Source organism: Rana temporaria, chromosome 6, assembly GCF_905171775.1.
Source record: "Rana temporaria chromosome 6, aRanTem1.1, whole genome shotgun sequence".
In the NCBI taxonomy this organism is placed as follows: Eukaryota; Metazoa; Chordata; class Amphibia; order Anura; family Ranidae; genus Rana; species Rana temporaria.
In genome coordinates, this window is record NC_053494.1 from 98187447 (window position 1) to 98331625 (window position 144179).

The 144179-nt window shown below is 43.1% G+C and overlaps 2 protein-coding genes across 4 annotated transcripts; one reads left to right on the forward strand and one right to left on the reverse strand.

Annotated features, from left to right (window-relative positions):
* The first annotated feature begins 15655 nt into the window (after nucleotides 1-15655).
* LOC120943645 (ubiquitin carboxyl-terminal hydrolase 22-A-like) lies at nucleotides 15656-121160 on the forward strand. Its single transcript, XM_040357050.1, is given in 15 exon segments — nucleotides 15656-15740; nucleotides 19925-19995; nucleotides 25476-25756; nucleotides 27814-27946; nucleotides 46455-46568; nucleotides 75795-75896; nucleotides 83258-83427; nucleotides 108388-108535; nucleotides 109762-109867; nucleotides 115702-115860; nucleotides 119313-119439; nucleotides 120202-120268; nucleotides 120271-120289; nucleotides 121080-121111; nucleotides 121114-121160. Coding segments are annotated over 13 exon segments (1329 nt in total). The 5' UTR covers nucleotides 15656-15740; nucleotides 19925-19995; nucleotides 25476-25636; the 3' UTR covers nucleotides 121146-121160.
* Nucleotides 121161-135340: 14180 nt separating this feature from the next.
* On the reverse strand, nucleotides 135341-139436 carry LOC120943646. Of its 3 annotated transcripts, XM_040357052.1 has the most exons (3): nucleotides 136306-139436; nucleotides 136052-136194; nucleotides 135341-135766 (listed from the first exon to the last, which is right to left on the reverse strand). In XM_040357052.1, exon 1 carries the CDS (start codon nucleotides 139262-139264, stop codon nucleotides 137324-137326), a length of 1941 nt encoding a protein of 646 aa, XP_040212986.1. In that variant the 5' UTR covers nucleotides 139265-139436; the 3' UTR covers nucleotides 135341-135766; nucleotides 136052-136194; nucleotides 136306-137323. The 3 variants fall into 3 exon arrangements, with proteins under 3 accessions (XP_040212986.1, XP_040212987.1, XP_040212985.1); XM_040357053.1 differs by lacking the exon at nucleotides 136052-136194; XM_040357051.1 differs by having other exon boundaries at nucleotides 135341-136194.
* Between the last annotated feature and the right edge of the window lie 4743 nt (nucleotides 139437-144179).

A 144179-nucleotide genomic window follows, 5' to 3' on the forward strand; every position in this document is an offset into this window, starting at 1 on the left:
TGCAAGACACTTGTGTCAAGCTATGCTTCAAGTTTAAAAGCTGTTATAACTGTAAAAGGATGTTGTACTAAGTACTAAGATTGAATGTCAATTGGGGGTTGAATACAACTGATAATGATGTGAGCACAGAAAAGACATTTGTGGTTATTTCATTATAAATGTTATGTTATATTTGTCTGACCTACACATGCCTCTTTGATTTAATTGTAAGCAGGATGACAGGATGATCAAAATCAATGTCAAACTGGGCAAAACAATCAATTTCAGTGGGGGTTGAATAATTTTGAATACAACTGTAGGTAAAAGGCCAAGTGTACTTAGTTTGAGGATCGCACTGTGCTTAACTAGCTCCAGTCAAACACACTTCATTTGCAAAAGTATTTCCCTGTGTTCCCTTCCATGAGCAATTTGCTTCTGCTCTTAGTTTGTCAGTGTTTGTTGGTAAGTTGTGTTTGATAGAGAAGTGTTGGAGGAGTAGTAGATAGTAGTTGTTGTTTGTTTGTGATAAGTGTAATTTTTGTTTGATTGTTTCTGCTAATTTTTTTGTTTGTTTTTTTTCTGCTTGGATTTTGTGTTTGGTTTTTGTGTGTTTGTATTTGACTTTGTAGTAGCTGTCTGCGTCTGTGTGTATTTTTGTGTATTTGTTTGGTGTGTATTTTTGTGTGTTTGTATTTGACTTTGTAGTAGCTGTCTGCTTGTGTGTGTATTTTTGTGTGTTTGTCCTGTTTGGCTTCTTGTTGCTGGGTGGTGTCTGTGATGGCCCCCAAACGCAGGAAGCTGAATTTTTCACATGTTGAAAAGCAAATCCTAGCCAGGTATATCATCCAATATGGAAGATATCTACATGGGCCTGATAGCCGGAACACCTCCCCGGCCCAAAGGAAGAGGATCTATGCCAAAATAACAGATCACATAAATGCGGCGGGGGGAGGGGAGACAAGGACCCCCGCTGGCATTAAGAAAAAGATCAATGATCTGAGGAGCGTGGTCCGCAATAAGGTGGCCAAGCTCACTGCGCATAGGAGGGGCACTGGAGGAGGGGGACCATGCCCCATCCGGCTGACTGAGGAGGAATGGGCAGTGGCCCGGTGTTTCGAGCCAGAGCAGGTGGTGGGCCTGCCTGGTTATCAGTCTGATGTTCCTGTGAGGCCAGGTAAGGTTTTTTTTTTTTTATTTGGTGATTAGCATGTGTGGGTGGGGGAAGGGAACATGTGCCAAGTGTGTGGATCCTCAAACCTGTGATTGTTTGGTGTCTTCCACAGATGACCAGGAGATTGCTGGGCCATCAGGCCAGGCTGCTGCACCACCCCAAAGACAGGAGGCTGCTGAGGAGTCCCCAGGGGAGGGGAGTGGCCAAACCTCCCCTCATGAGGAGGCTGAGGGGGAGGAGGATGAGGGGGAGGAGGATGAGGGGGAGGAGGAAGAAGATCTCCAGATTGGCCGGGAAATCATTATTGCCACAGATCTGATGACCTTTGACGATACCCTTGAGGCTAGCCTTGAGGCTCCCCTTGAGGCTACCCCAGAGGCTCCCCTTGAGGCTACCCCAGAGGCTCCCCTTGAGGCTACCCCAGAGGCTACCCCAGAGGATCCCCCAGAGGCTGGCACCAGTCAGGCCACCATCAGGGGTAGCCCCTCCCACTCCTCCCACAACATGCCGCAACCCACAAGGGTCACTCTATCCCCTCCTACCTGGCCACAAGCCTCAGGGGCAGGCAGGATGGCGACCCAGGACACCAGGGTGGGGTCTGAGCATATGCCGGCCAGTCTGCTGAGGGACAATGCCAAGCAGACCCGCAGTCTGGGTGACATTAAAAAAACTATGGCCAAGATGGAGCACAGCCTGGATGTAATGAGGGAGTCACTCAGTGATGTGGCCACCAATTCATTGGGTGTCATCACCTGTTTGTGGTCCCTGCATACCGCCACAACAGGCGTGGGCCAGGAGGTGACTGCCCTCACCCGGGCTGTGCAGGACAACACCCGGGCTGTGCAGGAGAACACACGGGCTGGCCAGGCCAATACGGCTGCCATCACTGACTGCCTGACCAGGATAGCAGTGGCCTTGGAGGGCAGGCCAGCCGGAGGTCAGACACCAGGGGAGGCTCCTCCCTCCCCTGCTCCCCCCCCAATGAAGATACTCCCTCCCCTGCTCCCCCCCAATGAAGATACTCCCTCCCCTGCTCCCCCCCCCGTGAAGATCCTCCAGGTGCCCGTGGCCGTGCCCGTGCCCCTGCCTGTGGGCAGCCTAGACGGAGCACTCGCCGCCGGACTTAAATACCAGGGGTACTTTTTTTTTTTTTTTTTTTGCTTTAAAAATTTTGGTTATTATACTGTACTTATGATTTGGTTTATGTGTGTGAATGATGTGTGAATGTGGAGGGGTGGCATTCCTGACAAAATAAGGGTGTCACCCTCAGTTTTGGTGGAGAAGGGATCCCCAGGACCAGGGAGAAGTCATCCTAGGTTCCTGAATGGTGTATGAATGCACAGTGACATAATTGGAGCCGTGGCGGGGCGTTACTGCTCCCAAGTACCAAAGGGGGGGGGGGGTACTTGGATCTAATCCAATTCGATGTGCATGTGATGTGTTTGTGCTAGGGACCACAGTGGTGTGCATTCATGCATTCTCATTGTGACATAAATCATGTGCGTTTCCAGAGACAAAAACATTCTCAATGTGTCATTAAACATGTGCGTTTACTGTGCAAAGCAACATTCTCATTGTCACATAATTCATGTGCGTTTGCAGTGAAAACAAATAATAACATTGTCACATAATTCATGTGCGTTTGCATTGAAAACAAATAATAACATTGTGACATGATTTCTGGCCATTTACTGAGAAAAGATGCCTTCTGCCAGGCGTCTCATGGCTACTGTGCCCTCAGTAGACCGGGTAGAGTGGGCTAGGGGGGGATTGCCTGGGTGGGGGGTCAGGTCAGCACGTAAGTTAATCTCCAGTCCCCTTCTCGTTGCAAAGTTATGAAGAATGCAACAAGCCCCTATTATTTGGCACACAAAGTCTGGGGAATACAGCAGTGTACCCCCAGTCTTGTCCAGGCATCTGAAGCGGGACTTCAGCAGGCCAAAAGTACGCTCCACTACTGCCCGGGTGCGAATATGAGCCTCGTTGTAGCGTTGCTCTCCTGGGGTTTGGGGGTTCCTGAATGGGGTCATCATGTGAGGGCCCAGGGCATATCCAGAGTCACCTGGAAGGGAAGACAGGAGGATATTAGTCATGCATGTGCCCCATGTGATGTCTGCATCATGGGGGGGGGACAGTCATACCTGACACACATGTCACTCACCAACCAGCCAGCTGTCTCCATACACGTTCTGCTCCAATTCACGTGCTATGTTGGTCTGCCTAAAGATGTAGCTGTCATGGCACGAACCTGGAAATTTGGCACACACATGCCAGATGAGGCCATGGGCATCCACGATTACCTGGACATTGATGGAATGCCAGTTTTTGCGATTCCTGAACAGGTGCTCTGTATCATGGGGGGGCTGTAGTGCCACATGGGTACAGTCAATGGCCCCGATGGTCCGTGGGAATCGTGCAATCTGATAGAAATCAGCCATGCTCTTCATTCGCTGGTCCTCCTGGGTGGGCTTTTCAAATTGACTGCCCATGCGTCTCAGTATTGCAGGGACAACCTGGTGCACACACCTGCTCATCGAGGACTGTACCATCCCAGCCAGACCTCCACATGTTCTCTGAAAAGACCCAGTGGCCAGAAAATGCAGGGTGGCCATAACTTTAATGTGAGCTGGCAGGGCATGGGATCGTTGGGTTGGGGTGTTCAGATCATCCTGCAGGATCCTGGTTAAGTCCAGGATGGCTTCCTGGTTAAATCTGAAGTTGCCAATGACCTCAGACGCAGTCATGCCAAAGAGATCTTGGCGTGGGCGGTATATCCTCTCCTGTGCCCTCCTCCTCCTCCTCTGTGCCCTCCTCCTTCTCTGCGCCTGTAAAGTGGCGAGTGCCGTTATAATCATTGATGGCCCAGGCATTTTGGCAGTCACAATGAAGTCAAGCAAAGAAGTGTTGGCAGCTCTTCCTAAATGGTGTTGCTTCAGCAGACCTTTACAGGGCTGGTGTAAAATTAGGGATGCTTTTATAAAGTCTAATTTTGCTCCAGAAAACTAACAGGTGCGCACAGGGCGTTATCTACGGCGCACAGGGCGTAATCTACGGCGCACACACTTAATTTTGAGGATCGCCCTATCTCCCTCATTTGCATCTTTGCCTATCAAATAAAGCGGCGTGACTAGCGTAATTTGCGTCAGAGGATGCGCCAGAGTAATTATTTTAAGGACGGAAAAAACGGATTTTTCGTTTTGAGGATCGGGCGCAAAGATACGCGCGGAGTAAAATTAGAAATCTCGAGTTAAGTCGGCGCATCTGCTTTGTGGATTTGCCCCTTAGTTCCTTTTCACACAAAGCAAATGGGAATGGTGGCTGAATTGCCCACTGCTCTCCTTTTGATATAGTTATATTTAAGATCTCTGACTTTGCTGTGTTAATTTTAAAGTTTGACATCTTCCCATATCTACTTAACTCCTTCAGTATAATTGGTAACGTTGTCCTGGGATCCGTAATAAAAAATAATACGTCATCTGCGTATGCGGCGACCTTGTAATCCCTATTTTTTCTAATTGCGGCCAACAGGGGTTCCAATGCTAAATCAAACAGCATTGGAGACAAAGGGCAGCCCTGCCTTGTGTAATTGAATAATTCTAAAGTAGGGGAGAGAGTACCATTAATTCTAATTTTGGCTGTTGGATGAAAATAAAATGCAGATATTTATCGCACCATTTTCTCTCCAATTCCCAAATATGACATAGAAATGGTTGGGGACTTTGAATGAGGCATATAGACTGCCGCACCAGTACATGCCTCCATCCCCGAAATTGGAACAAGAAAAGAAGTTGGGACTTTAAATGAGATGCAATTTGATGCAAACAGTAGTAAAGTAATAAATGCGTAATAACCAAGCTATAACTTACCACCCAAACAGCAAGCCACCTTCAACTGTCTAACTGTATGTTAAAAGCAGAGGATTGGTTGCACACATTTGCAAATGCATGGATAAGCTACAGGCCACTCCACGGCTCTCTGCGTTTCTGTAGTCCTAACTAAACTGATATAGTTTCCTCAATAGGAGGCATACAAATACTAATGAGTAGATGGAGGACAGGTGACTGGGAGTATGTGTCCCCGCCTCCACCTAGGAATGGTATGGTAGTGAGAAGCATTGGAAAAGACACATAAGGGTAAATATATAAAAAAAAAATATCAAAATCGCATCTCCATCCCTGTAATATGACATAGAAATGGTTGGGGACTTTGAATGAGGCATATAGACTGCCGCACCAGCACATGCCTCCATCCCCGAAATTGGAACAAGAAAAGAAGTTGGGACTATAAATGAGATGCGATTTGATGCAAACAGTAGTAAAGTAATAAATGCGTAATAACCAAGCTATAACTTACCACCCAAACAGCAAGCCACCTTCAACTGTCTAACTGTATGTTAAAAGCAGAGGATTGGTTTCACACATTTGCAAATGCATGGATAAGCTACAGGCCACTCCACGGCTCTCTGCGTTTCTGTAGTCCTAACTAAACTGATATAGTTTCCTCAATAGGAGGCATACAAATACTAATGAGTAGATGGAGGACAGGTGACTGGGAGTATGTGTCCCCGCCTCTACCTAGGAATGGTATGGTAGTGAGAAGCATTGGAAAAGACGCATAAGGGTAAATATATAAAAAAATATATCAAAATCGCATCTCCATCCCTGTAATATGACATAGAAATGGTTGGGGACTTTGAATGAGGCATATAGACTGCCGCACCAGCACATGCCTCGATCCCCGAAATTGGAACAAGAAAAGAAGTTGGGACTTTAAATGAGATGCGATTTGATGCAAACAGTAGTAAAGTAATAAATGCGTAATAACCAAGCTATAACTTACCACCCAAACAGCAAACCACCTTCAACTGTCTAACTGTATGTTAAAAGCAGAGGATTGGTTGCACACATTTGCAAATGAATGGATAAGCTACAGGCCACTCCACGGCTCTCTGCGTTTCTGTAGTCCTAACTAAACTGATATAGTTTCCTCAATAGGAGGCATACAAATACTAATGAGTAGATGGAGGACAGGTGACTGGGAGCATGTGTCCCCGGCTCCACCTAGGAATGGTATGGTAGTGAGAAGCATTGGAAAAGACGCATAAGGGAAAATATATAAAAAAAATATATCAAAATCGCATCTCCATCCCTGTAATATGACATAGAAATGGTTGGGGACTTTGAATGAGGCATATAGACTGCCGCACCAGCACATGCCTCGATCCCCGAAATTGGAACAAGAAAAGAAGTTGGGACTTTAAATGAGATGCGATTTGATGCAAACAGTAGTAAAGTAATAAATGCGTAATAACCAAGCTATAACTTACCACCCAAACAGCAAGCCACCTTCAACTGTCTAACTGTATGTTAAAAGCAGAGGATTGGTTGCACACATTTGCAAATGCATGGATAAGCTACAGGCCACTCCACAGCTCTCTGCGTTTCTGTAGTCCTAACTAAACTGATATAGTTTCCTCAATAGGAGGCATACAAATACTAATGAGTAGATGGAGGACAGGTGACTGGGAGTATGTGTCCCCGCCTCCACCTAGGAATGGTATGGTAGTGAGAAGCATTGAAAAAGACGCATAAGGGTAAATATATAAAAAAAAAATATCAAAATCGCATCTCCATCCCTGTAATATGACATAGAAATGGTTGGGGACTTTGAATTTGAATTCCCAAATATTTCAGTGTTCCTAACATGAAGCCCCAGTCGACCCTGTCGAAAGCCTTTTCGGCATCTACTGACAGGAGTACGACTGGGGCCCCACTCTGTTTTGCCTCATGTATAAGGAACAGGGACTTAAGAGGGTTGTTTTTCCCCTCCCTCCCTGTAACGAACCAACCTGGTCGCTATGTATCCATTGTGGTAGTAATGTTTTAAGTCTTTTTGCTATTATTTTTGCAAAAAATGTTATATCAGTATTTAATAGTGATATTGGTCTGTAACTATCCGGTGTCATTGTGTCCTTACCCTCCTTCAAAATTAAGGTTATATAAGCCATCAGTGCCTCTTCCCGTGGGTTCTCTCCTTCTGCTAATGCATTTCAATAATCGCATAGTTTGGGGATCAGTCATTTTTTAAACCTTTTATAGTACATGATTGAGAACCCTCTTGCCCGTGGCCATGTCTTTAACCTCTTCAGACCCGGGCCATAGTAAAAAGAAGGCCACAAGGTGGCTCTAAAAAGCCGGGAGGCCGTCTTTTTACAGGCCTCGGATCCTCTGGCCACTGGGGGGCACGCACGCGACCCGGTGCATCACTGAGATGCGATGCACATGCCTGGCGGCCGCGATGTCTGCCAGGTTCCTGCGATCGGCAGTGACAGAGAAGTGACGTGAAGCTCTGTGTGTAAACACAGAGCTCCGCCTCCTGTCAGGGAGAGAGGAGACCGATGCCGTGTCCCTTGTACATAGGGACACAGATCGGTCACCTCCCCCCAGTCAGTCCCCTCCCCCCACAATTAGAATCACTAGTAGGGAACACATTTAACCCATTCCTTGCCCCTAGTGTTAACCCCTTCCCTGCCAGTCACATTTATACAGTAATCAGTGCATATTTATAGCACTGTTCGCTGTATAAATGTGAATGGTCCCAAAAATGTGTCAAAAGTGTCCGATTTGTCCGCCATAATATCGCAGTCCTGACAAAAATCGCAGATTGATGCCATTTATTATAGCAAAAAGTTAAAAATTGTCACTCTTTTTTTGTTTATAGCACAAAAAATAAAAACCGCAGAGGTGATCAAATACCACCAAAAGAAAGCTCTATTTGTGGGAAAAAAAGGACGTAAATTTTGTTTGGGAGCCACGTCGCACGACCACGTACTTTTCACTTATAGCGACGCAGTGCCGAAAGCTGAAATTTCGCCTGGGCTGGAAGGGGGTATATGTGCCTAGTAAGCAAGTGGTTAATTGCTTTGAGTACTTATTCCTGGGTGATTGGAGTTTCTAGTATCTCCAGCTCCTCTTTAGGCATCGTTGGAAGATCCAGGCCCGTAGGTACTCTTGAACTTCTTCCTTACTCCCCCTATTCTCTTTTTTTTGTGTAACATTATAAAGCTGGCTATAATAGCCATGAAGACCTCTGCTATTTTAGGGGATGAGTGCATTATTTCACCTTTATTATTTTTAATTTTAGCTATAAAAGATGCATTCTTTTTTTCTCTTACTGCCCTTGCTAGCCATTTCCCTGAGTTATTGCCCCACTGATGTTTCTCTTTTTTTCGACTATATGGAAGGCTCTTTTTTTCTCCTGCTCTATTAATACCTCTAGCTCTTTTTTTTTTGCTAGCTCTGATCTATCTGGAATACCCCTTGATCTCGTCTGTTGCTCTAGCTCATTTATCTCTTTGTATAAATTGTTGATCTTCTTTCCCTTTTCCTTCATGCTCCTATACTTATTAACACCCCCCTTATATACACTTTATGAGCTTCCCACAGAGTGCCCCTTGATTTTTCCGGTGTATCGTTGATAAAAAAAGAATTCCTCCAGCTCATGTTCTATCCTCCTATTCACCTCAGGGTTCTGGATCAAGGAGTCGTTCAGTTTACATCCCCTCCCCATGGGGGGGGGGGCCTGATGTTATTTTATAATTGGGCCAACACTAGGGCATGGTCTGAGAGGGAGATTGGCTTTATAGTCGTGTTTTTAAGGGAAGGTAGCCACTGATGCTCTATTAATATTTAGTCTATTCTTGAAAAGGACCCATGAACTGCTAAAAAGAATGTATAGTCCCGGGCTCCTGAATGTCCGATTCTCCAGGCATCCATGAGCTAATGTTCAATAATAACCTCTTTATTTTATTCTGTCTCTGAGCTGGTAGGCGGGAGAGGCCCCCCGTAGTATCGACCCGTGGGTCTATGCATATGTTAAGGTCTCCCCTGATCACCAGTTTCCCCTCTTTAAATGCTGATAGTTTTTTTAAGTTTTCCTTAGGAACCTATCTGGGTCTCTGTTTGGGGAGTAAATATTTGCTATGGTACAGTCCATATTGAATAACTTCCCTTTTATGAAAATAAATCTTCCTTCTGAGTACGCTAACTGATTCTTTACCTCAAACATCGTATTTTTGTCGAATCCTATAGCCACCCCTCGTGAGAGGTTTTAGGTTGAGTCCCCATAGGGCCATGTACCATGTAACCGAGAGGCCAATTTGATCCCTGAGGAATGCGTGATATGTGTTTCCTGGAGGCAAGCCACATTTACCCCATAGCGTTTTAGTTCCTTATTTACAGCAAACCTCTTCCCTGGAATTTAATCATTTTACATTATAAGTTACATAGTTTATTGTAGTCATAAATCATATTGGGAGTGGCTGCCCCCTTTCTCCTTCCCCCTCCCCAGCCGAGAGCTCCAGGGTCTTCTCCCGGAGGAGGGGGAAAGGCTGAGAAAAATGGGGGCCTTAAGAGAGAGGGACCCAAAAAAATGTAGGGGGCGAGCACGACACTCCACACCAGGGAGAAAGCCTTGCATTACTGTGTGGGGTTACAGACAGAAGAACAGGAAGTGAGGATTTCTCAGAAGAAATAAGGACATTTAAAAGCAAAATTGAAGGATGAGGTAAGTGAAGGAGGACTGCACTGAGGTAAAGGAAGCTATTTAGGGGAAAAAAATTGTACCTTTACAACCCCTTTAATTTTTTAAGTCTTTTACAGGTGTTTTCTAACAGTGGTTCATCGCAGGTTACTATGGCTGGGGAAAAGGACAACAGATGGTCCTTTCATATACTTTAATGCAATTCAATTAAAGTTCAAGTTGTATCCTGTGTACAGTGTAATTTAACAATGTGGTTTTGAAAAAGAAAGGAAATTGACAATTCTCCTGATACAACGGCCGTTTCTCCACCTTCACAGTAGTATATATATTTCCCAATTCTCAGTCCCTGAACTCCACTTGGGTAGTTAACATAGGGTCTCAGCCGCAGTTATCAGAAAGGACTTCCAACCCCCATAGGTAACACCACTCGTCAATAATGATTGTCAATATTTATCACATCCAGTTATCAGACAGTTGTCTGACAGAGCTGCAGAATTGAGAGCTATCAGCAAGTAATAGTGTTAGTTTACAGGTAATTGCAGAGTAATCAAGTAGCCAGCCGCAACCATCTGCAGACATCTATGGCTGACAAAAGGAGATTATTCACCAGGGGACTGCTGTACTCAGGTCTATACTTCAGTCCTTCTCATTTCTTTCTAAGGAATTGTCAACGGTTCATAAATTCATAAGTTTTGAGGAATTTTCCACTATTTTAAATGCTATTCCCATGTGGCAACAGTTCCATTCACTTCCACCAAAATTCAATTTGCTTAGTTTAAGCCTTAGCAGCGTTTAACCAATAGGCCAATAGTGACATTAACAATAGTTTCCAGCTTCTTTAAATTTTTCACTCTAATGCAAATGTTTTCCATTAACGGCTGATCCCAGGTAGCTATGACTGGGGGAAGAATCATGTCGTGGTATTTTCCTGCACTTTCACACACTTCAATCAAAGTTCAAATCCTGCACCATGTGCAGTGTGCAGTGCGACCCAATCCCATAGCCATTTATCCTCGTTCAAAGCCACCTGGACAATTAGCATAGGTAACACCTGTCCTCCATAGTGTTTTGCAAGAGATAGATTTTCCACTGTCAGCAACTCCACTCACTCCACTTGCTTCAGTCAAAGTTCAACCTGCACAGTATATGCATTAATGGCATTTAGATTTGATTGTTTAATCCTACCATTTCGTAGTCTTCGGTTTAAGGAGCGTGTCCTGCATTGATCGATCACCAGGCACCAAAGCCAGGGCTCCTATCTCAACCCAGGGCAGCGCATCAAACTCAAAAACTCCAACCTGGAGGTCAGGGACACGGAGGGGGAGAGAGGCAGGCTACCGCACAGCTCAGGCATCAATGGTATCTGGGCGTCCTGAGGATAACGGCGGTCATGGTCGTAATGGCCGCTATAGCCAGCCCAACATGTCCTCCTCTCCTCTCGCATCTGCGGTCGCTGCCATTCCTTCCCGTTCGCGGCTCTCCCTTCTCCGAGTTAACGTGGCGTGGCGGAAGCTCTGAGTGTGTGGGCGGAGATGGAGTCCGAGGTCAGCGTGGGCACCGCTACATGTCAGAGCTCCTCCCCCTTCCAGCAGCTTCATGCAAGGACAGTTCTAAACACGGGAAAACAGATGGGTCTGCTTCTGAGCAATCTGGACAAGAAGATATCCAGCCGGTATCTGCCTCTCCAATCACAGAGGCTCTTGATCCTGACTCTTACCAAAATGGTTTGCTCTGCCTTTATGTTGCCTTTTACTGAGGTCACTGAGCCTCCCTGGGATCCCTGAGGGGGAAGGCTGCTGCACTTTGCAGACTTTTGGAGAACAATAGTTCAGGACGAGTGGGTCTCCTCAACTATATGCCGCAGTTACAAGCTGGAGTTGTGGGGGGTGCCCCCTCGGATCCTCCAAAAAAGACTTATTACTTCAGGCACTATATCATTTAGTGCAAGGAGTAATTGTAGAGGTTCCTGTACCCGAAAGGGGCATGGGGTTTTACTCAAATATTTTTACGGTTCAAAAACCAAACAGGGACACAAGGCTCATCATGGACCTAAGATCTCTGAACCAATATCTACTAATCAAGTCCTTTTGGATGGAGTCTGTCCACTCAGTAGTAGCTTCACTACAGATGGGAGACAGTCTAGCCTCCATCAATATAAAGGACTCGTATCTACACGTACCTATCTTTCAACCTTATCAGAGGTTCCTACGGTTTGCAGTAGAGGAATGTCACTTTCAGTTTGTGGCTCTACCCTTCAGGCTTGCTACAGCCTCCCTGAGTGTTCAAAAAGGTTCTAGCACCAGTACTGGGTCTTTTAAGGGCCCAAGGGATTCTGGTGCTCGGGTATCTGGACGACCTCCTGCTCCGAGATCACTCACTACAAGCTCTAAAACAGAGTATAACATGTACAGTGCTGTATTTGGAAAGCTTAGGCTGGATCATAAATACCGAAAAGTCAAACTTGAGACCAGCTCAAAGTCTAAAGTATCTAAGTCCGACCCTAGATACAGTCCAAGCATGAGTATTCTTGCCCCCCGCAAGGATCTGTGTCCTGAAGATTCAGGTGTGTCGGATAAGGGACACAAGACAATCCTCCATTCGACTCTGTATGAGTCTTCTAGGGAGAATAATATCCTCATTCGAGGCAGTGTCGTATGCCCAGTTCCATTCCAGGTTGCTACAACAGGACTTCTTGTTGGCTTGGAACAGGAGAGCAAAATCTCTGTATTATCTGATGTCCTTATCTCCTCGAGCACGAGTAAGCCTATGCTGGTAGTTCCAGGATCAGAACCTGCAAAAGAGAAGATCCTTCCTCCCGGTAACTTGGAGATTACAGGCTACAGATGCCAGTCTCTCAGGCTGGGGAGCGACCCTAGAGGGGCTCACAGCTCAAGGCAAATGGCCAAGGACAGAACAGACCCTGCTCATCAACATCCTGGAATTACGGGCAGTACGTCTGGCCCTACAGTCCTGAACGGACCATCCCGGCTATACAGGGCAGCTTGATGCTGGCTCCCTCTGGACAGATCTCAGGCTGATCTCGCTCCCTCTATACAGCTTGCCTTCTTCCTATAACGCATAAAGACCATAGTTCCCGGTTCACACTTGGACTTCCTATCCACTGCGAACTGTCATCATCCCCCACCACACCCGCTGGTGAGTGCCATTGCTGTTTTTATATTGTTTTTTTTATCCTTTAATGATTTGTGCTACACGATGCCTGCTTGGTGCTTTTTTCCCCTTCCCTCCTGTCCCCAGTATTACCTGAGGGGGTTTGGAGGTTTAATAAGACTCCACTTATGTTAACACTGTTGACCTGCTTATTAATCCAGATTGGTCAGGATGGATCAATTTATCTACCGCCTTACTAAGTCTGGTTGCCAAGACCGGAGCTAGAAATTTAAATATGTACATAACAATGAAATAGGTCTATATAAACATGGTTGCAAAGGGTCCTTAGGTGCTTTAGGTAGGATGATAATTATGGCTTCATGCATTGCCTAAGGAAGACTTTCTCAGCCTTTTCAACGTGGAGGAATCTTCGCAATAACTTTCCGGGCTCAGGGAACCCCTGTTAAAAATGACTATAAGTCATGATACATTAGTGTGATGGTCAGTGGGAAGAGTGCTCCTTACACTTGTGGTCTTTGAGGAGAATTTCCCCCCTACAGATAACTCAAAATATCATTGGTGTCACTGGGAACTTATCTGAGAGGCAAAAATTGGTCATTACTCAAGGAACCCCTAGCAGCCACTGGAGGAACCCTGGTTAAGAAACACTGATCTAAGGTAAGTGCCTGGCTCCAATGCCCAACTCCAGAACTTGTAACAGCAATAGAGTCTCTTTTTAATGTTTGATGATTTCCACTGGAAGGCCATCTTGTCCTAGGGACTTATGGTTGGGGAAGTCAGAGGCAGCCATCTGAAGCCCCTCAAATGTGATAGGGGCATCCGGTAAACTTTTGTCAGTGAGCAAGGGGGTTTAATTTAAAAATGGTTTAGTTCATGCAGATTAGCTTTGGTTTTGGATCTGTAGAGGTCCTCATAAAAATTCCTGACGGTGTCTTGGATTTCTATAGAGTGGTGCTTACGCTCCCTGGGGCACAAACTAGCCCAACATACATAGCTTCTAAGTAACTCTAGTATATGACCTGTGTTCTCCCTCTCCTCGTAGGAGCGTTGTTTTAAAAATAATCTCTTTGGTGTTCTGCTTTGGTTAGGGAAAGAGTGGCATAAGGCTTGCATCTTAAACCATTTTTTTTTTTAGCCTTTGTGAGGTGAGAAGTGTGCTTTATTAAACTGTTTTCAGCTAAAGCCACTTGTGGTCATTTCCTCATAAATGAGAACTTTCACAAACACTCCAAATATTGTCTCTACGTTTTTCTCAGTGAATACTATGGGCTAGATTCAGAAGGATTTAGGCGGGCGTAGTGTATCGCATATACGGTACGCCGCCGTAACTTTGACAGGCAAGTCCTGTATTCAGAAAGATTTTGCGCCCGAAGTTACGGCGGCGTAGCGTATATGGGCCGGCGTAAGCCCGCCTAATTCAAAATAGGCTGGTAGGGGGCGTGTTGTATGCTAATTACTAGTGACCCCACGTATTTGACGCCTCTAACGAACGGCGCATGCGCCGTCCGTGAAAGTATCCCAGTGCGCATGCTCGAAATCACGCCGCAAATAGTCAATGCTTTCGACGTGAACGTAACTTACGCCCAGCCCCATTCACGAACGACGTAAAATTTGACGCTGTCCCGACGTCCATACTTAACATTGCCTGCGCCTCATATAGCAGGGGTAACTTTACGCCGGTCCGACGCCTTACGCAAACGACGTATATAGATATGCCGGGCGCAACTACGTTCGTTAATCGGTGTATCTAGCTCATTACCATATTCGACGCGTAAATCTACGGAAGAGCCACCTAGCGGCCAGCGTAAATATGCAACTAAGATACGACGGCATAAGAGACTTACGTCGGTCGTATCTTAGCCAAATTTCGGCGTATCTTGCTTTCTGAATACAGAAAAAAGATACACGACGCATCATAGAACTATCAATAGATACGACGACATAAATTCTTTCTGAATCTAGCCCAAAGTATTCTCTGAATGGATAAAGAGAAGATTGTGACGTAACCACCCCACCCCTCCATCAGACAGAAAACTTGTTGTGTGAACGGCATTGGGGCTAATCACGCTGCACCCTGTGTTCACTAAGCTGCAGGGAAATTGTCCAGCAGTGATTCTCCTCTCCCACAGCTGTCCTTCAGGTATGGCATCTACATCCTGATATTGGAAAAATCTCAGCCAGTGTTATCATGCAAAAAATCTGGAGTTCAGCTTTGTTTATTTCTGCTAGGAAACCAAGCACAGAAATGTCACAGCTCTCACAGGCTAAAGTTAAACCTAATCTACCCAAGACTCAATTACAACACTTCCTCCTTTTCTTAACCTGCAGGAAATAATCAAGGCAGCTGCACTGTAGCGGAAGTGACCTCATCATTGCGTAGCCGGTACAGTGTGGGCAGAACCCGGCAGTAACACTTGCCCAGCGATAGACTGATTGTATTGCCAATCATTTTCCGCCCGTTTCACTCACTCGGGCGGAGGAACACGCCCCAACGAGTGACGTCTCTTCAAGCCAATCGCAAGCCCCGACAGGAACCCTCTCGCAATATTTGGGCGGGATCAGAGTTGTTGATTGGCAGTTCACGGGCCCAGTGAATGCGCAGAAAAGCGCGAACAGGCCGTAGTGGGCGGCGACCAGACTGAGTGGCAGAAGGCTGAGCCAATAGAGGTTTGATTTGCCTTGAAAGGCTCCGGGAGAAGGTCGGGCCTGCCTCGTCGTGTGGCGCGGCCGGCGGGAGAGGTGGGATTCCTGGTCTGCATCGCCTGGGGAGACGGAGATAGTCCTGGCAATAAGAGGGGGCCGCAAGAATCGCACCCAGCAACTTGTCGCTGCCAACTGCATGCCAACCGGGCCCGGAGTCGCCTTTTCCTCGTGCTCTACGCAGTGGCGTCAGGCGCTTTGTCTGCATCCCAGGCGGGTGAGGCGGAGACACGAGTAGGAAGGAGGAGGAGGAGGGAGTGGGGAGCGACCCCACAGGGTGGAGGTACGGGGCAGGTATGGCATTGTGTACATCACATAGTGGAGGGCAGCGCTCTACCTGGGTATCATGGCAGCTGGAGAGCTTTGTGTTTCCTCATAGACGGCATACCGCAGGGACTCTCTATAGGCAGCCGGGTCAAGCTGAGTCTTTCCTCTCACTTCAATGGGAGACAATGAGCCGGCCTCACATCCCGAGCCGTACCTTTGTCTGGGAGCAGACGCAGCGTCGGGATCCATCCAGTATTGCTCTTGTTTACCTTGTCTATGAGCCGGTCAGCCGGGTGTGTCTACCTGCGCAAAATGCCCGGCCTGGTATGCTCATCAATGTCCTATCTATGGATCCTCATTCCTCTGCACTCCATATCATGGGAATTGGATGTCCCGGTGTGTCATGTCCAGTAATGACAGCCGCTATGTTCGTCTTGGTGAAGCAGAACTGTACATGCAGGCATCTGCCATCAACTAGACCCAATCATGTTGTCGTGTGCCCAATCCCTGCCCATGAACCTGCAGGTTCTTCTCTTATTACATTGGTCCCCTGAGAGCAGATCATCGTGATGACTTTTTAGGGATGGAATAGATGTAACCCCACAAGTACAAGGAGTGTATACATCCTGATCATTATTAATGAGTATGCATCTGCTTTAAAGTGCTTCTAAAGCTTAGGTTTGTTATTCTAATACAAAAACAATCTTCACTTGCCTGCTCTGTGCAATGCTTTTGCACAGAGCAGCCCCAAACCTGGGGTCCCCCGCCAATGCTCAAAGCCCCCCCCCCCTCTTGTCCATGGTGCTCATTCCGGCTGCTGCGTCCATTGACATAGACACTGGGACACACAGCCCCCCACAGGATTTGTACGACAGCAGCAGGCTTGCACATCATTGGGTTGTTGCTCAGGTAAGAAATAGAGGGGGGGTGCTGCAGTTTTTTTTTTTTAGCCTTGCAGCGGAGGTCCATACAAAACAAACCTTTGCTTTTTGGAACCCCCCTCCTCCGGTGTCACATTTGGCACCTTTCGGGGGAGGGGGGTGCAGATACCTGTATAATACAGGTATTTGCACTCACTTCCAGGCATAGACCTCCCCAGAATCTGCAGGGGGTCTACGTCACCCCCCCCCCCCCCCCGCTGTCTTCTGGGAAACGCACAGGTCTGAGAAGAGAGCGGGGACCAGTGAACGCGCAGCGCGACATTTGCAGTAGGGAATCGGGAAATGAAGCCGCAACTCTTCACTTCAATTCCCTCACGGAGGATGCGGCTGAGAGCAGAGCGATTGTGTGGCTTGGGCTGCCAACATCGCGGGCACCCTGGACAGGTGAGTGTCCAATTATAAGTCAGCAGCTGCTACGTGTTTTTTTTCCCCCTACCTTAATGCATCCAGGTGAGAACACCTTGCAGTGTCTGCCCCCCCCCCGTTTTACCCACCTTGGCGCGATCCCGCGTTGCTCTCTCCACGGGTTCTCAGCTCTTCATTGAATAGATTGATAGCAGCGCAGCCATTGGCTTCTGCTGCTGTCAATCAAAACAATGGGGCGGGGCCAAGTCATACACTCGGCGTCTATGGACACTGACTGTATGACACGAGCGTGCCCACAAGGTAACCCCCTTGGGATAGAGCTTACCAGGGGGGTTATCTAATGGTGGATCGGGGCCACTCTGTGCAAAACGAACTGCACAGTGGAGGGAAGTATGACATGTTTAAAGAAAAATAAATAAAAAAATGGGAACCTTTTAATGCATTAAAGTGGTTAAGTCAGGTGTGTGTGTGTGTGTGTGTGTGTGTGTGTGTGTGTGTGTGTGTGTGTGTATGTGTATATATATCTATATCTATATCTATCTCTCAATACGTTAAGATAAAAAGCTTGTGTGCAGCGGCCCCCTTAATACTTGAGCCCCATCTGTCTAGCAATGTGCACAAGTGTCTCGGCCATCCAAGACTCTTCCTCCTGATTTGTATCCCATCTCCTGCTTGTGAAACCATTCCTTTGTGCTGTTTTCACAGCTTCTGGATGTTGCCCTGAGCAGCTACCTTCCAGTGCTAGTGTTAAGTGTTGTGCTGCTTGCCTACTACTACTAATCTCCAACACTCCTTCATTCACACAATGCCTTGCGTTGGGGCAAGCTTTTGACCCAGTTGTGGATTGCGCTGACTACTATATCCGATTTAAATGATATATTTTTTTTATCGTGCCAAAAAACATATGCATGTAAATATCCCATGCATCTTGTGGGGAATCACTACTAGTGCTCCCAATGCCTACTTTTTAATTAATATATTGTGCCAAACAATGTCAAAAGATCTTTTAAATCCCAATGTGCAATGTTCCCAAAAAAAGTGTGTAGATGGCAAAAACCTGTGCAATGTGCTCGGCTTCCTGATGATGCAAACGGACTGTGAAACGCGTAGAGGCTGCTGTTTTTTCCCTGCCACACGAGAACGATGGGTGAGGCACACGCCGACAGAACACACAGCGGCGTAATAGCCAACAGTACCCTCCCTGCATACATGGCTGGATCAGCTTGGTGCCGGCGTAATAGCACTGTAAAATGTGAGTTTGAGATCTGTTGTTTTTAACCTCCCCCCTTTTTTTATATATATATATATATATATATATATATATATATATATATATATATATATATATATATATATATATATATATATATATATATATATATATATATATATATATATATATTTATAGTGGTAACATGCTATACCATGATGGCTATTCATTTTTTCATGAGAAATATTAGAGCCAAACATTCCAAAATACTGTTGGGGGAAGCTGCTGGCGGATCTATTGCAATGGCGTGCTTATCCTGTAATGAACCAAAGGAGCACACTCTGGTGAGTGGCAATTTTTACTAGACGGTGGTGGCGAGCACTTTAAGGGTGGAAGTAGAAATGCTGAACCACGAAATAGGAATAGCAGCAAAAGTAGAGATCACTCGCTAAGGACATTTATGTATACTTGCTATTTCACACCAATGATTTATATCTGTCATATCAAATTTTCTTGCACTTTATGGATACAGTGGAACAGGCTGGAAGATGGCATATGCACGTATTACTGTTGGTCTATATAAGATTATTATCTGCATTTGCACCTTGCTGTTAAAAACTGAGAACATTGCACACGTTTTTGGCATTTTACAACTTGTTGACTGACACTTTTTTTTGGGAACATTGCAAATTGGGATTTAAAAGATCTTTTGACATTGTTTGGCACAATATATTGATTAAAAAGTAGGCATTGGGAGCACTAGTTGTAGGGATTCCCCACAAGAGGCATGGGATATTTACATGCATATACGTTTTTTGGCACGATAAAAAAATCATTATTTAAATCGGATATAGTAGTCAGCGCAATCCACAACTGGTTATATTACACTTATTCCACTCTAGGGTGGCATACATGATTGCAGCAGACTGAATCAATAGAGATCTGTGTTCTTTGCGCCGGTAGCATTTCTTTTGAACCAGCAGGCTTTTAATGCGTAGATACAATCTTCTGCATTCTTTCCTGCTTGTTCTTGATGTAGCGCAATTTTGGTATTTGCCAAGATGGATGAATGCTCACGCATGCACGGGTTGAGTTGAGAGGTATCTCAATATAGTGCGGTCTTACCCCCGAAGGGTCCCGAATCGCTTACGGGTGTGATGTCATCTCGGTCCATCCAATCAAAATGACCGAAGAATGGAATCTGGGAGTAGACCAGCCGATAAGGGCGTTCTGGGACACGGGATAGCTGGAGTGGAGGTAAGTATAGATTTGCCTTCAGCTTTAACTCCAAAAGAACAGCTAAATATACAGAACAAATAAAGCATATGTCCCTCCCCTAGCCTGTGATTGGCCAGTAAAATGTGAAGCAGTTCTAATGAGCTAATAACAAGAAAAAAAGCTGAGCAGAGAGCAAATTAACTGAACATCAGAATGCATTGTTTGGTTTCTTGTGCTGCTTCTCCCCTCTTATCCTGAGCTCTGCAGCATGAGAAATTGCAAGAGACCGATACCAGGAAAAATTATAGTACTTGCACTGTTTGCAGTTAAAAAAAATATATTGATTTAATGATATATTACAGAGCTGCATTAATTCTTTTGTCTTTTTATACCTAACAGCTTTGGTGTTTTTATATCCGCTTGAAGTTCGGGTCTCAAAAAAATAGGGACAAGGCCAAGTTTGCTACTGGGTAACATCCTGTTTTTACCAAATCTGGGAACTGAGGAGACCAGTTGGAGTTTTGGGAGAGGAATGTTATTTCATTTTTGCCTGATATAAGATTCTAAGTGATCAACATTCCTGGGTCGTCTGTCATATTTTACATTTCTAGATCCACCAATATTTTCATTTTGGTAAAAGGTCTGGACTGCAGGCAGGCCAGTTAAACACTTTTTTGCTATGAAGCCATACCGTTGCCGTAGATGCAGTATGTGGTGTACCGTACCATCAGAGATGCAGGCTTTTGAACTCGGCGCTGATAACAAGCTAAAGGTCCCTCTTTATTTCAGAGGATGCAGCACCCATGGTTGCCCACAATGTCAAATTGCAATTTGTCCGACCAGGAAACACTTTGCAACAGACCATTTAGGCTTTGGGCCAGAGAAAATGGCGACATTTGTGGATCATATTTAGATGGCTCTTCTTTGCATTAGAGAGCTTTAACTTGCAATTTTGGATGGCACTGCAAAGTGTTCACAGTGATTTCTTTTTTTTTGGAAGTATTCCTGAGCCCATGCAGTGATTATATATAATTTCTATCTATCTCTCATTGCGTTCTGAGGTAGATTTTACACAGCATCTAATTTTATTGGGGTTGTATAACCGCATGGAAGGACGTGAGTAAAAGATGCTGACTAGAGCAGGGATATGTGCTCATTAGTCTGCTGCTCATTCACTGTCCAGTCACAGACCTAGCTGTATTTAACGTAGAACTATGGGCAAAACCTTATCTTCTTTTTGGATAGATTAAGGGAAAGGTATAACCCCCTGGTCATCTTTATTTTATTTTTATTTCCCCCCCCCCCCGCTCCCCCAACCTGCATTACATTGTAACTTGGCATTGAAATGCATCTTTTTAAAGATGTGCTCCAGTCTCCCTAAAGAAAACACTGTAGCTGTTGACTTTTTTTTATATCTATATATCTATCTATCTATCTATCTATCTATCTCTATCCCTACTAATTTATAAAATCAAAAATGTAATGTTTGAAGGAAGACATTCTTTTTGTATGGCCAGCATATATTACAGTACTGCCTGAAAATCAGCTATATATATATATATATATATATAATATATATATATATATATTTCTTATTTAAATAAAAAAAAATTTGGTCTGGGTCTAATATTTACCAGACATCGCGGGTGCCCAGCACGCACATCAGCTCCAGGGACACACTGCAATGGCGCCTTAAAGAGCCAACGTATACCTACGGCGGTTTGCACAGCCTTGCCAAACTGCTGTAGTATAACTTTGGCGGTTGGTCAGCTAGCGGCTAACTAAATAATACACCACACTTTTTTTTAAGGTTATTATCCAGATGTTGGCAGAATAATCTGACAACTAATCGATGCAGCCATAGTTCTTTCCTTGCCTAGGTATTTACTCTGAGACCAAAAATATTTAATCTGCTTTCTACTAGCTAAGTGGTTTATACACCACTCAAAAAAATTAAAGGAACACTTTAAAAACATATCAGATCTCAAAGGGCAAAAATCTCATGCTGGAGATCTATACTGATATGGACTGGGTAATGTGTTAGGAATGAAAGGATGGCACATCATTTGATGGAAATGAAAATTATCCACCTACAGAGGGCCGAATTCAAAGACACCCCGAAACTCAAAGTGAAAACATTATGCAGCAAGCTAGTCAATTTTGCTGAAATTTAATTGCAACAACTCCAAATGGTCCTCGGTAGTTTGTATGGCCACCAAGTGCTTGTATGCATGCCTGACAACATCAGGGCATGCTCGTAATGAGACGGATGGTGTCCTGGGGTATTTCCTCCCAGATCTGGACCAGAGCATCACTGAGCTCCTGAACAGACTGAGGTGCAACCTGACGGCACCAGATGGACTGAAACATAATGTCCCAAAGGTCTTCTTTTGGATTTAGGTCAGGTGAGCGTGGGGGCCATTCAATGGTATCAATTTCTTCATCCTCCACTAACTGGCTACATGCTCTCACCACATGAGGCCAGGCATTGTCGTGCACCAGGAGGAACCCAGGACCGACTGCACCAGCGTAGGGTCTGACAATGGGTCCAAGGATTTCATCCCGATACCTAATGGCAGTCAGGGTGCCGTTGTGTAGCCTGTAGAGGTCAGTGCGTCCCTCCATAGATATGCCTCCCCAGACCATCACTGTCCCATCACCAAACCGGTCATTCTGAATGATGTTACAGGCAGCATAAAGTTCTCCGCGGCTTCTCCAGACCCTTTCATGTCTGTCGCATATGCTCAGAGTGAACCTGCTCTCATCTGTGAAAAGTATGGGGCACCAGTGGCAGACCTGCTAATTCTGGTGTTCAATGGAAAATGCCAATCAAGCTCCACAGTGTCCGGCAGTGAGCACAGAGCACACTAGAGGATGTCGGGCCCTCAGGCCACCCCCATGAAGTCTGTTTCTGATTGTTTGGTCAGACATTCACACCAGTGGCCTGCTGGAGGTCATTTTGTAGGGCTCTGGCAGTGCTCATCCTGTTCTCCTTGTACAAAGGAGCAGATACCGTTCCTGCTGATGGGTTAAGGACCTTCTACGGCTCTGTCCAGCTTTCCTAGAGTAACTGCCTCCTGTCTCCTGGAATCTCCTCCATGCTCTTGATACGCCATCCTGGAGGAGTTGGACTGCCTGTGCAACCTTTATAGGGTCCAAGTATCGCCTTGTGCTACCAGTAGTGACACTGACCCTAGCCAATTGCAAAACGAGTGAAAAACAGTCCAGAAAAGATGAGTAGGGGGGGGGGGGGGGTAAAATGTCAGACCCCTCCACCTGAGAAAAAATTCCTGTTTTGGAGGTCGTCTCATTGTTGCCCATCTAGTGCACCTGGTAATCGGTTTCAGCTGCTTTGCTGTTAATTGAAATTAAAGGGGTGTTCCAGCCTTTTTTTAAGTTTAAGTCAGCAGCTCCAAAAAGTGTAGCTGCTGGCTTTTAATAAACAGACACTTGCCTGCTCCACGGTTCCAGTGACGCGCCGGCCGGGGCTACGCTCCTCTCTGGCCGGCATCTTCATTCCTAGTGTGGGCACCCGGCAGTGACCGCTTTCGGCTTCACGGCTGGGCACCCACTGTGCATGCGCGAGCGGCGCGGCCCCTCGGCGGAAGGAGGACAGGAATTACCACTATGCGTCGCCTATGGAGATTTTTAGTGTTAGGTTTTTTTTTTTTTTTTTAGCTATTCCACGAGCTAGCGCAATTTTGAAGCATGACATGTTGGGTATCCATTTACTCAGTGTAACATTATCTTTCACAATATATAAAATTGCAGAATTCAAGCTAATGGGGTGTGCCGTACCGTCTTTGGCCTGAGGTGCGGGGGCGCAGGAGCCGTTCGGAAATACTCCAGTTTCCGAGGTCAGCCGAGCTGAAGAGGAGAGCCGCGGGGCGGTATAGCCTGCTGTAAGAACTTACATTTTCTCCGCTCTGCTCGTTCACACAGCCCTGCCTCCTCCTGACCCTGCACCTGTGATAAACACATCCCAGCATTGGACCCGCATTCTGTCTATCTATCACAGGTGCTGGATTAGGACGAGGAGGGGCTGTGTGAACGAGCAGAGCGGAGGAAATGTACGTTTTTAACAGCGGGCTATACAGCTCTGCGATCCGCGGCTCTCCTCTTCCTCCGTGTTCCCTGCCATCAGGAGGATCGCTGGGAGAACAGCTCCTGACCCCGCCCACCGCAGTGCTCGCCCCCCCCACTCCCAGGCAGCCCAGCTCCTCGCCAGACCATTTTTCACTCACAAAATTTGAGAAAACATTTTTTTTTCTGCTTTGGCCCTACTTTTTACAAATATATAGGTTTGTTCACATTTATTGCAGAAAGCACATTCCGCTGGGTTTGGCACACCTTGACCTCCATTTTATTATCTGTCCCCTTGTGAATTTACCTCTACTTAAAGTGGAGTTTTCATCCCAAATTTTTTTTTTCATTATCGTGTTCATTAGACCTAAAAAAAAAAATAAAAAAAATTTTTTTTTACTCATCTGGAAATGCCTGTTGCTATGCAGTCCCACAAAATCTGCCTTTCGAATCACCTAGGATCCTGACATCTCCCTCTAATGCTCCTGGGAAATTTCATCATTTCCCAGGATGCAGTGCGCTACCGAATTATCACTCCCCATCCAAGACTTCCAGGAAGTAAGTGCTTGTGGGCTTCACAATGCCCACAAGCAAAATGTCAACGGTATGGACATAGTTTATAAAACTATCTTTTTGAATAACAATGCGGAGCGGCGGTGGATTGTAAAATAGTAAGTGACCGGATTTATATTATAAAAACGCATGATGAAAGGACATCCATTTAAAAAAATGCTAATTGTGGTTGGAACACCGCTTTAATAATGTAAATCGTTTTTTTTGTGGTTATAGAAATCGTCCTGTGACTGACTGGTCACATGGCTTGGCTCTTCCAGATTTTATTTTCACTTTCATTCATTTTGTATTATGCTGCACCAACTTCAGACTCCTGAAGAGCGCAATGTACCTTATTTTTTTATTTTTTTTTTTCTCTCCAAAAGCACACTGCTGTGCTTTTTTTGCAGTGGTACGGCAATTTAATCAGTTACTTGATCAGCATCTGCACCTGCTGGGCTCTGAGGAAAGTGGCTGCGTCTGCATCCCCTTTAAAAGTGATTTCCCTTTGGGAGTTTCTCACCAAAATCTGACTCTCATCTTAGTCCAGACTTCTGAGAAAATAAGTAAGCCAATCGCACAAGCCGGAAATTAAATTTCTAGGAGGCATTCTCTATACAATCTGTGTACCAAATGCCTCTAGGTCGCCATATGGCATTGCATCTTCCAGTAAATTACAGTGCAGATTTAGAAGGAAAGGTCATTTTTAATACCGTTTAATTACAATATGACTTGAGTCGTAATTGTATACGCTATATAACGTTTATTATATATATTTTTTTTCTGTCTGGCACAGTGCTCTTCAAATTTCAGCCTGGGGGCCAGCTGCGGCCTGTTGCTTGTTTTCCATCTGCTCCTCGGGGCACCATTTCGTCCACTGATACCAGTATTGGGGCATAATTCCCCTCCACTGATCTCGATGAGGGCACAATTCCTCTCAATGATCCCAACTATGGGGCATAATTCCTGCCACTGACATCAGCGTTCCAACTTCACATTGTGTTAATTTTTTTTTTTTTTTTTTAAGACTGTTTGTGTGTGTGTGTGTGTGTGTGTGTGTGTGTGTTTTGTTGTATTTTATTGTATTTTATAAAGTTGGTTGGCCAAGCAGTGTGGTCTTACTTGGACAGGTTCTGCACTTTTTCCTGCTGTCAGTACCTGAAGTAAGCCTAAAGGTGGAAAACCCCCACATTGTTCTATACAATTTTTAGGCATAGAGACAGCCTCAGATTCAAAAATAGCTGATTTATATTAACTATGAAAAACTTGAAATCTATGTACGTTTTCTGATTTTTATTTTTCTATTTGTTTACAGGACACCAGATCATCGATGTCCTAATTGTAGACTACTTGGAAAAGCTTGGAAAAACTGCTAAAGGAGGAGGGCGGGGCATTAAGCCCTGTCCTCCTCCTACTCAAAATACTATCCCTTGTGTCTTCGGACCCCCACCCTCAGAAATTGCATGTAGGTTTGTCATGAGTCCGTCCGGCTGCTCCCATGTGAACAGCTATAAAGTGGACAATTGGAAGCAAAATCTGCGTGCAATCTACCAGTGCTTTGTGTGGAGTGGGACACCAGAAACCCGGAAAAGAAAGGTAAGCTTTCTTGGGCAAACCGCGTTGGTTTCCTCTTCCCTCGGTAATTTATCACACTGAATGCTAATAATTCACTTTAAGCTCTGTTTATCGGGTCTGCTTCCCTGTAAGTCTTTGCTGCCCTGGACTGTCATACACTTTTGGGATTGCTGTAGTAGGTTTATTAAGATTAAGTTAACAGGGCAGTCCTTTCATATAGTGCAAGGTGATAAGTGTTTTTTTTTTTTTTTTTATATTGAAGTCTACCTGGGGAAATAATTAATTTCCTTTTTTTATGGTAATCCTATTAGGATCCCTCTCCATCTGTAAAGTGTGTGTTCTCCTTTGAAAAATTGGATACAAAGGAGGATAACTAAAAAAATTCAGGGAGACTTGCAATAAAACATCATATTGCTCACTTTTTTTGGTGTAGCACAGCCTTTCTCAACCTTTTTAGCATTAAGGAATTCTTAAAATAACTTAAGTCTTGAACACCTCCTGATAGTAGGAAGATGGCCTTTTAACCTTGGTGAGTGGAAAGAATATTCACCTTACGGATGTCCAAAGATCATTGGTATTGTTCATATTTTTTTGCTCAAAACCCAAAATACTTTGCTCCAGAAACCCCTGGGTTTCTTGACTGTCTACTCCTCAACACCTGTTGACTCCCTAAGGCTGCTTTTACACTGGGGCGTTGCTAAAGCGGTGTTTTACTGTCATTTTTGCAGAGGTATTTCGGCTGCTAGCGGGGCGCTTTCAAGCCCCGCTAGCAGCTGAAAAAGCATCAAAACGTCACTGGCACTTTAACCACGGTGCCCATTCATTTCAATGGGCAAGAGCCATGGAGGAATGGTGTACACACACTGCTCCTTCACCGCTCCAAAGATGCTGCTTGCAGGACATTTTTAACGTCCTGCCATCACACCGCGGCTTTTTCAGGGTGCTTTGTAGGCGCTATTTTTAGCACTGTATCGCCTGCAAAGCGTCGCAGTGTGAAAGGGGTCTAAATGCAGCACCATGTCGTGTACAATGCACGCGATTGCAGGGAGGTTGTAGCACTGCCGCATTCATCTGGGGGTATACTTGTTGCAGTCACAGCATGTGTACAACCTCTCCAGCTGAAGAGGGAGTGTTTGGGGATAATAATGTGGCTGAATTTCATAGCTTTACAGTTGGCTTTACAAGGGGGGGCCCCCCAACCGCATGAGTGAACAAGCCCCTGGCTCACATCTTCGCTGCCTGTAGGGCAGCCCATTCATTTGGGGACTTTTCCCTGCAGTCCACTGATCATCCCTTCCTGATCCATTTAGAATTAATGGTACTGAACAGTGCATTTGTTTGGGTGTCCGGATTCCTTACACACAGTAGTGTGAACCAAGCCTTCGACTGGGGTGCCTTGAGCCTGAAAATACTTTGGAAAAGTTTGAAACCCTTTTTCTTCACTACAAAAAGGGTTCTGGTATAGACTTTTGATCCCTGAAGAATGTTTTACTTTCTGCCTGTGTAATGTTCCTAAGTGAGGGCTTAAAGTGGCTGTAAAGTTAAAATATACTTTTATTTTTATTTTTTCCTTCATGCATTCAGCCCCCCAATACTTTCCTGAGCCTAGCTCTATCCCACAGCATTGCAGGAGTATCGGCTGTCCGGGAATCCCTCCTCATTGGCTGAGGCAATAGCGTGGCGCTATTGGTTCCTGTTGCGGTCAAAGTCTGTTCTCCAATGAGGAGAAAGGGGGCTGGGCTATGACTGTCTGTATGGGGACACAAATCTGTGGCTCGGGTGCCCCATAGCAACCTGTTTGCTGCAGGGGCACTCAACGGGAGGGAGGGGCCAGAGGGTCCCTAGAAGAGGATCTGGGCTGCTCTGTGCAAAATCATTTCACAGGGCAGGTAAGTATAACTTTGTTTTAAATAATAATAAAAATGTAATGTTTTGACTTGCTGAAGTTGGGCTTTAAGTGTATTTAAGTCATAGTAGTATTAAAATGGGTTCTTTGTGACGGTTTTGGACTATGTGCGTACCAGTTGACACTAAATTCCAGGTGTTGTCTTTTCTTTTTTTTTTTTTTTCTTTTGCAGGCTAAGTCGTGCATCTGTCATATGTGTGGTGCTCACCTGAACAGACTTCACTCTTGCCTGTATTGTGTGTTCTTTGGTTGTTTTACAAAGAAACACATTCACGAACACGCAAAGCTTAAAAGACACAATCTTGGTAAGTTATTTCATGAACAAAGTTGTTGCTGTTATTCTACAGCGAATTCTAAGCAGATGCAGCTGCAGTAGAAGCATGACATGTGTCAAGTAATATGATGTGCACTTAAAGGGGCTGTAAAGGTACACATTTTTTTTTTTTTTTTCTTCCTAAATGGCTTCCTTTACCTCAGTGCAGTCCTCCTCACTTACCTCATCCTTCCATTTTGATTTTAAATGTCCTTATTTCTTCTGAGAAATCCTCACTTCCTGTTCTTCTGTCTGTAACTCCACACAGTAATGCAAGGCTTTTTCCCTGGTGTGGAGTGTCGTGCTCTCCCCCTCCCTTAGACTACAGGAGAGTCAGGACCCTCTCTACGTTGCAGATAGAGGAAGGAGCTGTGTGTTAGTGGGCGTCCTGACTCTCCTGTAGTCCTAGGGAGGGGGTGAACATGACACTCCACGCCAGGGAGAAAACCTTGCATTACTGTGTGGAGTTACAGACAGAAGAACAGGAAGTGAGGATTTCTCAGAAGAAATAAGGACATTTAAAAGCAAAATCCAAGGATGTGGCAAGGAGGACTGCACAAAGGTAAAGGAAGCTATTTAGGGGAAAAAAAATTGTACCGTTTACAACCTCTTAAAACCCGGTTCACACAGGGTGACCTTTGTCGGTGACTTGGCCGCCTGGCAAGTCGTGCTTCATTCTGAACAATGGAACAGTTTTTCTATTGGAGTGATTCAAGTCGCTCCAGCTTAGACAGGTTCCTATCGTGCTGTACGGGGCGGCTTCAGCTTTGGACAACGTTGAAGCCGCCTCTGTGTGAACCGACACTTGGTGTGTAGAAAGCCGAAGACTGCAGATATACAAATAAAACTTTTATATAGGGAGATTTGTTTCATCTGTGTATCATGAGGCTGTTCACTTCACTGGGTATATGTGAGGGTTTACATCCACTTTTAATGTGCGGGGTGCCACCTTGCTTCATAAAATTTAGATTCCAAGCGGTCAATTGTCCTAAAAATGATAGATACCCAAATCAGGGAGTGTCTAAAAATATACAAGAAAAGGGGAGGAATTTATTTTTTATTAAATTAATCTTCCAGGAGAATGGAAGATTCCGCCAGGCCCAAAGTCTCTGGTTAAGGCTCCATGTACACGGGAAGTTTTTACAACTGCTCCTAAATTATTAAACTTGACAGTAACTCAGGTTTAAAACGTCAGTTTTTCCGCGTTTAGCAGAGTTTGCATTTTTTTTTTTTTTACTTTCAAAGAAACGCTGTTAACCACTTAAGGACCTCCTCACGACTATCTACGTCCTGTTTTTAAAGATGGATATCTCGGTAACGGCAGCAGCTGCTGCCACAACCAAGATATCCATCTTTCCTGCGAGCGGTCCTGTAAACGATAACAGTGGTCTCCGCGCCCTCCGCCACTTACCGGAGGTGATCAGTTGCTGTCTCCTGCTTGGCTGGGATACGAGTGAGGGCAAGATGGTCCCCATAGCATAGCGGAAGTGACGTCAAAACGTCACTTTCGCCCATGCTTCTTAAAGCAATATTCTCTTGTCATTTTTTTTTTCAAATGACTTTTTTTTTTTTGCCCCCAGATCTCATATTTAAGAGGACCTGTCATGCTTTTTTCTATTACAAGGGATGTTTACTTAATTTTGTCATAAAAAAAAAAAATATATATATATATATATATATATATATATATATATATATATATATATATATATATATATATATATATATATATATATATATATATATATATATATATACGCGCGCATGCATACACAAGAAAACAAAAAAAAAAGTTTTAAAGCACCCCGACGAGCTCGCGCGCAGAAGCAAACACATACGTGAGTAGCGCCCTCATATGAAAACTATGTTCCAACCACACATGTGAGGTTTCACTGCGATCGTTGGAGTGAGAGCAATAATTCTAGCCCTAGACCTCCTCTATAGCTCAAAAGATGCAACCTATAGAATTTTTTTTTTTTAAACGTCGCCTATAGAGATTTTTAAGGGGTAAAAGTTTGATGCCGTTCCACGAGCGGCCGCAATTTTGAAGCGTGACATATTTGGTATCATTTTACTTGGCGTAACATTATCTTTCACAATATATAACAAAATTGGGCTTACTTTTACTGTTATCTTTATTTTTTTATTCAAAAATATTTTTTTTCCAAAAAAAGTGCGCTTGTAAGACGGCTGCGCAAATACGACGTGACAAAGTATTGCAATGACCGCCATTTTATTCTCTAGGGTGTTAGAAAAAAAATATATAATGTTTGGGGGTTATTATCTCCAACAAAAAAAAAACTGTTTTAGTCTTGCAAACGCCAAATTTGAAAAACGGCCAAGGTCCTTAAGTGGTTAAGGACCTTGCCCCTTTTTGTGATTCAGCACTGCGTTGCTTCCCACAAATAGAGCTTTCCTTTGGTATTTGATCACCTCTGCGGTTTTTATTTGCGCTATAAACAAAAATAGAGCGACAATTTAGAAAAAAAAGCAATATTTTTTGCTATAATAAATATCCCCAAAAAAGATTTTAAAACATTTTTTTTTTCCCCCCCTCAGTTTAGGCCAATACATATTCTTCTACCTATTCTTGGTTAAAAAAAATCGCAGTAAGCGTTTATCCTTCGGTTTGCGCGAAATTTATAGCGTTTACAAAATAGGGGATAATTTTATGGCATTTTTATAAAAAAATTTTTTTTACTAGTAATGGCGGCGATCAGCATTTTTTGGTGTTAACCACTAGGGGGCGCTGTAGTGGTTAAGTGTGACCTCATATGTGTTTCTAACTGTAGGGGGGCGGGGCTGGGTGTGTGATGTCAGTGATCGTCTTTCCCTATATCAGGGAACAGACGATCACTGACATTGCCACGACGAACGGGGAAGGTGTGTTTACTAGCACCTCTCCCCGTTCTTCAGGTCCTGTGACCGATCGCAGGACACCGGTCACACGCTCGCGACCCCACGGCTGGGCTCTTAAAGAGGACGTATAGGTACGTGCTTGTGCCCAGCCATGCCCTTCTGCCGATGTATATCGCGTGAAGGGGTCCTTAAGTGGTTAAACGCAACTGCCTAAAAACGCTAATAAACGAGACTGTACACGATCGCATAGGATAACATTGAATGAGTTCAGGGGCAGTTGCAAAAAGCATCCAACTGCCTCTGAACGTACGTTTAGCAGCGTCCTGTGTACATGGGGCCTAACAGGTTACATTTAATGAAGTCTGTATTGACATTGGAAATCTCAAGTCCTAGGTATTTAACCTTGTCGACCCAGACGGTAGGAGAGGGAGCCTTCAGGAAGGAATTCAGGATAGACAATGCTGCAGATGGTGACTCATCTATCTTGGAGAAATGGGACCATATTGTCCACATATAGTGCAGTTTTTACAGTGAGATTACCAACTTGGATATAGCAGCTGATAAAGCCTGAAATAGAAAATTAATACTGCGTCTATAAGGACTTATGAGCTCTTTTTTTTTTTTATTTATTTTTTTTAGATACAATTTTAAGTGGTATATTTATGTATAATAAATATATTGCGCTAATCTGTAAAAAACAATGAAAATAGGCAGCCAACACAACAAAGGAAAATTGTGACAAAAATAAGAGAAAAAAGTGCAGCGCCAATATGAACACCCCCCTGGATGGCAGGAATTCACATCAACCAAAAATATAAAAATATGTAGTGGTATAAGTGGTCAGGAGCAAAAATTACTCCTCGAATAGTATGTCACTCCCACTGTGATAGTGAGGACAATGACAAACTCTTGAAATAATCCCTGTGAAAGAAATTCAACAAGCAGTGTACTATAAATATGAACTAAACATTTCAGTAAAGTTCAAAAGGTGCATCTCATAGATATACTCCAAATCAAAATAGAAAAAGTCCATACACTGAAAGTGATAAGGAAGTAATTCCCATAAGGTAGGCGAAAGATGAGGTATATTCCCAAAGATACAGTCCCCGGGACTAGTATAAGGTGAAGGTACCCTTACCGGATGGAGTGGACCCACAACTCACCATACGGTGGAGGCTGATTGGGCCGATTGCCCTCTCTCGTCACCGTCCCGGTCCACTTGACTGGTTGCAACAGACTTGGTGTAAATCGGATTCGATCAGGAAGTATCCGCAACCAGGTATCCGACTCCAAACCGGATTCCGTGGAGGGTAATAATTCACCAAAATGATCCAATCGGGGGAACAAAAAAGAGAAGAGAGCGTCTCCTCATAGTGTAAAAATGTAAAATTTTATTATAAAAATATCAAAGAAGATTAACACTGAAATCCAGCACACTTGAAAACCAAATCCACATCAGCCAAAAAACTAAAACCAAACAGTCTCCCAAAAAAAGGTTGCATGGATGGAAGCTGTCATGAAAAATGCGCAGTGAGGATCAGTGTACCCGACCGGTTTCGTCTCAAAAAGACTTCTACGGGGGAATTGTTTGTTTTAATTTCAAATCCATTGTGGTGGTGTGTGCACAGGAAGTTGAGTTTACTGCAAATGTGGTGTCAGAAGGGTGACTGACTTTTTATAGCAGCAGGGGTTTGCTTCCACATTTCAGAACCTCTAGCAGAGGACCTTGAACAGCACAATAGTGATATCACAAACTCTAAAATTCAGAGACAACAGTGCCTTAGTGTGTTGCTAAACCCAAGACCCTGCATTCACTATATCTGGTCGTACACAGAACATGTAAAGACAATTGTTTTAGGACTAAACTAATTACCCTTTCTTAGCAGTTGGTCACAAGACTGCTGTGACCAGCCAAGCACTGGTTAAAGCTGGGAAGGAGTTTTCTGTCTGTCCTATTAGACTGCAAGACTCCAGACCCTCGGTCTGAATAGTGCTGATGGGCTCTGTGCTGATCACATGCACTTTTCCAAGGGGGAAAAATAAACTCTAGCGATACACACCAGAGCATGTGCAGTCTGACTCCAGAGTCTGTGTTGACAGGGGACTGTGGAAGAGGGGAGGATCAGAGAAGACTGAATCAAACAGCTTTTTTACACAATGCTGAGGCTTAACCCCTTAGGTTCCAGTGAGTAACAATCGTGCTTTACTGCATATACAGACTGTTTTTGCTGTTGTGGGTTTAGTACACTGCAGATATACATCTATAAGGCTGTAGGCACAAGACTGCCTAGACAACCTTTCATTCTAGGAAATGCATTGCTTTTTTTTTTCTTGGGAACAATTCAAGAGAAACAGGGTAACATTTTTGGGATGCTGGTTAGGGCACAATTTAATAGTTCTACATATTCCCTATAACCATAGCAGATCTTTATCTTTTGAGGTTTTTTTTAGGTTCACTTTGAAGTGGGTTCTTTAAAAAAAAACACTTTAACCACTTAAGGACCAAGCTTTTTCAGACTTTGTGTTTACAAGTTAAAAACAATTGAATTTTTTTGCTAGAAACTTACTTAGAACCCCCAAACATTATGCTTTTTTTTCTAACACCCTAGAATAAAATGGCGGTCATTGCAATACTTTTTGTCACACACTGTATTTGCGCAGTGGTCTTAAAGGAGTTGTAAAGGAAAAAATGTGTTTGCCTAAAATTAATGTCTGCAAGGTAGACAGACAGAATAGTGTAATGATTCTGTTAAAAAACAAGTAAATACCTATTAAATTCCTTCATCTATATCACCTCCGGCATTCTTGTTTCTGTTCTCTCATTCACTTCCTGGTTTTCGGTGCTCGTTCATGTAAGAACTACATTTCCCAGTATGCATTGCGGCACGCCCAGTAATTCACACCTCCTTGAAGTCTCTAACCTGTAGAGAGCGTCCTGCCGCACAGATGTAGTTCCCAGGAGGGGGTGAGCACGTTACTGACCACCGCAGTAACCCTCCCGTCACGGTGGTGAGTAACAATCGGACAAGCAGGAAGTGAACAGAGAAGAAATAGAGCAGCTTCTGAGCAAAAACGAACAATGAGGAAGTGAAAAAAGGCATGTCTGCAAGTAAAGGATGCTTATTATGAGAACTTTTTTTTTTTTTTTTTTTTCCTTTACAACCCCTTTAAAAGCGCACTTTTTTTTTTTATTTTGTTTTTTTAATTAAATAATACTTTAACAGTAAAGTTGGCCCAATATTTATTTTTTAATATTGTGAAAGATAATGTTACACCAAGTAAATTGATACCCAACATGTTGCGCTTCAAAATTGTGCCTGCTCGTGGACTGGTGACAAACTTTTACCCTTAATCTCCATAGGCGACGTTTTAAAAAATTCTACAGGTTGCATGTTTTGAGTTAGAGGAGGTCTAGGGCTAGAATTATTGCTCTCGCTCCAACGATCACGGCGCTGCCTTGCGTGTGGTTTGAAAACTGTTTTCGTGTGCGTTTGTGTTTTTTTTATTTATTTATTTGGGTCACTTTTATTCCTATTACAAGGCATGTAAACATGCCTTGTAATAGAAAAAAAGCATGACAGGTCCTCTTAAATATGAGATATGGGGTCAAAAAGACCTCAGATCTCATAATTGGACTTAAATGCAATAAAAATGGCCCTTTTAAGAGGTATGGGCGGAAGTGACGTTGGAGACGGGTGGGGATAGCTAAAGGGCCAGGCCACTTTTTGCTATTAGGCACTGCATCGCTTTAACTGACAATTGTGCGGTCGTGCGACGTTGCTCCGAAAAACATTTTTTTTTTTATTTATTTTTGCGCTACAAACAAAAATAGAGTAACAATTTTGAAAAATCAATATTTTTTGCTATAATATCCTCAAATATATAACATATTTTTTTTTTTCTTCTCAATTTTAGGCCGATACGTATTCTTCTACATATTTTTGTTAAATAAAATCGCAATAAGCGTTTTGCGCAAAACCAAAGTTATAGCGTCTACAAAATAGGGGATGGTTTTATGGCTTTTTTTTTTTTTTTTACTAGTAATGACGGTGTCCCCCCCCCCCCCCTGGCATTATGGCGGACGCTTTTGACACTATTTTGGGACAATTGTCATTTTTACAGCGATCGGTGCTATAAAAAAATGCACTGATTACTGTGAAAATTACACTGGCAGTGAAGGAGTTAACCTGTAGAGGGAGCTGAAGGGGCTTAAGTGTTTCCTAGTAATTCTAACTGTTGAGGGGCTTGGCGTGAGACGTCACTAATAGTCTGTTCCCTTTCATAGGGGATGGCGATCAGTGACAATCACCAGGAAGAACGGGGAAAGGTTTGTTTACACTTGGGACACCAGCGGCGATTGGATCATGGAGCTCAAGAATGGGTTGCCAGCGCGTCCCATGGCTGGGCTCTTAAAGGCGATGTACCTGTACGTGCTTATGCCCAGCCGTGCCGCTCTGCCGACGTATCAGCGTGCGGCAGTCCTTAAGCAGATAATCTGTCCAGAAAGTGATAGCCTCACCTGTGGCAGTGCCATACTCTGGAGTAACTGTGTGGGTGGGGGGTTCACTCTTGTGTAGTTCCAAGTATGCCCATGCTGCATGTGAGAGAGATCTTAAGCCCATGCCTTATCAAAAATACCTTCAGTTGTTTCTCCAAAATGTGGGTGTTTCTATTGTCCTGGTGCTTCAGGGCCTACAAAAATGTGATGGGTTGTCAGGAAATTAGATGTGTGGTTTTATGCCCTTGGAACATCTAAAGGTGCTCCTTGGATTTTGGGTCCCAGTAGGCATCTAAAACTGAAACTCCCATAAAAGGCATAGCAGAATATGTTTTGAGGTGTCATTTAAGTCTGCATATGCCATGTGTGAGAATTGTATAGCAAGTGGAGGTGCAACAACTTAAAACCATACATGACCCAATAGAAATCTGCACTGTAAAAAGATCTTTGATCAATCTGTATTTTATGCACTTTATAAGTCTATGATCAAATGTTGAAAGGGGTTAAAAGTCCAGAGCAAGCAGGGAAGCCATCATATTGGAACAGAAGCCATGTTCCAGTGAGCTGCAAAGAAACACAAGGAGAGAGGAGCCTCTGAGTGCAGACGCTTTTATGAACATAATTTAGTCACTCACGTTTAATTGGAAAGTGACAGGCATAGAGGTATAAACATAGTTAAGTCAAGGTGGCGATCCTGAGTCCTGGGCCTTTTTTTTTTCTGTCAAAACGATCTGGTCAACGAGGTGTCGCTGTCCACGCTGGGATAGATAAGCCGGCTCCGGAAGACGACCTAAAGACGAGGCGTGAGGCGCTTCCAATTTCTAAATTGCGGTCTACAGGTGCTGATGTGCATTAGAATACAAAGAGGCAACCGCAAGGGTTCAACTAATCTGAAAGCTAATAAAGCAGCAGCGACCATTGAGGTGTTCACGCACTAAAAACAATAAAAATAGGAGTGTAGAGGTGGCGCTTGCTAAAAATAAACCACTAATACCATATTTGCCGGCGTATAAGACGACCCTTTAATTTTACAGTTTACAGTTTTTTTTAAAGATTTTTTTGCCTGTGCTTCCCATATAAGACGAACCCCCCCCCCCCCCCCTTTTCGAGGTTTCCGGCGATTCATATTTTTTTCTTCTGGAGACATATTCTTCCTTCTTGCTGGAGCCAATCACGACGAGCGATGTATTCTATTAATGAATGCAAAGCCTGCTTGGATTGGCAGAGGCTGTAAAATCATCAGCCCATGCCTCTGACTCTCAAAGCCAATCCGAGTAGGTAGCCTGCTCTGATTGTCAGAGGTGGTTACTCCAATCTGAGCACGCTCTGTATTCATTTGAATATATGGCTCACCGGGATTGGCTAAGCGGTATATACTGTATGTAGCTAAAGCTTCATACAGTATTACCGCACATCCAGCAGGCATCCGAGCAGCTTACCCGGCGTATAAGACGACCCCCTGCTTTTTGGCCAGTTTTTTTAAGTGTAAAATGTAGTCTTATTCACCAGAAAATACAGTATATACAATAATGCATAGGATCAATTGCTATTTTTTACATTGAGTGAATGTGTCCAATTGAGCCCAAATGGTCTTGTGCAAACAAGCAATAAAGTGCAAGAAATTATGATTTATCTGTGCCCAATTAATCCTGTGTAAGATGAACATGATTAAACAATTAAGATAAGCAAATCCATAATCGCATCCATAAATCGCATCGCATGTAAAAATAAATTTAAAATGTAGAAATATATAATAACGTAGTTAATCAAAATTGGCAAAGTGCAGAAGAGTCACTATATAAGAATTTTTGAGCAGTCCAAAAACAGCATGCGCATATAGTCCAAGTGTAGATGCAAACTCCAATTTTTTTTTTTTTGTGAAATCTCCAATGCAAGGTGCATGTGTGAAGCATCCAGTGCAAGTGCCCAGGTTTCCCCTAGCCTCTCGCCTCATCTGGCTTGTATAAAGCCTTTGCTTCCACTGGCCGAGTTATCACCCACAGATCAAAATCTTGCTTTACTCCAACACTGTCAGATTTCCCAAATGTACATGTTCAAAGGACATGGAGAAGAAAAGAGGGGGGGGGGCTTCATGGTGTAGTATAATTGATAAAAAGTAATTCATGGATTGAATACACTTACAATACAACAGCAAATGGTGTGTCAATAGAGGACTTTTGGTCTCGGCCGTAGCCAGAAGTGACGTCACCACCGCTCTGTATCTGACGCGTTGCGTCACTGTCCACGTGACTTTTTCAAAGGCCGTGTTAGATACAGAGCCGTGGTGATGTAACTTCTGGTCGTAGCTGAGACCAAAAGTCCTCTATTTACACCCTGTTTGCTGTTTTATTGTAAGTGTATCCAATCCATTAATTACTTTGTATCAATTGTACTACACCATGAAGCCCCCTCTTTTCTTCTCCATGTCCTTTGAACATGTACATTTGGGAAATCTGACCGTGTTTGAGTAAAGCAAGATTTTGTTCTGTGGGCGATCACTTGGCCAGTGGAATCGAAGGCTTTTTATAAGCCAGATGAGGCTAGGGGGGTAAAAACCTGGGCACTTGCACTGGATGCTTCACACATGCACCTTGCATTGGAGGATATCTCACAAAAAAAAATTTTGCATCTACACTTGGACTATATGCGCATGCTGTTTTTTGGACTGCTCAAAAATTCTTATATAGTGACTCTTTTGCATGTTTTTTTAGTTAAAATTTAGGATTTCTGCTTCACGTCAGTTCTTTGCACATTGCCGATTTTTATTAACTACGTTATTTATATTATACGTTTTTAGTGTGTGTGTGTGTGTGTGTATATATATGTATGTATGTATGTTATAGTATTTTTATTTAAACCCTGGTCTGTGTACCACAGGCAATTTCCTTGCCAACACTGTGCACATAGAAAGCAGCCCCTCACTGCTCTGACCCTCAGGTTTGGGTCTCTTTCCCAGTGCACACATGCACTCTCTGGATTCTCCCTTGCACACCTGGACTCCTCAGGAGGGTGGAGCCCACACAGAGGATCTGTAGCCAAGACTGGCTTTGGATAAGACCCCCCCCCCCCCCCAATATTATTCAGGTGTATTTCTATCCTCTCCAGTGACCAAACCAATGACGCCGCAAATCTCACTGCACTCACTCATCTCTCTGGAACAAATCGGCCTTTACTGCATTTCTCACGGACTATAGGAGTTCCTGCAAGATTACAGAAGGCTCCCAAATATATATTTGCATAATAAAAGTAACGGTAAAGGATTATTTAAGACCCAAGACTCTTTGTATTTTAACGCACATCAGTGCCTGTACAAAGCAATTAATAAATTGGATGCGCCTTGACAGGTACAAAAAGGCACAAGAATCAGGATCACCACCTTGACATAACCATGTTAATACTTCCTATGCCTGTCCCTTTCTGCTGAAATGTGAGTTTGACTAATTTATGTTCATGAACGCTTACTTGATGGGACACTAAAGGGTCCCGGTTAGAAAAATAAAAATAACAAACATGTTGTACTTGCCTCCACTGTGCAGCTCGCTATGCACACAGTGGCCCCGATCCTGGTCTTCTGGGGTCCCTCGGTGGCTTTCTCGGCTCCTCCCTGCAAGAACTAACCCCCTTCATGGGAAGCTCTCTCCCATGGGGGTTAGTTCTTGCAGGCACGCTCCCGTGATACAACCGGCAGCTGTAGCTGCCGACTGTATCACTCAGCCACGCCCCCCACCACGCTGCGTCATTGGCAGCAGCATGAGCCAATGGCTGCGCTGCTATCAATCTAGCCAATCAATGGCCAGACTGAGTAGAGAAGAGATGTCGGTGAGCACAGCAGGTGAACGGGCTCAGGTAAGTTTAAACGGGGGGCAGTCATTGACGGGTTTTAAGTGGAGTTCCATCCTAAAAAAAATAAAAATAATGCAAAAAATAAAGTTTTACTTGCCAGAAAGGGTGGTTGCTATGCAGAAGTTCCTAATCTGCCTCTTCCCATACCGCGGCAGGTCTTCTTCCTCGTCTGATCCCATGGTGTCTTCTGGGGAATGGGGTGTGCTGCTTTCTGGGAAATGTGTACCCCAGAAAGCAGCTGCCCATTCACAAAAGCACCACGCGACTCGCGCATGCGCAGTAGGAATCGGGCAGTGAAGCAGCCGCAAGGCTCCTCTGCCCGTTTCCCTCAGGTAAGTGTAATTAAGTCATCAGCTACAGTGTTTGTGTTTAAAAAATAAAAATAAATCGCTGGTGGAACTCCGCTTTAATGCATAGGATGCATTAAGGTGAAAAAACGAACCTTTACAACCCCTTTAAACCGTCTGCATCTAGAGGCGCCTCTCTCCTTGTGTTTTGTGTGCGAGAATGAACTTGTCATGGCGTTGAAAAAAATATATATCTTTAATTTTCCAAAAAGTAGTGGCAAAAATTACGACAACCTCAAAGAACCTCGCCATGCCTCCTTAATACCCTGTCCTGACTACTTTCCCAAAAGATGTAATTTGAAGGATATTTGTACTATTCTGAAATTTTTGGGCCTCAAATCAGATGGGCAAGCGGTACATCAAGATTGATGTTCAAATCTGTATTTCATTACTAGCAAAAGTTTTAGTCAGGTGTGAAGACATGATACAAAGAATGCTTTGCTTTTTATAAATAGATTTTTCTTCTGTTCGCTTATTTCGAATTTTGTAAATAAACCAAAAAAAATAAGTAATCATCATTATATGGCGTGACTAAGCTTCAAATTGGCTTTAGTTCTTCCATGTACCCTTGCACACAGTTTTTTTGAAAGAACTCTGCAGGTAGGTTATTCCAAACATCTTGTACAGCTGCAGCCAAAATGTTTTAGAATGACAAATATAACATGGGTGTGTGACTTTTTTTTTTTTTTAATCCACTGTATGCAATATTGCATCACATGTAAACGAATGCAATTATGTGCAAAAAAAGTTCATATAGAGCTGAAGTGTATTGGAAATGACGATCAGACACCTGGCAGCATGATATCCGTCACCACAACAAAATGGAGAAGGATGTTTTTTGGACATTTCACTCCAGTAGCCTTGTAAAACGTACTGTAGATTTATTTGACTAAATATGACAAACTAAAACTATTGCAGAAGACTAAAATGGCATTTTAGTTTAGTCCCAAGACTATTGCTAAAACTAAATTAAGATTTGCTGCCAAAATTAACACTGCCACGCAGTCAATTTGTGGCTCGGTCCTCCTTTTCGAAGTATCACCATCTGAAATTGGCTGTGACATCACTGTGCTTGATCTAGCTTGTGCAGAAAGCAAAGCTGTGAGAGGGACCCATCAAGCCATGCCACTACAGGTTGCCTGCAAAAAAAGAATGAAGGCAGATGCAAGATCACTCACCGTGCACGAGGAGAGGGAGCCGCAGTATTGGGTTTTTAATATAGTAAACTCCTGCACAAGGGCTACGTGGGGGTTTTATTTTTTGTGATCTTGCTGATCTGGAAAAATTCCACAAAGCACTCCCAAGGTTCCAGAAATAACTTTTGTCTTTAGGCAATGTTTGCTTATCTTGGAGGTCAGCATGAACTTTCACCTACAGCAGTGATGGCGAACCTTGGCACCCCAGATGTTTTGGAACTACATTTCCCATAATGCTCTTGCATTCTACAGTGTAGTTCAGCATCATGGGAAATGTAGTTCCAAAACATCTGGGGTGCCAAGGTTCGCCATCACTGACCTACAGGTAAGCCTAAATTAAGGCTTACCTGTAGGTCCTTGCAATATCTCCTTAACCCACACAGTTCAGGAGATATTTGCAAAAAAGACTTTACCGATGTCTACGGCGCAGGCACCCTGAGCGTGCCATTTTATGAACGGGTAATGCAATTTATACATTTCAACGACAATACACTGATCATTCAGGGTCACCCCTGAGGACAAGTTTTACAAAAAATGGCCCCTGGTAAAATCACCTTTCCAAATAATTTGCAGATGTGTATACACCCTAACAAAACATCTGTGTAGATGAGTATATCCTTGCTAATTTAAATGCAAGGCGGCCAGAAAAACTATCTCCCCAGCAAGTGTACCTAATCTGGGGTCAAAATGTATAAGCTCTGTGAGGGCATCAGGCTATACATATGCTTGTAGGATTTACAAGGGGGGGAAAAGATAGTCATGTGGAGCTCCCCTGATGCCCAGACTAGGGGGAGCTGTGGCAAGTTGGAATTGGACTTGGTGTCACCCTTTTTCCTTTATGGGGTACCACTTGAACATGGATAACTACTATGCAAGTGTACCACTTTTAGACGCTTTTTTGATCGTGGAATTGGCTGCTGTGATACCATCCAACACAACAAATTTTCATGGCATCTGGTGTTGAGAAACCCTTCGGAGGAGGAGCATTTACTCAGCGTAACATCTTTCAAAATCTACAAAAAAAAAAAATTGGTCAAATTTCACTATCTTAAAAAATAAATAATGCGCTTGTAAGACTGCTGCGCAAATATGGCGCGACTGAAAAGTATTGCAACATTTTAATTCTCTAGGGTATATTATTATACAAGTAATTTTCTAGCTAAAAAATCTCACTCGGTCCTCAACCACTTGCCGGCCAGCCGCCGCAGTTTTACTGCGGCAGCATGGCCTGGTGAAACAACATTATTTTACCTCGCTTTGCCCTACGGCCACTGGGCACCTGCAATCACTCGTGACACGGAGACGCATGGATCCCGGGGGCGGTCCCTCCAGACATAACCCTCCTCACTGCAGCATGCAGCCTCAGTTTCGTTCTGCCTAGCAAGGACGACTTATGGCTCCAATTGGGCCCACCGCCCTGAGGAGAAATTGTATTTTTATTTAACTTTTTCTTGAAGAATCTTCTTTCAACTGTCAGCTGAGAGACGGGCTGGATAATATAGATCCTTGTAGTCTACTCAGTCCGACCAGCAAGCGTGGACACACCTTTGCAAAGAGGCTGGGTCTGCCACGCCATACCCCATGACTCCTGGCGTGGCCGGTGAGTTTTGCTCCGAGGTCCACATATGACTGGGCTGTCGTGTTGTCTCAGTCCCCCCCCCCAACATGCTGGTGGTGGCAGCAGGTGTTAGCACCTGGGATTCCCACAGAGGTTTTATTGTTAGTCCTGGACACGTTTGTGCCAGGGTGGGGGTGGACAGGCGGTAAAAGAGTGCCCCCTTCCCCTGTTATCCCCTGGGGAATGCTCTGTTATGGAGCCATGGACTGGGTAGTAAGAAAATAAATAAAAGCAGGATAAGGCATTTTATGGGTGCGCTTCTCACTGCTGCAAGGGACTCTCTTAAGCTGGATAGTGCAGCTGGGTTTCCGCCAAGGGCTCAGTCTTTTTTTGGATCACACAAATCGGACCGCTCTGTGTAGGTTGTTTTTTTTTTTTTTTTTCTTCTGTGCCCTTATTTGATAATTTCTAAGAGGCGGAATGAGAACAGCGGCTGAGGGCTTTTGTAGTCCCTCACCGCCGGGCGGTTCAGTGCCCCTTTGAGGAGAGCCTTTTCAAAAGGTGGGCTTCTTCTCCGGTGTTGGACCCTCCGGGTGTCATGTATAGGTGACCACTCTCCCTATTGCGGGAACCCCCGCTTGTATGAATCTGACTGATAGAAGATCCAAAGTACTGACCCATTCCATGTTTACCATGCTGAGGTCTGACTTGCAGCCTATTGTGGCCACTACTCTGGGGTCTGTCAGCGCTGGCGCCATTTTTTGGGAGGTTTATCAATTACATTGAAAACTCCCATTGGCAGCCATTTTGTCGTAGCCGCGCAATGGCGCAGCTTACATTGCGGTCGGCTATTTTCCTGTGGCCGCATTCTGAACGCTCGGCGGCCATCTTGGAGTAGTCCTGACCCCTAGTGCTGTATACAACTCACGGAGTGAGCATTTTGCACCAGACAGTGGAGGAGCACCGACTCTATCCCAAAGTTATTAGGCTAGCGGACCAGCTGGTCCAGGGTCCCATATAGGTCTGTGATGCTTCATTGAATGCTGCGCCCTTGTTATCCAGGGCTTCTGTTTCAGAATGGTTTTATGCACATGGTGTAGTGGTTAACTCCTTTGCTTGGCAGCAAGAGAATCCGGAATTGGTTTCGAATCCGGACACTGACGCCAATCTGCCTGGAGCTTGCATTGTCGCTCACTGTGTCTGCATGGGTTTCCTCTGGGTACTCCGGTTTCCTCTAAAGGCCTGTGTGCATACACCTACCTAATATACATACACAGAGTGTGTGTGTATATATATATATATATATATATATATATATATATATATATATATATATATATATATATATATATATATATATATATATATATATATATATATATTTAGGGGCAACCCTCCCAGGCCGTCAAAGGCCCAGCTGGGGGACTAATCCGTCCCTGGGTGCGTAAGCCGATCATGCCGCCACCCAAATCCTGCCAATGTATGTAGCCTTCCCTCCCTGTCTCTAGGTGGGAGGGGCGGCTTGCAGGTTCACAATTCGGTGAAACCTCCCTGCTCTACGACCAGTGGGTCTGCAAGGTGGTCTCTTCGGAGTACTAGATAGGCTTTCCTTGTGTCTTCCTCTCCTGGCCCATCGGTCTGCCTTAGGCAGTGTGGGATTTGCTAAGCTGCGGGGTGATTTTTACCTTTCCTGCAGGACAAGAGGTTTGGGGTTTTCTATGGGCCTCAGGCCCTGAATACCTTTGTGAACGTCGGGTAATTCTGCATGAAATCCATTCGTTCGGTGGTAGCTGCGCTCCATCTGGGGGACGTCCTGCCGTCCTCAGACATCAGGGACGCATACATGCATGTCCAGTTTTGCGCATGTCGGTGTTTTTTCTGTGCTTCGTGATGAGAGAGGGTCTCTGTCAGCCTGTGGCCCTCCCTTTTGATCTGGTGTCAGCACCATGGGTTTTCAGCTAGGAGCTCGCACTTATTCTTACTTTGTTGGGACAGCGAGGCTTTGCCTCATTGGCTACTTGGAAGACTTTCTTCTGAGAGCAGCTTCTGTCTCAGACCTAGTAGGTGTGTTTTTCCCATTCAGACCCTCCGAAGATTTGGGTGGGTGTTAAACGTTTAGGCCAGAAGGTGTAGCTCAGTGGCAGCAAGCCTGCCCTCCATGTGTGCGACCCAGGGTTCAAATCCTGGGCATGCTAGGTTCTGAATTGGCATTGGAGTATCTAGGGTTAATCTGGACTCCTCGTGGCGAAGGTCCTTCTTCCCCTGGAGAAATTGCAGTCTCTTCAGTCTGCGGTGAAGGTATTGGCTTCATTCTGCGGTGAAGGTATTGGCATCACGCAATCGGTCTTCTCTCCGGGCGCCTGCTGGTCCGGGGCCTGTGGGTAGCCTCCCATGTGATACTGTATGCCCAGTTCCACACTCAGGTTTTCCAGGGGAAATACTGTCTAGGTGGTAAGAATCTCTTGTCTCTGAAATCATCAGATTCCGGTGTGCCACCTAGTCGGTATCTCTGAGTTTGTGACGTAGATCTCCGACTCTTCGGTCCGGGAAGGTGTTTCTTCCTTCCAGTGGTCGGTGTTTACGACGGATGCCAGCCTCACGGGTTGTGAACCTGGGGGGTCCAGTCGGCCCTGAGTCGCTGGACTTGCGTGGACCTACGGCCACACCTCCCTGAATGTGCCCGCTCTTGTCTGGTCTCGGTAGCTACCCAGGGTCGGGCCTGGCTAGTGCCTGGGTGGGAGACCGCCTGGGAATACCAGGTGCTGTCTACCGTTCATTGTCCTACTATTTTAGGCGATCAGGCTATGCTTCTCCTCGTGGTCGAAGAGGTTGCAAGGTCGTCCGATCTGGTTTCAGCCAGACAACGCCACGGCCGTGGCTTCGGTATACCGGCAGGCGGACTACTGGAGTCGCCAGATGCTGGACCAGGGCGACTGGTGTTTCGGCTCCCTTTCAGGAGGTGAGCCTTAAGCCCTGTACACACGGTAGGACTTTTTTGGCCAACCAACTTCAAAATCTGCAACTTTTCAAATTTGTCCGACTGTGTGGACGCTCCATCAGACCAACTTTTTCTGGTTTCATCCAACAAAAAGTTGGGTCTGCGAACGGACCAACTTTTCGGCAACAAAAGTCCGATGGTGCTTTGTGTGACCGTGTGTACAGCAATCCAACCAACTTTTGGACAAAGTGCAAATACGAATGCTCAAAACCAATGTTAAAAGCAAAAAACAATAGCAGAAGTTAACCAAAGGGTGGCGGTAAAGAGCAGAAAAGAGCAAAAAAAAAAACACATGATGTTAGGAAACTTTTAGAAAAGTTTGCAGAAAAGTCTGACTGTGTGTATGCTATGGGTGTGGCAGGACAAATCAATTAGGACAAAAATCCAAGGGAAATTTTGTTGGATGTCCTACCGTGTGTATGAGCCTTAACAGGGCATGGATTTCCTGGCTGCTCGTCTCCACCGCAAGGGTGTCGAAGTGATCTGGTACAGATGTGTAAGACCTGGCAGGCCTACATCTCTTGGTGCGAAGGGATGGAGCGACATCCATGGATGTACTTGGTCTCCAGGGTCCTGCTGTTTCCACAGCTTGGAGTGGATCTAAATTGCTTGGAGCCTTTTTGCGGCCCTTTCCCTGGTGGGTCCCTTTTTGTGTGCAGGGGGTTTGTCATTTACTTCCCCTCTTGGCCCATCTCTTTTGAAGCATGACATGCTAGGTAGCTTCTCGGTGCAACGTTTTTCACATTGTGCAAGATAAAGTTGCAACGACCGATATTGTATTCTCTAGGGTCTCTGCTAAAAAATACATAATGTTTTGGGGTTCTATGTAATTTTCTTGCAAAGAAATTATGATTAGGAGTGAAGTGCCAGAATTGGCCTGCATGGGAAGTGGTTAAAGAATCCATATTTAACAATCTATGGAGAACCTTTTGGCCATATTTCAGTGTAAGCAGAGAACCAGTAATTTTCCTGATGGATGTTGCCATGGTGCTTAATTTTTTCAAGAATTGTCCCTCTCTTTAGCACACTTCCTAAACCCATAAGTTTGTTTGGTGTACATAGGTTTCTGGGCATCCTTGCAAAGCCTGGTATTCTCAATTGCCTAATTTCATAAGCTTGATATGGCACACCAAGTAGAATTTTTTTAACTTGCTTTTTCATGTGTCTTATTTCACTTTTTTTTTTTTTTTTTTCTCTACAGCCATAGATTTGTTGTATGGGGGTATATACTGCTTTATGTGTCAAGATTACATATATGACAAAGACATGGAGCAAGTTGCCAAAGAAGAACAAAGAAAAGCATGGAAATTGCAAGGTACTGTGTTTTTTTTTTGTTTTTTTTGGTTCTGTTGCATCCCGCTAGTTATAACTGGTACTAACAAAGTATTTCAGTATACTGGTATGTTTTATCATTTCAATATATCCGTTAACAAAGTTTAATCTAAATGTACCCATTGTTTTTAGTGCATCTTTCATTGTAAGCTTTAATGGGCTAGCATGAACAAACTTGTTTAGCATACAGTATACATTACATTTTGCGTGCACATTTGGGACAAACTTGTAAGCAAGTACACCTCATGAACATAGTGGACTTTTTCATATTTGAACAGCCAAATATCTCCTTGCAGTGCCTACAGTTGAAGGTGATTAAACTTGCACTAATGAGACACAAAATTGACATTGTGCATTCAATCCAAGTTCATGAAAATGCATATTTGTTTTATGGAAAAAGTACATCCTTTACATTTACCACGAGATGAGCTTAGGCTCCCCCCCCCCCCCCCCAAATGACATGTGGCACCCTATAGATTAAAACAGAGGCGGTGACGCAACCCATTGACATGATAAAGTTTGCCTGGTGAGGGGGGGTTTTGTGTACAGGGCGACCAGAGATTATGTGTCCGAGAGGAGACTGAGCGTATACAAGTGAGGGGGCGAATGGGGGGGTGGGCAGCCTGCAGGATTGTGGAATGGGTGATTGGGTCAGATGTGGGTTGTATAGATATAAGGGGGAGCTAGAACCAAATGATGCACACTATATATAGTTTAGATAGCATACGCTAAAAAGTGAACATCTTGCTTAACAATAATAAAGTGCATATAAATTCTAAAGTGAACAAGTGCAATGGTAAAGAGTCTGGATGAGTATAGCACAATGAAAGTCCAGAGGGTATGAGGTGGTTAAATATTTAGCCCGTCACCATGGGAAACGATCTTGCGGAAAACGCACACCCGTGAGTAAGGCAAGTAGCTTACTTAAAAACTGATAGTGACCCCTTTACTAAAAAGGCAGGTCGGGTTAAGCTTGACTGACTGTAATGCTGAACGAATAGGTGAGATAGCTGGGTGACAGTCCGCTGAAGGAATCAATGTATCACTCCGCCTCATATTTGGTCAGAAAAAAATATAAAAAGCCATAGCATGATATCGTTTGTTAAACACTAATTAAAAACAAACACACCAAATGGCCTCTTACTATAGATGGTGCCTAGCCTCGGCACTAGAGGAAAACCACATATATATGCCAGGGCATTGAGAACGGCTGTTGCTTGCGCTGCAGTGGTGTGTGTTCCACTGCCTGGATGCCAGTACTGAAGGAGAACATTGGCCCAGGAACAAGCCTCAACGTACGTTTCGTCGTACGACGTCTGGAAGCACCCGGGTCACAAGATGAGTCACGTTTTTATTTGCTCAAAGTGGAATTCTAATTGGCCAGAGCTAAGAGAGCTCCCGAATTTTGAAATGCCATCTAGTGGATTTTGCAGATATTGCTATTGCAAAGAAAGGTGTGGGATGGCTGTTCACAACCACCCGGCAGACAACAAACCATTATACCTTAATACAAATGGCAACTAATGTTGTACATGGCATAAAATTCATTTTAAGAATACTATTGGATGTTATCTTAATTTTACAATAAGACGCTAGTAATAAAAAGTACATAAATAAAAATATAAAAATGGTAATAAATTCAGAAGACACTACTACCATCAAGCATTATTAAAAAAAAAAAAAAAAAAAAAAAGTTTAAATTGATATCTATATTTAAACCAGCCGGCTGCAAAGTGTCTTAAGTTTTATATAGCCACTTGGTTTCATTTTGGGATACTGCTTTTTTAAAATGGGTGCCCCTCCAATGTTTCACTTTATCTATCCCATAGAAAGTGGCCGAAGAGGGATCTTTGTTGTGGAACAGCCTGAAATGTTTGGATAAGCTATGCTTGGGGTACCCATTTTTTAATCTTGGTTAGATGTTCGTTAATTCTAGTATGTAGTTCTCCCTATGTACTGTTTTGGACACAGCATTCAATTGCATAGGTGACGTTAACTGAATCGCAGGTAATTAATGGCTTGTGTTTTTTTTGGAAATGATCAATTATCCTTTTTGGTCTTTTGGTGGTTTTACAAGCTTTGCACCTAGTGCAATAGTGAAAACCTTCCATGTCCAGGAAGGTAGAGATGGTTTTGGGGGTCTCTGGAATGTTGGGTGAAATTCTATTGCGAAGGCCTGGGGCTTTTATATATGAACTGTGGCTTCACAGGTAGGATTTGTTTGAGATCTTTAACTTTTAGCAATACTGGCCGATTCTTTTAAAAGATAGATTTGAAACAAACCCTACAGCTCACAGCTGTATGCAGGTCTTTCCAGGTTAGAGCACAGGATTGCCGGCAGGATTGCCTCCATTCCACAGGGTGGCAAAAAGCGTGACCAAACACCCCCCCCCCCCCTCCCCTGGAGGCTCCTAGTTTGGAGCAGGAATGGGTTGAGAACGTGGACGAGCTAAAGCTCAGGATTCAGTGGAGTGCCCGGCAGATGAGTCTCCTGCTGAGCAATCTGGACAAGATATCCAGTGGCTGTCTGCCTCGCAGTTGCAGAGGCCTCTCGTCTAGACCCTAAGTGAAATGGTTCGTTCTGCCGTTAAGTTGCCTTTTTAAAAAAAATGAGCTAACTAAGCCCCCCTGATTCTCTCTGGGATCCCTGAGGCCTCTTCAGTCCGCACAGTATTTCCCCCTACACCCCCTGCTGGAACAAGCAGTGTATACTGATTGGGAAATCCTGATCGGATCTTTTACTCCTCCTACAAGGTTTCAATTTCATATCCCATGGATGAAAGGACTGTTAAAAATGGAGCATGCCAGCAGTTGATGCAGCAGTCTCTTCTTTTTGTAAAGCAATTTTTTTTTTTTTTTTTTTTTTTTTTTTTTTTATCTTAATAGCTTCCTTTTACCTTAATGCAGTGCTGTTTTCATGTCCTCATTGTTCGTTTTTGCTCTCAAGTTGCTGTAATTCTTCTTTGATCTCCACACTTCCTGGTTCTCTGTTTCCTGATGACCACAGTACTGGGAGCTTTCTCTCTGTGGTCACTAACTTCAATGAGGTGTGATTACTGTGTGTCTAGTTTCTAGTTTTGTTTTCCAAACCATCACTGCTCTATGGTTCTGTATGCTCTGTACAGCACAGAGGTAGGAAATAACATGCAAAAACGAGACTAGAAACTACAGGTACAAAATATGATTGATTTTTATCAATTTTTAATCGTTTTTTTAAAAGGAATCGGTTAACTATTATGTCTCTATACCCTGTAAACAGTCATCAAATTTTTTTTTCTTTTACAACTCCTTTAAATAAAGAATTCACTTGTCCAGTAGATAATGCATAGGGCCTGAAAGACGCTGTTGACAATAAATTGGAATTTATTATTAAAGGCTTTCTTTTCTTTGACCAGTGCAGCTATTCAGCCAGCTGTTGCAGCAATTGGTCTTTGCCAGTCCGTAAAGGATCGCATCAAAAGGCCTAGTATGCCTAACCAGCAGGGTGATCTGCCTGAAGATAAGACCGATATTCCTCAAGTGCTGTGTTTTGATGTCTTAAAGGGTCACTAAAGGAAATTTTTTGCTTTGATGTTGCTGTAATTCCTCTGTTCTGGACACTGGTTGTCCGTTTCCTGATCATCACAGTACTAGGAGATTTCTCACTGTGGTGACTAATCAAGGACACTGTGTGTCAGCGCCAATCCAGTTTCGTTTTGCAAAACCTTCACTGCTCTCTATTGGCTCTTTGTCTCTGTACATCGGAGAACCAGGCAACAACAGCAAAAACGAAACTGCAGGTACATTATATGACTGTTTTTTTATCTACTTTTAATCATTTTTAAAAGGAATCGGTTAACTATGTCTCTATACCCTGTAAACAGTAATTTCAGCAAAACATTTTTTTTCCTTTTAGTGACCCTTTAAAGGATTCTATACAGCAGATTTCTCATCTGGCTCTCATGTCTGTACATATGCGAAGACTCTTATGGCTAAAGAACTGGTCGGCCGAACTTCCTTGTAAAAATTTATTAGCAGGTTTTCCCTTTCATGGGTAATATCTATTCGGTGATTACTTGGACAAATATTTGAAACGCAAAATTTAAGTTAGCGCTGCGCCTATCAATTACAATATAAACAAAGTCCAAAAAAACATAAAATGTTGAGCCAGTGACAAGTTCAAATATTCAGGTGACTTTCCGTGCTCCCCTCCTGGGTCCCCACTCACCAGATGCAAATGGTGTATGTGCCTGTATTGAGGTGGTGATGTCCGTCCACGGAATTGGCCTTGGAATGTAGGTGTCTGCTGGCCTCCTCCTGATAAGGTTCCTCAGGCTCACTCAATCGGCAACAATCCATAATGGTATTCCAAGAAAGACGGAGGAGAGAGCATATAGTGTAATACTGCTATTTTATTTAGTTGTGTGTGTGTGTTTGTTTTTTTTTTTTTTGTTTTTAATCATTACTTGCATCAAAATGATGAATCATGCAGAGATTGCCGCCTTAGCGTCCACACAGCCTTCACAGATGGCTTAATGCATTTTGCTTCTCCCACTGGGCGTCATGAGTAGCTTCTGATTTTTTTTTTTTTTTTTTTTTTTTTTTTTTTTTTTTTTTTTCACATACCTATTTTTCAGCCTCACCAGAGATTCCTACAGTTTGCAGTAGAGGAATGTCAATTTCAGTTTGTGGCTCTACCCTTAGGACTGGCTACATCCCCCTCGGGTATTTACAAAGGTCCTAGCACCAGTACTGGGCTTTTTAAGAGCCCAAGGGATTCTGGTGCTCGGGTACCTGGGTGACCTGCTGCTCAGATCACTCAGTACAGGCTCTAGAACAGAGCATAATACACACAGTATGGTATTTAAAGAGCTTAGGCTGGATCATAAATACAGAAAGGTCAAACTTGAGACCAGCTCAGAATTTAAAGTATATCTAGGTTTGATCCTAAACGCAGTCCAAGCAAGAGTATTCTTACCACCAGTAAGGATCTGTGCCCTGATGAAGCAGGTACAGCAGATGAGGCAACCGACAACCCTCCATTCGGCTCTGTATGAGCCTTTTAGGAAGGATGGTATCCTCTTTCGAGGGAGATGGCCTATGCCCAGTTCCACTCCAGGCCCTTACAACAAAGCATTTTGTTGGCTTGGAACAGGGTTGACAAGCCCTGGATTATCCAATGTGCTTATCCCCTCAGGCATCCTTAAGCCTAAATTGGTGGCTTCAAGATCAGAACCTGCGAAAAGGGAAAATCCTTTCTCTCAGTAAGCTGGAAAGTACTGACTACAGATATCAGTCTATCAGGCTGGGGAGCAATCTTAGATGGGCTCTCGGCCCAGGGGAGATGGTCAGGAACAGAATAGATCCTGCCCATCAACGTCCTGGAATTACGGGCAGTGTGTCTGGCCCTACACTCCTGGACGCTGAAGCTTCAGGACTATCCTATCCGAGTCCAGTCCGACGATGCTACTACAGTGGCATATATTAACCACCAAGGTGGTACCAGGAGTCATTCAGCGCTAAAGGAGGTGAACGACATGCTTGCCTGGGCAGAGAGAGATGCCAATGATATCGGCAGTCCATATCCTGGTAATAGAAAACTAGAAGGCAGATTATCTCAGCCCCCAGCAGATCTCCCCGGGGGAATTGTCCCTACACCCAGAGGTGTTTCAGGAAATTTGCCAGCATTGGGGATGGCCAGAAGTCGACCTACTGGCATCCAGATTCAACAACAAACTACAACAGTTTGTATCTCGGACAAGAGATCCTCTGGCAATTGAAGCATATGCTCTGATGGTTCCATGGAGCCAGTACTCCCTGGTTTATGCTTTCCTTCCGTTCCCTCTTTCCACTTTTGTTGTGCAGGATTCTGGTAGCACCAGCATGGCCCAGAAGGCCCTGGTTCCCAGAGATTCAGACTGACAAGACGGACCATGGATGCTTCCACAGCACCCCCGACCCCTACTGTCTCGAGGTCCTATATTCCACCCCAATTTACAGTCTCTAAATTTGACGGCATGGCTATTGAAGCCAGGGTTTTATCTCTGGACCAGTGATATCTACCCTAGTGAATGTTAGAAAAACCAATCAAGTCTGGAAGTCTTATTGCTTGGTGTGAAGCCAAAAGATGGCATCCATGAAAATACATGATTGGGAGAATTATTTTATTTTTATTTTCCCTTACAGTCGGCTGTAGAAATCAAACTAGCTTTGAGTACAATCAGAGGTCACGTTTTCGCCACTATCGGTATTCTTTCAAAGTCCTTTAGCCTCCCATTCACTGATCCCTTTATGCAGGGGGCAACTTGTTTGCCTCCCACTATTAGGTCACTAATGTGTCCTTGGGACTGGAATTTGGTGCTGTCTGTTACGGAAGCAACCATTTGAACCTATTAAGGAAATTCCATTAGACTTGCTGTCACACAAACTAGCCTTCCTGATGGCTATCACCTCGGCTAGAAGGGTGACAGAGCTGGCGGCCCTTTCGTGCAAGGAACCATATTTGATCCTTCACGACAGGGTTGTGTTACAACCCGTTACATCCTTTTTGTCAAAAGTGATGTCGGCCTTTCATTTAAATCGGGACATTATTTATCTTTTTTTTTTTTTTTTTTCAGTCTTATTCAGCGCAAGCAAGACTGCATTCTTTGGACATTGTCTGAGCAGTCAAGGTTTATTTGCCTAGATCTGCAGAGATCCGAGGACCAGAGTTGGGTTTTGTTTTACCAAAGGGGTCTCAAGAAGGGCAAGCGGCTTCCATTGCCAATTGGGTCCGTCAATTGGTCATTCAGGCCTACGGTCTGAAACTTAAAGCTCCCCTATTTCAGGTGAGAGCTCACTCTACCAGGGGTGTAGGAACCTCATGGGCGCTTTTTTTTTTTTTTTAAGTTGTCATACAGTTGTCATACAGAGGAATAAACTATCAATCATGGCCTTTTCACCATTGGATATCTGTGGCTCAGATTTGTAAGGCTATTACCTGGTCTTCAGTGCATACGTTCACAACATTTTATCAAATGGACGTTCGGGCAGCTGAGGATTCGGCTTTCAGCCGCAGTGTGTACTGCAGGTTGCCGTATAAAGTTCAGATGGCTATTATTTGGCAGGGTGCATCCCTCCCCTCAAGGATATTGCTCTGGGGTGTCCCAGCAGGTAATGAATGTTAGCCTGGCCTCGGTGTCCCATGATCTTTTTCAAAGAAAAGGATTTTTACAGGGAAGCATGACAAATTTTATATATATATATATATATATATATATATATATATATATATATATATATATATATATATATATATATATATATATATATATATATATATATATATATATATATATATAGCGCCTAAGTGTGAAAGTAGCCTCAATACTACATTTGTGTGTGCATATAAAACATAATCGAAATGATCACATACCATCTAAGCTCCTTATGCAGCTGTGAACAGAGAGCTGAGAGAGGGTAAACGGCAGCATACTGAACCTCCCACTGATTGGCTGTGTGTGGGGGGGAGAGTTTCTGTATAAGTCTGATCATTGGAGAGTACAGAGTTCCCAGCACAACAAGAGAACTGACTACTGTCAGCTGTGCTCTCATGCCTAGTGTAAGTTTTCAATAGGAAAGCAGAGGGACTGGCAGGAACGCCTGGAATTTCACACAAAGTAAGCAATACAGAGGACAGGATACTTTTTCATACAAGTACATTTTGCAGCAGGCGCTTATCAGGGATTTGGCATGTTGGGTTTACATACTCTTTAACCACCTCTTGTCCCAGGGAGTTGTACCAGTACTGCCACAAGACAGATTTATCCTCTGTGGGCGATTTAACTTCAAGTAGAGTTTATCCAGCCATGTGCGAGTTGGTAGAACGTTTACAGACCCTATAAATGGGTGTGGGAAGTGACCTCTTTTGGAGAGGTGAGCCTCTTCAAGTAGAGGCAGAAGTTGGCTTGGAGCTCATTATGTGTTTGTCAGTTTGAATATTGTCCACCATGTCCATTTACTAAAGTGTAACTAAAGGCAAAACTTTAATTTTGCATAGACTGAGGGAAGGTTATAGTTGCATAGTTGGTCAGTTTGAAAAGACACAAGTCCCAGTGGGAAGATTCCCTTCACTTCACAGCCAGAACAGGAAATGTGAGGGATTTGCCTCCATTAGTGTGTAGCGGTCACATAGCAATGATGCATACAGCATTTTCCAGTGATAATTTTACTATTAAAAGTAAATATCTTGTATTTTCTGAAAGTTGATAAAAGAGTTTTGTGTTCCATTGGAAAAAAATCAAAACTTAAATGTTTAAAATATTGAAGTTTTTTTTTTTAATGTGTTTTTTGTTTTCTTTAGCTTTTGCTCCGTCATTGGCTTCTCCTTACCAGTATACAATGACAGGTAGGATTTTTCACATTTTGGTTTTACTTTTCCTTTAGTGGGCTGGATGTTATTACAAAGCAAAATGTGATGGCTAAATGTGAGAATGACATACATAATACATAAACCCATATCTGACTTTTACTTGTATGCTATACCCCTTAATATTTGTGTTTTGAAATAAATAAGACAAGTCTGTTTAAAGCAGTGGTTCTCAACCTTCCTAGTGCCGTGACCCCTTGATAGGGTTCCCCACAACTTGGGAAATTTTTAACAGTAAAATTATTTTCGTAGCGTGGGTGTCAGCACCCAAGGCAAGACCAGTAGTTTGTTTCCCTAATCCACGGATGTTTAGTGCTCAGGAGTCCCTTCCACTCATACGGTATTAAACCCCTTATTGTACATTTTACGATGTACCACCCTCTTCTTTTTTTTTTTTTTTTTTTTTTCTCTCTTAAGCAGTCTTTCTTGTTCTTTCTCTTATTCTTTCTCCCTTTTTTTTCTTTGTTCCTCCCCCTCTCTTCCTCTCCCTTCCATGTATTCTCTATTTGCATTCCTTCTCTTACTCCTTGGGGGGGGGGGGGGGGGGGAGTTGGGATGAGTGGCAGTGCTGGCGGGAGTTCTGATCCGCCAACTTGGGTGCTCTTGATCAAGGTCATCTGCTTACTCACTGTGTCTCCAGCTCTGTGGTGTCTCTCAGCAGTGACACCTATGCCGAAATCAGGAGATGGGGTCTCCTTCAGCCCCTCCCACCTCACATTCCTCATCAGTCAGCTGACCTCTAGTCTATTCCCCCCCCCCCCCCCCCCCCCAGCCATGCCATGAACTAAATGGGTGGCTGCAAAGAGGCTGAGTGGGCGGCTGCAGGCTCCAGGAACCGCTCAGCTAGGCGGCAACAGGCTCCAGGGACAGCCGTGAAAAAGCTGGGAAAGAGGGGCGTCAGGAACAGCCCAGGATTCGGTGACCCCTGGCAAATCGTCATTCGACCACCGAGGGGGTCCCGACCCCCAGGTTGAGAACCACTGGTCTAAAGCAACTGTCAAAGCGTAAAGAATTTGTTGAAAATATTGTAGCTGATATTATTGGGTGGTGTATTTTCTCCAGAGGGCTGTTGTCCTCATTCTGGCTTTACCACCTAGTGAGCCACTGACCTTGAGCAAGCATGTGCATAACAGGTATTGGTGATATCTGATAAGGTAAATGCTTGTTTTGGGTGTGCATTTTTCTGTCCTAAAATTTTGAATGACACCACCTTAAAGGGGGCTGTAAAGGTACACTTTTTTTTTTTTTTATTTTTTTTTTTTTTTCTAAATGGCTTCCTTTACCTTAGTGCAGTCCTCCTTCACTTACCTCATCCTTCGATTTTGCTTTTAAATGTCCTTTCTTCTGAGAAATCCTCACTTCCTGTTCTTCTGTCTGTAACTCCACACAGTAATGCAAGGCTTTCTCCCTGGTGTGGAGTGTCGTGCTCGCCCCTCCCTTGGACTACAGGACAGTCAGGATGATGTCTACGTTTCAGATAAAGGAGCTGTGCGTTAGTGGGTGTCCTGACTCTCCTGTAGTCCAAGGGAGGGGGCGAGCACGACACTCCACACCAGGGATAAAGCCTTGCATTACTGTGTGGAGTTGGACAGAAGTACAGGAAGTGAGGATTTCTCTGAAGAAATAAGGACATGTAAAAGCAAAATCGAAGGATGAGGTAAGTGAAGGACTGCACTAAGGTAAAGGAAGCTAATTTAGGGGGGAAAAAATTGTACCTTTTTTACAACCCCTTTAAAGGTAAACTGTTCTTAAAACACACGATCGCATTCACGTATACAAGGAATTTAGGATGTATACTTGCAAAAATCACCAATTTCCTTTTTTGGCTTTTGTTTCTTTGTACTATGGCATCTATCATTACAGGTGAAGGCGGTGTAAACCTTGCATATACATTCATCCTGTTGGAGTCTTTACTGAAAAAGCAAGACGGCTGTCATAATTATCCTAATTGTACAGAACACAGGCAGAGCATGCGTATACCATGGGTAATGGGCATGTACCTTCAGGTGATTGGACACTGGCAAAGCTTTTGAGGGGACTCCCCTGTACTTCTCCCCTATAACTCAACCCCACTCCGTTGTGTGCAAGTGTCAGAAGGTGATGTACTTTTTTTGCCTTGGTGGAGAAAATCAACCTTGGTGTAACTAGTTCATTATTTTTCTTTTATCATTTTATCTTCTGATTTATCATTTGGGCCCTTACTGTCTTCTAATGCCAAATTAGCAGCGTTTTCTGATCGGTGCAACCTTGGTAAAAACTTGGGAGCTGTAACCGGACCCTATGCTTTGGGAATGGTCTGTGTAATGTTGCTTCGGGCACTGGTTCTTGCATGGGCACTCACCTTGGCACATGTTAAGTTAGCCATAGGATGCTACACAAGTCTAGGACAGTGGTCCATCGCTATGGAACCTAGTCCCTAATAATGAAAACCCCTTGGGAGATGTATCCAGCAAGACAGGATTACCCTGTATATTTGACCATAACTGTAAGAATGAGGCCATGTTTGGGTTGTATTCACCGTGCAGTATAAGCTCTTCCCCTTTTTTTTTTTTTTTTTTTTTTAAACTTGCTGCTAAAATCCAACCACTCAGAGCCTTGACTTGGGTGGAGCACGTATAAGGCACTCGGGTGCTTCCCGCCCATCTTTTTGCCATGAGGATCGGGTACAGGAATGGTCCTTACCTGGGTTACCACATACTCTTAGCGTATGCTTAATTTATTTTTTGCACCTTTTATGCCGTAAGTGCCTCACAAGGGAATATCCTCATTTTGTAGCTATGACCGAGACCATGCAAAATCTGCACTGCTGCAGGGCCTGCACAGCACTCAACATTGAGCTGGTTCTTGCTCCATGCACGGGACACATCAAACGCTGGTCTCAACATCTGATGCTAGCTCTATTTCATGTAACCAACAAGCGGCCTATTTGACTATTGGACATATGACTGACTAGAGGACATCAGGCACTGTATTTACTGCCCGGCACCGTGGAGCTTGATTGTCATTTGCCATTGAACACCAGAATTGACAGGTCGACCACAAGTGCCCTGTGCTTTTCACAGATGAGAGCAGGTTCACCCCGAGCACATGTGACAGACCTGAAAGGGTCTGGAGAAGCGGTGGAGAACGTTATGCTGCCTGTAACATTGTTCAGCATGACCAGTTTGGTGGGTCAGTGATGGTCTGGGGAGGCGTATCCATGGAGGGACGCACAGACCTACAGGCGAGACAATGACACTCTGACTGCCATTGGGTATCGGGATGGAATCCTTGGAGCCATTGTCGGACCCTACACTGGTGTAGTTGGTCCTGGGTTCCTCCTAGTACACAATAATGCCCAGTCTCATGTGGCAAGAGTATGTAGACAGTTCCTGGAGGATGAATGCATTGATACCATTGAATGGGCTCCACCCTCACCTGACCTTGAACTAAATCCAATAGAAAACCTCTGGGGCATTATATTTCGGTCTGATACCACCAGGTTGCACCTCAGTCTGTTCGGGGTGTGTGCAATTTATAAATATAATTTTTTATATATATATATATATATATATATATATATATATATATATATATATATATATATATATATATATATATATATATATATATATATATATATATATATATATATATATATATATATATATATATATATATATTCTGCATAAATTGAATAGAACCTTTGTTCAGCTCATTGCATAAAAGTAAGGTCGCTAAATGTACAGTTGTGCTCAAAGTTTACATACCCTAGCAGAATTTTTATGCTTTCTTGGCCATTTTTCAAAGAATATGAATGGTACAACAAACTTTTTTCACTCATTGTTTGATAATAAATGGCTTCAGCCAAATACAATCGACTGTTTAGAGCCGGTTCACACTGGGGCGACTTGGGATCCGACTTGAAGTCACCTCAAGTCGTCCCTAGTCGCGCTGTCGAGGAAAAACAATGCAAGTGAATGGGAGCGGTGTTAATACACACGACTCGAGTCGCTCCGACTTCAAAAGAAGTTCCTGTACTACTTCAATCCGACTTGTAGGCGATTTGTATCCATTGATTTCAATGGAAGTCACCTCCAAGTCTGATCACTGTCTTAACTGAAGCGACTTTCCAGGAAAATAACATACATTTCTCAGGCAAACCTCTCCCTCCCCCTCCCTCCCCTGGAGCTGATTGTTTGGCCACTGGAAAGTCTCCTGTCCTGGAGACGACTTCAAGTCGTGTTGTAAATGGCCCCAGATCGCCCTGTGGTTCATGTTCAAGTCGTGTCGGAGTCGCCTCTGAAAGTCGCGCTGGAAGTCGTGTCGCCCTAGTGTGAACCGACTCTGACTCTTTTTAAATCCAAATGACCCTGATCAACAATTTACATACCCTGGTAATTTTGACCTGATAACATGCACACAAGTTGACACAAAGGGGTTTGAATGGCTATTAAAGGTAACTATCCTCACCTGTTTGCTTGTAATTTAGTGTGTGTACAAAAGGTCAATGAGTTTCTGGATTCCTGACAGTCCCTTGCATTTTTCATCCATTGCTGCACTGATGTTTCTGGATTCTGATTCTTGGGGGGGGGGGGGGGGGACAAAAGCATTGTCTGTAGGAAAAGTTGGTTGAACTGTATAAAACGGGAAAAGGATATAAAAAGATATCCAAGGAATTGAGACTGCCAATCAGCAGTGTTCAAACTCTAATCAAGAAGTGGAAAATTGAGAAGTTGAAACCAAACAACTCTTGGGTAGACCAACGAAAATTTCAGCCACAACTGCCTAAAAAATTGTTCGGGATGCAAAGAAAAACCCACAAATAACTTCAGGTGAAATACAGGACTCTCTGAAAACGTGGTGTGGCTGTTTCAAGATGCACAATAAGGAGGCACTTGAAGAAAGATGGGCTGCATGGTCAAGTCACCAAAAAGCCATTACTACGCAAATGCCACATTGTATCCTGCTTACAATACGCCAAACACCACAGAGACAAGCCTCAAACCTTGTGAAGAGACCAAAATTTGGCTTTTTGACCACGACCATAAATGCTACATTTTGTAAAGGAATCATTAAGGGCCATGATGAAAGGTACACCATTCCTACTGTGAAACGCCCAAGGTGGATCGCTGATGTGTGAGCTACAAAGGCACAATCAATTTTGGACAAAATTGATGCCAAGATTGATGCCAAGATGAATGCAGTATGTCCTCAATTACTGGAGGAACCTTTGCATTCATCAGTCAGGAAGCTGTGCATGGGACGTACTTGGACGTTCCAACATGACAATGATACAAAACATGGCCAAGTCAACCTGTCATTGGCTACAGCAGAATAAAGTGAAGGTTCTGCAGTGGCCATCTCAGTCTCCTGACCTCCATATCATTGAGCCACTCTGGGGAGATCTCAAACCTGCAGTTCATGCAAGACAGTCCAAGGCTTTTTGCCAGGAGGAATTGGCAGCTTTACCACCTGAAAAGATAAAGAACCTCATACACAAATGCTACAAAAGACTTCAAGCTGTCATTGATGTTAAAGGGGGCAATACACGGTATCAAGAACGGGGGTATGTAAACTTTTGATCAGGGTCATTTTGGCTAGTTTCTGTTATGATTTAACCACTTCCCTACCGAGTCATTGTGAAATGATGTCTGTGCGAATCTTTCCTCCAGAGTGGACGTCATAGGATGTCCTTGCATTCCCGGGCGGCTAGGGGGCGGGCAGGCGCGCGCCCCCGCCGCATTTCTCAGGACCCGCTGCCCGACGTCCACGATTGCCCACAATCCTGGCAGGACCATGCATCTCTGTGTGTTTGTAAACACTCCGGATCCATGTCCTGTCAGCGGTGAGGAGACCGATGTGTGTTCCCAGTACTGAGGAACACACACCGATCTCCTCCCCTTGTGAGTCACCCTACAGTTGGAACACACTTTAGGGAACATATTTAACCCCTTCAGCGCCCCTAGTGTTAACCCCTTCCCTGCCAGCCACATTTACACAGTAATCAGTGCAGTTTTATAGCACTAATCGCTGTATAAATGTGAATGGTCCCAAAATGTGTCAAGTTTTCGATTTATGTCCGCCGCAATGTCACGGTCACAATAAAAATTGCAGATCGCCACCATTACTAGTAAAAAAAAATTAAATTAAATAAATGCCGTAATTCTATTCCCTATTTTGTAGATGCTAGAACTTTTGCAAAAACCGATCAAATACGCTTTATTTTTATTTTATTTTTTGCCAAAAATATGTAGAATACGTATCGGTCTAAACTGAGAAACTTTTTTTTTTTTTTATTAGATTTATTACATCAAAAAGTAAAAGATATTGTGTATTTTTCAAAATTGTCGCTCTTTTGTTTATAGCGCAAAAAATAAAAACCGCAGAGGTGATCAAAAAGCTCTATTTGTAGGAAAAAGGCATCAATTTTGTTTGGGAGCCACGTCGCACGACCGCGCAATTGTCATTTAAAGTGCGACGGCGCTGAAAACTAAAAATTGGTCTGGGCAGGAAGGGGGTGAAAATGCCCTGTATGGAAGTGGTTAAAGAGTAAACACAGTTGATGATGAATGGCTTTAGCCAAACACTAAGCATGAGTGAAAAGTTTTGTTAACCACTTCCCACCCACCTGACAAACTTTTTACGGCCGCAATGTGGCTTTTAATTGCCGGGAGGCCGTCTATATACGGCCTCCAGCCACTGGGGGAGCGCATGCCCGCCGCGTCACTCAGGTGCCGATGCGCGTGCCTGGCGTGTGCGATGTCCGCCAGGCTCCCGCGATCGGCAGTCAGACAGGGATCTCTGTGTTAACGCAGAGATCCACGTCCTGTCAGGGAGAGGAGACGATGGTGTGTCCCTTGTATTTAGGGATAACCATCGGTCACCTCCCCCCACAGTAAGAATCACCTAGCAGGGCACACATTAACCCCTTCCTCACCCCCTAGTGTTAACCCCTTCGTGCCAGTCACATTTATACAGTAATCAGTGCATATTTATAGCACTGTTCGCTGTATAAATGTGAATGGTCCCAAAAATGTGTCAAGTGTCCGCCGTAATATCGCAGTCCTGACAAAAATCACAGATTGCCGGCATTACTAGTAAAAAAATAAATAAAAGATAAGTTGTCATTCTATCCCCTATTTTGTAGGTGCTATAACGATTTATGAGCACAACTGTAACTAGATTACAAAATCTAAAGTTTTACTCAAATTAGTTGATGCAGAAATGAATACATCCCACAGTAAAAACTACTACCTCTAGTATTTTGTATGACCATTATTTGTATACGTATACAGACATCACCAAGTCGTGGAATAAACAAGTTGGTGACATATTGCAACATCTTTTTTCAATTTTTCAAGAACTTTTAGGGCCTGGATGCTGGATGGAGAGTGATGCTCAACTTGTCTCCTCAGAATTCCCCATAGGTTTTCCATTGGGTTTAAATCAAGAGACCTACTTGGCCACTGATTCACTTTTCACCCTGTTATTCTTCAGAAATGCAACAGTGGCCTTAGATGTGTGTTTTGGATCATTGTCATGTTGGAAAAGTGCACAATGACCAGACACCAAGTGATGATGGCATCTTCTTTCAATATAGAGCAGTACATCTGTGAATTCATGATGCCATTAATGAAATGCAGCACTTATGCAACCCCCACAGAAGGACACTACCTCCACTGTAGACACCATGCATTTTTTTTTGTTGTACTCCCCACCTTTGCAAAGCCAGTAGTTCCAAGAACATTTATCTTGGTCTCATCACTCTAGCGTACATAGTCCTAGTCTTCTTTTTTTTTTTTTTAGCATGGGCCCTGGCAAATTTCTAGGTGGCTTCCTTCTTGGACAACAACCATGCATGCCATTCCTCTGCAGTGTACGCTGTATTGTCACAGGAAACAACCCCCCCCCCCCCCCCGTCAGGCTTTCTACTTTAGCCAACTGCAGTGAACTTGCATGGGGATTTTTTTTTTTTTTTCCCTTCAATCCTTATCACACTCCTGTCAAGGTGTTAATGTCCATGGACAGTCTGGTTGACTGTGTGATATTGTTGCATTTCCAGCTTTATTAAATTTTTTTTTTTTATCACTTTTTGCTTAAAAATTTTGATATTTAAAGCTTTGCTAATCTTGTAGCCTTCACCTTTCTTGTGTAAAGAAATTTTATTTATTTTCTTTCTCAGGCCTTGTGGCATTTCTCTTCCATGTGGTGCCATTGCTGACACCATGAAATGGGGAGAGGTTTTCTTTAACCACTTCTACACCGAAGGACATCATGTGATTTTGTGCGGTGATGTCTGAATGATGCCTGAAGCTACAGACATCATTCAGATATCATTGTTTTCTGCCGGCAATTCTGTGCACGATAAGAACGTTCATAGCAGCAGTTCCGCTGCTTGATTGTTCTCGTAGGCTGTGGGAGGGGGCGTTCCCCTCCCGCCGGCAACCGGTGCTTCTCCGGTGCCTTCCGAGGGCCCTGACAACGAACCGGCCGGCGCTGGCTCACGATGATGGAGATTTCAGCAGTCATCTCTGACAATCGGAGGCCCGGGCGCGGTGTGACGTCATGCCCGGGTACCCGAAAGTAAGCAAAGCCACAATCGCGGCTGTCTGCATGAGATCGGGGAAAAAAAATTCACCAACCTCATGCTTTCCAGCCTGGAGGAGATGTGGGTTATTAACCCCACATCTCTCCATAAAGAGAACCTGTCACAATATATTCCTATTACAAGGGATGTTTACATTCCTTGTAATTGGAATAAAAATGATCAAAAAAATTAATAAAAAAAATTAAAATAAAAAATATAATAAAAATGTTAAACTCCCTTGTCCTCAGTAGCTCGTGCTCAGAAGCGAACACTCATGCAAGTCCCGCCCACATATGTAAACGCTGTTCAAACCCCACATGTGAGGTATTGTTGCGTGCGTTGGAGCGTGTGCAACAATTCTAGCACTAACCCGAAAATGGTAACCTGTAAAAAAAAATTAAAGCATCGCCTATGGAGATTTTCAAGTACCGAAGTTTTGCGCCATTCCATGAGTGTGCGCAATTTTTAAAGCGTGACATGTTGGGTATCCATTTACTTGGCGTAACATCTTTCACATTATACAAAGCAATTGGGCTAACTGTTCGTGAAACTTTTTTTTTTTTTTTTGCTCTATAAACCAACAATCCTTGAAAACAAACAGTTTAACTTTTTGCTATACAGTGGGTACGGAAAGTATTTAGACCCCCTTAAATGTCACTTTGTTATATTGCAGCTATTTGCTAAAATCATTTAAGTTCATTTTTTCCTCATTCATGTACACACAGCACCCTATACTGACAGATAAACACAGAATTGTTGACATTTTTGCAGATTTATTAAAAAAGCAAAACTGAAATAGCATATGGTCCTGAGTATTCAGACCCTTTTCTCAGTATTTAGTAGAAGCACCATTTTGATCTAATACAGCCATGGGTCTTTTTGGGAAAGATGCAACACTTTTTTCACACCTGGATTTGGGGATCCTCTGCCATTATTCCTCCTTGCAGATCCTCTCCAGTTCTGTCAGGTTGGATGGTAAATGTTGGTGGACAGCCCTTTTGGGTCTCTCCAGAGATGCTCAATTGGGTTTAAGTCAGGGCTCTGGCTGGGCCATTCAAGAACAGTCGGTTGTTGTGAAGCCACTCCTTTGTTATTTTATCTGTGTGCTTAGAGATATGGTCTTGTTAGAAGGTAAACCATCGGCTCAGTCTGAGGTCCTGAGCACTCTGGAAAAGGTTTTCGTCCAGGATATCCCTGTACTTGGCCACATTCATCTTTCCCTCAATTGCAACCAGTCGTCCTGTCCCTGCAGCTAAAAAAAAAACACCCCCACAGCATGATGCTGCCACCACCATGCTGCACTGTTGGGACTGTATTGGACAGGTGATGAGCAGTGTCTGGTTTTTGCCACACATACTGCTTAGAATTAAGGCCAAACAGTTCTATCTTGGTCTCATAAGACCAAAGAATCTTATTTCTCACCATTTTGGAGTCCTTCAGGTTTTTTTTTTTTTTTTTTAAGCAAACTCCATGCGGGCTTTCATGTGTCTTGCACTGAGGAGAGGCTTCCGTCAGGCCACTCTGCCATAAAGCCCCGACTGGTAGAGGGCTGCAGTGATAGGATGGTTTGTCAGGGCCCAGTGTGTCAGTAAGTCATCCAGATTGGCAAAGACTTGTTTTTTTTTTTTTTTTTGTGCCTGTACATCTTGGAAATAAACTTTTTGTAAGTAAAGTGCATGTGTGTTTTCACCATACCCACTGTGCCTATTGCATGTGTGCGCACCCCTCTGCTGAGTTAATCCTTTACAGTAGTAGTCAAGCCTTAGCATTTTTTAGCAATTCAGTAAAATACTTTTCCCTGTAAACGATTTGTACAAATGCTTACTCCAGTGCTTGCAGTTTACAATTTTCAGTGCTCTTGCGATGCTTCCCTGAACTTCGTGACTTCACAAGAAAGATTTAACTGACCGTGCAGTTTCCAGTCAGACTGTTAAGCTGGCCGGCCATAGATTCATTGAAAATCAGTCGGTTCAGCAAGGACTGGCCAAATCTTGATACATCTATGGCTGTTCCTGCTCAAGAAAAGTTGATCTAATGAAATTTCTCTTGAATGACAATGTTGGGAAAATTTGTCATCCATTTAGGGCTGCAGCACTGATCAGTGTATTCGTACATTGGAGGAGTCTTTTTACCAAAACGCAATAAAACAGATCGGTGCTGGCTGATCGCGAAAAAAAGGATCAATCTATGGCCAGTCTTAGTTTGGTTAAGGAGGGAGCAGGGGCGGGCCTTGCTGTCCTAGGCTACAGGGCTGTGTATTTCAATTAATGCACACATTGTAGGGAGACATAACTCTAGCCCCTGCATGCAAGAACAAGGAGTCACCCTGAAACAGGAATCCTGAAGCATCAGTCATGGCATCGGCTTAAACTGAGTCAAAAGATGAAGCCGCAGTGATTAAAGTGGTTGTAAAGTCAGATTACTGACAGACCCTCTGTTCTACTAAGCCACCTTACACTGTATACATGTTTGTGTAAAATTGTGCCTGTAAATGCCTAATTTCTGATCATGTGACCCAGCTGCTCTCCTCCCCTAAACTAAGGGCAACAGTGAGAGGCCAAGATCCCCCCCCCCCCGATGTCAGCAATGAGGTCACATGATCAATGTGCTCAGCCCTTCCCACTGTAGCCCTTAGCTTGGGAGAGGAGAGCAGCTGGAGGTCATGTGACTGGCCAGAAATAAGGTATTTACAGGCACAATTTTACACAAACATGTACACAGTTAAGGCTTAGTAGAACAGAGGGGGCTGGCTGTTATCTTTAACTTTACTGCCAGCTACTAATGGTGGCAGGGGGCTGAGGAGATTGCTCTCACGCACAGGAGCTGGCGGGGAGAAGCAGGATGATGGAGGCGTGTAACCTGACATGATACCCATGGGTCAGCAGCCATGATTAGTGGACAGCACACTAAAGGACATGGGAACAGGCAGAATCTCAGGTGTTGTGTTTTTTTTTTTTACAGCATAGAGAGATGGATTAGACAGCACAAACACACTGCTGTCTAACCTGCTATAAGGGAGCAGGATCTTCACCTTTTTTGGGGTTACAACCATTAAGGCACCTTTCACACGGGGCAGGGGAGGTGCAGTGGCGGTATAGCGCACGTTTTTTAACGCTGCTATACCGTCGTATTTTCGGCCACTAGAGGTGCGGTTTTAACCCCCTGCTAGCGGGCAAAAAGGGTTAATACCGCCCGCAATGCGCCTCTTACAGCGGTTTACCATTGATTTCAATGGGAAGGAGCGGTAAACACCCCGCTCCTATACCGCTCCAAAGATGCAGCTAGCAGGACTTTTTTTGGATCGGTCCTGCTAGCTCACTGCTTCAGTGTGAAAGCCTGAAGGCTTTCACGCTGAAGACTGCAGGGTGCAATTTTTTTCAGGTGGTATAGCAGCGATATATTTAGCGCTAAACCGTCTGAAAAACGTGTCTGTGAAAGGGTTAACTGCTGAAAGTACTTTAAAAGACCTTGGTTTTAATATCACTTTAAACATCCTTAAGATCAGATGCTACAGTTTTAAGCTGTGCTTTTCAGCCACTAGCGTGGTATTTTTAACCCCCACTAGCACCTGAAGAGGGGGTCAAAAGCACCCGTGTGGCGGTGCTTCTGAAATGCTTTTTAGGAGCCCAAAGATGCTGCTTGCCAGACTTTTCGTAAGCCGGCTGGATCCAAGCTCTGTATGTGTGCTAGCCACTGTTGCTCTTACAGGCTCCTAGCAATTTACAATCGAGAAATAACATGGAAGAACTCCTGGCTTTGCAGTGTTTAAAACTTAAAATCATCTTGACTTTCAGTTCAGACACGGCTTGACCAGTTTTGTCTGACTTTCTCTTGAAGCATGCTTTTTAGAAAGTCAGTGCAGCTAGTCGGTGTCCCTAATCACTTGCTTCACCAGTACAGTGTCGCTGATCACCACCGCTTGGCGCAGAAAGGTTCACATACTGTTTGTAGTATTTCCATACTCGGGAGAAGTAGTAAAATGTGTTTTGGGGTGTATTGAAGTATATCAATGCTGTGTGTTGGAAATACCTTTTGATAAATTACAGCTTTAAGATTTTTATTTATTTTAAATCACAATCTGTGGAATAAGTATGATTCAAAAGGCTCGTATTCCTCCAATTAAATATTCTGGAAGGTGAAATTTGCAAAATATGTTAATTTTGCAGGTGTTTTCTCCTATCCTGGCACTTCAGGGCCTCAAGTGTGATAGTCCAGGAAATGGGATGCATTATCCAGGGCTGTGGAGTCGGAGTCGGGGGAAATTTTGGGTACCTGGAGTCGGCAAACAATGCACCGACTCCTACTAAATTTAGATTGGAATTTAAAAAAAAATTCCAACAGGAGTTTTATAAAGCACTAAAAGAAGTTGAAAAGTATGATCGCTCATCAAAACTTACTGTTGAAGAAGCCATCCTTGTTTATCCAGAGATCGTTCGTGATGTGGCCAGAATAGTTACTGCAATGCCACCCACCCAAGTCGGTGTCGAAAGATTATTTTCAGCCCTAAAAATAATAGTCTGACTTAAGAGCCTCTATGAAAGAGGATCTGGCAGAGGCAATTATCTTCCTTAGAACTCTACATTGAATTGATTTGCATTTGCTAAGCCTATAACTACATTTCAAGATTAATATAAACCATTTCTAGGTTTTACAGATTTTGTTTTTGGTTCATTATAGATAAGCTTTGTTTTTGTTCTAAAACAACCAAATAATGTGGTTTGTATTTTTGAACTGGTAAAGATCCTGTTCCTGATGTTTATGCCTGCTGCTACTATCCAGCCACTTGATTGATTTAATATTTTTTTTTTTTTTAAAACTTTGTTTTCATTGTGTTTGTCTTTTGCTTAAACTGTGCAATACAGTAGACTGTTGGCTTCCCAGCCAGTAGTCCTGTGGTAGTAGGTTGCGTTTCTTTCCCTCAAGGAATGTATAAAATACATTTGCATATTAATACAGAGGAGTCGGAGTCGGAAGTACATAAAACTGAGGAGTCGGAACATTTATCTACCGACTCCACAGCCCTGGCATTATCTATGCCCCTTGAAAACCTGAAGGTGCTTTTGGGACCTTCTATTCATCTAGGCAGATAAAAGCGTAACGTGTGGTAGCCCCATACATGGCAGATGGAAAATAATGTGTTTTGTGGTGTAATTGTACAGTGCCTTGCGTAAGTATTCGGCCCCCTTGAACTTTGCGACCTTTTGCCACATTTTAGGCTTCAAACATAAAGATATAAAACTGTAATTTTTTTTGGAAGAATCAACAAGTGGGACGCAATCATGAAGTGTAACAAAATTTATTGGATATTTCAAACTTTTTAAAAAAATAAACTGAAAAATTGGGCGTGCAAAATTATTCAACCCCTTTACTTTCAGTGCAGCAAACTCTCTCCAGAAGTTCAGTGAGGATCTCTGAATGATCCAATGTTGACCTAAATGACTAATGATGATAAATTTAATCCACTTGTGTGTAATCAAGTCTCTGTATAAATGCACCTGCACTGTGATAGTCTCGGAGGTCCGTTTTAAAGCGCAGAGATCATCATGAAGAACAAGGAACACACCAGGCAGGTCCGAGATACTGTTGTGGAGAAGTTTAAAGCCGGATTTGGATACAAAAAGATTTCCCAAGCTTTAAACATCCCAAGGAGCACTGTGCAAGCGATAATATTGAAATGGAAGGAGTATCAGACCACTGCAAATCTACGAAGACCTGGCCGTTCCTCTAAACTTTCAGCTCATACAAGGAGAAGACTGATCAGAGATGCAGCCAAGAGGCCCATGATCACTCTGGATGAACTGCAGAGATCTACAGCTGAGGTGGGAGACTGTGTCCATAGGACAACAATCAGTCGTATACTGCACAAATCTGGCCTTTATGGAAGAGTGGCAAGAAGAAAGACATTTCTTAAAGATATCCATAAAAAGTGTTGTTTAAAGTTTGCCACAAGCCACCTGGGAGACACACCAAACATGTGGAAGAAGGTGCTCTGGTCAGATGAAACCAAAATCGAACTTTTTGGCAACAATGCAAAACGTTATGTTTGGCGTAAAAGCAACACAGCTCATCACCCTGAACACACCATCCCCACTGTCAAACATGGTGGTGGCAGCATCATGGTTTGGGCCTGCTTTTCTTCAGCAGGGACAGGGAAGATGGTTAAAATTGAAGGGAAGATGGATGGAGCCAAATACAGGACCATTCTGGAAGAAAACCTGATGGAGTCTGCAAAAAGACCTGAGACTGGGACGGAGATTTGTCTTCCAACAAGACAATGATCCAAAACATAAAGCAAAATCTACAATGGAATGGTTCACAAATAAACATATCCAGGTGTTAGAATGGCCAAGTCAAAGTCCAGACCTGAATCCAAATCAAGAATCTGAACAGCAGTTTTCAGTTCTTTCCACAAAAGCTCTCCATCCAACCTTACTGAGCTCGAGCTGTTTTGCAAGGAGGAATGGGCAAAAATTTCAGTCTCTCGATGTGCAAAACTGATAGAGACATACCCCAAGCGACTTACAGCTGTAATCGCAGCAAAAGGTGGCGCTACAAAGTAGGGGTGCAACGGATCAAAAAACTATCGGATCGATCCTCGGATCAGGAGTCACGGATCGGATCATTTTCGGATCGGCGCAAAAAAAAAAAATGTGTGTGTGTATGTATGTATGTATGTGTATATATGTATGTGTGTGTGTATATATATATATATATATATATATATATATATATATATATATATATATATATATATATATATATATATATATATATATATATATATATATATATATATATATATATAATTATATAGCTGTAAAAACATCAAGATTGTACTTTTAACAAGTCCCAAACAGCCTCACCTGCTTCCTCTTTAATCCACCCCTGAAATGTGCTCTCCCCCCCCCCCCCCCCCCTCCTCTCACACTAGTGCTTCTCTGCTAATATTCCCTCTCCATGTCGGCTTGCCAGAGCCCAGTGCACAGCGTGACACGCCTCCCCGGGGAGGCGTGTCACGCTGGGCTCTGGCAAGCAGACTGGGTGGAGCAAGATCGCTCCGGAGCTAGGCCGAAGCTGGGGACTTTCCTAGGCCTAGGCTCCGGAGCGCTCCGCGGATCGCGGGGTGTGCCGATCCGAACGGGGTGGCCCGTTCGGATCACGGATCGGTGACGATCCGTTGCACCCCTACTACAAAGTATTAACTTAAAGGGGCTGAATAATTTTGCACGCCCATTTTTTCAGCTTTTTTATTTGTTAGTTTGAAATATCCAATACATTTTGTTCCACTTCATGATTGTGTCCCACTTGTTGATTCTTCAAAAAAAAAAAGTTTTATATCTTTTATGTTTGAAGCCTGAAATGTGGCAAAGTTCAAGGGGGCCAAATACTTTCGCAAGTCACTGTAAATGCATTCATCTGTGTGTGAGGAATAACTTAAAGGGGTTGTAAAGGTTCGTTTTTTTTTTTTCTAAATGGGTTCCTTTAAGCTAGAGCATTGTTGGTTCACTTGCCGTTTCCTTGATTTCCCTTCTAAATGTTTTTTTTTTTTCTTTTGTCTGAATTTCTCATTTCCTGTTTCTCCTCGGTAAGCTTTCCACCATCATCTGGCTGGGGGTTAGTCAGCCAGAACAGCTTACTGAGGAATTCAGACAAAGGAGAAAAAAAAAAAAACATTTAGAAGGGAAATGGAAATCAAAGGAAAAGGTAAGTGAACCAACAATGCACTAGCTTAAAGGAACCTATTTAGAAAATAAACAAACCTTTGCAACCCCTTTATAAGATGACAACTTTGTTTAAAAAATCTTTTGTGAAATAAAATTACTTTCCTTTTCCCAAACAATTGTGGCAACAATTACTACGTCAAAAATCTCACCATGCTTCTTACTAAATACCTTGAAGTGACTACTTTTTTTTTACAAATGGGTCATTTTGGGGAGGTTTTTTACTGTCCTTGCATTTTAGGGTCTCAAGAAATTAGATAGGCAGCCAGAACATCAGAGGTAAATGTCAAATGCATATACCATAGTTTTGAAGACTGTCATTTTCACACAAATATACATCACTTTTTTTTTTTTTTTTTTTTTAATGAAAAATGAAGCGGATTTTGGCCTACATTTATAAAAGAACGCAATCTCTATGTCTTAAAAAAAAAAAAAATCCTTTAACCACATCAGCCCCGGAAGGATTTACCCCCTTCCTGACCAGAGCACTTTGCATTTCGGCACTGCATCGTTTTAACTGACAATTGCGTGGTCATGCGACGTTGCACCCAAACAAAATGTATGCAATAAGTGTATATTGGTTTGCGCTAAAGTTATAGCTTCTAAAAAATAGGAGATAAAGAGGAAACGCACTCACATTGCCACATCTGTAAATGATTAGTGAAGATACAGAAAATAAAAATTGGTTAAAAAGGGAGTTCACCCGAATTTTTTTTTCCGGGTATGGTCTTCGGGACTGGGCGTTCCTATTTGATTGACAGGCTTCCGACGGTCGCATACATTGCGTCACGAGTAGCCGAAAGAAGCCGAACATCGGTGCGGCTCTATACGGTGCCTGAGCACCGACGTTCGGCTACTTTCGGAAAATCGTGGCGCGATTTATGCGACCGTCGGAAGCCTGTCAATCAAATAGGAACGCCCAGTCCCGCAGCCCATACCCAGAAGCGGCGGAGAAGATCGCTCTCTAAAATGGTAAGTACTGCTTCGATTTAAAAAAAAACTACCCGATTCCTCTTGACAAAATGAGCATCAATCTAATCTTAAAAATTAACTTTTCAGGTGAACCTCCACTTTAAAAAAAAAAAAACATGATACATGCTGTATAGTGAGCCCTATGCATCAGCGCGTTTTGCTGGTAAGCTTCGTCGGGACACATTCAGGGTTCATAGATTGCAGAGAAATTAAGAAACGGGTCTCCCTATCTTGCAGAAAAAGCAGCCGTGTTCAATAAAAGGTAGGGTAGTATCCAAACCCCTGAGATTGGGCTAGCTCCATTGGTCTCTTAAAAGGCTTAAAGAGAGCCAATAGCTCAAATAGTCAGAGGATCCTCATAGCATGGTCTAACACCAAGGATAATACAAACTTATGGCAGAGCAACAGGGGGTAATCATGTAATGAAGGCAAACGGCGATTTTTATTTTTTTATTGTGACTGACATTATGGGGGACGCATCGGACATATTTTGGGACCATTGTCATTTATACAGTGATCAGTGCTATAAAAATGCACTGATTACTGTGTAAATGACACTGGCAGGGAAGGGGTTAAACACTAGGGGGTGATGAAGGGGATAAGTGTCTCCTAGGGAGTGATTATAACTGTGGGGGGGCTGGGCTACAAGTGACACGATGGTTATCACTGCTCCCAATGACAGGGAGCAGTAGATCACTGTCTTGTCACTAGGCAGAACAGGGAAATGCCTTGTTTACATGGGCATCTTCCTGTTCTGCCACTCCGTGACACGATTGCGGGACCCCGGCGGAAGTCAAGCCCACGGTCACAGAGCTTGCGGCAGGTGCGCAGGCTACCAACGGCATGCACCCACACAGCGGCAAGTTCAAAGCTATGTACCTGTACGTTGCTTTGCGCAGCCATGCCATTCTGCCGACGTATATCTTCATTTACGGTCGGCAAGTGGTTAGTTTACTTGAGTAAAGTGTTGAGCGAGTAATTATTGGTCCAAAGGGGGTTTAAAGCGGACCTATTCCTGAAATTCTGATGTGATATCCCCTAACACTGATTAGAAAAAATATATATACCGTGTTTCCCCGAAAATAAGCCCGGTCTTATATTAATTATGCCAACAAAAGATACAGTAGGGCTTTTTTTCAGGGTAGGTCTTACTATGTAATGTCTTCTCTCCCCCCCTGCCTGTCAGGAATCCCCAGTGTGAACTGAGTTAAAATGCTTATAAAATCCTATAATCCACTCTATTACAGTAGTATATAATGTACAATGTGTGTGTTTCTGTAATATAATTGTGCCAAATACCTTTGTTATAGAGCCGCTCTCTGCTTCTGTTACCCGCCGGAGCTCTCTTATCCCGCAATTATATTACAGAAACACACACATTGTACATTATATACTACTATAATAGAGTGGATTATAGGATTTTACAAGCATTTTTAACTAGGGCTTATTTTCAGGATAGGGCTTATATTGCAGCCCTCCTGGAACATAACGCTAGGTCTTATTTTCAGGGTAGGTCTTATTTTTGGGGAAACAGGTTATTTCTGGAGTTGCCTTTTGTGCATCCACTACCTGATTTCCCTAAAATGGGCAACGAATGTCCCAATTGAAAGATTTGATGACAACGATAAATTAGATTTTGTTTTTTAGGTTCTTTGCTTTCGGTAATGGTGGTAAACATAAGAGGATGAATCTCCCCAAGGCCTGGTTTACACTGGTGCAACAGTCACATGACATGGGGTGAAGCTAGGAAGTGGCACCTGCGGAAATATGTGTGGGAAATGCTTTTTTTTTTTTTCTCCAATCCTAATCTTAAGGTTTTATTTTATTTATTTTTCCTCCAGAGTCCGTTGTTTCTCACTCCTTGATTCCTACAGCGTGCAACTTGGACAGTCCTGCCTGTCGGGCCACTTTGGTGTCTTTGGGACTTGAATTTGATCTGGACTGTCTTTGCAGAGGCTGCTTTTTGAACCAATTGGGAGATTGAGTTAGTCTCTTTTATCTCGGAAGGTGGCTTCTTTGGTTACTGTCACTTCACTAAGTGGAGTGTCAGAGTTGGCAGCTCTTTCATGCAAGGAGCCGGTCTTGGTCTTGCATCATAAGGTGATGTTGCGTCCTCATCCATTTTTGTCTAAAGTGGTTTCTAGTTCTCACTTGAATCGGCACATTGTCTTGCCTTTTGTTTTTCTCCTAATCTGCAGTTGGCAGGAGAGAGCGCTACATACTCGAGGTAGTGCGGGTGCTCAAGATCTACTTAAGTTGTAAGCACAGGTCAGGAATACTGGTTTATGCTTCCAGAAGAGCCCAGGAAGGGCAGGTAGAATCCAGGTCAAATATTTAGTGGTTCTGCCAGTTTATCATTGATGCCGATGGTTTAAAGGGCAAAATCCTATATTTTATTTTCTGGGGAGAGATTCTCTACCAGGTGTGGGAGTATCTTGGACCATCTATTAAGTGTCAGTGGCCCAGGTGTGCAAGACCAATATTTGGTCTTTGGTTTATACATCTACAGGATTTTTACCAGGTGAATTTCAACGTGGAGGATACTGCCTTGCAGCGTATTACAAATGGCAAAGTAGGTCCTTATCTGATAGCAGTTTCGATGATGGGGTTTCCCTCCCCTCAAAAATATTGCTTTAGGACGTCCCAAGTAGTTTTTAGAATAACCGGCTGTTTCCTATGATGTACGATAAAGAAAATGTGTTTTTTTTTTTTTTTTTTTCTGTCATGCTTACCTGTAAAATCCTTTTTCTTTTGCGTACATCACAGGACCCTCTTCTTCTTCTTCTTTTTTTTTTTTTTTTTTTTTTGGGGGGGGGGGGGGGTTCATTGCTTGCTACAAAACTTTGCCTCCTGTGTAGAAGGGGTTATATAGGGGAGGACTTCCTGTTTGATTTGATCTACCAGTGTCCATTCACCTATAGGTAGTTATTGTTATAATAATTATAACCGACTCTGTCCTATAATGTACTTAAAGGGGAGCTCCAGCCTTTGAGTTTTTGTTTAAACTTTTAATAAACACACTTACCTATCCACGGTCTAGCGACGCGGCCGCCCGGAGCCCTGCTCCCCCCTCGCCATGGGGAGAGTGCTTTGGGGCAGGGGTGGCTTTGACCCCCCCAACCCAAAGCGTTCTGTCCCCACGTTGTTGGGGACCAGGGTCTCCGCCGCTTTTTGTGTGGGGTTTTTTTTATTCTCTAAATGGAGTCCCATTCATAAATATCGCATGGAAGTCAGATTGATGTCAGACAGAACTTGCAGGGCAAAGTCGGATCGACAGTCACACGACTCATGTCGCACCAGTGTGAACAACACAGACAACAATAACGGATTTGATAATCCCTCTCCACTCTAAAACTAAAATAAATAAAAACTTACATTTTGGCTTTGTCATACTGTAACATGTTGGTCTTCAAGCGGTTTAATGCCAAGGAAGTACTTGTAAGAATGTGTGTGGTTTTATTTTTAAATGTACAAATGTATTTTTATATTTTGTACTTTTAATGACGGATACACTCATCTACGTTGCACTTCAAATTAAATTTTTGTACATGTTCACTCTAGGTGTTGGAGAAAAATATTCAACGTGGGAGCCAACAAAGAGGGAGCTAGAGCTGTTACGACATAACCCCAAAAGAAGGAAAATAACCACAAACTGCACCATAGGTAGGTACAGAATTGCACCTTCGCCCCACTCCCCTTTTTGCATTTTGGTGACTTGTAAACATAGGATATAAATATCTTTCATTGGTTTCTCACTTATTTATTTGCAGAGATTTGAATACATGTTACTTTTCGGTACATAGTGCTGGTATGGGTTTTGGTAAGTCTAAAAAACCCTGTTAAAAACAAAAAAAAAAACTGTACTATACTACCAAGCAGGGTATGCAGACAAAAAAAGTAATGGGTAAAAGGCCCTGCTGTTGCCAAATGAACTTTGAAACATATGGTACCAGCTGTACATTATTAAATTTAAACATTAATCATATGGTGTGCAGGCAACGTAAAGACCCTGAATTGTAGGCTTTTACTTTCAGGTGACTGGACACTGGCAAAGCTTTTGAGGACAGGCACGTTGGGCGTCTCTACTATAACCCTACCCCACTTTGCGAGTCCTCACATTTTAGCTTGTTTCCTAATGTGATGGACCTCTTCTCCTTCATGGAGACCTCACACTTGGCTCAACCACCTTTTTTATTTTTATTTTATCTTCAAATTTTTCAGTTTTTCACTACCATCTAATGCTACAAATAAAACTGCTTCCCTGTTTACACAGCCTGTAATACTGCTGCTTCAAACCCTGGATCCTGGCACTTGGTGCAACACAATTTTTAAGCTACAGGTTGCTAAAAAGGTCTAGGGCCCTGGTTCATCCTTGTAGAACCTAGTTCTTCGGACACCTTCGGGGGTGTTCCACTGACAGGCGAAGCCTGGACTTTATATACAGTGCAGCATCATAGATGGATAAGACCGGATCACCCTGTATGCTTTTGACTGTTATATAAAGGACGGGGTGATATTTAAATGGTATTAACTACAGTATAGGCTTGTCAAACTTTGCGCCAAAGCTTAACCATTCAGAACTTGGTCTCAGGTTGATGACCAAGTTTTGTACAAACCACAGGTAGCACACCTTACCCCCATTACAACCTACAGCCCTTATAAGGTACTCTGGCAGTTCCTCCCACCTTTTCACCATGAGGATTCCCTAAAGGATGGTCTACACCTAGGTTGTTTTTTTTTATTTTTTGTTCTCTGTACACGCTAGTCCTACATTCTGCAACCTACTCAGAGTATCCCACTAGGCTATGCTGGAGACCAGGCCAAAAGGAAACCATTCAAATATTTGCTAAAGAGTGATGAAGCCCCCCTTGCAGCAGAGCAGGAGCTGATTCGAACACTGCTTCAGGCACGCAACAAATGGCCTATTGGATAGAAGCAGGATTTTCAGCATCCGTGTCACAACTGACCACCTTAATACAGGCATCTTTTGCCCAGAGCTGAAAAACACCATTCCTCTTCTCCTCCTGTTTTTTCTACCGGAGTTAGATCCTGATATGTCTACCCTAGTCAAAGCAGACACCGAAGGGGGAGGAAGAAGACATTAAGGCAGTATTGGAGGAAGCTGTGGAAGATTTTTCTCCCTAGGTTGCCACTATTTAAGTGTGAGCTTCATGCAGTAGTATTGTGAACATGGAAAAACTCACTGCTGCCATCTGCAAAATCCTCCTATTCTCGCTGTGCTTCTTTTTGGTACAGAAACCTGCAAAAACCTTTAAAGCATTCCCTGTTCATGAACAGATAGAATGTGCAATCTGACTCCTAAGTTCTACCTATTGAATATGTTCCTTCCTTCAAGTGTTCTACAGATAGCCTGGACAGCTAATGCTGCCTGTAATAAAAAAACAAAAAAAAAGTGCTTCACACGTATGCTCTTACAAGGCAGACCCGTTTTTTGGAGTGGCACTTGACCAATTCATAGCAATGTCACAGAAGAGAAGGTTCTTCTCCACAGTGAAAGAACCCAAAACCCACTCACGAGGGATCCCCTGCCTCTTCATAACATGCAGAGCATCTAACCGCTCTATCCATGCTTCAACTTCACAACCTAAATTCTGCTCTTTCATACAGTGCAAGACTTGGGCCATAAAGCCCAGCAAGCCTTCCCCAAAGGAGGAGCACCGTCCCTTGTAAGGGATGTCGGTAACAGTCTGCCTCCCTCTGGGTCCCAGACCTGTGGGTTCAATCAGCAGTTTCAAAGGGGTACAAAATAGTTCAAAACTTTACCCTCACTACTTTCCTCTCCCAAATTGACCAATAAATGCCCAAGGAAAGTCCGATTTTCAGAATGCACTTAACCATCTCTTCCCCCCCCAGTACGGCACCAGACAAATTCAGTGGAATTTATTCAAATCTGAAGGAAAAAATTGAATAGTTCCACGCTAGGGACCAAAGAAAGATCCTAATAGCTGCTGTCTCCACATATACCAACCACCAAAAGGTACATGGCCAAAATGAAGTACAATAATGGGTAGTGGAATTGGCGCTGATAATGTGAAATGTGTTCTCATGTAACAGAATAAAGTAAGGCCTCTTTCACACGGACGGACCGCTCAGGTCCGCCTGCCAGATTTTTAGGCGGACCTGAACGGGCGGTCTATGGAGCCACGGATGTCAGCGGTGACATGCCCACTGATATCCGACCCGCTCCAATCCGCCAAAGTGTGATGAAGGAAAACCCTATTTTTTTCCATCAGTCATCGGATGACAACGGACTCTACGGTCTGTTGTCCAATCCCTTATAGGGAAGAGCGACGCTCTGACAGGTCGGTCCCTGCACGGTGTGCAGAGAAAGACCTGTCATCTACCTGCTCGGTGGGGATCGACTGAGCGATCCCCACTGAGCAAAGCGGAGACCGGACACGGACCGTGTGAAAAAGGCCTAATATATGCAAAAAACACACAAGCACTCACCAGGTAACTAGCCTCCCAAGTAACAATTGACTGATCTCCTTTGCTCCAGTGAGCTCATGAAGACAATGATGCCCATAGGATAACTCCGTAAAACACCACCTTATTTTTTTGGCGCAAGATGATGAGTAAACTTGCAGGAATCCAAACGCATACAGGTGTTGTGTACAAATACCAGGAAGTCCGGGTGGTGATGCATTCCACAGACAAAACCGGATGTCACATAGTAACGCAAATGGCTTTACCTTGCGCATTTCGGCACAAAAGTGTCATTGGAAGTGGCACTACACTGTTCCCATTTATCCACTTCCTCTGTGCTTTTAGCACTTTGCCGCGTCCTTCACTTCAAGTGTGTTGCACTGCTTTTTGGCTTATCCTCAACTCCCAGGGTATTCACAAAGGTCGTACACCTTTTTTCTTGCCCTTCTTAGAAATTGGTTATCCAGGTCACAGGCCTTCGACCCAGATACTCCAGGACTTTGATACATTTTAAGAAACTTGCTTTCCAGGCTTCTTTGCATGGAATTCTTGGGTCTGGTTCTACACAAATTCTAAGCAGTGATTTTTAATTCCATAAAAGGTTATCTTTTTCTACTTGATAAGCGACATCCCACAATAAGATTTTCCATGAGAGTTCTAGGCCTCATGGTGGTCTCTTAGACTGTACCATGTGCACAACTCCATTGAAGAACTTATTAATTTTCACAAAGTATGCACAATTTGCAAATACTCCAGAATGTTATGGAGTTTTATGAAGTGTGATCCGATTAATTGCAAAGTTCCTCTTTGCCATAAAAATAAAAAAACATCAACAAGGAAAACCTGTGTTACCAAAACCGCTATATATAATAGGAAAAAAAGGAATCCCCCAGGGTGGGGCTTTAACGGTAACAACTCATTGATTCAAAGGCGTAATAACAATAAAGTTTATACAAAAATATAAATGTTAAAAACAAAGTTCATAAGTAGGTGTCTGACTATTCCACAGGGGTTCGTTAAGGCCCTATGCGTTTCGAGACCTTGTCCCTTCATCAGGGGCCAGTGTCCATGTGGGGTCACACTGTATATAACATAAATTAAAATGTTTCAAAATATTGCAAGAATTTTCTTTATACATAACAGGAGAACCTTGAAATTGCATACTACATATATCATACCCATCACCATATGTATGAACTCATGGCAGAGCCGGCGGACGTCAGAGCAGTGGCACAAGAGGCCCCTTAAGGAGGAAAATAGGGGCACAGTGTCGGGCAGGAAACCTCCCTCGTTTCCTGCCCATGAAAATGAACTTCATCCTATAAAAAAACATTTCCACTGCATTTGTGAAGGTTTCAGGGTACCCAAGAAAGTCCAGAAAGCGCCAGGACCATACCCTACAGTTGCTTCAGCTGTGGGATCGTGGCATCACCAGTGCAGACCTTGCTCAGGAATAGCAGCAGGCAGGTGTGAGTGCATCTGCACGCAGTGAGGCAAAGACTTTTGGAGGATGGCTGTGTGTCCAAGAAGTGCAGCAAAGAAGCCATCAATGAGATTTTCTACACAAGGTACCAGGATTGGACTGCTGAGGACTAGGGGTAAAGTCATCTTCTCTGAATCCCCTTTCTGATTGGGGCATCCAGAAGAAAACTTTTTCCAGAGAAGAAAAGGTCAGCACCACCATCAGTTATGTCATGCCAACAGTAAAGCATCCTGAGACCAGTTGCTTCTCAGCCGAGGGAGTAGGCTTACAATTTTGCCTAAGAACACAGCCATGACTGAAGAATAGTACAAAAGCATCCTTTTTAAGAGCAACTTCTCCCAACCATCCAAGATTAGTTTGAGCGTTGCCTTTTGCAGCATGATGGAGCACCTTGTCATAAGGAAAAATGAAAACTAATTGGTTTCAGAACAAAACATGAAAAGTTTTTTGGTCCATAGCCAGCAAACGTCCCAGACCTTAATCCCATTTGAGAACTTGTGGTCAATCCTCGAGGCGGCTGAACCTAAAAAAATCAAAACAATGGGCTGACATCAATCAGGATGTGTCCCAGAAGTTGAGTGCCAGGGCCAATTGCAGAGGTTTTGAAAGGCCAACACTGCAAATATTTACTATTGCATAAACTTTAATAAAGGCCTTTGACACATGTGAAATGCTTGGCATTATACTACATCTGACAAAAAGATCAAACACTAAAGCAGCAGATTTGTGCAAATGTATCGTCATCCTCAAAACCTTTTGGCCACGGCTGTAAACTGACTCTGAAAAGGACTTTTCCTCTCCTGTGTGACTTTGCCACTACAGCCTCCGCCCTCCTTTCATCATGCTCTGTTTCCTTCCCCTGTGGGACTTTCTCTATAGCCTCTTCTTTCCCTTCATTTCCTTTACTTGCGTGACAATAAATAAATATATATATATATATATATATATATATATATTGTTTTTTACCAGTAAATGGGCTTCTGGCGCACACTTACCAGAAGCAGAATTTGTAGGTATGGCTTGCTTCATGGAACTCTGATTTACTCTCTTTGGGCTGTATAGGGATGAATGCTTCAGTTACCTTTTTGTGTAAGTGCGCTGCAGAGGTGTAGTTGTCGGGGGGGGGGGGGGGGACACTAATCATACCCATCTTTGCTGTGTGGGTGACTATTTTCTGTTATGTTGACTCTAACTTTGTGATGTCTCAAACATATTTTCTTAAAGTAGAAGGCTCAGCAGGATTTTTCTTGTTGTGTATACCCAGCTCTATGCACATTTTCATTCCTAGCTGTTCCCTGTTACATGGCAAACGTTTGAAAACCTTTTTGATTTTCCGTTCCACTTTAATAATTCTGAATGGTGATACTCCTCTTTCACATTCATCATCATATAGGAGAAGAAAAACCTATATTCCCCTTCATGCTGCATCTGTCCCCCTGCCAGCTCTAAGCCTGAGAACTGGGCGATCACATGACCGCTAATCACTCAGTTCTGAATACTTTCATAAGAACTGATGAGACCATGCGATACCACATGCCAGAGGTCGGCCAGATACATTTTTTGGGGGGACTGCGTGTATGTGCTCCTGGTTTTTGCTTGGGTCCTTTCCTCGTCTCCCGTGCGGGACACAATTATCTGGCCGACCTCTGGCAGGTGGTATCGCATGGTCTCATCAGTTCTTATGTGAGTATTCTCAGTTATGGCCGTCTATCTGTTTATCATTATCCCAATATCCCTCTCCAGGGCTTCACAAATTTGCTTTGAATCTAGGAGCCAGCTAAAAAAGTTAGGAGCCAGTTTTTTTAACCACTTGCCCACTTTCACCTTCTCCCTGCCCAGGCCAGTTTTCAGCGCTGTCACACTTTGAATGACAATTACACATTCATTCAACACTACCCATATGACATTTTTATATATTTTTTTTGCACACAAATAGTTTTCTTTTGGTTGTATTTAATCATCAATGTGGGTTTTCTTTTTTGTTAAAAAAAAAAAAAAAAAAGTAATTTTTCTTATTCACTGATGAGAGGGCATTAATGACACTGCACTGACAGGCAAATGATAAGCACTGCACTGATGGGTAATGATGGGTACTGCACTGATAGAGGTTAACCGATATTGGTTTATCTCTGGCCAATGCCGATATTTAGAAAATCGGGGCGGCTGATGGCCAATATATGATGCCGATTTATTTTTATTTATTTTTTATCATCCCATTGGCAGGTGTTGGATAGCTGGGTCCCGCCCACCCCTGACATTCAACCTCAATTTTGACAGCTCCTCTCTCCTTAAAGTTTCACACACTGCGGCCTTGCTCTGCCAACAGTGTGGAGAAGGGAGGAAGATTCTCCACACTGCTGGCACTGAGACATTCCACAACTCCCATTATGCCTGGCTGCCCCCTTAAACTACAGCCACTGGGGCTGACAAACCCCCAGGCGCCAGGATGAAAATTCTACTCGTCATGGCGACCTGGCGCCTGGGGTTTGTCAAGCCCTGTCCCCCCCCCCCCCCCCTGTTTGGTAGTTGCATCATACTATAATGGCGATTTGTATCCCCCCTTTTAGTATATCGATGCACTTGCTCCTGATGAGTGGATAGAAGTCCATGAAACGTAGTTGAGCTTATTTTGATGCATCCACTTCATTTTTATGATTCTAGATGGTTTTATTGCTTTACCAACCCTGATATGTCTGTTTTACTCCATTTGGGGGACTGTGATGTTCAATATTTATTCTGTCATGTTGGTTATATTTCACAATATGTATGCTGTTATTTTGTATTTCATATGCCAATGTGCTATTATGCATTTATATGGGTTGATCCATGCCCTATCCTTGGTTTAATATTAAATATAATTTTTTACAATCCTATATGGAATTGTCTGGCTCTACCCCACGCACTTCATTTAAAGTCCCACCCTCCCTCCTTTTTTGCATAGCAATTGGGGATGGAGGCGCAAAATCCCCATTGCGCTCTCATTTAGAGTCCCACATTTTTCTGTCTCTTTTAAATACTGCTATCACCACTGAACATCAGTACGACCACGCTCAAAGGAAGGCCGAGCACTAATTTTCCACTTTTATTTTTCTAGGTCTGCGAGGCCTAATCAATCTCGGGAATACATGTTTTATGAACTGTATCGTCCAGGCACTTACCCACACTCCCCTGCTACGTGACTTCTTCCTTTCTGATCGCCACAAATGTGAAATGCAAAGCCCCAACTCGTGCTTGGTTTGTGAAATGTCAACTCTTTTTCAAGAGGTAAGCTCATCAGAGTGCTGCCTAAATTTTGAGTCTTACTGGTTTTCTTTTGTGTCCTTGATTGCTCCTTGTGGTCCAAAGCAACACATTGTTTTTTTTTTTCATTCAAATTTATGTTTATTTTCAATAAAAGTACATACATTTGTACTAAAACAGCAGTATACATTTCAGTAATACACAGTAAATAATAAATCCAATGCATTGCTTTACATAGAAGATGGTCTTGTCATAGAAACTGACTATCATATACAGCCATATCATATGCTATCACCATACGGTGAGAGTATAACAGATTGTAATAGTTAAAAAGAAAAGCTAGGTATAACCAATAATTTATAATTAAATAAATAAAAGGATATTTCTATATACTATATAATTCCTTAGGCTTATTGTTGTCACACAATAAAAAACCCCATGTGTGTACTGGGTCTAATTTCATGGAACTAATAAAGGACAGGATTTCTGTATAACAAAGACTTCTCTGACACCCCCACTGGGAACAGTCTGTGTCCAAGAGGTTAAGCAAACCTTTAAATCCCCCTTCCCTCCCTCCAATAATTATCACCAATACCACCCAGTCACTGTAAATATATATTTTCAAAACCCTTAACATACCTAACATCCCCAAAAATTTGGTGGAATCTTTTGATAACCCAAACATAGGCTAATACAAATGTTTATATATATCTTTTTTTTTTTTTTCTAAACATAACACTCTGAGAATGAGAAATAACAAAGATGTTATCCTCGTGTAAAAAAAAAAAATTATCAAATCAAATAACAATCAATGAAAAGAAGAGAAAAAAAGAGAAGAAAAGAAAAAAAAAAAAAAAAAAGATCAGGGGAAAGTAAAAGGAAAAAGAGATGGCAGCCTGCCTGTCAATGAACAACATCGTCCTAAGGATATAAATATCACCACAGCCTTTATGGGGTAAAAGATATTCCCATTAATTTCATCCACGGTTCCCATATTTCATGGAAAAGAGTAGACATATCCAACATGGAACAGACCCTCTTTTCTTGTTCCATAATCCATGTAACCTTTTGTTTCATATACCGGATGGAGACAGTAGATTTTTTCCACGCAGCTGCAATTGTGATCCTGGCACCTGTCAGAATGTATAGGATGAGTTTTCTAGTAACCTTGGAGGTTTGGGGTAACATCCCGTTAAGTAAAGCGATAGTGGGGGATTGATGCAAATTACAGCCTGTGACACGTCTTATTATGTTGAACACCTTATTCCAGTATCCACGTATTTTGGGACATTCCCACCATATATGTACCATAGACCCCAATCCCTGACAACCTCTGAAGCAAAGGGGCGAAATTGACGGATACATGGAAGCCAGTTTAACGGGAACTAAATACCACCTAGTATAAATTTTTACATTAGCCTCTACAAGGGATATATTCACAAATCCTTTAATGGATCTAGTATAATTACTGCACCAGTCAGATAAATCCCAGTTGTTATTAAGTTCCCTTTCCCAGGCCAGCATATGAGGTAATTTGGTGCAATTATTAGCAAGTGATTGATATATGATTGAAATATTCCCCTTCCTGATCAAACCCTGATCACAATTACTTTCATAAGGTGTCAATAGTCCAGAGATCGAGCCACTATCCCATAGGCTTTGTGCATAGTCATGTAGTTGAGAAAATCTTAATTTTTCTGAGACAGGAAGACCTAGCTTGTCAATGAAGTGTTGTTTAGGAAGTGGACCCGAGCGCGAAAAAAAACGGCCTATACGATACAACCCTTTGTCATGCCACCATTTGAACGAATCTACTTCAATTTTAGAAACAAAGAGTGGGTCTAGAAAAATACTCGATAAAGGTCTGCCTTTAGAAATTAGAGAGGGATTGTTTTTAAGTGAATCCCATAAAACAAAGGTTTGAGAAAGAGTCGGAGATAAAATAGAAGGCCTATTCTTGGTAGGACTCCACATTAATTCCTCTATCGTTAGATTCGGGGTCGCCTGCTCTTCTATATCTAACCAGTCAGGGCGTTCATGTTTAAGAAAAGTTTCCGATAACTGTGCCAATCTTGCTGATTGATAGTACCATAATAAGTTGGGTACCCCCAGACCCCCCTGTTCAGGCAAGTTATAGAGAGTGCGAGATGGAAGGCGTGGACCCTTATTGTTCCAAATAAACTTGATAATCTTTCCTTGAAAGGATTTTAGATGACTTTTAATTATCGGTATGGGTAATGATCTAAAAAGATACAAAAGCCTAGGGAGAAGAGTCATCTTAACCGAGTTAATTCTACCAATCCAACCTATATTCTGAGTCCCCCAATCTCTCAAATCTTTCTCAAGTTTTCTATACATAGGTGGATAATTGGCCAAATACAAGTTTTGGATGTTGGGAGTCAAATAGATACCTAGGTATTTGATATAAGAGGTGTCCCATTTGAATCCATAATTTTCCTTTAGTAGAGAAACCGTGGATTCAGAAAGAGAAACATTGAGGGCCCTAGACTTGGCCATATTCACAGTTAGACCTGAAACTATAGAAAATTTGTCTAAAAGAGAATATAATTCCGGTAGGGATGTATCTGGAGCGGTCAAAAACAGTAAAAGGTCATCTGCAAACAAGGCACATTTATGTTCCGTTTTGGCACATCTAACTCCTCTGATGTTTGTGTTCTCACGAATAGCTATAGCCAAGGATTCCATAACTATTGCAAACACCAGGGGAGACAGAGGACAACCCTGCCTAGTACCCCTATGAATCTCAATAGGTTCCGAAAAGATACCCTGAAAGCGTATATTAGCTTTAGGATGAGAGTAAAGTGCAGATAAGATTCCAAGAAATTTCGTGCCAAACCCACAACGTTTCATCACTTCTAACATGAATGGCCATGATACTGAGTCAAATGCTTTCTGTAGATCAATAGAAAGAAGCATTCCCCTTTGATTAGTATCACCAGTCCAACCCGAGTTCAAAATGGAGATCAGATCCACAGCCCTCCTAACCTGATCAGGACCTTGCCTTCCAGCGATGAAGCCTACTTGATCTTTACTAACATACTGGCCAATGAAAGAGGACATTCTATTGGCCATTACCTTAGTGAGTATCTTAAGATCGTTGTTAATGAGGGATATAGGTCTATAGTTTTCCACCAGGCTATGGTCTTTTTCTGGCTTTGGGATAACCGAAATATAAGCTAAATTAAGTTGCCTGTCTATGGGAACTCCACCGGTCATGTGGTTGAAGAATTTAACCATGTAGGGTGTTAAAATGCTCGAATATGTTTTATAATAAGCACTTGAAAACCCATCAGGGCCCGGGGCTTTATCTAATTTTAGGTTTTTAATTACTAACAATACTTCTTCAGCTGATATGGGAGACTCCATCATTTCTCTATGAACTTCAGTCAATTGAGGTAGAATCAAATTGTCTAGAAAATCATCCATTCCCTCTGAAGAAGAATCATCAGTGGATGCATAAAGCTTAGAAAAAAAATCATGAAAGGCCTCCATTATCTTCCTAGGATTCAGGGTAAGAGAACCATCAGTCATCCTTATTTTAGGGAGAGACCGCGATTGAAATCTGGGTGAGAGTTTATGAGCTAGCATCGGGCCTATTTTATCTTTAAATTTATAGAAATTAGCTCCAGTCCATTTCATATCTTCCCCAGCTTTGGTGGTAAGTACCAAGTTTAGGGCAGATCTAGCTGCATCAAGTGCCTGAGTAGGAAAGTTAAGAGGATCAGATTTATGTTTTTTACGTAGCTCTATATAGTTGTTTTCCAGCTTCCTTATGTCTATGTTTCTTTGTTTCTTGAGGCCAGCGGCCACTTGTATAATTTTGCCTCTGATAGAAGCCTTGTGGGCAGCCCACAGAGTTTCAGGGGACACATCTTCTGTATCATTATGCTTAAAGTATTCTAGAAGAGATCGCTCAATATCCTTCATTAGGACAGGGTCCTTCAAAATAGACTTATTTAGTGTCCAATGAGACACTTTAGGAGAAGTGTCCTCTCTCCTCAGTGACAATAGAACCATCGAGTGATCTGACCAAGAAACATCAACTATATGAGACTTAATGGCAGCTGGGACGTGATGGTTAGAGATTAATATATGATCTATACGCGAATAAGAGTGGTGAGGGTTAGAATAGTGAGTATAGTCCTTAATTTTGGGGTTCATCTCCCTCCAGATGTCAGTTAATCTAGACTGATGTAGAATGCGTGCTACTTGTAGACTAAGTTTAGTCGGTCTGACGATTCCCTTGACAGAAGGTTTGGACTTATCCAATCCCGTGTCGAAAGCTAGGTTAGAGTCTCCACCCATAAGAATGATCCCCTCCATGAATGGTCGGAGGGTATCAAGCATCTGTGAGAAAAACTTTTTCTGACCTCTGTTAGGAGCATAATAAGAGATAAATGTGTATAGTCTGCCATCAAGGGTACCTTGTAACAATAGAAACCTACCTTCCGGATCTCCAAATTCTTTAGTCAGGTTAAAATTACAATACCTAGAAAACAAAATGGCCACACCCTTAGTTTTGTTTTCTGCTTTAGCTAGGTAAAACAATGGAAAGTGGGCATGCATAAAGGAAGGGTTGTATCGTTTAGGAAAGTGGGTTTCTTGAAGGAAAACCACATCCACACAGAGAGACTTGTATACTTGAAAGGCTTTGCGCCTCTTAACAGGAGAATTCAACCCCTGAGTGTTGTGAGTAACAACACTAAGGGGTTTAGATACATCATTCGATCCAGCCATAAGTCTTTTCTACATCTATGAACATGCGGGACCGTACAGATATCATCAATAGTCTCGCAAATACGAACAATGGCAGGCAGGCTGAAGAAACGAAGAGAGTATGAAGAAGAAAGAAAAAGAAGTGAAAAGGAGAGATAAAAAGAGAAAAATAAAAAAACATATGGCACAATAAACTATTAGATCGTGCAAGGTCAATTCGTGACCCAGAATGGGGGAAGAGAATGATTCTCCTTCCCTCATTCAAACAAGAAATTTTTGTATAGTCCCAGAAAAGGACTATATTCTTACCCATTGGGTCGACAAAGTGTCGACACAAGAGGTAAGTTGAGGTTCAATACCTCACCGTCGTCAGTTGCCGACAGATTAAACATTACACCTTAAAACAAGTTTAAGATAAAAGGCAAGTGAATCATAGGATGGCCCAAAAACAGTAGGAGAATAATCTAAAGAAAAACGGCATTAAACTAGACATGTAAACCCGGAATCTTCTTTGTTTTTAAAAAGCATCCGGGATAAAAATTCATCTGAATTAAAGATTAAGAGATACGTCCTGGATAAGTCTATTCAATATCAGGGTGCTTGGTCCCCTCCAATTTTCCTGTACTTGACCTTGTTCCAAGGATTTTGAGTCGGACTAGTAGGTGTGTTCCTCTTGGCAGATGGAAGTTGAGGCGGATTAGTGTCCATGACAGGATCAAGAGATATAATTTTCAGATCATACAGAAGTCGTTCACCTTCTTGGAAATTATGTATTATATGGTTTCTACCATTATAATTGAATTTTAAGGCGAAGGGGAAAGCCCATTTATACTTGATGTTTTTGTTGATGAGGGCAGACAATAACGGTTTCATTGCTCTTCTTTTCTGAATGGTATATGGTGAAATGTCAGAAAATATTTGTATATTAGTACCTTGGTATTGAAGATTCTCCTGTTGTCTGGACCGTTTCATAATGTCTTCTTTGGTGGAGAAATAATGAGGCTTGACCACCACATCTCTGGGCAAACCATCTCTTCTCATTGGACCTAATGATCTATGAGCCCTATCAATTTCCAATTTTATATCAGGTGCAGATGGAAGGAGGATTCTCATAATGTCTCGTATTGCTGAATGAACGTCCATAATGGACTCAGGAAGACCCCTAACCCTGAAGTTTTCTCTTCTTGACCTGTTTTCCAAATCGTCAATCTTAGTTTGAGCAGCCTCCAGTTGTTCTTGTAGGAAATGGATATGATCATCATGTTGTTCAGTTTTAGAGACGTTAGTGTCCAATTTATGCTCAACTGAGTCTATCCTGTTGCCAAGACATTGGAAGTCTGCCCTAATATCTTTAGTAATTTTCTCAGCCGTGTGAGCTAAACCCCTTTCCAGCATTTCAGAGATCCTGTTATAGAGATCAGCAACATTGAAAGAAACTTCTGGAGCAGTTTCAACGTTAGTAGTTACTTGTATAGGGTCATGTGATGGAGAAACCATAGGAATCCCATGATCAGCCATTATAGGTGTTATACCCTCCCTTACTACAGATGAAAATAAAGCTGAAGATGTAGTAGAACTTAAGGTAGGAGGTGATGAGGAGGGTGTCACATGAGACGAGAAATGTTCAGTAAACTTAGGATCCACCACAGGTACCTGAGGACTTGTATGAGGAGGGGTGTCCATATCAAAAAGACTCTCCTTGATAATTGAGTTCTTATTTTTTTTGCCCTGTTTCCCCTTCATATAAAATAAGTGTTATAGTGAATTCTTATCAGCAGGGGTAGAGTTGTTCTATATCGTAAAATCAACAGTTCACTCCTATATCAGCTCCTATAGGCATAACAGTCTTATAACCACCATCTTACAGTGGGTATTGCTTATGTGAACTGACCAGGTCCAGATTTGAGCCTTTACAGTAAGTATTGTGAAAAGATCAGCATCATAAAAATGTCTCAAATTACGTATCATGCAGGTGTCATATTAGTGGATAGGTCTGCAGCTATCTTCGACTAACATCGGACGGTGAGTAGGAACCCCTCAGTAAGTTTCCATTGCAGGAATAATCATAGGATAATCCGATATTGTATAACACAGGCCCTGGGGACCGTATCGAGTTGGTAACCAATCTCTGACTACTGTGATTAGTCTATTATTGCAGTCAGGTATCCAGTGTACAAAAAATTACCTCAGTGTAGAGAAGGAATAAATATAATAAAAATTCCAAATAGTGTGATATAATGGATTATTTAGGTTGCAAGATGTTACGGTGAACTGGGGATAAAATCCATCTACACTCTATCAGATCCTCGCAGTAGTTTTGCAGGATAATGGTCACAAGTCACCACACACTGAGTTTTAGTCACTGAGGTGGATTATAAGAGAAAGTGTTTAATTTCAGCAGTTTTCGCCTCAGAAAAGCAGTTACACTTTTTTTTTTTTGAAATCTGTGGTAATATACTTGTAGGCCACAAGATGGCGGCGTTGCCTCCGCAGTTTAAATATATATCAAGTCTGTGTTAATAAACTTGCAGGCCACAAGATGGCGGTGTCACCTCCGCAGTTGAATTGCTTATGAATTCTGTGGTAATATACTTACAGTCTACAAGATGGCGGTGTCACCTCTGCAGTTTAGTTATAAAATCTTTCCAAGGTATTTCATCCAGTTCTGAGGTGATAATTTGACACCCCACAGGGTGTAAGGATCACTGTCACAGTTTTAGCTTTCAATCCACATAACGATCGGAAGCTGTGTTCGTTTAGCCCGCTGTCACAGTACTTTAGATCGAGGGGTATAATGTTTACTGGGCCCCAAAATGGCGGCAGGTCTCCAGGTTAAAGATCTGCTCCCGGACCTAATAACCGCTTCAAATCGCCGCTCAGGCTTATGTCTCTGGGCCACCACGTAGATCGCTACACATATGAGGAGGATGACACTATGATTGTGTCTTTTTCTGCTGTTTTTACCTCACTTGAGCACGGCTGTGATCAAGGCTTCATAGGCCCCAAGATGGCGGCGGGACGTCTGCAATTGAACTCTGTCACGGACTAATTTACACCGCCGGCAGACCATCAAAAGGCACAATAATGGTATGGGGCTGTGCAGGGAGATTCCCAGAGTCAGGATAGAAGGGTTAGAAGTTTAAATTCCCGATCCTCGGTACCGGATGGCTTCGGATTCAGTTCAGCTAGGACGGAGCTCCCTCAGAGAGCATCCATTGCCATCAGCGTCCGGCCACGCCCCCAAAGCAACACATTGTTAATATGCTACCAGATGTGATGTAGGGAGGACGTGTGTGTGTGTGTGTGTGTGTGTGTGTGTGTGTATATTATACACAGTAAAACCTTGGTTTGAGAGTAACTTTGCCTTGAATATACAAGTGATGTCTTGATATAAGAGTAGTGTCATGTCACAACTGAGTATAAAAAAGCAGAGGAGCCTCTGGGGTGTCAAACTAAATTTCATTGTGGGCTGCATCGGAATTTATTGCCCTCAAAAGGGCCAGTTGTATCTGTAAGATTAGATGTTTAAGCGCATCCCCTCCCCTTGTATTGGAAGTCAAGAGCCACCCCACCATCAGAAGTTGCGTCCCTTACATCACAGTGCACCCCCCTTACCTTATGCTGCTGCTGGGAAGAAGCTGGATGCATTGCTTGAAAGCAGAAAGTAAGGGTCTGGAGGAGGACCAGAGGAGGGCTGGAACAGCTGCAGATGAGGTGTAAGGGCCACATGAAATGGCCTGGATGGATGGATTCGGCCTGCGGGCCTTTTGTTTGACACATGTGCTCTAAATGTAGCAGTGTGGTTACATTTAATGAAGGTACAACATTTAGCTACTTATTGCTACACTTGGAGGTGCCTCTCTTCTCTTATACCCTGTATAAAAAATGCTTTGATATACAAGTGCTTTGGTTACAAGCATGTTTCTGGAAGGCAAACCAAGGTTTTACTATGTATGTATTGTGTATGTATACATTTTTATTCTTTTTTTTTTTCCTGCAAACTTTGCATGAGTTAATTGTTAAACATTCACTAGTATGTATCCCAAGCAAGTATGGCTGAAATGATTTTACTGTTCAGATTTTCTCCTCATGCAATTGTGTGTTTTGCAAACTAATATCTCTAGCAAGGAGCCCTTTGTAGCCAGGCACTATGTATTGTGGTATCTTACTGCTGATGGCTGTATATGCCTAAAGTCCTAAGATTATGCTTAATTTTTTTTTTTATTTAAAAAAAAAAAGGGCATTGCTTACCATTGGTGTGATGTGTTTCCATGCGCTGCTGTCTCCTTGTTTAGAGAATCTTCCTCTTTTATAATGCCTTTCTGATGCCTTTATATTCCAGTGCAGCTTGACCCCTAACCCCCACCCCCCATTCTTAAACTACTATAGCTTCCATGAATGAAACATGGTCTGTGAGTTTAGAGTGGCAGATCTTTTAATCATTCGCCTGTCCTCCATTCATAGATTCAAATTTTATAGAAGGTGTGGTATGGCTATTAATGGATGGGGAAGGGGGAACAAAGGATGGTCATCGTGTGTGGGTTTTTTTTTTTTTTTTTTCCTTTGTTTTTTTTTTGCTGAACTTGGGCTCCAATGATGTGTGAAAGCAATTTGTACAACTGCAAGAAGAATCATATGAACCCTTTTTGTAATCTGATTTCTGTGCTTTGGTCCAAAAAAATTGGTCTTATCTGTCTCCATTAACCACTTGCTTACTGGGCACTTAAACCACCTTCGTTCCCGGAGCAATTTTCAGCTTTCAGCACTCTCACACTTTGAATGTTAATTACTCAGTCATACAACATTGTATCCAAATGAATTTTTTGTCCTTTTTTTCATACAAACAGAGCTTTCTTTTGGTGGTATTTGATCACCTCTGGACTTTTTATTTTTTGCGCTATAAATAAAAAAAAGGCGGAAAATTTTGAAAAAAAAATGAATTTTTCTTAGTTTATGCGATAAAATTTAGCAAAATATTAATTTTTCTTCATAAATTTTGGCCACAATTTATACTGCTACATGTCTTTGGTAAAAATAACCCAAATTAGTGGATATTATTTGCTCTTTGTGAAAGTTGGAGAGTCTACAAGCTATGGTGCAAATCATAAAAAAATTATCACACCTGTTGTACCGGTGCCTATCTCATTTCTTGGGGCCCTGAACACGCCAGGAAAGTACAAATACCCCCCAAATGACCCCTTTTTAGAAAGTAGACATTCCAAGGTATTTAGTAAGATGCATGATGAGGTTTTTGATGTTGTAATTTTTTTTCCCACAATTCTTTGCAAAATGAATATTTTTTTTTATTTTATTTTTTTCCCCCTCACAAAATTGTCATTGTAATAGGTTATTTCTCTCACATGGCATGTGTATACCACAAATGACACCCAAAAATACATTCTGCTACTCCTGAGTATGGCGATACCACATGTGTGGGACTTTTTCACAGCCTGACCACATACAGAGCCCCAATATGCAGGGAGCACCATCAGGTGTTCTAGGAGCATAAATTACACATCTAACATGTTGACTACCTATTACACTTTTGAAGGCCCTGGAGCACCTGGACAATGGAAATGCCCACAAAGTGACCCCATTTTGGAAAGCTAACACCCCAACGTATAATCTATGAGGCATAATGAGTCTTTTGAACGATTCATTTTTTTCCAAACGTTTTTGGAAAATGTGGAAAAAAAATGAAAACGCATTTTTTTTATGCAAAGTTGTCCCTTTATAAGACATTGCCAACACATAGCATGTACATAGCAAAAATTACACCCAAAAATACATTCTGCTACTCCTCCTGAGTATGGCGATACCACATGTGTGGGACTTTTTCACAGCCTGACCACATACAGAGGCCCAACATGCAAGGAACACCAACAGGTGTTCTAGGGACACATAGCATACACATGACAAGAATTGCACCCCAAAATACATTATGCTAAGCAAAGGGTAAACAAAAAATGTACCTGTGGTTTTAGTAGCGCAGTTGTCCATGGGACGATAGCACTGGTCCAGGCAGCAGGCAGGGACTTGGTCAGAAAAAGAAAATGCAATTGTCCAGGCAACAGGCATGATGGCATAGGTCCTACAGGCAGCAGGCAGAAGTAGGGCCTCGTTCAGGACAGAATGGGGACAGGGGTAGAGGCTTCTCCCACCCAAATCTCTTTGAAGCCTCCGGGCAACCAGACCCTAATCTAGAATGAGAAAACAAAAACAATAGTTTTCTTCATCCAGAAAAACAATTCTGGAGCCCCTCACATGTGAGACCCCTGTGCTATGAATCCCACTAGTCCACTGGCAGGGTAAAAGATCAGTCCAAGAGGCAGGCAAAAAGAATGGTCAAACGGTCCAGGGTCAGTTCCAGATCAGGCAGAGGTATAAACAGAATCGGTAGGCATAAGCGTGGTCAAATAACAGTCCAGGGTCAGTTCCATATCAGGCAGAGGTATAAACAAAATCGGTAGGCAGAATCGTGGTCAAATAACAAGCCAGGGTCAAATACAGAGCAAGCATAGGCATAAGGGGTGTAAAGGTAAATGGCAGGAAGTGACTAATTTAGTAAGGAATGATAACGGCGGAAACAGCCAACTACGCAGAGGCCTGGTTGGGAAGGGCATTGGGCACAATAAAAACGGGTGTCTCTTCTCACTCCATCTTTGGAGCACACCCGGCATTTTTTTGGGGAATTTCGGGCCTGTTGGTCTGGGAGGGATTTTATCTGGGAAGTGGCGCTCGTAGAGTCGGCTTACCACATCGGATCGAATGGTTGCTGGTGGGTTGCTGGGGTATAAAAGGGCAGTGGTGATTTCCTCCTGGTAATAAAGGTAGGATTTGGGTCTTGGAGTGGATTTTCGATATAATACGTAGGTGTTGTATATGGCCAAATTGAATAAGTAAATGGAAACTTTTTTATACCACTGGTATGATCGTCTTGTGGAAAGGTAGGGCTCGATCATTTGATCATTGAAATCGACACCCCCCATGAACTTATTGTATTCGTGGATACATTTAGGTTTCTGGATTTGCCCATTCCTCCTTCTGATGGTAACGCATGTATTGTTGTGGATGGTAGAAAGCACGTACACATCCCTTTTGTCCCTCCATTTCACGGCCAGAACTTCCTCATTCCGTAAACTCGCCGTCTCCCCTTTTCTTAGCTTCTTGGTGACGAGGCTTTGAGGAAAGCCCTTCCAGTTCGACCGTACGGTGCCGCATGCGGGTGTCTTCTTTCTATACAGGTTTCGGAAAAGGGGCAAACTTGTATAGAAATTGTCCACATACAAGTGGTAGCCTTTCTCCATGAGCGGGTTTAGGAGTTGCCAAACAATTTTCCCGCTGGTTCCTACATAGTCTGGGCAATTAGGGGGGTGTAGCTGGCTGTCCTTTCCTTCATATACGTTGAAGGCATACATATATATCCGGTGGCTCGGTCGCACAATTTATAGAGCTTCACTCCATAGCGGGCCCTTTTGGAGGGAATAAATTGCTTTATGCCGAGCCTGCCAGAAAATTTTACAAGGGACTCGTCAACACAGATGTTTTGGTCCGGGGTAAACAACTGGGGGAAAATTTGGGAAAAATAATCTAGTAGTGGCCGAATTTTATAAAGTTTGTCAAAATTTGGGTCATCTCGGGGAGGGCACTGGGTATTGTCACTATAGTGTAGGAATCGCATGATCATTTGATATCTGGACCTGGGCATTTTTGAGGAAAAGACGGGCATGTGGTAGATGGGGCGTTTTGACCAATATGAACGTATTTCGTTTTTGTGGTTTAGTCCCATACAAAATATGAGGCCCAAAACAATTTTAAACTCTTCCACTGTAAGGGGTCTCCATTGGAAGGGACGGGCATAATAGGATGTGGGGTGACTGGAAATAAATTGTTGGGCATAGAGATTGGACTGGGAAACAATTGAGGCAAGCATGTCCTCAGTAAAAATTAAATTGAAAAAATCTATTGGGGCAAAATTTTCTGTGTCCACTTGGACTCCTGGCTGGGCAGTGAAAGGGGGAATGTTGGCTTCTCCTGAATTAGGAGGAAGCCACAAGGGGTACTGAAGGGAATAGGGAAGGCTGGCATGGGACCTACTGGTACGTGACCTTGCTTGACGAGGTGTTGCGGTGCTGGTGGATGGCACTGCCTCCTTAGCAATACGCCTTCGTCTGGCGGGCGGACCCTCTTCTTCCTCTTCCTCCTCCTCTTTCTCCTCTTCCTCTTTCTCCTCTTCCTCTTTCTCCTCTTCCTCTTTCTCCTCTTCCTCTTCACTGCTAACTACCGGCTCATAGTCAACATCAGATCCGGCGTCTGACCTTGCGGAGGAATCCGAATCGCAGAGCTCCCCGTTGCTCTCGTCGGCCGCAATAATTTCGGACGCCTCCTTAAGTGAAAAAGATCTTTTAGCCATCGTTGGCAATGACAAAAGATGGCACGTGGCACTGATGACACTGACAGGTGGCACTGACTGCAAATGGGACGGGCAGGTGGCACTGATGGCAGGTGGCACTGATGGCAGGTGGCACTGATGGCAGGTGGCACTGATGGCAGATTGCACTGATGGCAGATGGCACGAGCAGGCGGCACTGGCAGGTGGCACTGATGGCAGGGGCAGGTGGCACTGATGGCAGGGGCAGGTGGCTCTGATGAGAATGCACTGGCTGGTGGCACTGGCTGATGGCACTGGAAGGTGGCACTGGCAGGGACTGTGGGTAGTGTTTGTGTCACTCACTATTTTTTTTTTTTCCCACTGCAACTATCACTGTAACGAGCACTGTAATCTTTCTCTCCTCACACGCGGTCTGTGTGTGAGGAGAGAAAGCCGGCGATGAGAGATGATCTCATTTGTTTACATTTGAGATCATCTCTCATTGGACGGCTAGATCGAATGCTGAATGGCCGCTGTGATTGGCCATTCAGCACGATCTGTGATTGGCTGTGTCCGAGGGACACGGCCAACAGTTTTCCGCAGAAGCGGGGACGCGCTTTCAGCAGAGAAACGGCAGGCCGTTTAAACACGGCCACTTGGCACTTCAGGTCCGCGCTGCAGACGTATTTTTACTATAGCGCGGATCTGAAGTGGTTAAGAACCAACATATCACTTTCTGTAAAAATGCTTCTTTGCAATTGTTACAATTTCATTGTGCCTTAATTAGACTTCTTGGGGCCATGAGGCAGCCTCAGACCATAAAGCTCCTCAAGCTGGCCTCACAGTAGAAATACTTTTTTTTTTTTTTTTTTTTTTTCTCCTACCTCCATGTTTAGTATTGTATTAATGACAAGTTGAAGCTTCGTCTGCTGTTTTTTCCTTTTTCTCTAAAAGTTTCTCTTCAGAATTGTATGCTGCACTCTTATCTCTTTAGGGTTTCCACTTGGAGAGTAGCAAGAGCACTTTATTATGGTAGATGTAGATTTTGTTTTACTGTGGCTTGTTGAACACCCAGGTCTTTGAAATTCTTCTGTAGCTATTCATTTGTGTATGTCTTTATGAAGTGGGTTGAAACATTGTTTCAATATTAAACTTCTTCTAACCCTTGCTCAGTTATTTCAATTATTTGGAACACCTAATTTCCCTCTTTCGTTGTCATAGATGAAACCTTTTAATATTATAAAGTACTGTATTTATTGGCGTATAACACTCACCTTTTTACCCCGAAAATAAAGGGTAAACTGTGCCTGCATGTTTTACGCAGTGGTCTGTGGAAAGTTATTTTTTTCCCCTGAAACTTCCCTCTTAAAGTTGGGGTGCGTGTTATATGCCAATAAATATGGTATTTCAGGACCTTTCAAAGGTTTGGTTGGATGCTAAACCTTCAGAAATGTACACTAGAACCTGGCAGACAATAGCCTGACCTTCTAGATCTTGCATAGGTATGTTTTGGATCTTGAAACGTTAGAAATCTGCACTGGAACTAACTCATTCCTTAGAATATCTTCCCCAGTAGAAACCTAAAAACTCTTTTACTCCTAGATTTGTACTCTTCAGTCCAGGGGCCGTCAGACTCCTCACATCTACATGAGAGCCCTAGAATTCATGGTAGCCTTCTTCGAGGTGGTCCCATTTGTGAATTTCTTTCCACACCCCTTACACAACATTCTGTCATTGTAAGACGAATCTGTCCAGTGCTTGAACAGATCGATTCATCTGGCATCGAAGACCAGGTTGTCCTGGCTCAGAATTCCCGCTTCAGTGTTGGAAGTTCTTTTCTTCCTGTCTTTTGAAAGAACCTTGCTACAGATGCTAGCTTGTCAGGCTTGGGATACGCTTTGAGCAGAGGTCTTGAATGCAGAGCAGTCCCATCTCCTAACCTGTATTCTAGAACTTCAGAAGATAAGGATGTCCCTGCAGTATTGGTGGTTCTGGCTGAAAGGTCATTTAATCCGGTCGGTCGGACAATGCTCTAAAGGTGGCATACATCAACCATCGGGGTGGAAAAAGAAGCCTTGCCACAGCAGAAGAGTTAGAGCCCTGTCAACAGCAAGTTTCCAAAGCCCTGGTCTAGCACAAACCAGCAATTTGGTCAGAAGTAGTTAGTTAGAAGCAGCTAAAATGCCATGCCTCTATTGTGAAAACAAGGCCACGTGGCTCACCTGTGCATGAAAACCATAAGAACTAGTGTACAATAAATGGAAGCAGGTGCTCTTGTTTGAGAAAATTTAAGTCCACTTAATGCAACCTAACCAATGAGATCATGGTGTTTTCAGTCTACTTTAAGCACTTTCTAATGTCTTATTTTTTTTCCCCCTGCTACGAAAGATTCACTTCAGCCAGAATTGAAAATCAAATCTTACAATTCTTACGAGCACAGCTTATGTTCTTGGTACCTCCCAGGTTTTTCTTCCAAACATTGCTGCAATACATCAGTCCAAATTGCTCCCTTTTGTTGTTGGTAAGCAGAGAGATGTCAAGTTACACAGGGTAGGCTTTAGAGCTGCACGATTAATCGTAAAAAAACACTATCTCGATTTCAACCCCCCTTACGATCTTAATCCATGATTTCCACGATTCATGCAAGTGCAGAGCTGTTCTCTGCTCAGAGCTGTCAGAGAATGTTGTAATCAATTTTGCTGGCTTTTATCCTTCTATCTCTCAGCGCTGAGCAAACATATTTGGTTCTTTTAGCTCAGAGCTGAACTTCCATGTGCAAATTTGGTCAGTTTAACCACTTAAAGACTTGAACCTTTTTATGACATTTTGTTACTTGCCAGTAAAATTATGGCTACAGCTGAGGTGTATTCCATAAAAGCCAATCCATCCTGGTAAATGTTTTAGTTTTGTAATGCCAGTGCACTAATGGCCATGGTTTCTGTAGAAGCAGAGTTTTGTTTAATTAGGTGTGATGTTTGGCAGTGTCATGGTTTTTATGCAATTTAAAGGTCTACCAGACTGAGAGCATAGTGTCATGTTCAAAGATCGAGCCCCAGTCAAAGGAGCTCCTCTTCAGGTAGAAGAGTCAAAATGGTTTTAAAGTGGTTGTAAACCCTCTCATATACCCAGTGATGTGACTGGCCTCAGGAGATGGAGATTAAACAAATCATCCTACATACATTTGACTTTTTACTCTACAGCCACGTCTTCATCCCTTCAAATGTACACAATGGTGATAAAATCATTCTGCATCTGTCATGAGCAGAGGCGGGGGTGAAGAGCTGCAGTTAGAGCTCTTACACACTGTGTGAGCTCATAGGAGAAAAGGAATAACCCCCCCTCCACCACAACACATAAACGAATGAACATTCAGAGCTGTGTTTCAAAATATACGAGCTGTGTGCTGAGCTCCCCTCCCACAAATGTATCATGTGTCAGGAAAACTTATTTGACGCATGCCGATAACTGTAACGAAGCACCAGACAATTGCCCTCAGAGCTTTGGAGATAGACGAGTAAACACTACAGATATGTGCTTTTTTTCAGATTTAATAACAGGTTTACAACCATTATAATATAGTGTGTGGGAGAGGGGGATCAAGGAGCAGTCAAGTGTTACCCAGCAGGGGGAGTGATCGAATGGATTCTAGAAAGATGTCTTTGAACCAGGATAAGAATTGGTCCACTAAGCAACTTAATATTCTTAACATGAAGTCACAAGTAGAGGGGGGGGATAATAATTTTGTTTGGATTTTTTTGATGACTGGTATCAGTATTCCAAAGTAGGAAGCGATTTACCAAAACCTTGTAAGAGGGTTTTCTGAGGTCTTACAAGGGTGTAATTGGTCTAGGGCCACAATGAGCACTGTTTAAGATCTCCAAGCCACACGGCCTGCACAGAGGGGTAAATGGTCATGAAGATTAAGCCCTGATATATAACTGAAATATTTAAAGAGGGGTGGGATATTCATTGTCAACCCTTATAAAAGTTGTGAGGAAAAAATATCCATATAAGATGATTTGTCGTAACTGAAAGAAGCCTAGTAAAAATGGTATAGTGCAGCGCTAAATCTAGTGATTTGAAAAGAGTAGGGCTCCTGCAGTTCAGACAAAAGCTCAGGGCTGTGGAGTCGGTAGATAAATGCTCCGACTCCTCAGTTTTATGTACTTCCGACTCCTCTGTATTAATATGCGAATGTATTTTATACATTCCTTGAGGGAAAGAAACGCAACCTACCACAGGACTACTGGCTGGGAAGCCAACAGTCTACTGTATTGCACAGTTTAAGCAGAAGACACAATGAAAACAATCAAGTGTCTGGATAGTAGCAGCAGGCATAAACATCAGGAACAGGATCTTTACCAGTTCAAAAATACAAACCACATTATTTGGTTGTTTTAGAACAAAAACAAAGCTTATCTATAATGAACCAAAAACAAAATCTGTAAAACCTAGAAATGGTTTATATTAATCTTGAAATGTAGTTCTAGGCTTAGCAAATGCAAATCAATTCAATGTAGAGTTCTAAGGAAGAGAATTGCCTCTGCCAGATCCTCTTTCATAGAGGCTCTTAAGTCAGACTTTATTATTTTTAGGGCTGAAAATAATCTTTCGACACTGACTTGGGTGGGTGGCATTGCAGTAACTATTCTGGCCACATCACTAACGATCGCTGGATAAACAAGGATGGCTTCTTCAACAGTAAGTTTTGATGAGCGATCATACTTTTCAACTTCTTTTAGTGCTTTTAAAACTCCTGGTGGAATTTTTTTATTTGGACACTTACTGGTTCTCTAACATGCGTTCCCTGTAAAAGCAGAACACAACACTATGGAAAGTATAAGTATTGCAGCTCCTAATTGTGCGTTGCGTGCCATATAGTGAAGCACATGAAAAGCATGCTTCTTCACGGTCACTTAACGTGTTGGTTTTGCGGTTACGTGAGGCACTGCATGCATTGGTCTTTATTCTTACAGTAGAGAAGTCCTTAATTATAACTTTTTGTGAATTGGGACATTTAAACTTGCTTTTTTTTTATTTTTTTTATTCCAATCTAAATTTAGTAGGAGTCGGAGTCGGTGCATTGTTTGCCGACTCCGACTCCAGGTACCCAAAATTTCCCTCGACTCCGACTCCACAGCCCTGCAAAAGCTGATGGCAGAGATTCACTAAAGTCCAAAAAAAATATAGAAAATCTAATAATGACAATGTGACTTATACGTGATAAACAATAACACATTTACATGAAACAATTGTGCATAATTATATAGTTCGTAAAGACTTTCCAAGGTGAGTAGTTATAAACCAGTTTGTAAATATACCACCACAATAGAAAGAGGCTTACCAGACACGTTGAGTCAGCGCTTTTGGTGTAGCACACCCAGGGGAGACAAGTATGTCGGCATACATAGCTTCCAATGTGGACACATGAAGCGGAGGTCCGTCACACTATTGTCGCCAACAGGTCTCAATCGAGGATGTAGTGACAAACTCAAAGGCAATTCATCCAAATGGTACACTGATAAAAGGAGAGAGAATGGGCCACATAGTGTGGTACCATTTGGACAAAAAATATATTTATTTTAGAAGTAAAAATGGACACTCACATTTGAGAACGTGTTTCATCCTAATAAGGCATAATCTGGGGTCAGATGCCTTATTGTGATGAAATGCGTTGGGAAGGGCTCTGCTGAAGCCACTGCGGTTATTTAAGAGCCCCTTTAAGGCTTTATTTGCCTTGGCAGGCAGTGCCATGCAACCCATAGATGTGTCTATAGCAGCGTTTCTCAACTCCAGTCCTCGAGGCGCCCCAACAGGTCATGTTTTCAGGCTTTCCATTATCTTTCACAGGTGATTTGATCAGTTTCACTGCCTTAGTAATTAGGGAAAACCTGAAAACATGACCTTTTGAGGCCTGGAGTTGAGAAACACCGGTCTATAGCAATCTGTCAGACCAGTGCTGTTCATAGCCTGGTGGACCTTTTCCTACAGCCTTGCACTACTGTGTCAATAGCTTGGCATATCCATTTTGCCAAATTTCCAGCATAAGCCTTCTGTTTGTACACATATGCACAGGATTCTGTGGCTTAAATGCCAGCAGAACTCCCCTTGCAATTAACTTTACACGCAGTACCCTTTTGAAGGTAAACGCCTGTTTGGTCCCTCCTTGAATAAGTGCATCAGAAGGCTTGTGCCTCCTACCTGTAATTCTCTGAGGTTCAGAATAATTGCTTATGTCCCTTGGTCTTTCAATGCTGTATCATAGCCGGTAACATATATCGTAAGGCGATGTGGCCTTCAATCAAGAGGTTATAACACCTGTACCAACAGGGGCATGCTTTCAAGGTATTTACTGAAACCCTCCATTACGGTTTCCAAACTGAATGGGGTAGTTTGGTCCATTCCAGACTTGTTAAGAGTTCTATGAGTTTAACTGCATTTGGAAATCCCATCTAGGAATCCAGTGTACTGTACTCCTTTTATTCAATATTTTTTTTCTCAGAGCAGGTTGCAGAACACATGATTCGCCCCCTCTGCTTATTGGATCTCTGTATTGCTTGCTACAAAACTGAGGCTAGCTGGCAGTGGGAGATATTGTAGAAGGCCCTGCACCCATTTATTTTTATTTTTTCTTTCTTTTAAAAAGTGTTTATTCCCCGATGGAAGTTGCATATAAGTCTAATTTTAAGACTGTGTCCTGTACATTCTAGGAAAATCGGAAGTCCTGTTTTTCTCCGCTGTCCCTTTAATAATTTATATAGATGTTCTCAAGGTTGTTGTACTTACCCAGTCTTTTTCAAGTTCCCCTGCACTCTGGGTCCTTGCCTTCTGTGGCAAGAAACTTTCAAAAGTGGTTCCCCTCTTTAACTTGCATTCTTTCTTAAAGGGGAGCGCTTTCTATCCTTGTACTATTAAGCCCTTTGTAGTCATTTCCAACCATCAATCCTTACCCCTCTAACCAAATCTCAGATCTTTAAATGATTTTTAAGGATGAGTCCTAGAAAAATCCTTCAGATGTATTAACTCTTAAGTAATGGTTCTGACATTTTCCCTGCATAACTCAATATCTTACGGCATACTTGCAAAGCTGCATAACTGGGTATTGGCAGCAAAGTTGCTACAATATTACCTGCAAAATGTTTATATGTTCTAGCCTCAGCTTGTTCCATTAAACATTGGCAATAAAACCTGGAAGCTGATTGGTTTCTATGCTGAGACTGATTTTGCACTCCAACTTTAGGAAATGAACCCCACTGAGTTTCTCTGGAATTGTACCTACTCTTGGCACATCGGCCTCAGCGTATGTCACCAAGGATGACTAGGCTGCGGCGTTGACAGGTCTGAAATCTCCTGAGTGATTGCTTCTGGGCACAGAAGGACCCAGCCGACAGGAGGCTGGAATCTCTTCTGAAAGTCTAGGGTTGAGTTGCCCAGTAAGCAAGTGTTTAAGGATTGGTTTGGTGGTCGCTTATCTCATCGCTCTTGAGGGATTATTTTCTTGCATGCTATAAAACAGTTTAGTTATGGAGAAGGAATAGGAATAAGTGGCTTTTGCCCTCTGCTTTCAAATTCAAGAACCATGATGCAGGTTGTCTTTGCTCGGATAAGGATTTGTTTTACACACAAGGTTACATGCAGGGAGTCAGGTGGCATATCTCCTGTGTGTTTGTGTGTGTGTGTGTGTGTGTGTATTTTTAATACATATAAGATAAGATAACTAATTACCATTGGCTCATTAAAGTGGTTGTAAAGTCCTAAAGGTTTTTCATCTTAAAGTGTTTAAGAAAAAAAGCATTTCTACGGTTCCCTCTGATATAGAACTGTAAGCTCTGCAGTGCATGTCATTTATTTAGAAAAAATATGCGGTATGATTTGGCTTCAGAGCGCTGTTTGGCACTCGGCTGACTGCATGCTGGTCCCCTCTCCCAATGTGATAGCTGCAGGGGGAGGTGCTGGGAAACCCCAGCTGACTAGGAGGGGATGAGACCAGCGGTCAATCAGCTGAGCGCCGAACACTTTAATGCATTCTTTGCATTAAGTTTAAAAAAAAAAAAAACACCTGTTTACCCCCTAATATTTACCTGAGCCCCATCTCTCTCCAGCAATGTCCACAAGTGCCTTGGCTGTCCAGGAATCTCCTGATTGGCTGAGACACAGCAGTGGTGCCATTGGCTCCTGCTGCTGTCAAAGTCAGCCAATCAAGAGAGAGGGGGGAGTGGGGCTAAATGGGGGCTCCGTGTCTGAATGGACATGGGGAGCTATGATTCGGCTAGGGTGCCCCCATAGCAAGCTACTTCATGTGGGGGCACTCGACAGGAGGGAGGGGCCAGGAGAGACTTAAAGTGGAGTTCCACCCATTTTTTTATATTTGTTTGTCTGCTGCATGCTCTAATCTCATAGTGTTCAGAATGGACAATTTTTATTTAATTTGTTGCTTGTAAATACCTTTATTTTGTAGTCCTTCATTACTTCCTACTCCTTATTTGCCTAGGCTATTTGCAAGGGTTTCTGGGATAGGCATCATGTTTCCCAGTAGTCCTTGCAAACCTGACTGAAACCGATTACATTGCTTGTGCACTGAGCATGTGCGAGATATGCAAAGCTGAAATCCAGGAATTCATTCAGTCTGGCTTCATGATGTCCACACTTAAGATGGCCACGGTCTATTTCTAGATTATAAACTAATATAAACTATATATCTAAATGCTGTAACAACCTAACAAAACAGACCTTAGTTTACAGACTAACTTTACTAGAATACATTAAGCTTGTGTATTACAGGGGTATTTATATTTATTTAAAAAGTGAAATTGTGGGTGGAACTCCCCTTTAAGAGGATCTGGGCTGCTTTGTGCAAATCCACTGCACAGAGCAGGCAAGTATAACATAACATGTTTGCAAAGTTTTTCTTTCTCTCTCTAAAAATAACAATCACTTTAATTACTGGCCAATCATCTTGCAGACCCAAATTCATCCAATTACACATCAAGGATTGAAATCCAATAATATAGAAAATTTCCTAAATCGTGTTTCATTTCATCCAATTATATAACTTCCCCCTGCTGAAGCAAATTGGACCATGCTTTGTTGGGGTTTATGCCTTTCTCTGGATCAACTGTGGGTATGGCATTGTATGATTTTTTTTTTTTTTTTTTTTATATTTGTTGAACTAGATCTAGATCAGTGGTTCTCAACCTGGGGGTCGGGACCCCCTCAGAGGTCGAATGATGATTTGCCAGGGGTCACCAAATCCTGAGCTGTTCTTGAAGCCTGCGCTGCTCTCAGTCTTATTGCGGCCGCCCAGCAAGGCTGTCCCTGAAACCCGCGGCAACCTGCTCAGCAGCCGCCCATTCAGTTCACGGCATGGCTGGGGGGCAGAGACTAGAGGTCAGCTGACTGGTGAGGAATGTGAAGTGGGAGGGGCTGGAGGAGACCCTATCTCCTGATTTCGGCATAGGTGTCACTGCTATGGGACACCACAAAGTCGGAGACAGTGAGTGTCCTATAGAGATTCATGTACCATAAAGGGGTTCAATACTGTACGAGTGGAAGGGACTCGGGGAGCAATAAATGTCCGTGGGTTAGGGCCGCAAATTACTTGCCTTGCCTTGGGTGCTGACAACCCACGCCCTACGAAAATAATTTTACTGGTAGGGGTCCCCACAACTTAGGACATTTTATCAAGGGGTCTCTGCACTAGAAAGGTTGAGAACCACTGATCTAGATGGACTTGTGTTGTGAAGAACTATAATTATGGCTGGTGGCATTGTACCAACATAGATGACTTGCGCTCTGATTTCTGGTAAACAAGTGGTAAACGGCCTGAAACGTGCCTATTTTTTTTTTCTTCTTCTTCCCCTAGCATATGTATAAAGGATGCCAAACTTATATTCTATGTATTAATCATGTGGAACCCTGTTTAACTATGACTTGATTTACAGTTGTGCTCATAAGTTTACATACCCTGGCAGAATTGGATTTCTTGGACATTTGGCAGACAATGAATAACACAAACTTTTCTTTCACTCATGGTTAGTGTTTGGCTGAAGCTATTTATTATCAATCGACTGTGTTTAAACTATAATGGCAACAAACAACCCAAATGACCCTGATCAAAAGTTTACATACCCCAGTTCTTAATACCGTGTTTTGCCCCTTTAACATCAATGACAGCTTGAAGTCTTTTGTGGTATTTGTGGATGAGGGTCTTTATCTTTGCTGGTAAAGCTGCCCATTCCTTTTGGCAAAAAGCCTCCAGTTCTGTAAATTCTTGGGCTGTCGTGCATGAAGCACGTTTGAGATCTCCCCAGAGTGGCTCAATGATATTGAGGTCAGGAGTCTGAGATGGCCACTCCAGAACCTTCACTTTATTCTTCTGTAGCCAATGACAGGTTGACTTGGACATTCCATCATGACAATGATCCAAAACACCCATGTGCAGCTTCCTGGCTGATGAATGCAAATGTTCCTCCAGTATTTTTTGATAACATACTGCATTCATCTTGCCATCAATGTTGACAACATTTCCTGTGCCTTTTGTAGCTCACACACAACCTCAGCGATCCACCTCTGTACCTTTCATCATAGGCCTTGTTGATTCCTCTTCAAATGTAGCATTTTATGGTTGTGGCCAAAAAGTAAAATTTTGGTCTCATCACTCCAAATTTGTGGCAGAAAGTTTGAGGCTTGTCTCTGTACTGTTTGGCGTATTGTAAGCAGGATACTTTGTGGCATTTGCGTAGTAATGGCTTTCTTCTGGCAACTCGACCATGCAGCCCATCTATCTTCAAGTGCCTCCTTATTGTGCATCTTGAAACAGCCACACCACATGTTTTCAGAGTCCTGTATATTTCATCTGAAGTTATTTGTGGGTTTTTCTTTGCATCGTCAACAATTTTCGTGGCAGTTGATCTACCTGACCATGGTTTGGTTTCAACAGAACCTTTCATTTTCCACTTCTTGATTAGTTTGAACACAGCCGATTAGCATTCTTTATTCCTTTGATATCTTTTTATATCCCTTTCCTGTTTTATACAGTCCAACTACCTTTTCCTGCAGATCCTTTAAAAATTATTTTGCTTTCCCCATGACTCAGAATCCGGAAAGTCAGTGCTGCACTGGATGAAAGATGCAAGGGTCTGTCAGGAGTCCAGAAACTCATTGACCTTTTTTAAACACAAACACACACACTAATTACAAGCAAACTGATCACAGGTGAGGATGGTTACCTTTTTAATAGCCATTCAAACTCTTGTGTCATCTTGTGTGCATGTTATTGGGCCAAAATCACCAGGGTATGTTATCTTTTTTTAATCAGGGTCATTTGGGTAGTTTCTGTTGTGATTATGATTTTAAAGAGTAAACACAGTTGATTGATAATAAATGGCTTCAGCCAAACACTAACCATGAGTGAAAAATGTTTTATTCATATTCTCTGAAAAATGGCCAAGAAATTCTGCCAGGGTATGTAAACTTATGAGCACAACTGTATCTTCAGAAGTCTCTTGTACTCTATTCATTATACCTGTCATAAGTTTCATTAACATTTTCATATCGCGCATTGCATAATAATGGTATGTGTTGTCCAGCTATGACCACAATAGAGCGGTCAGGGGCTTCCAGAATCCCCTACACAGAATCACTTTATCATTTGCTCTTGAGGGAATTTTTTCTTATTGCATGCTATAAAACAGGTTTGTTATGGAGATGTACGATAAATGTAGTTGTCTGTCTCTAATCTTTTGACTATAGTAGCAATATTGAAGTCCAAACGCCGAATTATGGCAGAGGTTTAAAAACATAATTTTTTAGTTGGTGTGCGGTGTTTTTTATATATTTTATTATGCATAAACGTGGTAAATTTTTCTTTATTTTAGTTTTACTCTGGGCATCGATCTCCACACATTCCATATAGGCTACTGCATCTTGTATGGACACATGCACGGCATTTAGCAGGGTACGAGCAACAGGATGCACACGAATTTCTAATTGCTGCATTAGATGTACTGCACAGACACTGCAAAGGTGAGCATATTCTCATTCGCCACATTTTTTTTTTAAATGCATAATTATAGGTGTTTACTGGTTGATTGTGTGTCAAGTAAGGGGCCATACTGTTTTTCTTTAGCGGTGGGAGTCCTTTCTGCTGAATAGAACAGTATTGTCATTGTGATGTGTGAGTACCATTTCATGTGACATTCTCCTGTGTGCCTAGTTGTCCGTAGAGCAGGACCCAGGGACTTAAGACTCCTCCTGGGTGGGAAGGTGAGGTTGTGTTGTCGATGGGCCCCCAGAAAGTGCGTTTTTATGGTGTTTGGAATCCTTAGCCCCAGCCCAGGATGCACCTGACCTAAATTTTGAGTGTCATGGCAAAGGCTGTAAATACTTATGTTCCTTCTTTTTTTTTTTTTAAATTTGCAAACATTTCAAACTAACTTTTCATGTTGTCATTATGGGGTATTTGTAGAATTTTTAGGAGGATGATAAATTATCCATTTTGGAAAAAGGCTGTAACATAACAATGTGCAAAAACTGAAGCGCTGGTAATACTTTCTGGATGCACTGCAAGTTGGCAGTTAAAACGAAGCCTGGAGTTTAAATATAAAGTTCACTTTTTTGGTCAAATTTTTTACGTCTAATTCCTGTGTGGTGTGTTGTTAAATAATAAAAAAAAAAAACGTAGGCTTTCATTTGTCTTACCGTTTCAGCACCTATGATCCCTGGCTCTGTTGAGGATTATTCATAGCATAGGTTTTAATATGACCTATGCTTTGAAGTGGGGCAAGCATATTGAATAAATTACAAAGCTCTCCCTTAAAAGTCTACTAAGACTGGCAATCGCTACACCCTGCCAGGAAATCAAATGCATAAAAAAAAAATCTAAGGGGTAAAATGTCCCTCATTTATCGCACTCTAGATAGATGGGGATCTCCATAGCTGACCATACACTGTCCTGCCAGAACATTGTCAGTCCAACACCACTTGAAGCCAATCAAATTACTCTGGTATTTTTCCTCTATCCATCTATTTAGCATGGACAGAGTGCCCATTCACACCACAAAAATGTCCTCCAGATCTGGACATGCGTGACATGCCGGTCTTTTTGAACAAGCAGATTACTCTGTAAAGTTGAAACAAAAAATGACACTTCCGTGTAACTTTGAAAAAAAAAAATACAATCTGTATACAGTTTGTAAGAGTATCCAAAGACCATTGTATTTTCAACATTTGCCTTTTCTTTTCTTTTTTAGGTGATGACAATGGAAAAAAGGCCAATAATCCGAACCACTGTAACTGTATCATAGACCAAATTTTCACAGGGGGCCTCCAATCTGATGTGACCTGTCAAGTGTGCCAGTAAGTTGTCACTTTTCAGTGATAAAAGTGCATTTTACACAAATTTTACAAAAATGTTTGTATTGCAACCAACCTAGATTTAATGAATATTTTTGTTAAATTTGAGAAAACCTCATATGTTTGTTCCCATTCACACATATGACTAAAGAGAGCCCCGCTGCTCTGGGCCCCCCTAGCTCACATTCTACTAATTGCTTCGAGGTTTTTGGAATCCACTTTATCAGGTGTGGTTGAACCCCCTCAGCTGAGGTTTTATCAGTCATGCAAGAGTTTGACCCACATCACCTAATTGCTGACTCTCTCCTGCAGATTCTGTATCTGATTTTGTCTATAGCCTTAGCAGTGTCTGAGTCAGTGGCTGCAGAAATGCTCATTCACTGACTGAGCTTACTTGCCCCTGAGACACTTCAGTGACTCTCATGGCCTCGTCGGACTGGCCCCAGCGTATTTGGGAAAACTCCTTGCTGGCGCTGCATGGGCTTTGCCGGATCTTCTGTCCTAAGAATCAATTTGCTATTCTGCTTTAGTCTCTGGCTTTTTTTGGGCATGTCTGTTGAAAGCCTAGGTTTTAAAGGTTGGGGGCATCTTGAGTCTAATTTACACTTGTTGGGGTCTAGGTCATTGTTACGGCTACCCCTCTAAGCTACAAGGGCAACAGCTGTCGGTGTACACATACCACAGTTGCAGCAGTAATTAAACCTGATGGTGCCTGCCAGATGCAATCCAACCAAGTGAATGAGGCCACACCCACTGCCTCCTGACATATCGCCTCCTCACCATTTGTCAAATGTCTCTGCAAAACAAATTTGTGCTGATGGCTATTCAAACACATGGCAGCCCTTTCCACAAGTATAAATGAGCGCTTATTCCCAAAAGTTTGAACGGCCACTTCTCCCTAAATCTGTCTTTGGATAGAAGATATTTTGCTTGGTGTGAATCTCAGGCCACCACCCAAAGAGGTTTTTCGTGGGACAAATCTTCCTGCATGTTTGTTTCATAGACCATTTGTTTCTCACACATTGCTGAAGATTTTGTAAAAGGTGTCTTCCTTCATCTTCTGCTCAGACTTTGCAGGATCTGTATTTGGCTCTCTGAATGGGATCAAAAAGCATTGTCTTGAATTCACAAACATTCCTCTCCTCACCCACAAGCTGGTGTTTCTTTTAGCCTTCACCTCTGTGAGACAAGTGTCTGTCTGGATTGCTAGCCTTATCCTGCACGGGACCCTTTCTGGTTCTGCATAGGCGGAAGGTGATGGTGGTGAGGCCAAAAACTTAATTTTTGCCAAGGTAGATGCTGCTAGTCACCTCGCCCTGTGCATTCCTCTTCTACCATTTTGTCCACATCCAGACAATTAAGGGAAATTTCCTTCTGGTGAACTGGAGTGGGATTGGGCTGTGAGTATATCTTTTAGCCACTACTTTTTTCCCTTTTATGAAATACCAGATTCCATAATGGTGTGCCAGCTTTTCATTCCATCATCATTGCTGCCCAACGGTGCAGCCTCATCAGCGCCCATCAGTGACAAAGGAAAATGACTGACTGATTTTGCTCAATTTTATAACTAAAACTAAGATTTTTCTTTTTCTTAAATTTTTTTTTTTTTTTTTTTTTTTGCAAAAAAATAACCCAGTTGTGAGTAAATGCCACCAAAAAAAAGCTTCCGTCTCAAAAAATAATTTCATATGGGTACAGTGTTTCATGTCTGCAATTGTCATTCAAAGTGCAACAGCTGGAAATTTGGCCTCGGTACAAGGGGGACTGAAAGTGCAGAGTATGGAATTGAAAAATAAATAAATGACCTCTCGCAGCCTCGGCTAGTGATGGAGCAATTCAATAGGAACAGATAGGCAGCTACTTGGCCATCCTGCCCTGGCCTAGTACTCGCTAATGACAGGATTGCTCAGATAGTATCAGCTTTAAAGCGGGAGTTCACCCGAATAACATTTTTTAACATTCGATTGAGGCTCATTTTGGGCAGCAGAATCGGGTGTTTTTTTTTTTTTAAAACAAAGCAGTACTTACTGTTTTAGAGAGATCTTCTCCGCCGCTTCCGGGTATGGTCTTCGGAACTGGGCGTTCCTATTTGATTGACAGGCTTCCGGCGGTCGCATACATCGCGTCACGAGTAGCCGAAAGAAGCCGAACATCGGTGCGGCTCTATACGGCGCCTGTGCACAGACATTCGGCTACTTTCGGAAAATCGCGACGCGCTGTATGCGACCATCGGAAGCCTGTCAATCAAATAGGAATGCCCAGTTCCGCAGCCCATACCCGGAAGCGGCGGAGAACATCGCTCTCAAAAACGGTAAGTACTGCTTCGATTTAAAAAAAAAAACACCCGATTCTGCTGCCCAAAATGAGCCTCAATCTAATGTTAAAAATTGAGTTTTTGGGTGAACCTCCACTTTAAGGATGCACCCCTCACCACAATAAATCTTAAATATAGCATTTGCTATCTCTTCGTACTGAGGGTGCATCCCACTCAATGAAATATAAAAATCTGATCTTTGTCGCTAGCTGTGCACCCAAAGTTGCCACTTGACTCAATCGCCATCGGCTATTGAGCTGTTTTAAGACATGCAGATAACTGATTAGTTTTTTGCATTGACTGAAAGCTGTGACGGTAGGAATTCTTTTTTTTAGAAGAGGCGGTATGATGCCATTGTATCTGGGAAGACTTCATGGTTTAAAAACATACCACCACCATCACATTTTAAACAAAGCTTCTTGGAGTCTCATCCCCCCCCCCCCCCCCTTTTTTTTTTTTTTTTTTTTTTTTTTTATATTCCTCCATGATATAGCAGCCTCTATACACGGTGGCCGTAAGGGAAGTATTAGGAATTGTAAGAATCACTTTAGATAATTGCCAACTTTATATTTTGCCATCCGCAAAGAATGTGGGATGCGAAGGGCACTAAAAATAAAAAAAATAAAGCGTACACAGCTGTGGATACCTCTGTTTATTAGCCTAGCATCTAAGAGTTTGGATTTATTTCCTCTCTTGAAAATCCCAAGTTCCTTTTTTTTCCCCTTCAAGCAAGTCACTGACTGGGTGACAGGTTGTATAATAAAGATTTGCATGCCCCCCCCCAGTTGCAGCCATTAAGCAAATGCAGTTATCTGCCACCTGCAGGTTTGGCTGTGTTGCCCTAATGGGCAGGCTGTGGGGTTCATTCCCTAGGGTGACACATATGGCCAACCACCACGATGATCTGTCATTGTTCCCCTTACAAGCTTGAAGCACCTTGGCTCAGGTTCATAAAGTTCTGCGGTCACCATGGCTGTTTTAATTCTTGGCAAGTTTTTCTGAAGGTGTGGTGAATAGTGGTTGGTCTGTCCCCCACTCTTTTTTTTTTTTTTTTTTTTTTTTTCCTGCCTTGTTCGTTCTTTCTTTGGCTTGGAATAAATATTTGGACAGACGGAGGCTCCAGTGCTCCTAAGGGGTATTACTGCTGGTGTTGGTCACTGGGCATTGGAATATATGTCCCTTTTTTAAATCGCAGTAGTATGGCAGCAGAGAAGATGTGGCCTGGGATCCCCCTTAGTGAAGTTACTGCTGTGGCAGTCTGAGTACTCTTTGGATACCTTCCCCTGTAAGAGACAGTCTGGAAAGTAAGCACAGGAGCTGAGCATCTCTGGGTAATTTTTGTGTTTTGATGGCAGCAAGCTCCTGCAGGTGGTGGGATAAAAAGGGGCATAGAAAGAGGCAGCACTTCAATTTACCACCTCCAGGACATTCCATGTGTGGCCGCTCAACTTTTACTGACGATCAGCAGACTGACTATAAACTGTTTTTAACGCTGCAGTGCTTCAACTAAAAGCTTGCAAGCACCTTACTGCTAGGAAACTAAATACTTCTAAACCTGCGCTTCTCCAATTACTAATACTTAGGCACCTTATGGTGTCAATAGATTGTAAGTTAATATACAATGCTCCCCAGGATTCCAAATATGGAATACAAGTCCTATAAAAGCTAAAAGAACATTTTGCAATTGGGTATATTGGCAACAGGTCATGATTGGGTATAAAGAGCATCGTCGGTGTGTACTCATTGTGTTGGATAGGGAGCTGCTCCTGGTGGATTGTCTCTTCCTGCTTTCTACCTTTATCGGCACGGCTGTTGAAACCCTGGTCCTAAAAGACTAGGGACATTTCTGTCTCATTTCCACCTTATTCAAAGTGATAAACACTTCTCATAGGATCTAGCATGGCACCTGGAAGGCATACTTTGGCTGATACCAAACCAGGCATCTCTCTGTCCCTTGCATCCCATCCTTCGTCCAGTTTGGTCCAGCACAGCATCTGGCTGATGGTATTCTAAAGGGAAAGCTTTCTGCTTTTACCTGTTTTCTTTCAGATACTTTTAGTTTCTTTTGTAAACGTTTGTACAGAGAGCTGCTCACGCCAGTCCTCCACTTAGACCTTCCATGTCTCCCTGGAAACTGAATCTGGTACTTAGGCCCCATTCACACCTCCGCGACAAAACGCCGGACGCTCGTGCCGCTGGAGGGGAGAATTCCCATTGCTGTCTATGAGATGGTTCACATCTCATAGACGCCGTACGCCTGCCGCCTGAAAAAAAGTCCCGGACCCTTTCTTTCAGGCGGCATTGGCGTTCGGCCATACAAAGCAATGGGAAAGCTTTGTTAAAAATAAAAAGTTACACACTTGCGGCGAAATAGGCCGCGTACGCGGCGTATCTTGTGGCAGAGGTGTGAATGCAGCCTCAAAGCGAAGTTCCACCCAACAATTGAACTTCCGGGCCCCCCCCCCCCTCCGTTGTCACATTTGGCACCTTTCTGGGGGGGCAGATACCTGTCCAATACAGGTATTTGCTCTCACTTTCCGCAGATGGATTGCCGCAGATTCCATGATGATCTACACCATGTCCAGCTCCTCTTCTGTCCCCCAACCCACTTCTGGGAGATGCACAGGTCCCATAAGACAGCAGGGATCAGTGAGGACGCGCAGGAACCAGGCTATGAAGCCGCAAGGCATCCCTTCCTAATTCCTTTACTGTAGATACCTGCGCCCGGGAGCTGAGGGGACAGGTCAGCTTTGAATGAGGACTTTGTGGGTGCCCTGGACAGGCAACTTTCCTAATATTAAAAGGCAGCAGCTGCAGTATATGCTGAAATTTTTTTGGGGGGCAGAACTCCGCTTTTGAGTGTTTTTTTTATTTTTATTTTTATTTTTCTTTGGGTGGGCAGCTCTTTATGTAAAGAACCTTTTCTTATCTTGCATAGAGCAAAAGCGGCCCTGAGACTCTGACCCTTTTTAGACGGGGTATGCAAGATGGGTGGAGGGAGAACATTTTTAAGAATAGTAGGCCTTTGCCATCACTTTAAGGTCTACCTTGGTGCATCATCTCCCATCAGAAAAAAAGAAGTCCTCATTTGCTTTCTGTGAATGTTCCAAGAAGGGTCATACTGCTTCCTCTTCCACCCTTGCTTGGTAAAAGAATTGAGAATGTTCACCCAAAAAAGAGGGAAGCGTAATTTCCTTATCCAGTCATGTGCAACAAAATCAGAAATTTGCTTTCAATGTAATTGGCCAACTGAATCGTCACACTTTTTTTTTTTTTTTCTTTTTTCTTTTTTTTTCTTATGTGTGAACATTTTTTTCAACTCTTTTAGTAAATTGTGTTGCACACGTGTATTGAGAAAATGACACTCCTCTTCAGGTAAAAGATTCAAAAGCTTAGTTACTGTAAACCTGAAAATAAACTGTTAATGGATCAAATGGAATGGAGTGTTTTTGGGGTTCTTGCAAACATTTAGTTTCATGTATAAATATTTACATATTATAACACTGTCTGTTTTATTTTCTAGTGGGGTTTCAACAACAATAGACCCATTTTGGGACATCAGCTTGGATCTACCAGGTTCTTCAAGCCCATTTTGGCCGCTGAGCCCTGGAGGTGACAGTGGGGTTGTGAATGGGGAAAGTCATGTGTCAGGAACAACAACGTTAACAGACTGTCTGCGAAGGTAACCAAACACAAGGATATAATCTTTTTTCCCAAGTAGAAAGAGAAATAGAAAAACAGCACTCACATTGCCAACATCCGTAAATAATGTGTTGGAAAAAAGGGAACCCAAAAGTGAACCCTGTTCGGACTTTAACGGCACAGTAAACAATAGGGATAGATAAAAATATAATTTTATTAGAAAGAGGACACATGCATGAAATATAAGGACGCTACAAATGTTAATCATACATATGGGTACATAATATGTGAGAACCCGAGTGCATCAACGCGTTCGCTGTTGGGCTTCTTCAGGACGCAGTTCAGGATACAGTGATTGCAAAGGCAAGAAAAGGAACTCTCTTGCAAATTTGAGTCTTGATCAGAACAATGGCTACCACAGATATCCAATATAGGAAAGGAATTGACTAATGCAGAGAAGGCGCAATGCTGGCAAAGCGAAGTCAGGGAAACTGTGATTTCTGAAAAAGTACAAAAGTCTTCAAACGTCATACAGGGGAAAGTAAATATGGAAAAATGAGACCCCGAAGGCGCAACAAGAAGCCCTGATAGAAGGAGTTTAGGAAAATACAAAGAAAATACTTTGAAGTCACTGGGTCAGTCAACTACATTCCATGTACCAATAGGAATAAGCTGTATGTATAGCCGTGTTAGTATTTCATGGTAAGTTCATGGACAGAGTGTCAGAATAATCCCCTGGGAGAGAGCAACAGAAAGAATTATTCAAAATAAAACATTTTTGTTGGTAGTCATTAGATTACGGGAAGCTTTTTATGTCTATTTTAAGTGGATTAAATTATAGTAAAGTATATAATGACAAGTTTTTTTACCTGGGAGGTTTTTTATCTATGTATGCCTCTGAAATAGAACAAGGCTGTAACATGGTACAGTATTTGTAATTGGTTGTTGAGCAGAAAGTCCAGTGTCTCCCATGATGGCTGATCTGCTTGATACTGTAACAATTCTTTGTTCGCCAGCAGAATGGACAAAGTATGGCTAAAGCTTTGACCATACTTCTGTAGGTCATAGGAGTGCACTTGGTTCTGCGCTCCTGTGACCCAGGTTCAGCCAACTGCGGGCTCTAGCCTGCAGTTAGCGGATGTCACAGAGCTGCTCTAGGCTCTGCAGGGATCCCGACAATATCCCGATTTTATGCAGATTACGACAATGTTGAGATCTATGCAGATTCTTGACCGGCAGCTGGCTCAGCCTCTCTGCACATTAAGACTGAGTCCAGTCTCTTCTGACCCCATGCACAGTCTGGTGCTTCAGTGAGCGCCAGAGGGGCACAGAGTGGTGATTGACAGTCACTGCTCAGTGGACCAGAGAACCAAGCGTTCAGCAGTCTTTGATCGCTCTGTTCCCAGTGTAGAGCCAGCAGAGGACAACTGCAACATCGGACTGGTGCTGCATCTACGTGTGTGTGTTTTTTTTTTTTTTTTTTTTTTTTAACATCCTCGATATCTTCATTATCTGGCTAGCACCTTTTGGTATTTGTATTTCTTTTGACTATCTTTTTACGCTCAAGTAAAAGTGTACCTTTTTACGCTTAAGTAAAAGTGTACCTATGTCCACCAAAAGTACTGTGCAAGTCTGAAGAAATACGGTAAGGTAAGAATGCTCTAAAGAAATGTATACAGTGGATATAAAGTCTACACACCCCTGTTTAAAATGTCAGGTTTCTGTGATGTAAAAAAAGATAAATCACTTCAGAACTTCTTCCACTTTTAATGTGACCTATAAATTGTACAGCTCAAATGAAAAACTAACTGAAATCTTTTTTGAAAAAAAAATAGATTATAGTTTTTTTGTTTTTTTTACACTTTCTGCTATTCGCAAAGGCGAGCCTCCGTGCTGCAGCATAACTGCGGCGGCTGGTCGGCAAGTGGTTAACGGGGGTGTGTAGACTTTTTTTTTTTTATATATCCACTGAAGATTTTTAAGGTTTTGTTTTATCGGTCAGATCAATCTTTGGTGTGATTACCCTTTGGCTTTGAACCAGCATCAATACTTGCACATTTTGTACACTTGCATAAAGTCGGAGATTTTGTGGGAATAGTCAGGTGTAAGATTAACCAACTGTACCAAGCAGATGCTTTCATATGTAGGTTGAAATGCCGTCATTAACGGAAACAACCGGCTGTATAGGTGGCTTAAAACTGGGCGAGGAACAGCCAAACTCTGCTACTAAGGTTAGGTTGTGGAAGATGGTTTTGTCACAGGTACACCATGGCAATACTGACAATATCAACAAGACACAAGGTAGTTATTCTGCACTATTAAGATTTCTCCCAGGCAAACATTTCAAAGCAGACATTTTTTAGGATGTGCTGTTCAAGCTCTTGAAGCACAAATAAATGGGCAATGTTAAGGTCCCTAGATGCAATGATCAGCCAAGGAAACCTAATGCAGCAGATGAAAGGCGCATCATGCTTGCTTCCCTTCAACGCAAGATGTCCAGCGGGGTCACCAGCACAGAACTGGTGGAAACCAGTAGGATACAGGTACACATCTACTGTCCAGAGAAGTCTGGACAGAAGTCTTCATGGAAGAACTGTGGCCAAAAAGCCATACCTCCTAACATAGAAACGACTTGCGTATGCATGAAAACATAGAAACTAGGATGCCGAAAAATGGCAGCGGATGCTCTGGACTGAGGCGTCAAAATGTAGTAGGAGGCAGTTTGTTCACGGAAGGGCTGGCAATAACTACGGTATTGAGTGCCTGCAGGAAACAGTGAATCGTCATGGATGTTCTTCGCGAGTTTGGGGCTGCAAATGGAGTTGGATATTTTCAGTGGTGTCAATGCTGGGAAATACAGGCAGATGCTTATCCTTCGTGCCATACCATCAGGGAGGTGTTTGGGCCCCAAATCTATTCTGTAGCAGGACAACAACTCCAAACATAAACCAATTGTTATTAAGAACTATCTTTAGCATGAAGAGGAGCAAAGTCCTGTAGGTGATGGTTTGGCACTCAAAGAGCCCTAATCTAAACTTTTATTGCGTCTGTCTGGGATTGCATGACGAGACTGAATGATTTGAGGAAGCCCACATCCACAGAAGATCTATGGTTAGTTCTCCTTGATGTTGGAAACAACGTACCTACAGAGTTCAAAAACTGCAAGTGTACCTAGAAGAATTGCAGCTGTTTTGAAGGTAAAGGGTGATCACACCAAATATTGGTTTGATTTGGATTTCTCATCTGTTCAATTGTTTTCCATTTTGTTGATGGTTTTTATTTTTTTATCTATTAACACTTGGATTTGGAAAGCATTTTTTATACCTGCCTAAAACGTTTGCACAGTGTAGGTTTTAAAGGCATCTTTATTTTTTTTTATAGAAAAAAACGGCATTTGATTTGTGCTTTTATTGAAGGATATGAAAGTTTTACATTTTTTGCTGTGCATGTTTGTTCTAAGGTCTGCTATGTGTTTTTTCAAATCTGTTTCAGGTTTACACGACCAGAGCATCTAGGAAGTAGTGCCAAAATCAAATGCAGTGGTTGCCATAGTTACCAAGAGTCTACTAAACAGCTTACTATGAAGAAACTGCCTATTGTGGCTTGTTTTCATCTCAAAGTAAGCGATATAGACCTGGTATGATATAAATGTAAAAAAACACTGGTAGATTTTCTACATTCAGGTTTTAAACCCTTTTATGTTGCATGTGACACCTCCGTAAACTGCTTATCCTCCCTTCTCCATTGTAAGGGCTTGTTTACACTTGCAGTCAAAATAGAAGTTTGAGCTGCAGTTTTACTGCCCCACTAAAGTAAGGATGCATCCCAGCCATGAGCTAAACACAAGGCTTGCGGTTGCAGCATGGTGTTGCCAGTATTACCTCTTGAATGCCTGTCAGCCTGTGCTGCTCTCCGAAATATATGACCAACTGCAGATTGCTTTTGAGAGAACACAGGTGTAAACTAGGCCTTGCTCGGATTGTTCTCCTCTGACACTATTCACCCTCTACATAATCAGTTTAGGATATATCTAACCATGGCATTACATATTTGTTACTACATTTATCAGAGGATATGCTATCCGATTGTAGCATGTGTGCCCAGATTTACAGCTAAAACACTACACCTTTTACACTGCTTCTCGCTAGCATTTATGTTCCCTTGTTACTGACTTTCATCTTCTTTAAATTACCGGTTTAGCTTTATCCTAGTAGTGGCATTTTATTACTGCTATACTTTGAGATATGTACTTTTTATTAGGATCGCTACACACCAGTGGTTTTGTGTGCAGACTCATTTTGGTTTATAAATAATTAGAATATTTGGTTTATAGAAATGTGCCAATGCGCTTTTGTTCTTTTCCTTTCTTTCTTGGACGTAGCGGTTTGAACATTCAGCTAAGCTAAGGAGGAGATCACAACTTAGTGTCATTCCCCCTGGACTAGACATGACCCATTCATGGCCTCCAGGTAAAGAATCAAATTTGTGTTTTTGATGCCTGGTGTGTCAGCATAAATCACTTGTACAAATTGGCTAGCATTAGATTGATAGATATCTGTTCATTTGGAGATTTTTGCAGAAAATGTGAGCCAGGGTTTGGATCAGAATGTTAATTGCCTTTTTAGCGGTATCCTTGGCTCTTTCTCAAATGTATTTGGATCAGGGAAAGATCAGCTGTTTACCATACCATAAACAACTATTGTTATGTAAATTTTGAGTATATGATCTCGCTATTACTATGCTTTTTGGTTATAAGAATTTGCATTGGTTGATTGTGGAAAGCAACACAGACTAATTAGTAACCTTGCCTGTTTACCAAACATAGGATAGTCGTTATTAATTTTGCTAGCTTTGTATATATGAGTTTCATATATTGCATTTAATAGCTTCATGAACTCGCACAATGTGAAGAACTTCAGTGATGGCTTTAAATCTGTACTAAAAAAATTGCTTCTGTAATGTACACAGCAAATAATCCCAGCCCATGTCTTTAAGGTTTCTCTATCTGTTCCTAAGGATAGCTGGAAGAGAAATTGAAAAAATGGTTTTAGGCAGAGTGAGTTGGGACGTGAATAAAAAAAAGTACATTGCACAGGATGTAGGGATATGTTAATTATCAAACCACTTTTACCTTGGGAAAGGGTAATTTGACAGAATACACCCCCCCCCCCCTTTTTTAGATAATGATAATACTGAATGTTTTTTTTTTATTATTAAACGTTTTTTTTTTTTTTAACATAAATTTTTAATATGTTCCAGCAAAGAGAGCAGAATGAATGGTCAGTATCAGCAGCACAAGACGGTTTAAACAATGACAATAAGTAAGTAAGAATTCCTTGAATTCTGTTTTTGTCTCACATTTATAGTTTATAACCGTGGAAGCCAAATTAAATTGAGGTGAAAAATGTACACTTTAATGTACATTTTTCACCTCAATTTAATTTAACTGTTTGTTACACTCCTGAGAGATTCATATTGTCAACCCCCACCTTCCTTCCTGAATGTCTGTGTAATCTCCAATTGTGACTTCAAATTAATAAAGGGCTGAGGATTCTTTCCTCACCCCCGTGTTACAACGCTGGGTGCCTAAGCAGCTAAGCACCACTGTCACCCTGAGGGGTTCAGGAGTGAGTTGCATGCTCTCAGTACTCTTGTGAACCAAGTGTTTCTCTTTGCTTCTGGTGGCTGAATGCAGCAGAAAGTGAAGTTTAAGGTAAGTACACAACGAATTTGATTTTAGTAAATGCTTGGTTTACATAGCCAACTTAATTATTGGAGAAGAGACCATGCAACCTAATTTGAAGAAAATCATGCTGCATAAAATTACATTCTGGTTTCAAGATCGTTTTAGCTAATTTGTTGGCAATATGTCATACATAAGTTTTCATCTAAGATGGGTAAGTGGTTGTCTGCCTATGAGCTAGAGAGTGCCTCAAATATGTAGCCCTCAACGTCGCTAAAGAGATGCACATAATGTTCAATATATGTAATGCTTGCAAGGCCTGTCAAACTACAGACCTCTTTTTGGTGAGGCACTTTACAAATATATTGTATCAAATATATGTTTCATAGCAGGGAAAGTTATTTTGCAGCAGGAAATTGCAAACTTCCCCCGCTCCTCTCCCCATGAGGGTCTTCAAGAGACAGAGCACCTCAACACTCTACCCAGACTTTCCACTTCAAAGTTCAGCCTTTCTTTTTGGCATAAGCATGGGAGAAAAGTCTTCGCCCAAGCCTATTTTTCCAGAGTCCTCTTCCAGGAGAGCTACTTGAGAGATAAGTTACTCCCACCTAGACAGGAAATATTTAATCCACATTTAAAAGAGCACAACTACCCCCCAGACCCCATGTTTCCTCTGGCTGGACAAGACCAGATTTTTTTTTTTTTAATATATATATATATATATATATATATATATATATATATCTTTGTTTAGGGTTGGGAGCTGTTTGGGCGGCTGCTGTTGGTTGGTCCGTTCACCCATCGGCAGTATAAGGGCAAGCTGATTCCATAGAGGAATCTGTCGTCACTTCTGGGAGTCCATGTCTGATGTCCCTTCCGGTAGGATGGGAGCCTGGGTGACTATCTTTTTGGTAGTTTAACCATGTAGAAATCCGGACATAGTAATGCTTCTGCGGGAGGGACCCCACGGACAGACAAGCGTGGGCGGGCCAGCTTAAACCAGAAAGGTAGTGGACCAGGAGGTCTGCAGCTGGTAGGAGTGGCCATGATGGAAATCTGGTGATGCTCAGGGAGTTGAGAGCAAAGGTAAGAGGTTGTTGGAAGGCTCCCATGTCTATACTTTTGCTGTTTGACTGGTGGAGGGAGCACGAGTGCATGTCTGCTGTAAACGCATAGCAGCTCTTTATAATTTTGGGGCCAATGTTTGTATTCCTTTTCCTTCCTGCCTCTTGCCCAATAATCCTCAGGTCCAATTGCTGACCAGAGTGGTTTTTGCTTTTTTTTAGGCAAGCAATACAGGAGGAGAAAACTGAACTAGCAACATAAAGCAAACCAGCCAAAAAATGTTGCACACTGTGCAAGAAAAGGTTGTCCAGTTCTTGCAAGGACTGTATTGATAAGATGGTAAATACATAATCAAGCAGTCTACTTTAACCACTTGACCACCAGGCCTATTCTGGCACTTCTCTCCTTCATGTGAAAATCACAATTTTTTTGCTAGAAAATTAATCAGAACCCCCAAACATTATATATTTTTTTTTTTAGCAGGCATCCTAGGGAATAAAATGGCAATCATTGCAATACTTTTTGTCACACCGTATTTGCGCAGCGGTCTTACAAGTGCACTTTTTTTTGGATAAAAATCACTTTTTTGAATTAAAAAATAAGACAACAATACATTTTGCCCAATTTTTTTTATATATTGTGAAAGATAATGTTACGCCGAGTAAAATGATACCCAACATGTCACGCTTAAAAATTGCGCCCGCTCGTGGCATGGCGTCAAACTTTTACCCTTAAAAATCTCGATAGGCGACGTTTAAAAAATTCTACAGGTTGCATTTTTTGAGTTGCAGAGTAGGTCTAGGGCTAGAATTATTGCTCTCACTCTAACGATCGCGGCGATACCTCACTTGTGTGGTTTGAATACCGTTTTCATATGCGGGCGCTACTCGCGTATGCGTTTGCTTCTGCGCGTGAGCTCGTCGGGATGGGGCGCTTTAAAAAAAATTTGTTTTTGTTTTCTTATTTATTTTTATTTAGTTTTATAATTTTTTTACACTGAAATAAAAAAAAATTGATCACTTTTATTTAGGGTTGTCCCGATACCACTTTTTTAGGACCGAGTACAAGTACCGATACTTTTTTTCATGTAGTCGCCGATACCGAATACCGATACTTTTTTAAAATGTCATGTGACAGTTTTCAAACCACAATACAGACTAAGGATATTTTCTTTAGAATTATGAAGAACTCTAACTCAAGACATTATAAAAGAATAAAAATGAGTAAAAATGTTTTATTTGCTTGTCACGCAGTAGTAAAAAACTCAAAGAATTTTCATAGAACATGTTGATAAATACAAAAAAAGTATTCTATTTAGGTATCGGGAGCATTTGCGTGAGTACGAGTACTCCCGCAAATACTCGGTATCGGTCCCGATACCGATACTAGTATCGGTATCTGGACAACCCTACTTTTATTCCTATTACAAGGAATGTAAACATCCCTTGTAATAGAAAAAAGCATGACAGGTCCTCTTAAATATGAGATCTGGGGTCAAAAAGACCTCAGATCTCATATTTAGACTTAAATGCAAAAAAATAAATAAAAATGTCATTTTTTCAAATGACAAAAAAAAAAATGTTTCTTTAAGAGGCTGGGCGGGACTGACGTTTTGACGTCATTTCCGCCCAGCAGTTCTATGAGGACGGGTGAAGGAGATTTCTCCTTCAGTCCCGTCCCCGCTCAGCTGCCGGACACATCCGATCCCCTCCGCCACTACCGACGGCTCCGGTAAGCGGCGGAGGGGGGGGGGGCCCCGCCACCGATAACGGCGATCTCGCGGCGAATCCGCCGCGGAGACCGCCGTTATTGTGTACACCACCGCCCCCTGAAAAGATGAATATCCCGGTTGTGGCAGCAGCTGCTGTCGTTATCGAGATATTCAACTTTAAAAACAGGACGTCTTTTTGACATGGGGCGGTGGTCAAGTGGTTAAGGTTTCATGGACAGTTTGAAGCAAATTGCTAAGACTTCAATCCTTTAAGTACCCATCTATAAGATTCTAATCATATTGATGCAGTTCAGCTGCAAATACTGTAGCTGTTGACTTTTAATATAAGGGCACCTACCTGCCCCTGGATCCAGCGTAATGCTTACCCATGCTGATTCTTCAATCGCCATCTTTTTTGTTTTTCAAACCTCATAAGAGTCCATAAACTTTTTTTTTTTTAAAAAGAGGATTAAATTTGGATTGGAAATTATGGGATGCCGAGGAAATTCAGAGCAACTTGCTTGGGTTTCTGTGGGCCCTGGCAGCATCCACGAGGGAGGTGACTCTGCCTGTGGGTCACCCAACCCTGCCCTGAGCCACTCCCAGCCCAGAATGAAAACAAATAGGCCTAGCCACCATCTAGACCTGCCTAAATTTTCCTACTCAGAAAAATTACGGCACAGTTGCCTCGCGGTTCTTTTCCTCTGACACGCTGTGTGCTGAGAGTGGATGGCAGCGCTGGGCAGTCTCCTCCTGAGGTGAGTCCCCTGGGTACCCCTGGTCAGTGCAGCAAGTGGGTGAGAGGCCCTGAATAGGGCTCTAGGAGCTTCTGTTTATTTGTAGGGTCAGGTGTGCATATTATACATACACACTATGTAAATATTATTATTATTATTTGGAGTCAGTATCTGGGTCCTTCCCCAACATGCTGGTGGTGGAAGCAGGTGTTCGCACCTGGGATTCCCACAGAGGTTTTATTGTTGTTCCTGGACACCTTTGTGCCAGGGTAGGGGTGGACTGCGGACGGGCGGTAAAAGAGTGCCCCGTTATCCCCTGGGTAATGCTCTGTTATGGAGCCAGGGACCTGGGTAGTAAAAAAAATAAAATAAAAGCAGGATAAGGCATTTATGGGTGCGCTTCTCACTGCTGCAAGGGACTCTCTTAAGCTGTATAGTGCAGCTGGGTTTCCGCCGAGGGCTCTGTCTTTTTTGGATCACACAAATCAGACCGATCTGTGTAGGTTTTTTCCTTCTGTGCCCTTCTTTGATTATTTCGAAGATGCAGAATGAGATAAACCGATGAGGGCTTTTGTAGTCCCTCACTGCCGGGCAGTTCAGTGCCCCTTTGAGGAGAGCCTTTTCAACAGGTGGGCTTCTTCTCCGTTGGTGGATCCTCCGGGTGTCATGTATAGGTGACCACTCTCCCTATTGCGAGAACCCCCGCTTGTATAGAACTGACTGATTGCAGATCCGAAGTACTGACCCGTTCCATGTTTACCATGCTGGGGTCTGACTTGCGGCCTATTGTGGCCACTACTCTGGGATCTCAGTCACTCACGGAGTGAGCATTTTGCACCAGACAGTGGAGGAGCACCGACTCTCTACCGAAGTTATTAGGCTAGCGGACCAGCTGGTCCAGGGCCTCATAAAGGTCTGTGATGCTTCATTGAATGCCGTGCCGTTGTTATCCAGGGCTTCTGTTTCAGAATGGTTTTATGCACATGGTGGTTAACTCCATTACTTGGCAAGAGAGTCCTTGGTTCGCATCCGGACACGCCAATCTGCCTGGAGCTTGCATTGTCGCTCCCTGCGTCTGCGTGGGTTACTTCCAGGTACTCCGGTTTCCTCCAAAGGCATGTGTGCATACACCTACATAATATACATACACACTATGGGCCGGATTCAGATACATTGGCGCATATTTCTGCCGGCGTAGCGCATCTCATACGCCGGCGTAACACAGAGAGTCAAGCAGAGTATTCACAAAGTACTTGCTCCCAACGTTGCGCCAGCGTAACGTAAATTCCTCGGCGTAAGCCCCCCTAATTCAAAGAAGGTAGAAGGTGGGCGTGATCCATTTAAATAAAGCGTGACCCCATGCAAATGATGGGCTGAACGAACGGCGCAATCCCGCCGTCCTGTGGACGCATCGTTACACTTACGCGGCGTATCTCGAGATACGTCGGCGTAAGTGCTACGTGAATCAGGGCCTATGTGTGAGTGTGTGTATTATTTAGGGGCAACCCTCCCAGGCCATCAAAGGCCCAGCTGGGGGACTAATTTGTCCCTAAGTGCGTAAGCAGATCACTCCGGCACCCAAGTCCTGCCATTGTAGTTGCCTTCCCTCCCTGTCTCTAGGTGGGAGGGGTGGCTTGCAGGTTCACAATTTGGTGAAACCTCCCTGCTCTCCGACCAGTGGGTCTGCGAGGTGGTCTCTTCGGAGTACTAGATAGGGTTTCCTCGTGTCTTCCTCTCCCGACCTATCGGTCTGCCTTGGGCAGTGTGGGATTTGCTAAGCTGCGGGGTAAATTTACTTTTTCTGCAGGACGAGAGGTTTGGGGTTTTCTATGGGCCTCAGGCCCTGAATACCGTTGTGAACGTCGGGTAATGCCGCATGGAATCCATTCGTTCGGTGGTAGCTGCGCTCCATCCGGGGGACGTCCTGGCGTCCTCGGACATCGGGGACGCATACATGCATGTCCCGTTTTGCGCATGTCAGTGTTTTTTCTGTGCTTCGTGATGAGAGAGGGTCTCTGTCAGCCTGTGGCCCTCCCTTTTGATCTGGTGTCCGCACCATGGGTTTTCAGCTGGGAGCTCGCACTTATCTTAACATTGTTGGGACAGCGAGGCTTAGCCTCATTGGCTACTTGAACGACTTTCTTCTGAGAGCAGCTTCTGTCTCAGACCTAGTGGATGTGTTGTTCCCATTCAGACCCTCCGAAGATTCGGGTGGGTGTTAAACGTTTAGGCCAGAAGGTGTAGCTCAGTGGCAGCAAGCCTGCTTTCCATGTGTGCGACCCAGGGTTCTAATCCTGGGCATGCTAGGTTTCCGACTTAGTGTTGGAGTATCTAGGGTTGATCCGAACTCCACGGTGGCGAAGGTCCTTCTTCCCCTGGAGAAATTGCAGACTCTTCAGTCTGCGGTGAAGGTATTGTTATCACGCAACCGGTCTTCTCTCCGAGCACCTGCTGGTCCGGGGCCTGTGGGTAGCATCCTTCGAGGCGGTACTGTATGCCCAGTTCCACACTCGGGTTTTCCAGGGGAAATACTGTCCAGGTGGTAAAAATCTCTTGTCTCTGAAATCATTAGATTCCGGTGCGCCACCTAGTCAGTCTCTCTGAGTTGGTGACGGAGATCCCCGACTCTTCGGTCCGGGAAGTTGTTGCTTCCTTCCAGTGGTCGGTGTTTACGACGGATGCCAGCCTCACGGGTTGTGGGGGGTCCAGTCGGCCCTGAGTCGCTGGACTTGTGTGGTTCTACGGCCACACCTCCCTAAATGTGCCCGCTCTCGGTAGCTACCCAGGGTTGTGCCTGGGTGGGAGACCACCAGGTGCTGTCTACTGTTCATTGTCCTACTATTTTAGGCAATCAGGCTATGCGTCTCCTCATGGTCGAGGAGGTTGCAAGGTCGTCCGATCTGGTTTCAGCCGGACAACGCCACGGCTTCGGTATACCATCAGGTATTGCACGAGGTGAGTCTCACAGGACATAGATCTCCTGGCCGCTCGTCTCCACCGCAAGGGTGTCGAAGTTAGTGGCCAGGTCTAGTGATCTGGTACAGACGCGTCGGTGGTCCTGTGGGGTCTGTATCGGCGACTTTTTGCCGTTCCTCCATTGTAGTTGCTTCCTCGGCTGCTCCACAGAGTGGAGGCTGAGGAGATCCCGATGATTTTAATCACTCCAGATTGACCTTGGCATCCTTGGTACGCCGATATCGGGCCCCTGGTAGCGGAGGTACCCTGGCGGTTGCCAGGGCAGGAGGTCCCTCTGTCCCATAATTCCTCCTGTTGTACAGTGACTGACTTGCTCAACGTGGCTCTTGGAAGCCAGACTTTAGGTGACCGGGGTCTGTCCGACTCGGTCATCTCAACAATGCTGAGGGCACGTAGTCTTCTTCCAGAGGATCTACTGTCGCACCTGGCAGGCCTACATCTCTTGGTGCGAAGGGATGGAGTGACGTCCACGGATGTACTCTGTGTCCAGGATCCTGCTGTTTTTACAGCTTGGAGTGGATCTAAAAATTGCTTGAAGCACCGTTTGGGGGCATATTTCAGCCTTGGCTGTGTTCTTTCAGCGGCCCGTTCCCTGGTGGGTCCCTTTTTGTGTGCAGGGGGTTTGTCATATACTTCCCCTCTTGGCCCATCTCTTTCCCCATGAGATTTGACTCTGGTGCTCTCGGTTCTTCAGGAACCTTCCTTTTGGAAACATCAGAGAGATTTTTTTTCTCTTGACACTATCTCAGAAGGTGGCCCCTTTAGTGCCCTTTACCTCTGTTAGAGGGGTTTCTGAGTTGGTGGTCTTGTCTTGCAAGCCGCCATGCTTAATCCTCCATAAGGATTAGGTCGCCCGCGACCTTCCCTTCTTCCGAAGGTGGTTTCGGCCTTTCGTCTGAATAAGAACTTTGTTCTTCCATCCTTATGTCCTCGGCCGGCGCATCCTACGTAGGTTGCCTTTCATACTTTAGGCGTGGTACGTGCTTTGCGGGTGTACCAGCCTGCTACGGCTCCTTTTGGAGTTCTGTCTCTTGTCGGTGTCTGGTCCACAAAAGGGCCTGGCGGTCTCGTCGACCACCATTTCTCGGTGGATCAGGTAGGCTGTTGTACAGGCCTATGCTTTTAAGGAGCGGGCCCCCCTTTCCGGTCACGGCACTTTGTGCTTCCTGTCTTTTGTTTTTTTTTTCGACATCATGCGTCAGTTTCACAGGTGTACGAGGCGGTGACTTGCTTGTCCACGCTTTTCCAGAATTTGCATGGTTGCTGTGAGTGCATCTTCTGATGCTTTTTTTGGCCGCTACTTTTTGCAGGTGGCTTTTTAAAGTTGCACCTCCTCCGTTGAGGAGTTCTGCTTGTTTTGGGGTGAAGTTAAAATTGGTTTTATTAATATATTTCCCACCCCTCGTTTTTGACATTGCTTGGGGACGTCCCACTTGTCAAGATTTAAGGAGCTGTGTCCGTCCATGGACGATAAAAGAAAATAGGATTATTTGTCCATGTACGGACACGGCACCCACCCCTCCTTTTTAGGTTTGTACTGCTTGTTACGAACTGAGGTTGCATGTTGCAGTGAGGAGGGTTATGTCTGGAGGGACTGCCCAACTCTGTTAATGTAACATGTATTTAATTATCTAACATGTTTCAGCCTAGTCCTCTCCTGTAAACAGGGAACATAACCCACTTGTCAAGATTTAAGGAGCTGTGTCCGTCCATGGACCCAGAGAAAATGATTTTACGGTGAGTACAAAAAAATCCTATTCCAAAATTGATGAAAGAATATGGTTTCAAATCTTTGTAAATTTAGTAAAAAAAAAAAAAAACACATGTACATAAGTATTCACAAACTTTGCCATGACGCTCAAAATTTAGCTCAGTTGCATCCTGTTTTCACTGATAATACTTGAGATGCTTCTACAACTTGATTTGAGTTTACCTGTTGTAAATTCAGTTGATTGTACATGATTTGGAAAGGCACATACCTGTCTATATGAGGTCTCACAGTAAACAGTGCACAAACCAAGCCATGAAGTGCAAGGAATGGTTTTTGAAATGTCGTACACGTATCCCAAAGCACAGACTGACAATGGTGTAACAAACAATAGGTTTATTTTGTCGCAGCAGGTGCAGTGGGTCCAATTTTAAGGCCAAGGCTTCTTTCATATTTGATGTGCAACCTTAAACATATAAATTGTACTGAAGAAATGTAAAGTAGTGTACAGCTTGTATAACAGTGTAAATTAGCTGTCCCCTCAAAATAACTTGACACACAGCCATTAATGTCTAAACCGCTGTCAACAAAAGTGAGTACACCCCTAAGTAAAAATCTCTGAATTGGGCCCAATTAGCTATTTCCCCTCCCTGGTGTTATGTGAATCATTAGTGTTACGTGAATCATTAGTGTTACAAGGTCTCAGGTGTGAATGGGGAGCAGGTGTGTTAAATTTGGTGTTCTCACTCTCTCGTACTGGTCACTGGAAGTTCAACATGCCACCTCATGGCAAAGAACTTTCTGAGGACATGAAAAAAAGATGTATTACTCTACATAAAGATGGCCTACCCCTAGGCTATAATAAGATTGGCAAGACCCTGAAAATTAGCTGCAGCTTGTTGGCCAAGACCATACAGCGGTTTACCAGGACAGGTTCCACTCAGAACAGGCCTTGCCATAGTCGACCAAAGAAGTTGAGTGCACGTGCTCAGTGTCATGTCCAGAGGTTGTCTTTGGGAAATAGATGTATGATTGCTGCAGAGGTTGAAGGGGTGGGGGGGGGGGGTCAGCCTGTCAGCTCAGACCATATAAGGCACACTGCATTAAATTGGTCTGCATGACTATCATCCCAGAAGGAAGCCTCTTCTAAAGATGATGCACAAGAAAGCCTGCAAACAGTTTGCTGAAGGACAAGCAGACGGATTACTGGAACCATGTCCTGTGGTCTGATGTGACCAAGATAAGTAGTGAGGAGTACAGAGACGAGTATGTCTTACTACAGTCAAGCATGGTGGTGGGAGTGTCATGGTCTGGGGCTGCATAAGTGTTGCTGGCACTGGGGAGTTAGTTCATTGAGGGAACCATGAATGGCAACATGTACTGTGACATACTGAAACAGCATGAGCCCCTCCTTTTTGGAGACTTGGCCGCAGGGCAGTATTCCAACATGATAACGACCCCAAACACACCTCCAAGATGAGCACTGTCTGGCTAAAGAAGCTGAGGCTAAAGCTGATGAACTGGCCCAGTATGTCTCCAGACCTAAACCCATTGAGCATCTGTGGGCCATCCTCAAACGGAAGGGTGAAAGAGGACAAGGTCTCTAACATTCACCAACTCTGTGATATCATCATGGACGAGTGGAAGAGAATTCCAGTGGCAACCTGTGAATTCCATGCCTAAGAGAGTTAGGGCAGGGCTGGAAAATAATGGTGGCCACACAGAATATTGACACATCGGGCCCAATTTAGACATTTTCACTTAGGGGTGTGCTCACTTTTGTTGCCAGCGGTTTAGACATTAATGGCTGCGTGTTGAGTTATTTTGAGGGAACAGCAAATTTACACTCTTATACAAGCTGTACACATTTACAAAAATTTGAGGAGTATACTCACTTTTGTGAGATACTGTGTGTGTATATATGTAATATAAACACATTGTGTGTGTGTGCGTGGAGCTGCAGCTTGGAACAACTATTTTATTTAATGAAACCAGCTACATACTCCATTCTCAAAACCCACACTGCCCACCCCTTTAGCCCCAGTTCACATATACACTATATCAGGGATAAGCAATTAGCAGACCTCCAGCTGTTGCAAAACTACAAGTCCCATCATGCCTCTGGGTGTCATGCTTGTGGCTGCCAGAGTCTTGCTATGCCTCATGGGACTTTTAGTTCTGCAACAGCTGGAGGTCCGCTAATTGCATATCCCTGCACTATATTGTCAAAGGTATTGGGACATCTGCTATAACCGCTTCAACTCTTCTGGGAAGGCTGTCCATAAGGTTTAGGAGTGTGTCTATGGGAATGTTTGACCATTCTTCCAGAAGTGCATTTGTGAGGTCAGGCACTGATGTGGATGAGAAGGCCTGACTTGCAGTCTTAGTTTCAATTCATACCGAAGGTGTTCTATTGGGTTGAGGTCAGGACTCTGTGCAGGCCAGTTAAGTTCCTCCACCCTAAACTCGCTCTTCCATGTCTTTATTGACCTTAGCCTTAGTGCTGTCGATCTGCTGATAAGAGTATTTCAACCTGGACTGCCCGCTGTGCTCCCAAGTAAGGGTGACAGACTCCCGTCCTTCAGCTCCGAGTCCCAAGAGAGCGAGCCTACCACTCGCATTTCAATATACCAGCATACTCTTTTCATGCTGGGGAGGCTTAATTGTAGTGAATGAATGAATGAATGAAAAACTTATAAAGCGCGGCGCATGCCAACTGAATCGCTTCTGGGTGCTAGTTGTTCGTGTCTCATGACATCAGAAGAGCAGAGTTTTGATCCGTCTTCTGAAAGACAGGTGGTTACCTCCAACCGAATGCTGGTTGGCAAAGCGTTCCATAGTCTCGGACCTTGAAAAGCAAACCTTCTTTCTCCTTTGGACTTGTATTTGGTTTTTGGTACCCTGCCCAGATTTTGGTCGGTGGATCGCAGAACGCGATTCGAATTGTGAGGTTCTATCTTGTCGCAAAGATATTGCGGAGCCTTCCCATGGATGCACTTATGTGTCAGGCAGAGTGCTTTGAATGCAATTCTGTCTTTTACTGGCAACCAGTGAAGGGTTCTCAGCGAAGGTGAGATTGATTCCCATTTTTTTTTCCCAGTCACCAGTCTGGCGGCCGTATTCTGAACGACTTGCAGACGGGAGATTTGGTACTTTGGGAGTCTGAGGTACAGGGCGTTAGCATAGTCCAGTCTGGAATTCACGATTGTTCCCACCACGACTGCTACGTCTTCTTTGGGAATAAATGGAATAAGTCTGCGTAGTAGGCGCAACAGATGGTGCGCTCCGCTGACTACTGACCCTATTTGTGCGTCCATTGTCATGAAGGTGTCGAAGATGACCCCGAGACTTTTGACTTTGGAGCTAGGGTTGATGATTTGGCCCAGAATGGGCGGGGGGGTCCAGGTTGTTGCCAGTTGACTCTTTTGGCTGGCGTGAAACATAAGGAGTTCTGTTTTTGAACTGTTGAGTTTAAGATAGCTCTTTGTCATCCAGTTTTCTATCAAAGAGAGACATTTCTCTAAACTGAGATGATGATCCTTTTTGTTGCAGATGCGAAAATACAGTTGCGTATCGTCTGCATAAGAGTGATAGAGTAGTTCTTGGCTACTGATAATATCAAAGAGAGGGCGAAGATAGATGTTGAAAAGCACCGGTGACAGGGGGGATCCTTGGGGGACTCCACATGACACCGTGCGCTTTTCCGACGTGAAAGAACCCAGTTTAACTGTTTGTGATCGGTTTTCAAGAAAGGAAGAAAACCATGGTAAATCACCTTCTGCGACTCCTGCTACCTTGGCTAGTCGCATCAGTAACAGTTTGTGGTCTACCGTGTCAAAGGCTGCGCTTAGGTCCAGCAGAACCAGGAGACAAGATTCTCCTTCGTCTGCGGCCTCGAGGGCATCGTCCCATATTTTGAGTAAGGCCGTTTCTGTCCCGTGTCCGGGACGGAAACCTGATTGAAATGGATCGAGTAGATTGTGGGTATCCAGATGCTGTTGCAGCTGTTGTACCACTACTTTCTCCATTATCTTGGAGAGAACGTTTAGGCCTGTTATGGGACGGCGGTGAGTTGGGTCCTTGGGATCCAGGTTAGGTTTTTTCAAGATGGGCTGGATTGTGCCCTCTTTCAACAGGGATGGCACTGTGCCTTCCAAGCTGTGTGATGGGTGGTGCCAGGATGTCGGCACATTCCTTCAGCAGTTTGGTGGGGATGATATCATTGGGCGATGTGCTGTTCCGCAAAGCACCAATGATATTTTTTGTGGTATCGATGGAGATCGGTTCCAGAGTGAACTTAGTTGATTGTAGAGCGTTTCTGTGGGTGTTTTGTGGTTGATTGACGGTGGGGTTGAGGGGGGTATTGTTTTGCAAGATGCTTTCCCGGATTTTTTCAATTTTGTTGATGAAGAAATCCGATAGTTCATTACAGAACTCTTGGGTGTCTGAGTTGGGGACTTCAAGACATCCTGGATTCATGGTCTGGGTGACCATCTTGAAGAGTTCGCGGGGGGGGGGGGGGTTTAGGGCGCTGTTAATCGCCATAGAAAAATTATGTTTCTTGGCTTTGAAGATTTCTTTATGATATCGTGTTATTGCCTTGTAGATGATGAGGTTATCCTCTGCAGGGCTTCTTTTCCAGGCGGCTTCCGCCCTTCTGCGCTCTTGCTTCAGAAGCGACAGCTGGTTGTTGAACCAGCCGGACTTTCTTTTTCAGATGCAGGCTTTGCGTTTCGGTGCTACTAAATCGGCTGACTGTAGCAGGGCTGCGTTTATGGCCTCCAGTGTATCTGCGGCTGTTTGATGTGGATGGATTGTTTTGATTCTGTTTCCCAAGGTAGATTTGAAGAGTTCCGAATGGAGCTTCTTCTGAGATCTAGCCCAGTGTATTGTCACCGGCTTGGGTGCTTTTATCACTGGGGGAATTTTGGAGATTATGAAATTAATTGCATGGTGGTCTGTCCATGGCAATGGTTCATTTTCTAAAATGCTTATTTTCAGATTTTGTCTGAAAATTAGGTCGAGTGTGTGACCTGAAGCATGTGTTGGCCCGCATATAAGTTGCTGTAGCCCTAATCCCTCCAGGTGATCGATGCAGGCGTCCGCAATGGGATCCTGTGCGGAGTTGGCCCACCGATTAAAGTCCCCGAGCAGCAAAAGGTGTTTGCTGTTAAGGGTATAAGTGGATATAAACTCCGTTAAAGATGGCAAAAACTGCGATTTTGGCCCAGGTGGCCTATAGCAGAGGAGAATGTGAACAGTCTCCTGGGGGGAAGTTTGAAGTTGAAGAGTAAGGGTTTCCATGAATGGAAGAGGATTTTGAAGGACCGGCTTAGTGATTGCAAGGTGAAACTTATGGATCACCGCCAGGCCTCCTCCTCTTTGCCCTATTCTGTTTTCCGTTATAATGCGATAGTTTTCTGGCACCAATTCTCCGAGAATGGTGTTGCAGTCGTCTGAGAGCCAGCTTTCTGTAATAAAGAGGCAGTCTAGATCGTTTTGTAGTAAGAAATCGTGGATTTCTAATCAGTGTTTTACTGCCGATCTTGTGTTGATCAAAGCACATGATATGTGCTTGAGCTGGGTTAAATAGTTTACATTTTTGATGGTCGATCGTCGATCGAATCTCAAAAGTTTTGAAAAAGGGAATGACTTAGGGGCTAGTCATGGACTTTGTCGGCATGATAAGTTAGTAAAGATATGAGTCTTTCGAAAACTGACTTTATATATAAAAATATTTATTACAAAAAAATATATATTTTAAAAGTTTTCCTCCAAAGAGTACACATAAATTACACATAGCATTTGATCAGTACAGCGTTCACAGTAATTGATGTAGCTTAGAAGATTAAATCTGGTTATACAGTACTAGCACCAATTGATATAATACTAGACTAGATGTCCAAAAGCGGACTGATAGTTGGAACCATAAATAAATACAAAAGCTTCTAAAGAAAATCATCAGCAACTGGAGATTTTTAGCACTTGCGCTGGGTTGATCGGAGTCCTGACATGTTTCGCGCTGTATCTGAGCGCTTCCTCGAAGGACTTAGTGGAGTCAATGTGCTAAATTGGTGAAGGAGACAAATATACATATATAACATATTGATATAGAACAGAAAAATATATAACAGCCTATATAGATATTTAAGAAACCGGAGTGCTCCTATAGCATGCAATATGGTGAGAAAGGACAAAAAAGAGTCACCCCCATGAACATTGTGGAAATAGCCACAGAGAGCAGACAAGATGCCTGGAATTCCAGTCCCAAAAATTCCAGTACGAAGGAGACAGGAGGCATAATGAAATTGGAATATGATAAGTAATAGGGTTTAGACTAAGTTTGCTTACCTATAAAAAGAAGTACAGACAAAATAACTGTGGACTAGCTTGGCTTGATACTCTCTGCATAGAGAGATATGTAGCACGGGCTAGCAAGGAATTGAATTTGTAACCCCAAAGAGAATTAAACGACGTAACATGGGCGGCAAGGGCTGTAGCAAAAAATCAATATATAGAATCACAGCATTAATTGATAGTAAACAGGTAATAGTAATAATTATTAATAAAGGGCAAATAGTGATAACAGCAAGCAAAATGCTTACCCAATATTTGGAACCATTTATATATAGAGTTTGCAATGGCTCATAACAAGACTGCATTCAGCGAGTATAAGTTTAGGGTGTTTGAAAAAAACCCAGTGTCAATCTTTAGAGCAATTCAAGGAGACAGGGGCAGGGATTACCTCGATAGACCAGTCACTGAAACAAAATATAGAGGAAAGGAGACTGTGAGCCTAATGAATCGGCCACACAAAAGTATGAAGGGCATGTTTAGAGATAGAGAATTAGGCTTACCAGTATGCAACACTCGCCACACGTGTCGTTGGTTCGTTTGCCTCACAAGAGGCTGCGGATAGTGTGTAGGGCTTGAGGGCTTTAAATAGCCTCGAGTCTCGCCCCAGATCGACAACTACCGCGGCGCTGCCGGGTGATGTCATCTGTGCTGGCCGCAAAGTAACTGCAGGTGCGCGCGCACCAGATGCGGTGCGCGCGCAGTACTGAAGTTTATGCACCATTCGATGGCGATTACACGCCATCTAGTGGACATATTGAGATACAACAAGGATGGAAAAGCTGTATCTCAAGCGGCCACATCGCATGGAATAAATAGGAGGGACAAAGAAAAGGGCATCACGTCTGGAAGAGATCACAGGGGGGAGGATACTTCATCCAAATCTCACCACAGTTGCAGAAAAGGAGCACAACCATATTAAATGCAAAAAACATTAGTATTTATTTATAAGGTATGGAAGTGGATAGATCTTCCAAATGTACACATGTTATTTAATTATACAGCATAGAGGACCTCGTATAGAAAACAGGGGTACAGTAAATGAGTACAGAGAGAAGGACAACTGGAAAAAATCCCAATAAACCAGTGATCTAAGAACATAGTTAAATGAGCGGTATGATTGGCTACTCTGACATCTAGTTCAGCAAATGACAGGGCCATGGTGACAAGGCAGTCAGAAAAGTCCAGAGTAGTACTTAGGTGCTAATAGAAAAAAATGAATAAGAAAATTTCAAAAATATAAAAGTATACCCAATTAGCTTAATGTTACTACAAGAAGGATTTATAAGACTGTGCCTCATTAATGCCTGGGGGCCGTAAGGCATCCAAACGCTCGATCCAATAAGTTTCTTTTTGGAGTACCTGCTTGTCCCAGTTGCCTCCACGGCAATCTTTGGGGACAATAGCAAGTACTATAAACGAGGCAACTGAGGTATTAAATTTATGATATAGGTCAAGGTGACGGCTGACTGATGTTACCATTTTTCCTTGGGAGGAGTAATAGACATGATCCCTAATTCTATGCTTGAAGTTTCTGATGGTTTTGCCCACGTAAAATGCATGGCAGCTACACGTCATAAGGTAAATGATTCCCTGAGTATTACAGTCCGCATAAAAATTGGGGGTAAAAATTTCACCATTGGGTAAAGAAAAAGTAGTACCCTCTCTAACCCAAGGACAAAAATTGCACCTGCCACATCTCATCATACCATTTGGAGGTCGTTGTTGATTTGAATTTGTTTTGTAGTGACTAGAAGTCAATTTATCTCTAAGTGAGCGAGATCTTTTAAAAGTAATATCTGGTCTTTGGCCAATGTAATTACTGAGGATGGGATCGTTAGTCAAAAGTGACCAATGTTTATTTAGAATATTACGCACCTCGATGTGATGGCTTGAGTACCGCGTAATGAATCTTACTGGTTGCGACTCTGTGTTGACTTTTTGTTTAAATAGTAAGTTGATACGAGATTGTCGTGCAGCCTTATTGAATGCTTTCCGTAGTAAGGATTTACTGTAACCTCTCAACAACAACCGTTGCCTGAGTAGGTTAGCCTGTAACAGGAAATCTTTTGTCATAGTGCAATTCCTTCGTAAACGAAGGTATTGTGCATAAGGTATGCTTTTAAGGAGGTTAGTTGGATGTGCACTAGTGGCGTGTAGTAGGGTGTTACCTGCGGTCTCCTTTCTAAAGAGAGAGGAGGTAATTCTGCCATCGCCATCCTTTAAGATGGTGAGGTCAAGAAAGGTGACCTGGTCTGAAGATGCAGTGAACGTGAATTTTAAATTGCGTTCATTAACATTAAGAATATCGATAAATTGATATAGTTGGGAACTGGTACCTGACCAGATGATGAAGATGTCGTCGATGTACCTAAGCCAGTTGATCACATGGCCAGTGTACATCGACAAGTCCTCATCCGAAAAAATATCACGTTCCCACCCCCCCAGGTACAGATTGGCGTAGCCAGGGGCACAGCAAGTGCCCATGGCTACGCCCTGCACCTGGAGGAAGTGGGACTCTTTGAAAACGAAATGATTACGTGTAAGAATAAATCGTAAAAGGTCTATTACAAAATCAATATAGTTCCAATGGTGATGGTCCTGTTCACGGAGGAAGGTACGTGCTGTCGAGATGCCCAACTCGTGAGGGATACTGGAGTATAATGCCTCCACGTCCAAGGTCACGAGGAGGGCATCCCGAGGCACGACCATATCCTCAATTTGTTTAAGAAGGTCCAGGGTATCTCGGGTATACGAGGGCAAAGTAAGTACATGGGGCATGAGGATGGAGTCTACAAACCGGCTGGCATTTTCAGTCAAAGAACCTATGCCGGACACTATCGGTCTACCTGGGGGAGTAAGAGGGTGTTTGTGGATTTTGGGTAATGCATAGAAAGTTGCAGTTCTTGGGTTGCGAATATTAAGGTAGTTGTACAAATCTTGGTCTATGAGACCTCTTTGATGAGCAAGGCCAATAATGGATAGGAATTCATTTTTAAATAGAGCTATTTGTGTATCGTTGATACGTCTATACCACTCTTTGTTGTTTAAGATGTGGAATACCATTTTCTCATAATTGGCCTTGGTCATAAGGACCACATTACCTCCCTTGTCGGACGCTTTTATCTCAAGATCCGGATGGTTTTGAAGGTTCATGATAGCTTGTCGTTGTTTTTTAGAGAGATTATTAGTCAATACATTAGTGTCCATTTGTTTACAATCATTTATAGTACTTAGAAGGAAAGCCCATATATTTGAATTGCTTGTTAAGTCTGGAAAGCGTTGGGATTTTAATTTGAATTTTTTGGTAGAAGGATTAGAAGATATAGTAGATGACAGTGATTCCGAACAAAGGAGAGGATCGGGGGAAGGGGATGTGTTTTCGTCAAGGAGGAGCAGAATCTCAAAAGTTGCTCTATTTTTAAGGCCTTTTTGGTGACGGCTGGTAATGCTGTTGCGAATTGTCTCAGACCCCGAATAGAGTCCGCAGAGTCTCGCAGATTAGCCATTGTCTTTTTTTTTTTTAAATCCAGTATTTTTTTTTTATTGTTTTCCATCCATATACTTGACAGGAGATATAGATACATATTTTACACTCAGTACATTTATGTGCATACAAAAAGATCTATAACAAACCCTAAAACTCTCCATCCCTCCCAACCCCCTCCTCCCTCCCCCTCCCCATCTTGTATTTAAAGTGCATACACGTTTTAAATCCTATTCTTATCCTATTACGTTGTTCTTTGCTAATCTGTACATAGTTAGAGTGAGCGGCCTATTTTCACTAACCAGTGCTCCCATATTGTGTTAAATTTTTTAAGGTTGCCGCGTCTAATCCATGTTCCCCTCTCTTTCCCTATTGTGCTGTTCATTGTGCTAAGCCATTCTACTACTGTGGGTGGATTTTGTGCTTGCCATTTTAGTGCTATTAATTTCCTCGCCTGGAACAGACTTCTTGTGGCGGCTACCCGTACATCCCTCTGCCCCATTCTCTCCTCAATGCATCCTAATAAGCAGACCCTTGCTTCCAGTTCCAGGGTAATTCCAAAAGTTGCATTTATAATGTCCAAAATCTTAACCCAATATCTATGCAATTTTGGGCATTTCCACATCATGTGGATAAGGTCCCCTGTATTTTGACATCTGGGGCATTTATCATCTGGCTTCCATCCGAATCTAAATAGTTTCTTGGGAGTATAGTAAACCCTGTGGAGAAGGAATAGATGGGAGACCCGTTGTGACGGGGCTAGTGAAACCACTGTCCCTAATTCCAGTATCCTGTCCCACTGCTCATTCGTTATTGGGCCTATATCCTCTTCCCATCTCTGTTTGTTCCTGCAAAGCCTCTCGTTTCCTCCCAACTGATCCCTGATTCGTTCGTACAGATCTGAAATGAGACCTTTCAAAACCCCTGTCTTGATTAGTCTTTGAAGATGCGTTAACTTTTGCCATCTTACCGGCTGTATCTTAAATTGGGCTTGTAGTGCATGTCTAACCTGCAAGTAGGTGAAGAACATGGAGTTTGGAATACCAAATTCCCTACTTAGCTCTGAGAAGGGTTTTAATATGTCACCTGTGTACAATTGTGCCACTCTGGTTATCCCACGTTTAACCCATACTTTTAATTTCCCCATGGCCAAAACGTCTTTTAAGTTCTTATTTTCCCATAATGGAGAGTATTCTGTTAATCCTTGATAGCCCAAAGCTGCTTTTCCTGCTTGCCACACTCTTACCACCATTTTTACTGTTGGGCTTTTTACCGCAAACGAGTTGGCCTCTAAGGCCTCTATTACTGAATTATGTGGGGACCCTCTTAACATCATTTTCCCGCTTGCGTTACCTCCCCCCTCTGTACCGCAGCCCCCCAAATGCTGCAACTGTGCCGCCAAGAAATAACTGTAGGGGTGCGGAACCGCTAACCCTCCCCTATTTGTTGGTAATTGCAGCGTTTGAAGACTGATCCTTGCTTTTCCCTTTTTCCAAATTAAGGTCCTAAAGAGGGTTTCTATCTTCTTAAACCATTGATTATCAATCCATACTGGGGAGTTGTGAAGAATATAAAGCAATTGTGGCAACCAGATCATTTTAATGAGGTTGCTACGGCCGGCAACCGACAGTGGCAAATGTCCCCATATTTCCGCTTTGCGTTTAAATTTGACCAGAAGTGGTACTAGATTGTTATTTATAAATTGTTCTGGATTACGTGTTACCACAATTCCCAAGTACTCCATCTTCTCCCCAATTTTTAATTGAGGGATTCCTATCCCATCAATATTGCTTACCGGGTCCACAGGTAAGAGTGTTGATTTTTCCCAGTTTATTACCAGGCCCGAGAAACGTCCAAACCCTTCTACTGTTTGAACTGCAGTTTTGAGGGAGGTTGTGGAGTTGCCTAAGAAAAGGAGGATGTCGTCCGCATAAAGCGCGACTTTCTCCTCCTCTCCTCCTCTCTGGAACCCCTGAATTTCCTGCCTAGCTCTAATTGCAATTGCCAAGGGCTCAATTGCCAAGGCGAAAAGGAGGGGGGACAGTGGACATCCCTGTCTCGTTCCCCTTTCCAATTCAAACGACTGTGAAACTTCATTATTTATTTTTATTTTGGCCCTTGGGGAATTGTACAATAGCTTTATCCATTTGATAAAAGATGGGCCAAACCCAAACTTCTCCAGAGCGTACCAGAGATAGTCCCACTCAAGACTATCAAAGGCCTTGGTGGCGTCCAATGCTAGGATAGATCTATCTCCCGTGTTCTCTGCCGGGGTCTGTAGGTTTAAGTACAGCCTTATTATATTTATGCTCGTGGACCGATTTGGAATAAATCCAGATTGATCTGGATGTATTAATTTCTGGATATATTTATTTATTCTCGTTGCCAGTACCTTGGCTAAGATTTTTACATCTGAACAAAGCAAAGATATCGGTCTGTAAGATGATGTATCTAGTTGATCCTTTCCTTCCTTTGGGAGCACTATAATGATTGCTTCTAGCATTGAGGGAGGTAACCTACCTCCCATTATCGCCCAGTTTAATGTTTTTAGTAGTTCCGGGAGCAGCACCTCACCATATTGTTTGTAAATCTCCGCTGGCAGGCCATCTGGCCCTGGGGACTTTTGATTGGAAAGTGCTTTAACTGCCTGCTGTAGTTCCCCCAATGTGATTGGAGTTTCCATAGCATTCCTTTCCTCCTCTGATAGAACTGGGATTCCTGTTTCTCTAAAGAATTCTTCCATTTGTACTCTGACTTCCCCCTTTTTTGACCTATATAAATCTTTATAATATACTGCAAATGTGTCCACTATTTCAGATGTTACGGATGATATCCCACCTCCTACCGTCCTAACTGCAGGCACATTAGAGGGAGCCATATTCGTTTTCGCTAGGAGGGCCAAAGTGTGACCCACACTTTCCCCCTCCGAAAAAGCGCTCTGCTCCTGAAATAGGCGCTTATTTTCAACTTTCTTGTTAATCACCAGTTTGTATTCCTGTTGCTTCTCCAGCCATAGCCGTTGTTTAGTCGGCGTTGGATTTTCCACATATTGCTTTTCTGCCTCTAGTACCTCTCCCCTGATTTTCTCCTCCCATTCCCTCGAGTTCCTCTTGATCTTAGCTACCTGCTGGATCAGTATACCCCTAAGGAACGCCTTTAGGGCATCCCACACTACTCCCTCTGGTGCCGTCCCTGTGTTGAAATCCAGGAATTCCCTTAATTTGATACTGATTTCTACTGGCTTCCCTATCACTTCTAGCCAGAAGGGACTAATTTTCCAATTACTTGGAGGGCATTTTTTCCCTGTACTCAGTGATAGCACCAGGGGAGAGTGATCAGATACCCCTCTTGGATAATAGGATATTTTTCTGACTGCTTGTAAGCTTGCACAGTTACCCAGGGCCATATCTTTTCTTGAGAGTGTAGAGTATGTACTTGAAAAACAGGAATACTGCCGCAGGTCTGGATGTTTCACCCTCCAAATGTCCCACCACCCAACCTCCTCCAAAAATTGACTTAATTGCCCTTCTCCTGGCCCTGGGCTCCGAGTCCCCGGTGGGAACCTATCCATCGTTCTATTTAGTACGTTGTTTAAATCTCCAACCACTAATATTGGAATATTTATCTTATTTACCACAAATTCTGTTAACTTATATAAAACCTCCATCTTGAAGGGGGGGGGGGGGTATATAAATATTGGCCAGCACATACGGTACATTCTCTAGCAAACAGTGCAAAAAGACATATCGGCCTAGTTCATCTATCCTTGACTCTATACATATAAATGATACGCCTGTTTTTACCATTATGCTCACTCCTCTGGAATAAGAGGAGTGAACAGAATGGTACTGGCTTTGATATTTTTTTTTATTGACCAATTTTATCTTTGTTTCTTTAGTCAAATGGGTTTCTTGAATACATATCACCTCCACCCCATACCCCTCCAAGGTAGTGAAAATTGCGGCTTTTTTCACTGGGTCCCCCATCCCCCGGACATTCCAGGAACCTATGTTAATCATTTTAGGTCTCATACCCGGCCTCATTAATAAGGTCTGCACGAATGTAGAGCTTCCCGATGGGAGCTTCAATTTCCCAACCTATCCGAGGAACTATGCAAGTAAAACCATAGATGCATTTTGACATAATTGCCGGAGAGAGAGCATATCGAAAAAAAAAAGAAGTATATACTATTTTGAATATACCTAAAAAAGAAGAACATTTAAATGTGCGTTCAAGTACTTTCCCTTCCCTAGTGCTTAATAAGTTATACGTGATGCTCGTGTACTGATACAACTTTACCCCCCCTTGCCTATCTAGGCCTACCCTTGGGGCTGTGCTTGTGACCTCTCTCACCCATCCTTCCCTTACATTCCTCTGACCATCCATATTTACTGTGATCTCACAAAGTCCCCTCTCTGACTCCCACCCCCAGAAAAAAAACACATAAACACAAACAGAAAGAGAAAAAAAAAAAAAAAAGGGGGAAGAGGGAGGGGGACAAAGGAAGATTCCCTCCCGTCCTCCCCCCCACCCCCTTACTTCCCATCCATATCAATCCATATCCTAGAATATACCTTTTAATGACCTGTTTTACCAAATATGTGTTTCCTTCCCTATATCATGCTTTCCTAGTGTTTC

Bases quoted from the DNA above. Each gene is read 5' to 3' on its own strand.
- LOC120943646 (XM_040357053.1), bottom strand. From the start codon at position 139,264: ATGGACACTAATGTATTGACTAATAATCTCTCTAAAAAACAACGACAA.